This window comes from Typopeltis vanoorti, chromosome 2, assembly GCF_054136105.1.
Source record: "Typopeltis vanoorti isolate ZY-2024b chromosome 2, IOZ_Tvanoo_1.0, whole genome shotgun sequence".
NCBI classification, from domain to species: domain Eukaryota; kingdom Metazoa; phylum Arthropoda; class Arachnida; order Uropygi; family Thelyphonidae; genus Typopeltis; species Typopeltis vanoorti.
The window spans coordinates 41,151,324-41,295,502 of NC_143550.1; the positions used below are offsets into that span (position 1 = coordinate 41,151,324).

The 144,179-nt window shown below is 34.2% G+C and overlaps 1 protein-coding gene across 1 annotated transcript; it reads left to right on the top strand.

Annotated features, from left to right (window-relative positions):
• The first annotated feature begins 3,739 nt into the window (after window positions 1–3,739).
• LOC150108956 (adenine DNA glycosylase-like) lies at window positions 3,740–95,458 on the top strand. Its single transcript, XM_090404542.1, has 9 exons — window positions 3,740–3,829; window positions 8,322–8,633; window positions 28,139–28,464; window positions 34,934–35,078; window positions 47,308–47,440; window positions 65,759–65,804; window positions 66,876–67,158; window positions 84,291–84,479; window positions 94,929–95,458. The coding sequence occupies exons 2-9, from the start codon at window positions 8,352–8,354 to the stop codon at window positions 95,025–95,027; spliced, it is 1,503 nt and encodes a 500-aa protein (XP_090260668.1). The 5' UTR covers window positions 3,740–3,829; window positions 8,322–8,351; the 3' UTR covers window positions 95,028–95,458.
• The last annotated feature ends 48,721 nt before the right edge of the window (window positions 95,459–144,179 follow it).

Below are 144,179 nucleotides of genomic sequence, written 5' to 3' on the forward strand. Positions count from 1 at the left end.
TTGGGCCAACTTGCAAGCTGACTTGCAAACTGCCGTGGTGGGTCGATTTTCGCTTCTGTGATCAAAAATATGTCTTCATATTCCGTGTTAGAGCGAGTAAACGAATAAATTAATTAGTAAACGTCTAGAACACATTCTAGTGGTTTGAAATGTTGCCCAGAGTCTGGATACAACGCTACGTGATTCTTACACGTGTTCAAACATCTAGATGATGTCTTTGAGACATTACAAGAAATTTCAGATTGCAACTTTATCCTTGACGATAAGAGCTTCCTTGAAATAAAATTCGCTTATTACAGCCCTTTGCCTTTTACCCTGTTAAGTGCAACCACGTTTTTCCTTTGTAAAAAATGTGGAAAGGGAGTTCGTCCTTGGGTTTTGAACACCAGTGTATATATAAAGAATTAAAAGCATCCTAACCTAGAATGAATTTTTTTAAAGTGAGATTCAAAAGAATAGTAATAATAATTACTCAATGCTTTGACGAATCTGAATTAAAATTTGCATTTTGAATCTCCATTATCGGATTCGAGAGATTTTTTGCTAATAAATTGCATCGTTATAGTTAAATGATGTTACAAAACATCCCTTCATAATTTTCTACTGCAGTTGGATGGATTTTCCTTTCAGTCGTTTCCGGACGTAGGTGACATTGTAGGCATTGACCACAAAGTATTCCGATGAGATTTTAAAGGGTAGTTCACCACTGCTTTCCCCAACTCTCCGATTTTATCCTGGCTCGGGACCTGTATATGCCTGGGACGAATTCATGGCTGTAATCAGTGTGTCTTCACGGGGCCAGTTTGCCTGTTGTGGGGGAAGAAAGACCGTAGTTTCCGGGTTAAAACACCCCATACCTCCGTGTGAGACCGGCTAACTCACTTTTAGTGGAAAGAGACCAGATAAAGGTTCCTCACGTCAGTGACGGGAATTCAACCCAGATCTTTCCGACCAGAGGGCTTCGTCTATACTGAATGAGCTACGGAGGAGCTCTACTTCAGTTGAAAGATTAAAATAAAAGTAAAAATTCATAAATATTTCTATGGCATAATCAGCGTTTTCTCTAATAATCTCCAGTTTCTTCATTATTACCGCACTGTCCTCCTCATGCTTTACTTCATAATTTATTTATCTTTTCTCTTTATGTACTCTTGCTCCATAATATTATTCATCCAGTTAACTGAACACAATCTACCTTTATGAATGGGAAACACGCTGTAACATTGCATTTTTCAAATATTATTATTATTATTCCTAACACCTCCAAGGAGTCCGAAGACTCATCAAAGGAGAACACGTACTGTACCGCCCTCTGTCTCCACCACTACCGAACCTCTACTACCAATCAACTATATCAGCGCCATCTACCACCCACCAATATCCATGGAATATTACCATAAGTTCATTATCTTTTAATGTCTCCTGCTATTGGATTTCTTCAAAATGCATCTACGTTTGAAATAACTTTCTGCACTTTACTTCTACATGCACCAAATCCTTAAAAAAAGGCAGAGGTAAACTAAGAGTAGCAAGTAATATTTAGCTGGTTCACTCTGAAACTAGAGGTAGAATGACCATCTTATTCACATTTACATCTTATGATGTTAACCATATCCAGCACCATTAATTTCTGAGGCATTTCTTTTGTTAGCTGCCAGTGATAATTATTTTCATATCTGTGGTCTCTAGTCTTTCGTCAAGTGTTTCACTACTGACTCAGCTCCATAAGTTATACTTGGTTGGAACACTGTCTTGTATACAGCGAATTTACTGTTTTGACTAATTTCTCTCTTATTCCATATAAATTTATTCAGTTGACTTCCTACCATACCAGGTTTGTTGATTCTGTTCTCTATTTCCATATTTAATTTACCATCTTCACGAAAAATCGTGCTTTAGTAGCTGAAATTTTTATTTCTTCTATAGTTTCTCCATTCACAATGCAGTTGACATTTTCGATGCTTCTGCCTATTTTCATTGTCTTTGACTTGTTATTGCTGACCTTCATACCAAATCTATTACAAAAGTTATTCAATTTAGTCAGGGAATCCTGCAGACTTGTAGCAGATTTATTTGAAGTATAACATCATCTGCATAAAGTAAAGAGCTGTCATTAAGATCTCCAATTTTGATATCAGGTTTAATACCATTTTCAATTATAATGTGATCCATATGGATAATGAATAACAGAAGGAATAATGTACATTCTTGTCTGACAGCAGATTTAACATAAAACCATCTTACTGTACTTCATTCAATTCTAGCAGCTGACTTACAACTCAAATAAAGACTAAGTATTACTTGATATAATGCTCTATCGACACCATATAATGCAACTGTAGAGTTTTGAATAGCTTCTCTCTTGGTTCCTTGTCATATGCTTTTTCCAGATCTACAAAACTTAAATGCAGATCTCTGTTATATTCCCATGATTTCTCAACTCTTTGTTGTAAAGTGAAAATCTGATCCTGGTAGCTTTTGTTTGGCCTGAACCCAACCCAGCTTGTTCTTTTCCAAGCTTCCCTTCCATAATCCTTCTCAACTGTTTCTCAAGTATACTTGCATAAATCTTACCAGGAACACTCGGAAGAGAAATACTTCTCTAATTCTCACGTTCAGTTTTATTTTCTTTTTTATATATATGGATATAATGAGAGTTCTACTCTATTCATCTGGAATTCTTCCCTCTGTCCAGGCCTTCTGAACCATGCTGTGCAGCCACTGTGAGACTTTCATACTCCATACTTGAGCATTTTTGTCGAATATCATCTACTTCTGCCGCCTTTCCAAATTACAGGTTTTTGATGGCATTTTCTTCTTCAAGTATGGATATGTTCCTGACTGCATGCCTGGTCAGTGTTTTTTTTTTTTTTATCACTGTGCTGTGATCACTGCTTGTTTCATTTAGCAATTTTTCCAAGTAATTACTCCATACTTCAAGGATATCTTTTTCTCCAGTTTTCATTTCACCTTTATCATCTGTAATTCCTTTTACAGCACTCTTTCCTCCATTTCTGAATTCTTCAACAACCTCCAGGATATCCTGCCACCTTCTTGATATTTATTTTCTGTTCTTACCGTTTCTCAAGTATACTTGCATAAATCTTACCAGGAACACTCAGTCTTCCCATGGCATTTGAAGCAATGTCAACTGTCATGGGAATGTCATCGTTCAATGCTGTTGACACACTCTCCCTCGATGAGTCTTTGGACTCCTTGGAGGTGTCACATAATAATAATAAAAAATGATTTAGTCATCACCCTTAAATTTTCAGTAATTTGATATCGCGAAATTCTTCCTTGCATTTGAAATAGTGCAGGAAAATCAAAAAGAAGTGGTACTCTGTAGTTTTTTTTTGAGAAATTAAAACGTTAAAAAAATTTGACTCCGTCTGTGAACGAAAAGGCATATACCGTTCATATACTGAAGACATCAACTGTTCACGTTAAACGTGAACTGTTGCTTGCTACCTTCGTCCACCTTTTCCTCCATCAACAGAAGTGAGTCTAATATACTGAAGACATCAACTGTTCACGGTTAAACGTGAACTGTTGTTTGCTACCTTCGTCCACCTTTTCCTCCATCAACGGAAGTGAGTCTAATATCTGAAATACCTAAGGCCTTAGAAATACCCAATGAAACGGAAGTGCCACTTGTGACGTATGGGCAAAGGCATGCTTTCGTTGTCTGGTGGTTAATGAACATTTCGAATGGCGGTAATTCCGAAAATGTGGTACCAGGCTTCTCTGTGAAAACAAGGCATACGAATTGTTGATACAAAAGTCATCTTTATTCCGAATTAAGTTAAAGGACAACACGAATTGCTAGGTACCTAGTTTTAAAAAAATATAATTTTGTGACACTGCATAACACAGGTAAATTCTAGACGAAGTCTTCTACCGTTTGATACTAAAAAAACCGCTGATTTGTGGGAAGAGGAGGAAACTGCCCACATCATGATATTGTAAACATTGCCACTGATAATGATTTAGAGATAATACGGTTCATATATATATATATATATATATATATATATATATATATATATATATATATTAAGCTTCATTATCAAACTATTATTCTAGGATATAGCGGTGATAGCTACCCTGTGATAAGTTGGACATTAGTAAATACATCAAAGAATAGCACAGTTTGCACGTATTAATGTATGTATGTGTGTGTATACACACAGGATATATTTTAAGCTTCATTATCAAACTATTATTATAGCATGTAGCAGTGATGCCTATCCACTGATACATTGGACATTAGAAATGAAATATATCAAAGGTGGCACAATTTGCAAATATGTGTGTGTGTATACACACACAAATATTATTGTTACTAGAGTGTCAGGACCCATCAATGGAGGTCACATATCACCTATGCCACCTTTTTCAGAGGAACCTCTGAAAAGATCAGTACGACCTTTTCCAAAGTTGTCTCAATTATATTACCTCTCTTTCTCCTGTTTGCTAGTATCTGCAGTCCACAAATTCTCAGTCTGTCTGTGTACTCTGTATGCCACAATCTTGATATAATCTTTAACGCTTTTCTTTGCACTCTTTCCTATATCAGCATCACCACAGAAACTAGAAGACAACCTTACTGGAAGCCTGAAGTGGCTTGAAAAAGTTCCATGTTTGGTCTCTAGAGCAGGGTTTCCAGACCATGTAAAAATATGTAAAAAATCATATAAAGTATATAAAATTGATAAAAATGAGATCCATGGTACAAATGTATTACAGGTCTAGTAGTAACCTTTCATGGGTGGGAACTACATGAAAGATGTGCATAATAGTCCAAGGAGTGGGATAATATCATGACCTTGTAAGGAGTCAAAACGACTTCCTTATTCTTGCATATTAAGGTTCGTTTCAACATTGCAGTATATGGACCTTGACCTTCAACTTCTTATTTACTAAAACTCCAAGATCCCTAGCCTGATCAGTTTCTTCTTGCATAATCTCATCATTATAATATGACATTGGATGTTTTATTACACCAGAGTTCATCTGATAGCAATTTGCATATACCTACAACTTCAGCTTATTCACATTGTTCTGCAAGTACTGCATATTGATACTTGCAGTGTTGATTACCCTGCCCATCTTTGCATCTTTAGCAAGCAGATGCATATTTCCTCTCACATCTTTCCCATTGTCATTATTATAAAGATTGAATAACACTGGCCTAAGAACTAATCTCTGTCACACACCACTGGTCACCATAAATCTTTCAGATTCTAATCCCCCCATATACCACTCCTGCTGTCACCTTGCTTCTGCAGATGAGCGATGATGCTGTAATTTGATATATATATTATTATCTCAGAACACCATGGAGTCAAAGACTCGTCGCAGGAGGTCCCTGTGTCATACACACAGCTCATCATACTGTGCATTAAATACATTCAAATTTTCTGCAGACACCACACTCCCAGCCAGTGCATTCCAATCATTCACTTGTACATCTCTATCACATCATCCCTTCTTCCTTCTATCCACTAGAATCTGTAAATTGCATCTTCTTGACCTTTCTTCATACTCAACATTCCAGAAACTAGAAACCACCTTAGTCAATTGCCTCTGGACCCTTTCCAATATCTCTTCATCCTTTTGATAAACAGGTGACCAAATTTGTGCAGTAGGCCATATATGGCATAATTGAGATCTTACACAATAGAATCAGAATCTCCTTACTTCTACAAATCAGTGTCCTGCACATTATTACCAGAATTTGTGTTGTCTTCATCTGATAATTTTGGCAATATGTCCTATAAATTTTAGATCATTATCCACCACCATCCTAAGATCTCTTATTTCCTCTGCCTCCAACAGCATATCCCCACCAAGTGTAAATTCTGCATCCCATCTTTGTTTTCCAAATTTTAAAATCATGCATTTCGCAATATCCTGTGCCCTCTCATTCAGTCTGTTTAACTCTTCTTGTAAAGCCACAACATCTGCTCTACTCCTCATAGTTCTTCCCAACTTTGCATCATCTGCAAACAACTGAATATCCCCATTCGAATCTTTCTCAATATCATTAATGTACAGGTTACAGCAATGGCCTTAAAACAAACCCCCTGAGGCACACCACCAGCGACTTTCCTCTCCCAGGATATTGCTTTCCCATGCACTTAACATCTATTAAATATGTAATCGCCAATTGAAATGCACTCGTCTAATATCCAATCCCATCTGCTCTAGTTTGACTGTCAATATTGTGTTATAATATATCAAAAGGCTTTGCAAAATTTAAGTATACTACCGTGTATCCATCTCTCTCATCCACTGCAGTTGTCACATTATTGTAATAAGTAGATTACTAAAACATGACCTCCCTTTAGCAAATCTGTGCTGTCCATCAAAGATAATATCATTCCTGGATCTCAATAGCCTTTCCATCACTTTAAGTGCTACACCTGACACAGATTGCCTATAATTTGATGCTTGAGTTCTGTCTTCTCCCTTATGAAATAATACAGTCTTGCCTTCCTTCCACTCCTTTGGAATTTGACTCAGTGTGAAACTCATATTAAATAAATACATCAAGGCAAATTTTAAGTGCTTTAAAATTTTAAGTACTTTAAGTGCTACACCTGACACAGATTGCCTATAATTTGATGCTTGAGTTCTGTCTTCTCCCTTATGAAATAATACAGTCTTGCCTTCCTTCCACTCCTTTGGAATTTGACTCGGTGTGAAACTCATATTAAATAAATACATCAAGGCAAATGTCAATTCCCTGCACGTACCTTCAAAACACATGGTGATATATCATCATGTCTCACAGCCTTATTCATCATCATTAACATGATTAACATGAAGTTTGCTCAATTCCCCACATACCTGTTGCTCACTCACAATCTCTCCTCCTCTGTATTCACTGCTTTCAAACTCTCCATGATGTCACATTCACAAGAATGAAAGATCTTTATGAACTGCCCATTAAATATCTCAACTATATATCATCTGCAGCAGCAGTTGTCTTTATACCATTTTCTCCAATCACATTATCATCCCTTTTTTTTTTTTTTTTCTGGCTACATGTCGAAAGAACTCCTTGGGGCTTTTTTTTTTTGAATCTTCATTAGCTAACTGCTGCTCATAGTGCACTTTTGCTACCCTTACTAACTGAGACACATCCAAAAAAATATCTAGAGTGCTTAATAAATATCAGCTACACACCACATTTAAACCTTTTGTCAAATTTTCAACTCTCATCTGTTCACCTAAGGACAAACTCTCTTCTCTATCACATCCAGGAGTATATGAAGTTGCCTGTTCTTGTGACCTGACTTACTATGGTTCTTCCTCTCTGTCCATATGTCTTAATGTCCTTGGAAAACATAAAAAATACATTCGGCCCTGTTGTTATGGCAAGCCAGTTCTTGCAGACCATGCCTTGGATACCTCTTAACACAGGATCAAAATGAAGAAAACAAAAATGCTACACAGAAGTCATAAGTCCGAGAAATTGCTTTTGGAATCAGCAACAGCTTTAAAACATACTCCAAACCTTAACAAGTATGGCTGTATCAATTTACCAAAAATCTTGGAGGCAGTCATTTTAAGATCAAATTAATACTTGTTTTCTTTCTCTTTATCCAACAATATAATACCAGTGAAATATCAGCTAATAAGTTAATAAATATTAATTATTTTCTTATTATTCTGTGTCATGAATCAGTACCTTTACACTGGTTACACTATTCCTCTGCTGTGTTAAGAATGTGAGCAGTCACTGGTCAACATCCATAGACAGTTCAGCCTCAAACTTATCAAAGAACTTCTCATCATCTTGCTTCATTCCATCTGCCTCTGTTCTTTTGAACAGAACATTCTTTCTTCTATCATTTTCTCTCATAAATATAATCCCCCAACTCTTCAAGGAACATATTAACGGATTTGAAGTTTCTTTCTAGCCACTTGCCCACACATCAAGAAACATATTGACAGATTCCAGATTTTGCCCACACGTGACTTGTTTTGTTGTAGGTTTTGTGACCTCTCCTGTGGAGTTGATATATATCTGTATGTATATATTTTTTTTTAATATATATACATATATATATATATCTTTAATATATATTTTTAAAACCAGTTTTAACTAGCATTTTTTTCTTTCTTTTTTTTTTTTTAATGATATAACGATAAAATATTTCATTTTCACTTTGAATTTTCCGAAATAAACTTGACATAACTGCTTTTCAATCTAAAACTTATATAATTAATTTGATTTTTTGATTTTTGATTAATTTTGATTTTTGATTGATTTGATATAATTAATTTGATATATTTTCCTTAAATTTTAGGTAAACCTTGGTGACAGTTAACAGTTTGCTATGTGTAATGCAGTAGATTCAAAAGCAAAAGCTACTAAGTTGCAAAAAAACACCATCTCATATATCTGCAAACTACATAGGTTCACTGAAGATGAGGTGTTTTTAATTCAGAATAAATTGCTAGATTGGTATGATAAACACCAATGCAAATTACCATGGCGAGAGATGGCAAAAACAGAAAAAAATCTAAATAAGAGAGGATATGCTGTATGGGTTTCTGAAATTATGTTGCAGCAAACACAAGTTGCAACTGTTATTGATTATTATACAAAATGGATACAGGTAAGGTATATTTTGTTAATTTTTCATAATTAAGGACATATACACAGAAGTATATATGTTATGTATACTTACAGAAGTAAAGACCATTCACAGAAGGAGAAAAAATTTTTGAGGTAGTGCTGATTGATATATCTTTCTGTATAACAAAGTAGTTTATTTATTCATCAAGGCAGAAGTGATGTGCAAAATATTCACAGATGTAGAAAAATTTTTTCTGGTAGTGCTGATTGATATATCTTTCTGTTATAACAAAATAGTTTTTTATTCATCAAAGCTAAAGTGATGACAGTGGGTAGCTTCTACATCATGTTAGCAAATAAAAATTAGTGAACAATTAGTAATTTACTATTTACCACTACTTCCAGATGTTCTGAATCTCTTATGCTACAATTGTTATTTTTGGCCTTCCACCAAGAGACAACTGTCTCAAGTAGCAAATACATGAATTTCACCAATTATGCAAATTCATATTTTTTGATTATTCTTTAATAATTCTTTTAGAATGGAGGATAAAATGATATATGATATATGCTCACTTCACTGCAGAAGGTAAGTATCAACTAAATAGTAATAAATTAACAACAGTGAATATACAGTTGCCCACAAGTAATGAAGGGGTTTGAACATTTAATAACTTTTTTTATTTATTATTTGTTGGAAGTTTTTCCACTTGGTTATACTATAAATTAAAGATACCAAGAAATTATATACTTGGTTTAATCCTTTATCCAAGTGTAAGCAAAAAAGTTTGTGCCTGAAGTATTTTCAGGACTGGGGCAACTCATACACAGAAGCTAATGACTTCACATTACTTACCTTAGTATCCCATAATGCAAAGCACATATCCTTGCAGACATTTATAATGCTATGCATTATCTGGCTTTCTGTTACCAGCTATAGTCCTGTATTGCGGTCCAACTGCAGCAACTTTTGTTTTTCAGCCGGTTAATTAATATGGAGACCACAGCATCATGCTGCTTCACCCAATGAAGCGAGTTCGAAAACAACATTGGGCAATATCAGAAAGGATTTCACTTTAGCCACAACCTGCCTACAACTACTCTCACCTCTGCTGCTGCTGCGGGTTGTGAAGGCCTTCATGGGTAGGGCATTTATCCTAGACCTGATTAAGTCAAATTCATAACCAGGTAGGAGTCTAGCACCTTCCCATATCCATCGATGCTCAGGAGGTGCTAGATTAGATCCATATAGTGATGCACTATCGCCAGAGCTATATAGCTGTGTAGCCCATTTCTTATGCTCTGCTGATGCAGTCTTTGTCAGTTGACCTTGATACTTGCCCCACCCTGTAGTATGCCGAAAGTCTTCCTGTATAGCAGGACAATGAAATCATCTCTGAGAAGTCAATATTTCTTAATTCTATTATAACAGAGGTGTGGGATAAGCCAACAGAGGGAAGGGATACCAAGTCCACCATCCTTCACCATGGCATGAAAATAGACAACAGGAGTATCTAAAGGAAGCCTGAGCCATGAATGAATGGCAGAGTGAATAGCCCTATCCATATGGGTCAGGACTGAGATAGGTATGCCCGAGTATCAACTTATGATAGTACTTAGTGAGGAAATAATTTGAAAGGAGGAAAATCCTTTGCTGTGGTTTGAGAGAAGCTTTTCTTAAAGATGACAAAGCATTTTCTAAAAAGAGAGGAATAGAAGACTATCCTTTTGGCATAAAGAAGGTTTCTCCAGGACAGTAAGGCAATGCAATTGCCTATTGTGCAGGAAAAACTCAAGATTTTTGACCTTTAGCGTCTTGTCATTCCCCAAAGGGACAAGTGCTAATGAGCAGGACATCTCCACATTTATGGTAAAACCTCTAACATGAAAGAAGTCTACTGCTGGGTCAAGGAGTTCCTGCAGGCCAACCATAGTGGAAGCCACAAGAATTAACATTGTCAGCAAAGGCCATTGCATTCAGATGAACACCCTGAACTGCAGGAATAGAAGTTGCACAGGCCCCTATATTAATGGTTAGAGGATTATTAGAGTATAACTTTAAAACAAGTGAAAAAAAAAGAATCTGGGCAGCCTGCAGTAGATAATGCTTTTAAAAAAGCAGGAAGAGAAACACTATCAAAGGCTTTCTGAAGGCCCAGGGAAGCCATAAACAGAGGCTTAAAACATCGGTTGGAATCGGAAAGGAGCACGGAAAGAATATGGATGTTCTCAGCACAGCCATCAGAAGAGACAAAGGCTCTTTGCTGAATGTCATCGTTGAATATACTTTTGCAGTCTCATGACTAACACTTGCTCAGTCTCCTCATGTAGGACTTGTGACCCTAGCCATAATATCTCTTCATTTCTTTCTGTCTTTTGCTGCAGCAGTGGCCAACTCCAAAGTAAGTCCAGTGATCTTTTTAATCTGGTTCCAAACCATCTTGGTCTTGGGCATCCACTTTTTCTTTGTCCTTCCACTTTGCTTTGGATGATAACCTTTTCCAGGTTGTCATTTTCACATCTTGAAATGTGACTGAAATATTTGAGAATTCTTTCATTTACAATGTCAAATAGCTGCCTCTTGATTTTTAGTTGACTTATTATATTTTCATTAGACCTTTTGTCCATCCAGGAGACTCTCAACATCCTTCTCCAGCACCACATCTCAAAGCTTTATCTTGTCCGTATCTTTCTTGTTAAGTGTCCAAGATTCAGCACCATAAATGAAAATCGATCCAATAATAACCTTTCAACAGCTTAAATCTTTCAATCATATCTCCCTTCTCCCCTTTCAACTTATATGCACCAAAGTTTGCATGCCTTCAGTCTATCCTCATATCTAACATTGTATAATTCTTATATCCTTTTTATTATTTGCCTCCCTGCATCCTCTCCAAAGTTGTTTCATCCAATTCAAATTCCATTCATCTGATTTGAGAAATCCAGATTTTGTCTGATCAAAACTTTGTACACTGGGATCACTGTCCTTTTCTCTCATGGTCAATATAATCCTTTGCATTTTAAAGTTCTACCTACAATCATCCCAAGATCTCTTGCTTCCTGCAGTATAATTCCACAAACTGAGTATGAAACATCCTGTCTGTGGATCTCAAATTTCAGAACCTTTACATTTAGTTGAATTAAATTGACATCCCCCATTAATTGCCCACCTTTCTAGCTTATTCAAATCCTCTTGAAGAGCCACAGCCCTTTATAAGTTTCACATCATCTGTAAAAACTGAATATCTCCTGTATTTCAGTGACAATATCATTAACATAGAGAATGAATGGTACTGAACCCTGTAAAACGTTGCTTGTAACCTCTCTACCCCCCCCCCCATATTGTTCTCCTATATACAATTCTTTGACGTCTGTCAGAAAGCCAAACTAATTTATGGCACAACTTAAATTCTCCCTTAATAAATCCATGCTGGCCTGGGTAAATAATATTACCAGAATTGGGCAGATGTGAGTTCTTATCAGTTTTTCCAAAATCTTAATAACCAAAGAAGAAATAGAAAACTGGTCTGTAGTTGGATAGCTCTATTTTACCATCACCCATATACATTGGCAATGTCTTACCCTCCTTCCACTCTTGAGGAACTTTTTCCCCATTGCTAGACTTTCGTTAAACAGCCAGGTTAATGGTACAGTCAGTTCCACAGCACATTCCCTTAAAACACATGGTGAAATTCCATCTAGTCTCCTTGTCTTACTGACATCCATCATGCTCAGTAAAGGAATAAAGCCTGCTTTACTGGGATCTAACACTAATATTAAAGTGATCATTAAATATCTTAACTATATCATCTGACTTGGTCACCTGAGTCTCTTCCTCAATTCAACAAAATAATCTGTCAAATCTGTAATTCTGAAAAAAAAACTCCTTGGAATTCTTCGTGGATTGTAGCACTACTCTTCTTTTGTACTCTAATTTTATTTCCATACTATACTAGTTACCTTCCTAGCCTGAGTCTTATATTCCTCATGCAGCTGTTCTTCATGTTTCTCTTTATATGCTTTCCATATCTCTCTCTCTTTTTTTTTTTTTTCATCTGTAACTTCAGTTTAGTTTCTTCTCTGGCTATCCATTTTACTTCAAATTGCTTTATCTTCTTCACTCAAGGTATACAATCAACCATTGCTGTCAACAGTTTTCTCTTTAGTATCCCCTCAGGCACCACTGACTTCTCTTCCTTCAGATTCTTTCATCCATTCTGCTGCTTCAAGCTGGTTTCTGAGTATTAGGATATGGGAGGAAAATGGGGTGTTGGAGTGTTACTAAGGTAAGAGACGAATTGTACCCTCTCGGGGTAGAGAATCAGTGGGCAAATGACGCTTATTTTGAAATTGATGAATGACGCTAATCTAAATTGTAATTTGGATATTATTGAAAATGTACAAATTTACAAGCAGAACTGGCTCTAAGTTTTTTGCTATCCCGAGCAAAAAGATTTTAGCAGATGCTCCTTCCCTGTTTTGTTGATTTTTTTTTACTTCAGAATTTTAAAAAATAAAATAAAAAATTTGTATTTCATGAAACAAAAACTTTTCTTGCTAATATATAGTCATTTTTATTTTAATATAATCACAATTACATTACAACATTTAAGATATAAAAAAAAAAGAAACTTCTTGTTTATTGAGAGAATGCCTCGCCAAGCATGTTATTACTCGACTGGTGCCTAGAGCCTGCTCTGGTTACAATATTGGAATTTTGGAAATTGTATTATGTATATAAAATTTCTCGAATTACTATTCCTTATCATTTTGGAGTAATAACAATTATGAATGTTAGTTGATTTTAATTATGGTACTGACCTTTATAAACTTTCTTATAATATGCATTTGTTAGTACTATTTAGGGACTTGGTATTGTTTATATTTCATTAGTTGTTTTGCAATGTGGGCAAATATGAGAATGGGGAACTGGACAATGAGACTTATTTGTGTATATGATCCCACAGAAGGTTCTACTAAGGTAGAAGTGGAGGAATTTTTTGAGGATTTAAAAAAAGCAACTGACACAATGAAAACGGAAAAGTTGGTCCTTGTTGGTGATCTAAATAGCAGAGTAGGAAATGATTGTGAGACATACAAAAATATTTTTGGAAAATTTGGAGAAAAGAGCAAAGCTAATAATAATGGCAAATATCTGTTGGATTTCTGCTCAGGACATGGACTGGTTATTGCTAACACCATGTTCCAACATAAAAATGTGCACAAATTCACATGGAGAGAAGAGGCAAGGACTAAGAAAAGTCTCATTGACTATGTTATTGTTGATAGTGATGTTTTCTCCCTGGTGCAGGACACCAGAGTGTACAGAGGATTTGAAATTGGAAGTGATCACTATCTAGTCTTGAGCAAGATAAAATTGAATTTCATATTGAAAAGAATGACATGTAAGAAAGTTTTAAAGCGACTAAAAGTTGAGCAGCTCTCAGATGTGAACTAGACTAAAATACACAAAGATTATTGAAGAAAAAATGAAAGAGTTTGAGAACAGGAATCAAACCTTGGAGATTCAGTGGCAAACTCTGAAGAAAACATTGATTGATTCTGCCAGAGAGGCAGGTTGTCTGCAAGGTTAAAAAAATCAGAACCCCCTGGTGGGCACAGGAAGTTAAAGAGGTAGTGAAGGAAAAGAAGAAAGCATATCAAAAGTTCCTGGCAAATAAGTCAGCTTGTGCTCTTATAGAATATAGAGACAAATGCAAGAATGCTAAACACTGTGTAAAACTAGCTAAACAAAAGTCATGGGACGACTTTGGCAAGAATATAGAAAATAAATATCAAGAAGGTGGCAAAATATTCTGGAGGTTGTTGAAAAAGCTTAGGAATGGAGTAAAAGGAGTTAGAGATAATAAATGTGACATGAAAAAGGGAGAAAAAGATATTCTTGAAGTATGGAGTAATTACTTTGAAAAACTGTTAAATGAAACAAGCAGTGATGACAGCACAGTGGTAAAAAACACTGACCAGTCATGCAGGTAGGAATACATATCCATACTTGAAGTAGAAAAAGCCATCAAAGGCTTGGAATGTGGAAAGGCAGCTGGAGTGGATGATATTCGACCAGAAATGCTGAAGTATGGTGGTATAAGAGTCTTATAGTGGCTCTGCACTGCATAGTTCAGAAAGCCTGGACAGAAGGACGAATTCCCGATGATTGGAGTAGAGCTCTCATGGTACCCATATATAAAAAGGGAAATAAAACTGAATGTGAGAATTATAGAGGTATTTCCCTACTGAGTGTTCCTGGCAAGATCTATGCAAGTATACTTGAGAAACGGTTGAGAAGAATTGTGGATGAAAAGCTTGGTGAAGAACAAGCTGGATTCAGGCCAAACAGAGGCTGTCACGATCAGATCTTCACTTTTCGACAAATAGTCGAGAAAGCATGGGAATATAACAAAGATCTGTATTTAAGTTTTGTCGATTTGGAAAAGGCATATGATAAGGTGCCAAGAGAGAAGCTATTCAATATGCTGCAGTTATATGGTGTCAATGGGGCATTATACCAAGCAATACTTAGTCTTTATTTGAGTAGTAAGTCAGCAGTTAGAATTGAAGGAAGTACAGGAAGATGGTTTAATGTTAAATCTGGTGTGAAACAAGGATGTACATTATCCCCTCTGTTATTCATTATCTATATGGATCACATTATGAAGGGAAGTGGTATTAAACATGATATCAAAATTGGAGATGTTAATGTCAGCTTTGCTTTATGCAGATGATGTTATACTTCTAAATAAATCCGCTACAAGTCTGCAAGATTCTCTGACTAAATTGAATAGCTGTTGTAAGAGATATGGTATGAAGGTCAGCAATAAAAAGACAAAGACAATGAAAATAGGCAGAATCATTGAAAATGTCAACTGTGTTGTGAATGGAGAACCTGTGGAACAAGTAAAACATTTCAGCTACTTAGGCACGATTTTTACTGAAGATGGTAAATTAAATTTAGAAATAGACAACAGAATCAGCAAAGCTGGTATGGTGGGAAGTCAATTGAATAAATTCATATGGAATAAGAGAGAAATTAGTCTGAACACTAAATTAGCTGTATACAAGACAGTGTTCAAACCAGTTTTAACTTATGGATCTGAGAGCTGGGTCAGAAGTAAAACACTTGACCAAAGACTAGAGACCGCAGATATGAGAGTCCTGAGAAAGATTATAGGCGTGAACAGATGGCATCAATGGCAATATCATATTAAAAATGAGGATATTAGGAAAGAACTTGACATTGTCAGCATCCAGGAATGCGTTAGCAGAGCTAATCTCAGGTGGTATGGTCACCTAAACAGAATGGGCGAGGAAAGATTAGCAAAACAAGTGCTCTCTGCCAGGTTGGCAGCAAAACGACCCAGAGGAAGACCAAGATATAGGTGGATTGATATGGTACAAAGTGCTTTAGAAGATAGAAATATAAGATCTGATAATGTTGGAGTCTTGACAAGTAACAGACTGATTTGGAGGAAAATTGTAGATAGGAAGTTAGTAATGATATAATTTTTTCATGTAGTGCTATAATATCCTGTACACCCCCTTGTGGGTACATGGCAGGAATTTGATGATGATGATAGTTGTTTTGCTGAAATATTATATCATTGTGATTTTGATTTAATTCATATTTTTAGTTACAGCTGATTAAAAATCAGAAGTACATGTACCTGTCTCCTTATATCTACTATCACCATTGCCTGAGATACTTTTTTTTTAACTGCAGCTTCCACCTACAAAAGGTTTTTGTAAACTTAAAGTACATTGTTGTTTATTATTTTAACAGTATAATAGAACACAGAAACTAAGTAAATAATTAATTTATTAACTTGATGCTGAGTTTTCAGAAAACCCACACATACAGGCAGATACTTACATAAACAATCACACCATCATCCTTCTCAACAATATGGCATATTAAAAACGCTAACCCATAGAGCGAGAGCAATCTGTTCAAATGACAAGGCTCTTACTGCTGAACTGACTCACTTACGCCACACCTTCTTGGCCAACGGCTACAATCCACAAAAAATAAACAAAATACTAAACACTCCTAAGAAACCCCTCCCACCATCCACCACAGAGAACTACAACAAAACAGTTGCCATCCCTTACATTAAAGGCACATCAGAAAAGATCTCAAGAATTCTCAATAAACATAAAATACGCACTACATTCAGACCATGTAGCAAATTAGCCACCCTCATCCGCTCACCCAAGGACAACATTCCTCCTTTATCACATCCAGGAGTCTACTAAGTACCCTGCTCATGCAATCAAGCCTACTACGGTCAAACAGGAAGAACTGTGAATATCCGCATCAGCGAACATAAACGATACGTCCGGAAATATCATTATGGGAAGTCGGGCCTAGCAGACCATGCTCTGGATACCCCTGCACACAGGATCAACTGGAAAAACAAAAACGTACTACACAGAAACCCATATAAATCAGAGAGATTGTTCTTAGAGGCGACAGAAGCCCTAAAACACACTCCAAATCTCAACAAATATGGCTGTATTAACTTGCCGAAGATCTGGGAGACAGTCATATTAAGAAAAAACTAGCACTTTTCTAGGACTCTAGTAATATATGATAGCGTTTTTTTTTTTTTTTTTTTTTCAGATAGAGGGCGCCAAAATCAGGACTCTAGTCTTTGTGTTGCTGCTACAATTTTGTTTAAGTACACCATGTTGTTTTAGTCTCGCGTATTGTGACAAACATTGTTTTTGTGCCCCGAAGATGCTGGTTATAATACCAGCGAAATATCAGCATCAAGTTAATAAATTAATTATTTACTTAGTTTCTGTGTTCTATTATACCATTAAAATAATAAACAACATGTTCGACGAACACATAAGTCTGTCCACACGTTTAAAGTACATTGGTAGTGTGGGCGGGTTAAGAATTTATTTTTCTATTTTATATATATATATATATATATATATATATATATTAGCTGAGTCCTCTCGCTTGGCCAAGATGAACTTATACTGCCAGAAGTTCACTTCAGGGTATTTACTTGAGTATTTGGTACTAGTGCTTTCATCATGATGTAGAATTGTGAGCATTATAACACTTCTTTGTGAACACTTTAGAAGTTTCATCATTCTCGACAAAAATAATTAAATTCTCAGGACTGCTAACTCGAGAACAAGCTACATTTAATTGCCCATGTCTGAAACAATCACCTCTTAAATCTAAACATGCATATCTAAGGATCTGTCCTTGGGCTTTATTAAACATCATTGCAAAGCAAACTCTTATTGGAAATTGTAATTGTTTAAATGCAAATGGATAGTCTGAAAGAATGAGGGGTATCCGAGGAATGAAGACAATTTCTCTGATACCAGGACCTGTAAATATCACAGCTATCATATTCAGTTTCAATGATTTTAGTTAGCTTAGTTCCATTGCAAAGATTTGGGGTATGCAGATTTTGGAGCAACATAATAGGAACACCTGTTTTCAATTTAATATCATGACCAGGCAATCCAGGTGGATTAAGTGCATTTAAAAATTCCATAGGAAAATTAACTGCATCATCTACATCCACAGGCGTATCTGTTGATTTTTAAACACTAACAGATCCATTAATGCTATTGAGAAGTGATATTGACATGGCATCATTTTAAGGTGCAAAGATAGCTCTCTCCCTGAACCAAGAAGGTGAGTTTTCTATTTTGTTCTCAATAGATGGATAGACACTGCACAACAGTTCATCTGCAGTTTGGACAATTTTCCTAATATTTAGGTGTGTTGATATAATTTTTCCATCTCTTTGCTGTACTTCACCATTGCCAATTTTTAACATTTTTGAGGAGAAGGAATGTGCATTAGAGTCCCTATTTAGGTGAACATGCATATTGGTTTAAGAGAATACTTCCCTATATCATGCCATAGTGATGATGGCATGATATAGGGAAGACATTCACTTTGTCTGCCCTGCTTCCGCAGGATACGATGGGCAGTGTTTGTCGAAAATCACTAGTTTAAAACAGTTATACCCTCCATTCTTTGATCGTCTGATCGATATCCCTCAGTGTTCTGTCAACCACTTCAACAAATGTTTTATGGGATATTTTAAGTTCATCCTAAACAATCAAAGAAACGGTTTGTAATAATTTTGACAAATTACTTTGTTTTGATATATTGCACATAAATGTATCATTAGTCACTTTTGTAAGTGGTATTTGAAAGTAGAATGAGCAGTTCAACCATCCTGCAGTAGAGTACTTGCTATACCTGAGGATGCCATAGCCAGAGCTATTTTACCTTGGCTTCTCAACTTAGCTAATAACAAATTTAGTAAAAATGTTTCCCCAGTACCACCTGGAACATCCAAGAAAAACAGTTTTTCTGATTAATTTTCAAAACATCAGCTTGATCTGAAGTTAGTGATTGTTCGTGTCGAGTTAATAAATCCCAAAGTTCATTGAAATTGTGAGGTTTCCCAGATTAAATCTGTATCTAGAGGCAAAAGATTGTTCAGTTCAATAATTTTACTCTGCCTTTTTTTTAGTTTCATACACCTTACTGCATGAGTCGAGTGACTTATAGAACTTGCTCTTTGTCATGGCATAATTGAAAAAAAAAATACCTACTAAGCATAATAATGGTAATAACAAAAGAACTTATTATCACAATATCTAACAATAGAATTTAACAATATCTGGCCACAGGTAATAATGAAAGAACTTAATATCACAATATCTAATAACTGAATTTAAAAATATCTGAAAAATGTAACAATATCTGGCCACAAAATAGGGGTCAGATGTTGTTAAACTGTAGTGTGAGCCGTGGAGGAAAGTTAAAGAAAATTAATCACTGCTCCATAATCTGGAGGTGTACATAGATGAAAATGCTCATAAACCATCTTTAGAACATCCTCTATCTATTGGTAAAGACAACATCAAAATCGGTTAGTTTGTTCTTGAGTTATAAGTGAACATTGTAAATGGACATATATATATATATGTGTGTGTGTGTGTGTGTGTGTGTATATATATATATATATATATATATATATATATATATATATATATATATATATATATATATATATATATATATATATATATATATGTGTGTATATTTATATATTTAAATTAATATTATATATTTATAAATAAATAAATATATATATATATATATATATGTCCATTTACAAAGTTCACTTATAACTCGAGAACAAATTGGCCAATTTTGATGATGTCTTGCATTTTTTCACACAGGCACGAAAAAGTACACTGTACGAACCTTGTTTTTGGTACATACACATACATTTCATATGGGTTGGATTTGTGCAAATAGAAAGATAAAAACAGAAAAAAATGAATATATATATATATATATATATACTAAAACTAGATACTAAAAATCACAAATTTAAGTTCAGATTGTCTAATCCAATGGACTGCATCTGGGGTAGCCTGGAACAGGTCCATCAGTGTGCCCTTAAAACTCCACAGTGGGCAGTCCTGGATAATATGATTGATGGTCTGTTGATCAGCACCACAGTCACATGTCAGTGATAGATGCAAGTTTCACTTGTGCATAACGGCAGCACATCTGGCATGGCCTGTCTTTAGGCAGTTGTGTGTGCCCCATTGTCATCTAGGCAAGTCAAAGCCAGGGGCCTCTGTTGTGGGATCTGTAACGAGGTGGCCATTTTTTATTGTTGAAGTAAGCCAGCGATTCTTCCATTCAGTTTCAGGAGAATCTGGTTGCTGAGTTTTCCAGATCAGGTTGCAAGACTTTAAGCGAATAGGTGGTAGATTTTGGAGGTCCTCGTGGATGGGTAAGGTGTTATTTCCCATACATTTTATCCTCTCTCTGTTAGCGGCAGCTTTTCTCCGTATGTCTGGTAGTATGATGCTAAAGAGTGTTGGTAGCCATTCGACAGGTGTAGAGTTTATGCAACCCATGATAATTCTCATTAAGTTGCACATCGACCTTGCTGACATGGTGACTCGAATACCACACTGGAGCACAGTATTCTGCACAAGAGTACACTAAGGCATGGGCAGCAGATTTTAAAGTGTTGGCTCCCCCCCCCCTCCCCCAACACACAAGCTTCCTGATGATATTATTCCTAGTTTTTAGCTTTTGGCAGACGTTTTCCAGTTGTTTTCTGATGGTTAAAGAGCGATGTAAGGTGACTCCAAGATATTTTGGGTTGGGGTTGTGCTTCAAAGTTTCTCTTTTGAATGAGACCTTCAGCCATTTATCAGCATGATGATTGTTCAAGTGAAATGTGCAAACTTCAGTTTTAGAGGGATTTGGGTAGAGACACCATTTGGTGTGAGAGTTGTACAGAACTTCAAGGTCAGAATTGAGCAGTCTCGGCCTCTTTCAGGTGTTTAGTCTGAGTTGCCAACTCCAGATTGTCTGCCTATGCGAACTTTTGGGATGAAGTTTTTGGCATGTCACTAATGTATAAATTAAAGAGGAGCAGAGCTAGCACAGAGCCCTGTGGTAGTCCATTTTTTAGTACTTTAAAGGGACTATTTTTACCATTCAGTTGTACCTTGAATTTGGGCTTTGATGTCATGCGCTTTAGGATGTTAATCATCTTTGGGTCTTGTATGACAGTTGCAAATTTCACTGTGAGTCTATTCACCCAAACTGTGTTGTATGCAGCAGACAGATCTATGAATGCTACTGAGATTTTAAGGCCTTTTTGAAAACCAGCTTCTATATGTGTAGTAAGGGCAAGTACTTTATCGCAGCAGTTGTGAGAGTCTCTGAATCCTGCTCAGTGGGTAAATTCGATTATAGAGTAATCGTTCAAAAAGTTTATAGGGAATACTTAGTAAAGATATTGGTCTATAGTTTGCTGCATCAGTGGGCTCTTTTCCAGGTTTTAGCATGGTTATAACTTTGCTCCTCAGGAATTCCTTTGGGATGTTCCTACTTTCTAGAATTTTACAGCAAAACTGCAAGAGCCACTTACGAGCATTACTTCCAAGATTTTTAATGAACTCAGGGTATATACCATCCAGGCCTGCTGCTTTGTCATTTTTCAGTGATTTAATTGCTTGAATCAGTTTGTTTTCAATGAAACTGCAAGGCATTGAGAGGTGGTTATTTTGTTTGACTTCTATAAACATGGATATATTTGGTCCTAATTTCTTTAGAATAGGATGCACTAATCTTTTTGTTGTTAGATGGTTGCTGGATTCTAGTTACTAGGTCATTAGGAGTGATCGCCATGACTTCTTTCTGCCTAGAAACTGATGCAGTTCTGAGTTTTCGTAGTAATGCCCAAGCCTTGCAGTTAGAGTGGGTGAAGTCTAAATTTTCGGTTGTGGTTTTCCAATGTTGCCATTGTTGTTCATATTAAGCATTTCTAAAATTCTTGTTCCAGTTTCAGGATCTGGATCTTTTTTTTTTTGTATTTTTTTGAATAGTTCCTCAGTTTCAGGAATCCAGCATGGGGTGTACTGTTTCCGAAACCTCTTGGTATACATCGTTTTACAGCACCTATCAGTACTCCTACAAAACATTTGTAATTTTCAACTTCAGGTTGGACCCAACAGATGTTAGATTCAATTTGTTTAGAGTACTGTTCCTAGTTAGCTTTGCAAAAATTCCATCTTGTTGTTTCCACAGATTGTATAATCGGGATTTGTGTTCCTATAGCGACCATAACAGGTCTATGTTGAGATTCTGGAAAGTTTTCAAGTCAAGTACTTTCCTATCAGTAGGTTAAAGGATTATCCTCAGCATTACAGGTGACAAAGCAGAAGTCAGGGGTTGAGTCTCTCTTCCATCTACCTGATTTAAAAGTTCCAGAGTCTGTCTTTTGCATCAAAAACCAGTGATAGCCCAAGTCTTTCAGCCCATTCCATCAGTCTGGTACCATTGATATCATTTCTACAATAGCCCCAGGAGTAATGTTAACTGTTAAAATCTATGTAGACTGCTGGATGTTGGTGAGCAGGAGGAGCTGGGATAGACCAAATTTGTTTTGATGATTTGTAAACTGACATTAAGGTTTTGCCAGCTGCCTTTGCTGTGATGATCTCAATGTTATTATGAATAGAAAAGGATAGTATTTTGCAGTTTCCCATGTTCTCTCGCACATATATACCAGAACCATATATTGGTGACCTGTAGCCAGTGATATTAACTCTTGTGGTAATCTCATCTTCTTTGCTGATATGTAGTTCCTGGACAGAAATTACCTCTATGTTATTTGTCCTGCAGGACAAATTACATCAATGTCATTTGTCCTGCAGATTTTCCAAAGATTTTCACTTTTGGCTTGGAAGGCACCCCTCTATATTAATTTTCAGTATCTTTAGGGTGAATTCAGTTCCCCTTATTTTTCGGTCAGTTTTGAAACTTTTTGAAAAGGTCTGCTTCGTTTCTTCCTGTTACAATTTCCCTTCAATTTGCACATATTAGCTGGGAGGTCAAAAAATGACAGGGTTGGCTCCCAATAGTCGTGAAAGTTTAGCTGCCAAAGACGTTGCCCAGGTGCACCACCATTTTGGTAATGGCTGTTAACCACACTACCGGCCAAGACGTCTATAGATGTCAAGGTTATCATAGATGCGAAGTGCATATTAAAATTTTAATACCATTGATATTACATTGAAATATATGATGGATACGTATTTGATCCATAATGGCTGGTAAGGTGGTTAAATGCCTTCTGTTAGCACAGTGTGAATTTTCATATATTATTGGCATACTTAAACTGAACATTTTTGATTTTTCCCATTTTACATATGGAACACATCTCTGTGTGAAATTTCAGCTTCCTAGCCATGTTAATTAGTTAACTAATTAGACACTTAGGGTATACATATTACATAGATTATTTTGGCACAAAATTAAAGATCAGAAACAAACAAAATATCTTGTTTCAACCAGTGAAGCTAGTAGCAAAAGAAAATGTAATAATAAAAGGCTACCAGATGAATTCAAATGTAATCTGAATAGTCACGAAATCTCTGGAAAATAGGGTATCGTTTTAATTCTTCTGGTCTAAACCCAGTAACTCAGGATTCTTAACACCCACTCAATAACTACATCAGTACTAATCACTGGTTCACATTCTTCACTAAGTAGTATACTAGTTAAGAGAAACAAGAAGTGGTCAAGTCTTGCATAACAAGCATTCATCTTAACATATATAAAGAAACGCTTTATTCTTGTTAGATCACATTATTATTATTACAGTATGCTGGCATCTCCATGGAGTCCAAACCCATTCTTATAGGCCTGTACTAATTGTTATTCACACAAGTCTGTCATGCCTCTCCTTAAACTCAATCACTAACAGAGCACTTGCAACCATCTCTGCCAACTATCCATGCAAAAACATCTGGTTCTCACACCTTTGCCATATATGTATTCTTATATAGCTTCTAAGAATGTCTCACTTTCCTCTTGTTAGGTATTGAAAAGTTTCATCATCTGTCTTATGAAACTGTTTAATAGCATTATCTCCTCTTTTTTTACCTATGAACCAAATTTTCTAACTTTTGAAAAACTCTGACTGCTTTTCAGTGTTTCCAGTAATTCTGTGAGTTATTTTTGGCCACTTTTGCAATATGCTCTCTGAATTTCAACTCTCTCATATATATGTATATAAAGGGGAGATAAAAAAAAGGTATTCAGAATTAATAGTTTTTAGCACAATTTCATATATTAAAAAATTGACCGGCATATTTTATTAAAAATCAACTAATTAATTATCCTAAATTAAATTATTTCAGTTTAAAAGCAAAAAAATCATAAAACTTAACAAGTAAAATAATATTAAATTACATACACTTACCTTTTAAAAATGTATTTTTTTGTTTAAATTTGTTTCACTATAAATTTACAATTCACACTTTACTCTGTAACTTACAGACAGAGGGCAAACTAACCGGTCACTATTCACAAATGAAAAAGATGAACCAAAAACAGGAACATGTGTTTTATTATTGCAATAAAACACATGTTCTATGGCTACACCACAACAGGCCAACCCATAATAAAATTTTAAGACAGACAAAAATGTTCCCAGGGTTGAGGGTGTAAGATTACATATCTCAATCATTTTTACGATTATAATTTGTGGAATTTTTTAATCAATCCTGGGGAAAGTTCTCCTTCCCCCCTGCAGATGCCCATGACCGTGGGATTGCATTTTATCAATGTATGAAAGTTTTGAGAGGGCATAGCGCATCAGCACTCATCTTAATTGGTCCAGTGCAGTTAATCTTTGAATGCTTCTGCATAGAGTGGGGGAACAATCTGTTTTATGATTGATTTGAAAACAACAATGCAGGAGAATGCTATATTTGGTTGGTATATTTGAAATACTCAAAGATGAAAATATGTGAACCATCATTTATAAGACATGTGAGAATAGGAAGGAATAAGTATTAGTAGAAACACTTTCATTAATGGTAAAGAATAATTATCATTTCTGATATATGTGTCCTATAAGTTGCTGGATAGAGCGAATAGCACGATCCTTTAAATTCTAAACATGAATAAGTGAATTTATATTGGCATAATTAAAAAAAAAACTTATGAGAGAGAGAGTATTGCAGGAATAAATATGGTTTGATGGAGCAGCAAATCATCTCATAAAATTTGTTGCCAATGTTATGTGTATTTCTCTGGTTTGTGTATATTTCGCTCCGTTTTCCAAGAATTTTATTTTCTTTACTGAGACTCAGTATACATAACATCTGATCATTATCAGAATTATCGACACCTTTGGGAATCCTAAATTCATTAGTTTTTTTGTTTTTTTTTTTTAGTATCAGCGGTTCTTCTGTCTTATCAATCTCGCATATGCTGGTATTTTGTTGTAGATCAACAACGTCACAGAATATTCATTTTTATTCAGGAATAGATATTTTTTACTGTCTGTTGTTTCCGAAGATGAATAAAAATGTCTCTATACCGTTAAAAAACTTTGCAACCTCAACAGATGCTATACTGCACAAGCAAAAGAAAAAACAATTAGCATTTTTCTCCTAACATCCACTTTCAGATTTTCAGTTCCAGAAAACGTGTAACAGCTGTTTGTAATAAAGCCGTCGGATATAGTAATCTCTCAACTCATGACAGTGACAACATTCAGTTGGATTGGTTGACACAATAACCAATCACAGCTGCTAGGTGCTGAGTGAGCTCGAAATTTAAGCTCACCTAGTCAAGCCTTCTCAGTGGTTTAAAAATAATACAAAGCTAAGAATTTGAGATGCTGCACCCTCTTTACATCTTTTCGAATGGCTCAAAGGGATATGCATTTTGAAAGCACATCCGGGCTATTAATGAGAATGTGATGCAATGTTTACACAGCGAAAAGCGCCTTCTTCATGAAGCACTAATGCTTTATTATCCTTGTGAAGATGACAACGAAGCATTAGTACAGTATATTGTACTAATGCTTCAATACTTCAATTTTAGGAATCGTGTAAAGTCTGCAAACAATTGGGTGAGCCTTTGATGGAAATAAATGCAAAAATATAATATCGGTGATACTATTTCGTGGATGAGCACCGCACACCTAGCACACCCGGAATATTCACCACTGATATATATATATATGTATGTATGTTACTGTGAAAGACTGAAATTAGTGAATGCTGATATTCTCTGGTGAATGTCGACACATACCAAATATGTTGGTGAAAGACCGACGTATTTGGTTATATTATTATATACATTCGAACCATCGCCGGTATATATCGACAAGCACAGATGAGCTCTGGTGGGGGTTGAAACGACAAGCCGAGAACCTAACCTAACCTACCACGTCTTCATATCAAGCCCTGACTGAACAACATGAGTTTATTTCTATAAAAAGAGCGGTTGCGAAAGAGAATCTTCTACTGCAAGCAACGAAAAGGTTACGAACCTCAAAAAGAAAATTTCCTCTTGCTCAAATTGGTGATACCATATGAATACAAGTCCCTGATTTCGACCATGGTCGTACAGATGCCCAAAAAGTGTTGGCGGTTGTTGTTGGAATAGAAGACTCCGACTTTTATAAATTAGCAAACAAAAATGGTACCCTCAAGCAGCTTTATACCCGTAATCAGTTCGTAATTTGTAAAAAAAAGTTACTTTCCGTAGATGAGATTTTTCTTCTCAAGAAATGTCGCTGAGAGAAGCTGCTGCAACTAATTCGAGAAGTGGAAGACAAGGCTATACACGCTTTAATTGCAAAAAGAAGTGTTCCACGACTGAATGCAGTTGTAAATGCAAAACTTTCTCCTATTTTGACATATATCATAATATTATTTCTCCTATTTTGGCATATATCATATATTAAAAAGTTGCATTTTTGTCTTAACGTAATAAAAATATTTTTATTCAACACTCACCATCAGTGCATGCTGAATGTCGACATTTTCCGGTGTAAGTGAGAAATAATGATATTTAGCAAATATTTCGTACATACACCAAGTGACTATGTGAATGCTAACATTCACCGGAGAATATTGACATTTGCCAGATATCGGTCTTTCACAGTAACATATATATATCATCCCCAAATTACTAGTCTCATCAGTTTCCTGTAGCTCAGTTCTGTCAGTGTAGCATACAGCTTGTTATCTTTTCATTCCAAAGTGCTTAGCTTTATACTTTGCCATACTGAACTAGCAGCTCTTATCTTTCATGCACACTGTCAGTCTATTTAAATCATTACGCAGGATCTGTACATCTCCTTTTTGTCCCCTCTAGTTTATCATGATCAGCAAACTAGATATCCTCTCTCTCTCACACACACACACACGCCATTAATATACAGATTAAAGTAGCAGCCTTACAGCATGTCACCCTCTTATCCTTGTAATTAACTCCATATTTATCTCTGTTTGTTCCATGTGTGCAGTGGGTGCACCACTGCACACATGGAACAAAGGGGACCAAGGGGCCCTGCCCCCCCCCCCCCAAAAAAAAGAAAAAACATTAGAAAAATTTCCAAAAATCTTTTCCTAATTAAAATTCAATTTTTTTATTTATGTTGTGTCGTGTCTTCTATTTCTATACTACTTATGAATTAGCGGCCACATAAGGTGGGAATACCCTATTGCTCTCTGGAATCCTGGCCGCTGTCAAAGCAAGGCAAACGAAGTAGTGCTCTTGCGGACCGAGCGCTACTTTGTTTGTCCGAGCCGGGCCAGAGGATATCACGGGTATCATGTATTGGCAATCACTGCAGATGCTCAGTCATAGGTCATATGCATTCTCAAATCGTCTACTCAACTCGCCCCCTCCCCAAGGTTAAATCATGAGTATCCCCCCCCCCCCCCCGAAGATTAAATCTTAAGTGCTCGCCCCCCCCTCCAAGATTAAATCCTGAATGCGCTACTGCATGTGTGTATACTCAAATGATTACAAAAGGTCACTTTTGTAATCATTTAATGTGTATCAGTCATAAGTTAGTTTTAATATCTGATTAATTATTTTTTTTTCTATAGTTGGTGTAAATGTTAAGTGTTAAGTTCAGCATTATAAGTTAGTGTAGTTCATTGTTTCATTAAAAGAAAAATACTTTATTATAGAAATGGCCAGACTTGGAAGCACTAGCCAAAGCAAATCTAGAAGAAGTGAATAAGGCATGGGCTGGCCTTGGTTATTATTCTCGTGCTCGGAGGCTTCATGAAGGTGCACAAAAAGTAATGTCAGAGCTTGCTGGAGTTTTACCCCAGGATGTAAAAGAACTTAATGAACTTATTCCAGGTATTGGAAGGTATACTGCTTGTGCTATTGCTTCAATTGCATATAACAGAATAACAGGAGTTGTAGATGGAAATGTTTCTAGGGTGTTGTCACGTCTTAGGGTGATTGGAAGTGATATAACGAAACCAGCTACTATAAGTTATATTTGGTAAGTTCATAATATGTATATGTCTCTAAATAAGATATGTCTCTCCCTCCCTCAGTAACATTCATTCTCTGTACAAGCAAAGCTAACTGAGTTATGCTAAGTTATGATGTCATAACTAACCACTTTCAAGGTACAGCCATCATTCCATAATGTTCTCAGCAAAAGTTATTTGCCCTTTGTGTTGGAAGGATGATAGTTTCTTATTGAGGCATGTAATTGTGCCTGCTACTGACATTCTGTCTTATGTTGGGTATATTTGGAGATTCGCATAAAGGAAGAAGAAAGCACATCTCTCTTTTCTCATAACCAATATTCCCTCTAATTTTTGCTTGCTCATATACACAAGTTTCAGACTCAGTGTGTACAATGGCCTATGCTCACAATAGAAAAAGTCCCAAGCTATAAGCTCTTAATTTGATATGCCTTAAGTTGGTGAAACATCTTTGTTAAAAGATCTTTTACATTGCATGCTAAAAAACCTGCAAAATAGTGAACAGTAAATTAATTTGCTTAAATCCACGTAGCTACAAAAATTCACCTTTTGTACACGTTCAAGTGACTGTAATGTCTAGACAGTAGACACACTAAACAAAATATGCCTATGCAACTTGCTAGTGTCAGCAACATTTTGCTACATGATGCAGGCTAAAAGTAACTATCGTATTTTTCACCTTATAAGACTCACTTTTTTGTACCTAAAATTTATCTGAAAATTAGGATGCATCTAAGCTGAAAGCTTCTTATAAACTGATGCATCATATACACCAATGTGTTTTTTATGTATGAACAGTTACGGTGTGCATCGTTGCTTGTTGGTAATGTGTGATCAGTTTGAATAGTTGCACAGTTAATGGTCACATTTAAACTACTAATCGGTACATTATTTTATTTAATTTTCTTTTTATAACCCATGGATTCTACAGAGCACAGACTAGCTATACAATTGCGTTTAAGTGTAATATGATTGGGTATGCAAAAAAGAATGGCAATAGGGCAGCAGAGTGGTACTTTGGGTCTCTGCCTACAGAAAAAATGGTACAAACTTGGAGGAAACAGGAGCAGCAATTAACAGAAGCAAATTGTAAAAAACACAATCTCTGCAGAAAACCAGCAGAATGGCCAGAAATTGAAAATTAATTAAAAACTTGGATAATAGATCAAAGAAATTCGGATTGCTGCATATCTACAAAAATGATTATTCAACAAGCAAAATTATTGGCAACAGAAAGAAATATCATCGATTTTACAGAGTTACTATCATGGTGCTTTAGATTTATGAAGAGAAATGATTTATGTATGCATGCAAAAATGAAAATATCACAAAAAATGCCACATGAATTTGAAAATAAAATTGAGTTTCACAGATTCAACTTAAAAACTAGAAAACAAGATAATTTTGAACTTTCACAGATAGCTAATATGGATGAAGTGCCGCTGACTTTTGATGTGCCCTCGAACAAGACTGTTGGCTCCAAAGGTAAAACAAAAATATTGTTAAAACTTCTGGTCACGAAAAACTCTGCTATACTGTTGTTTTGTTGTGCCGTGCTATTTCACTTTAGTCACTAAAGCATTATTACCATAACATATCACCGTCTATTATTTCATTCATAAAGGAACAAGACTCTCAAAATGTTATCTTGCTATCTTATTTATGCTCTCTATCACAGTGTATTATTTCATTCATAAAGGAACAAGACTCTCAAAATGTTATCTTGCTATCTTATTTATGCTCTCTATCACAGTGTATTATTTCATCCATAAAGTAACAAGACTCTCAAAGTGTTATCTTGCTATCTTATTTATACTCTCTATCACAGTGAATTATTTCATCCATAAAGGAACAAGACTCTCAATGTGTTATCTTGCTATCTTATTTATGCTCTCTATCACAGTGTATTATTTCATCCATAAAGGAACAAGACTCTCAAAGTGTTTCTTGCTATCTTATTTATGTCCTCTAGGTGCAATTAAGATTGACCAGGTTTTGTTGCCTATTCGACTAATTTGTCAATGAATCAGTTAAATTGCAGATTTACTTGGTTGCCAACCAGCATTCCAGTGCCTTTCCTGCTTTTCTTTCATGCAGAGGATTACTGGATGTTTTGCACTAATAGTGGCTTAATACATGTTTAAATTTATTAAGCCATCTCTGTTAGTGTTAATATTGAACATAAATTCACTGTTCACTAAGCATCACATCATGTCATTCAATAGGTTGCTTTTGTTGGATAACTGTTAGTATTTCCATCTACCAAGCCATTAAAATTAATCTCACTATTGTAAAATGATCTGTGTTTCCTAAATTTTTGATAAAATGAATTCATGTAAATGGAACCTGCAAATTAAATGCCTCTGTAGCACAGTTGGAAGAACAGTTGAACATGGACCCATTGTTTGGAAAAGACTCGAGTTTGGTTCTCATCATGAAAAGAAAAATATTTAGGTGGCTTTTTCAATCCAATTCGAGTTAGCCAGTATCATGTATGGAGGCAAAGTTTTTTCCTAGTAGAAATTTTGGTTTTTCCTTCTGCAAAACAGACAGATTGATCAGAGGACACATAAATCAACAAACAGAAAGACTGTAATGAGTGGTAGTTGATGAAGCATAGACATTGGATCATGTAGTGTACTGTATAGCATAAAGTGATCTCCTGAGATGAGTCATCATAGTGCCATGTAATAATAATAATAATGATAATAATAATATAATGAAAAAACTTATAAATTGAGAAAAGAGTACCATAAAAGGAATCATAAATAATAAAGGTAACATGAAAACTGGAGGTAAAGATAATCTGGATGTTTGGAGTAATTACTGTGAAAGATTATTAAATGAGATATGCAATGACAGAAAAATATCTTAAAATATTCAAGTGTATTGCCATTAGGAGTACATAACAATACTTTAGGTAAGAAAAGCCATCAAAAACCTGAAATGTGGTAAAGCAGCTAGGTGATATTTGACCATAAATGCTGAAATATGGAAGTTTACAGGGGCTGTACTATAAAACTTTCTTATTTGATACTGTGGCTACGGTACATAATCAAAAGGACAGCTGGAAGGCCCAATAATAGATAATTGGAAGAGAGCTCTCATGGTATCCATCTATAAAAAGGGGAAATAAAATTGAATGTGAGAATTAAAAGGAATCATAAATAATAAAGGTAACATGAAAACTGGAGGTAAAGATAATCTGGATGTTTGGAGTAATTACTGTGAAAGATTATTAAATGAGATATGCAATGACAGAAAAATATCTTAAAATATTCAAGTGTATTGCCATTAGGAGTACATAACAATACTTTAGGTAAGAAAAGCCATCAAAAACCTGAAATGTGGTAAAGCAGCTAGGTGATATTTGACCATAAATGCTGAAATATGGAAGTTTACAGGGGCTGTACTATAAAACTTTCTTATTTGATACTGTGGCTACGGTACATAATCAAAAGGACAGCTGGAAGGCCCAATAATAGATAATTGGAAGAGAGCTCTCATGGTATCCATCTATAAAAAGGGGAAATAAAATTGAATGTGAGAATTATGTGAGAGTTTCTCTGCTGAATTTCTGATAAGATTTGTGCAAGCATATATGAGAAGCAATGAAAAATTTTGGAAGAGAAACTTAGAAAAGAACAAGCTGGGCTCAGACCAAGATGAGAATAATATAATGATTTGTATTTAAGTTTTGTAGATCTGGAGAAGGGATTTGATAAAGGGGCAAGAGAAAATATCTTTAAAATCATACACTTATATGAAGTAAATGGAATATTATATACCACATTACATAGTCTTTATTGAAGTTGTAAATTCAGCAGTTAGAATTGAAGGCAGGATTGATTGATGTAAGATGAGTGCAAAATGTCGCATTTCTTATTCATCATTTGCAGTATATGGAATACATTTTTTTTACAGTCAAGACAAGCCTTACAAGTCTCAAAGAGCTATCATGTTCGTCTAGAGCAGATTATTACAAATTTCCATGGCCATGGTAGAATTCAAACCCACATCCTGTTAATTGGAGGATCCTGTTAGCAGGCCCAAATCATCTGCTCCCCTCTCATTAGAACCTATAGAACAAGTAAATTATTACCCTATTCAGGCACAATTTTTAGTAAAGGTAACAAGTTAAGTATGGAAATAAACAATAGAATAAGCAAATCTGGTATGATTGGGAGTCAATTAAATAAATTTATATGAGAACAAAGAAAGTAGCCAAAGCACTAAACTAGTAATATATAAGACAATGTTCGCATCTTATAAGAGGGTTTAGTTAGAAATAAAACAGTTGATCAAAGACTAGAAACCTCAGATATGAGAGTTCTGAGAAAAATTAGGAGAGTGAACAGGTGACACCTATGGCAGAATCATATGAAAACTTGAGGATATTAGGAAGGAATTTGATATTGTTGCATTCAAGAATGCGTACAAGAGTACAGATAACCTAAGGTGATATGGTCACTTAAGTGGAATGGAATGAAAGGAAATGCTAGCAAAACCAGTGATTTATATCAGGAATGACAAGAAAAAGACTTGAAGCAAGACCAACATCAATCTATGGGGATTAATTCAGTGCTCTAGAAGACCAATATGTAAGATGCAACAGTATGGGAGTCTTGACGAATAACAGAATAATTTTGAGAAAAATTGATGATAGGAAGTGTGTTAATAATGTAAACTTAATCATTTAGTATTGTCATAATATCATATACATCCCTTGAGTATACATATCAGGAATTTGATGAAGATGATGGTAATATAAGGAGAGTGTACTGTTTATATAATGAATGACCAAAGTGATATCATGACTCTGGAGTGTTTATTATGAGGAGCATTTGAGGAAATTTGGATTAGAGGCATTGGTGGACAGGAAGAAAAGAGAGGAATTATAAAAAGAGTGAATGTTAAGATGAGAAAAGTGAGAGGCCATCCCTGGGAGTCGTACAAAGATGTAGTGAAGAAGGGTGTGAGGAGTAGAATTTTTATGTGGAGAGTTGTTAGTGAGTGGAATGCATTGCCATAGTGCATTGTGAATACAGGTAGTGTAAAGAACTTCAAAGTTCATTATGATAGCTGGTTGAGTGGGCCTCTCATGATAAGCCTGTTTCATGAAGGTTAACAAAATAATAATAATAATGCAATTTTGGAGCTTTTGCCAATTTTACATATTAGTGGTTTTAGCAATATACAAGGCAGTGTTTAAACCAGTTTTACATGCAAGGTGGCTTAGAAATTAAAGCATTTGATGAAAAACTGGAGACTATAGATATGAGAATTCTGAGAAAATTAAGGGCCTGAATAGGTGGCATCAGTGGCAGAATCATATTAAAAATGAAAATATTAGGAAGAAACTTGACATGAGTGGCATTCAAAAAAATATTTAGTTCTTCCAATATTTCATCTTAACTACTGAAACATTGTCAGAGAGTACAGTATCAGACTTGTAACAGGCATTCGAGGTCTGGTGTGCACAGGTCTGATCTCCTGGCTTCCATTGTGATTCTGATACAGGCGGTGATATGATTGAGACTTACAAACTTCTGAAAGGGTCATACGAGATTTCAGGTGATGGAATTTTTTATTTTATGGAGGATGGGGAAAGGACAACAGGGCATCCTTGGAAGCTGAGAATGAAAACTGCCAAGAGGGGTTGAGATCTAGATTTAGGTGGTATGTGATTGGAATGGATTGCCATTGGATGTTGTGTGTGTAAGCAGCATGAATGAATTCTAGAACAAGTATGATAGCTGATGCGTGTAGTATGTGACCTCCCTCAATGAGTCCCTGACTTCCTAGAGGTCTCTCTTAATAATAATAATAATTATTATTATTATTGTATAATAAACTTGGTTCTAATACTGAATCACTGTTACCAGTTCAGAGTTTAGTTGTTTACTTAGTACTCCCTCATTCAAGTGGTAAAATTAAGATCAGTACAAGTGTAAAATTTTAATAATATTTTTTCAGCAGCAATTCAGGTGAAATACTGATGATGATAATATTATTTCACTTGCATTGCTGCATTTTGCTGCCACTTGTGATGAAGAAGAAGAATAGTGTGCAAAATGAAAATTGAATTTTTTTTTTAAATTTAATTATTACATTTTGATTTAAAATTGTATTTTTTAATTTATTTATATAATTTTGAAAAAACAAGATCAAGATTCTGAGAATGAACATCTCAGATCTTGAAATCCTAGAACTGAAAATATCTGACAGGATTGCAGTGCTTATCTGAAACATTGAGAAAGATATGAGATTGTTATTAGCCATTTCTTAGACTAGCAACATCTACCTAAGAAGTGGCATATAAGAAGACATTTATTATCATTTTGGGTGATGAAAACTTGAAGTTCTACCACTAATTTGGCTCTGTTAATCTATACTAAAACTTGTATAATATTTTTTTCACCTTTTCTGTTTTAACTTGAAAATTTAAAATTTCATCAAATACCTAAATATTTTCAGGCAACTGGCAGATGATGTGGTTTCCTCTGACAGGCCAGGAGATTTCAATCAGGCACTAATGGAACTAGGAGCAAAAATCTGCACCCCCAGAAATCCTCATTGTGCAGAATGTCCATTACAAGCTGTTTGTCTTGCTTTTCAGAAAGTTAGTGTTGTTTTGTTAGTATTTTTATACTTTGATAGTAGTTAGTATTACAATAACAATAAAAATTGAAATACTGTATTTGCTCGCGTATAAGACGCACTTTTTTCCTTTGAAATGGGTCTGAAAAACAGGGTGCGTCTTATACGCTGATACTCAGATTTTTATTACTTTCATTTCTGGAAATTTTCTCTGTTCCAGGTTACGCGATTTCTTTCTTGCTTCCTTGCGGTGTGTGAGAGCATTCCAGTTACTTATAGTTCAGTGGAAGTGAATTTTCAGCCTCATCCTAAATACATTCAAAATATATTATTTTCTTCACATAATTTACACCACCCCCCCATTTTAAAGCATCATCTCATTTACTGTCAAGTTATTTGATTATGGATGCCAACAAAGTTATTAAAGAAATTTATTTTCATCCAGGAAATCTCTTATGAATTATTTTAATAAATTAATTCCTTTGTAGCATGTTTGCATATACTTTCAAAGATATGTCTTACTGCTGTTTTAAAGGCGAAGTAATTCTCCAGTTCACAACAACAGGTGACACTATTTATGTGTCACTCTGTGTCGTTATGAACTACAGTGCCTACTTGGTATTTGCAATTAATTTTGTAATAGTGAATAATTCTCAAACATTTTATTTTGCATAACCTGCAAGTCATCACCATTCTTCTTACAAAAATAAGTAATACAATTAAGCAAACAAAAAAAAGTAAAAATGAAATTTAATTTTTTTCTTCTGTAAATAAATTATGTTCTGTAAAAATGGTTTTGATAGTTGTCTTATCAACTTTACATGGTATTAAATTTCTTTACTGTAAACTATGTAGAAATGTATATATATATATATTTCTAATAATAATCCTCTTTTCCCTATTTTTTTAATCTTGCATGTGCAATAATTAAGATAAATGAGTATTCAGGATTGAATTAGCAAGTATTTCATCATAAATTTTTAAAGGAAAAAAAAATTAATTAAAACTGTGCCTAAATTAAGCTAGCTCCTTAAACAAAAAAGAAAAATGTATCACTGTTATGCATATGCTTATCTTCAAGTGCACAGGTATAGTTCGCCCACCGTTTCCAGGTCCCTGCTTCGCGTCTTTCCAAGAATAGTCCATTCATGCTGAAGGGGAGAAAAAAATGAAGGACGTCCGAATTGGTCGCCAACACGCGAAATCACGTGCTTTATAGGTAAAATTTTCCAACTGTTATACAAGCAACATAGTTAACTACAATAATCATAAAAGAGAAGTTAATTTTCCGACCGGTAATAATAAACAACTCATCCCACTATACGGACTGATTACCCTATTATCAGAATGGATTCTTCTTTTTCTGAGATGCGCAGAAGTGTCGAGGGACCTCAAATCGGTGGGCAAACTATAGTCCATTCAACTATATCAGCACTAAAAGTTTAATAAAGGAGTTTTCCTGTAAAAACATCATTCTCTTGCTGAGAAGGAAAGATAATGCTCTTCTCACTTTCTTTAATAAATCGATTGAAAGCTATTAATAAAAATCGCAAGTATTGATAACTGATCTTTCTTTCCTTACGAATATTATATATATATATATATATATATATATATATACCCTCTGTCCAAAAGAAACCGAACTTTTCGAAAATAGAAGAAACTAGTGGCGCCACGTGTTGTATCTTTTTGATGTCGAAAGCGGCAACCTTCATTAGTATTGTGTCAACTGTTTATGACATTTGCTTCATTTCATGAGTTATAGTGCCAAGAGTGACAGTGTGTTTTGATGAACGGTCGGTTGTCATGATATTCATGCCATACGCGACGAATTCTCGCTATCAATTGCTTCAAAACTTCGAGATAAAACTCACCATTGACCATTTGGCTAAGCGGAATGCTATGTGGATAATGCCCTTGGAATCGTAGAATCAAATCAGTACTGTCTTTACTTTTGGCTTCTCCAAGCAACTTTTTTTCGGATTTCCTCTTCTGGTGGTCTCCACTCAGCACTCTGGCTCTTTGTTTCAGGCTCATACTCAAAATGCCACGTTCCATCACCAGTAACAATCGTTTCAAGGAAGTTTGAGTCATTACGAGTAGTTTTAATGAGGTCCTTGCAGCGTTCAATTCAATACATTTTTTGGTTGTCGGTCAACTTGTGCGGAACAAATTGCGATTTCAATTTATGAAGGCCCAAACTCTTGGTCAGAATGTTGTGCACAGTTGATTTTGGAATCCACAATTCATCTTCAATCAATCTCACAGACGATTTCGAGTTTTCTTTGATGAAATCACGCACTTTTTGGATGTTAACTTCGTTAAGTCCAGTTTTTGGGTGGCCCGGCGTTTTGTCGTCCTCAAGCGTCTCACGACCACTTTGAAATCTCTTAAACCACTCATAAACTTGAGTACGGGATAAGCATTCATCACCATATGCTTTTTGAAGCATTTGATGCATTTCGGTAAAACTTTTAACAAGTTTAACACAATAGTCAATCGCAACTCTCTGTTTGAAACTCATTTTTCGACCGTTTCTTTTAAGGTTACACGGTGATCAGCATTCTTATTTATGAATTTAGGGACACAAAACACGTGTTGAAAAGATTATTTTACTGATTAATAATAAAATAATAACTTGACATTTTGACCCCTGTATTGAGGTCATCATCAGATGGATACATGTGTATAAGAACCAAGCTACATGCTGTTGCACTCTATACAGGTAAATTACATCTACGTTGTAAACTGATCTTTTTTCTTAGCCTGCTCTCTAGTGATAAAAAAAAAAAAAAATTACCAATAAAAACTACAATAAACTCTGCTAAAGTCCTCAAGTACTAGGATTCTTCTGGAATTATACAATTCAAATTGCTCTATTACGATTATCTTCTGGATTTGTACAGTACAGGTTGCTATTGAATGTTCAGGGGGGGGAAAAAAAAAATTCACCAAGACTTCTTGGTATTGAGATTTTTCTTTGTGGTTGCTATGAAGGTTGCAGATGGGTCCTCCACATTCTTGGAATGGTTAGACCATCATTTTTATTCAGATTAGGATCATGTTTGAGCATTTCACATGCTTCCTTGAATTTCTGCTCGAACCAGGTTTTGGTTCGGTGTAGGGACTTGGTACCTTTCCAATCAATTCTATGGTATGTTTGGAGTGCGTGGTCAGATAGGCCAGTTTTTCCAAAATGGAGGTATTTTATGTGTCGTTTGTGTTCATCCTTACTGATTGGGATGGTGCACCCTGTTTCCCCTATGTGTGGTATGTTACATATGCATTGTATTTTGTAAACCCCTGGGTTGGCTAGGTGTGGCAGAGGATCCTTGGAAGAACTGAGTAGGTGCCTTAATTTTGTTGGGAAAATTAAGACCCCCGACAAAATTGAAATACAATTACATGGTACTCTACCAAAAGTTGGTTGACTTGCAAGAGTCAGTTAATCAAAGGGTCATTGCTTTGAAGTTCAGATAAATGTTAGATTACTGTACCATCATATTTGTGTGTAGTTCAAGCAGTACAAATTACAGTTTCATTGGCTAAGTTTCAAATTGCTAGATATCCATTAGATATCCATCTGGATAATGAATGAGAATGGGAAGATGATTCTTCTTACTACAACTTCAAATCCAATTTCTTCAGTAGTCATTGAAATCAACAAAGCTGGGGAACATCCTCCTTACAATCCAGACTTGGCTCCATCATACTTCTGGTTACTTCCTGAATTGAGATACATCTTATGGTTGTCTGTTTTGAAAATTACAAAGAGGTAAAAGCAAAAGGGAGAAATGGTTTTCCAAAAACAACCTGAAGAGTTTACTAGCGTAACGACATTGAAGGACTTGTTATATAGACCTCTAATTTTTTTTTAATTATAATATATTAACATTTTTGTTAATTGTATACATTGAATTAAAATTTATTCAATAAACTTTAAATGGTATAATTATGTTACAATTTGTATGATATGGAATCATCTGGAACCAGGAATTGATCAACAGTCAGTGATATAATCAAATTTAATGATACAAAAAACTAAAGGTAGAATTAACATGCTACCCAAATTCAAAATATTTGCTTTATGTCAAAGAAGGTGTTTAGTTCATTGTTTAATTATGCTTGAGGCCCATTGCAGGATTATTTAAATTGGCCTTTGTGTAGGAGATGGAAAAAATTGCTTAAATCGTGTGCTTTCTGTAATACTGTATAAAAGCCTGAATGCAGCATATAAGAATAAAAAGGGTGCTCATCATTGATTTACACCTGAGCCAGTCAGAAGGCAAGTGCATTTTTGGACTGAGCTATATTTCCACACTTGTTGAAAAACCGAGATTGAAATAATGGTGACGACTGTGATGGAATGAAGGATTCAAACAGAAATTATTTCAGCGATCATCTTTTCTGCACCATTGGGTTGTGAAAGGATATAAGATTAAGGTGACAATGGCAACAAATTTGCACGAAGTTATTTTCAGATTATAGAGGAAAACTGACAGCAGGGTGTTTAAAATACAATTTTATTTAATGCTGACCATAAAAACAAATTTATATTATAGCCTACCAGTTTCACCAGCAGACTGTCTGGCTTTTTCAAGGCGTTTATGAAAAGACATAAAAACTAGTAAATGCAAATTGAAAGGGACATAAAAAACGTTGTAAACCAACTAGTAGCTAAGGTTGCACGTTCGCGTGACAGAGAGGACTTATTGTTCTTATTCATTATCACGCATGCGTGTTTGTTGTAAACGTGTAATGTGATTACTGGCTAGCTGTTAGCTATAGTTCACCTTGATTAAGAGAGAGGATAAGGTTTTTTCACGAACCGTTTAGAATTACACCCTAATTTTTGTTGAGGTTTCCACCAGTTATTGATACTATTGTGGCTTCCTTGAATAAACGATGTCTGTAATCGTCATCGAGATATGGCATGGAGCTGTTTTGCCACTCTATCATGTGGTTAGACGTACAGAAATTATGTGCTAAGCCAGAAGAGATACTTCTGTTGTGGTTTACATCACCAACATGTTCTTTTTGTCTGATTTCTAAACTCCGTGAAGTTTGTCCTATGTAGGCAAGACCACAGGAGCAGGGAATGTAATATACCTGGATATTTGTAGAAAGGTACCTTATCTTTTGGAGGATCCTAAAACTTGTCTGATGCAGGTGGTTGGTTTGAAGACCACTCTGATGTTGTAGGCTCTTAGAATTCTTGCTATTTGATAAGAAATTGACTTGATGAAAGGGATCACTACATTAAAAATGTGCTGGGAGTGTGATTCTTCTTATCTGGGGTTGTCACTGTATAGATATTTTTTTATGATGTTTTGAGGATATCCATTTTGTGATAATGTGTTGGCTATTAGCGAGAGTTCAGTCTGAGTATCCTCCTCTTCTGATATAAACTTTCTGGCCCTATATTTCAACATGTGGATAATGCTCAATGTCTTCCAGTATCTGTGGACTTTCTGTAAATAGATAATTTGACACTGTTTGATTGTTTCTTTATCAAAATGTCTAAAAAATGCAGTTGGTTGTTGTTTTCCACTTCCAGAGTGAATTTTATCTTGTTATGTATTGAGTTGATTTTATCCACAAAAGATTTTAGGTTTTCTAAGCTGTCTTGCCATATAATGAAGATATCGTCAACATATCTCCACCGTGTAGATGGTCTGGGGGAAATTGTGAGAGAATTCCTTTTTCAAGCTTTTCCATGAAAAGGTCTGCACAAGATGGTGATAGTGGGCTTCCCATTGCTAGGCCTTCGAATTGTTGGTATATGGTGTTGTTAACCTTGAAGAAATTAGATTGAAGGCAGTGTCTAAACATCTGAGATACGAACTAAATAAAAGCGATATTAATTGCCGTAAGTTCTTTGATGAAATTTCTAACAATTTAGAGTATTTAGAACAATTTAGAATATGATAAGTTAAACGTTTTACTTTCAGACAACTCCACTTATAAGATCCTAGACAGAGACCCCACAATAAAAAATCATAATGAAACAAACCAACTAATCAGAAATTGTATCTTTTGGCCGGAAGAAGTGAAGAGAACACTAAAATCCTCACATCCTATCACTCCAAGACTATATGGGACACCTAAAATACATAAACAGGATATACCTCTCCGTCCAATTGTTGATGGAAGATCATCAACAACCTGCCTTTTGGCAAAGCATCTTGCAAACTTATTAAATAATAAAATAAGATCAACAGAATCCTATATCAAGAATAGTCAATATTTTGTAAATAAACTCCAAGACATTAAGATTGCACCAACAGACATGCTAGCCAGTCTAGATGTTTTATCCTTTTTCACCAATGTACCAGTAGAAGAGGTAATAAACATCATCCAAGATCTTTTTCCTCTAGATCACACAGATGTTTAGACACTGCCTTCAATCTAATTTCTTCAAGGTTAACAACACCATATACCAACAATTCGAAGGCCTAGCAATGGGAAGCCCACTATCACCATCTTGTGCAGACCTTTTCATGGAAAAGCTTGAAAAAGAAATTCTCTCACAATTTCTCCCAGACCATCTACATGGTGGAGATATGTTGATGATATCTTCATTATATGGCAAGACAGCTTAGAAAACCTAAAATCTTTTCTGGATAAAATCAACTCAATACATAACAAGATAAAATTCACTCTAGAAGTGGAAAACAACACCAACTGCATTTTTTAGACATTTTGATAAAGAAACAATCAAACAGTGTCAAATTATCTATTTACAGAAAGCCCACAGATACTGGAAGATATTGAGCATTATCCACATGTTGAAATATAGGGCCAGAAAGTTTATATCAGAAGAGGAGGATACTCAGACTGAACTCTCACTAATAGCCAATACATTATCACAAAATGGATATCCTCAAAACATCATAAAAAAATATCTATAAAGTGACAACCCCAGATAAGAAGAATCACACTCCCAGCACATTTCTACTGTAGTGATCCCTTTCATCAAGTCAATTTCTTATCAAATAGCAAGAATACTAAGAGCCTACAACATCAGAGTGGTCTTCAAACCAACCACCTGCATCAGACAAGTTTTAGGATCCCCCAAAAGATAAGGTACCTTTCTACAAATATCCAGGAGTATATTACATTCCCTGCTCCTGTGGTCTTGCCTACATAGGACAAACTTCACGGACTTTAGAAATCAGACAAAAAAGAACATGTTGGTGATGTAAACCACAACAGAAGTATCTCTTCTGGCTTAGCACATAATTTCTGTACGTCTAACCACACGATAGAGCGGCAAAACAACTCCATGCCATATCTCGATGACGACTACAGGCATCGTTTATTCAAGGAAGCCACAATAGTGTCAATAACTGGTGGAAACCTCAACAGAAACCAGGGTTTAATTCTAAACAGTTCATAGAAAAACATTATCCTCTCTCTTAATCAAGGTGAACTACAGCTAGCCAGTAATCACATTACACGTTTACAACAAACACGCATGCATGATAATGAATAAGAACAATAAGTCCTCTCTGTCATGCGAACGTGTAACCTCAGCTACTAGTTGGTTTGCAATGATTTTTATGTTCCTTTCCATTTGCATTTACTAGTTTTTATGTCTTTTCATAAATGCTTTAAAAAGCCAGACAGTCTGCTGGTGAAACTGGTAGGCTATAATATAAATTTGTTTTTATTTTCAGTATTAAATAAAATTGTATTTTAATTATAAACAAACCAAATATGTTTAGTTTAAAGCAGGGTGTTTATTAGGAAAAGATCAAGTATTTGGGAGAGTGGTGAGATTATTTGGAATTCTGATAAGTAGTCCAAAGCTTGTATTATCTCACTCATAGCAGGTATTCAGCATCTCTTTTAGCTAGATCTGTAGAAATTGAATATGGAAACTAGTTGCAGTTATGGATGTTAGAGCCACCAAGTCTTCACTGGTTGAATGGTTAGGCTGCAAAAGATTAAGATTGTAATCAGGCATAGCTTCAACAGTGCCCTCTAAAGACATCTGAATTTGTTCATTTATCCATACCAGTATATTGTTATTATTAATGGAGATTGGAAATACAAAATTTGTCAAATTAGTCTAAATGTGAAGTCCTTATGGATCATCAGGTTTTGACCTGAACATTGTTGCATGGCAAGTTCTGAATAAGATTTGATTTTAATTTGTGAAATTGTTTATATTTGTTAAAAGGAAGAAGTACAAATGAAAATTATTATTCTTATGGTGTTACTGGGGGGGGGGGGGGGGGGGTAAAAAGCATTCCTATTCCAGGTAGCTGAATTGAATTTCAATTCTTCAGTGTTCTATACTGTTGAAACTTGCCACAATTATTTGAAAGTCTCTTTTATGATGTACTATGTTTCAGATAAGGAATTTTTATTATTATTTGATGTATGCTTGTACATAGATAAGCTTTTTGCTTCCTTTCTTCCCCCTAGAATGAAACAGTTTTTTAATGAGTTCATTTAAAATTATTAACTTTTCCTCTCTCAAACCCAAAGTCAAACATAATGATGTATTTGCAATAGCATATGGCCATGTTACAGTATTTTATATTTCAAGAGCAGGTGGAATAAACCATTCTCTCAGTCATTATTGGCAGCTAACCCAGGAGACTTTTAATCCTAACCTATTGTGTAACCTAAGATTCAGTGGAAAAGGATTGAAATACATTTCAGTTTTTCTAGAATCAGCATAGTGCGCATATCTTGCAATGCTTTTGAACTTCGACCATCATCATAATAGCTTCTATAGACTTTGTATGAGGAAAAGGTTGAGTTAGCAAAAAATCTAATTTTGTTATTACATTACCAGAGTTGTGCATTTTGCATCTCAAATAAACTACTCCTGCTGACTATGATGTGTGCATTCTTTCGTGTGGTCTCTATACTGCAGTTATTTAATGTTGATATAAAAAAAAATGAGGTATCATGGGGTGGGGGCTGTTGGCATATTCACAAAAATGTGAGTGAAATATATCAGTGGAGAGACATATACCATTGAAGAGTTATACTGAAAGAATTGTCTTGGGAAGAAGGGAAAGGAAACCAGTTTTACATTTTTTTCTCTCCTCCCCAGAATTAATACATTTTGGTGAACTAAAAGTTCTAAATAATATATGTTACTGTACTTCTTAAAAGGATCTTAGATGAGTTCCCTCATAGCATGATCACAAAGATGCCATTTTTTCCCTTGGGTTGGATAAGCTCAGTTTTAAATACTATCTAGCATGTGTGGAATCTTTATAAGGATTTGTTGAAAGTTAGTTACCAGCATACAGAAGCTGTAGGACTTTTCTTTCCTGCAAAGCTAATTTCATAACCAATTTTTTTTTTTTTTTTTTGGTATGTTGGTTGCATACACAAGAGGCTGGTTGGTCGATCTATAGTACATTAGTACTATGTATATGGGATTATAGAACACATGCAATCAATAATTTAATTACAGTTACAATTGAAGCAATGGAGGCTATGAAATTAGAATTCCATCCAGCCATGTCTAACCATATCTTACCCCTACACACAAATGTGATGATGATGTGGGTTTTGAAACCTTTCATGTTTGGAGTTGATATATTAGAAGGGGGAAAAAACATTCCTTTTTCAGGTAGCTGAATTGACCTTTAATTCTTCAGTGTTCTTTACTGTTGAAACTTGCCACAATTATTTGGATAAGGATTTCTTTTATTATTATTCTTTGATGTATGCTTGTGCATGGATAAGCTTTTTGCTTTGTTTCTCCCTCCCTCTCTTAGAATGACTCTTTTATTGGCTCAGTTTTTCTGTTGATTGGTAAAACTAAGAGGAAATTTCTTTAATGAGTTAATTTAAAATTATTAACTTTTCCTCTCTCAAACCAAAAGTCAAACATAATAATGTATTTACAGTGGCCATATGGCTCCTCAGACTTTTATTACATTCCATCATCAGTTTCATCACATTATTATAGAAATAACAGCACTAGCATTTTTGGATACCCTTATAATTCATTGACCATCAAGCCATCCAACCTTCTTGGTTTATAAAAAAACCAATCCACATTGCCCCTCCTCCCAAAAATTAAGAGTCATCAGAACCTTAACAGAGCAAGGACAGTTTGCTGCTCAGAAGCATCTCTCTAATATGGATTCCAAATATTAAGAATACTTTGCTTCAGGGATAATTATAGCAAAAAAAAAGTATTAAAGCCTTTTATACACCACTATATTTTTAAATTTATCCTTATTATGTTGATAAGCAGATTCAGAATCTGTCAATAAAGATAATGCATAAAAATGCAATCTGCATTCCATATAGTAAGGTTACTTTAGAAAAAATATAAGTTGAATCAACATCAGAATAACTTAAATTTAAATAGAGTCTGTATTCCATGTGATAAAGGTAATTAGTTCATCTGAAAAAACCAGCACAGAACCCTTCAAAAAATTTAAAAAATACCAGTTGGATAGTATGTTTATATTCCCCCCCCCCTCAAAAAAAAAAAAGATCTGTAGTATTGTCAAATACATCCAAAAACTCAATTCCTTCATAACCAGGTGTGTACATGCAGTTGAGCATATTTTTGCCCAGCAGTTTATTATTCAGTGTCTAAAATACATGCAGGAACATCAGTATTCTATCAGATTCTTACATTAATATAAATCTGGATTATCAGAACATGCATGACAATGCAGTCAGTTGGGATAACACTCACTCACTCTGCAAAAGATTAAATGTTGGCATGCAAGAATATTAAGAAAGACAGCAGAGACTATATGCCTCACCCAAATCTTGAGAAAAATGACCGTTTATAATTATCTAGAATATGAACAGTCATTCTTGTTGATATTGGCTCTGCCAGAACCTGTAATTGGCCAGTTAACCAATGATGGAATATATGGTACAATTTGAGGGCCAGTATGCTTGGCTAGTTGGTCTCATTGTATCTCTGTAATATATTTTTGTTAATAAATTTTTAATCTGTAGTAAGTAGTTTAATATGTATGGTTTTTTTTTTTCAATGAATACTGTGCACTATCCATCATTGTGAGAGAACTATCCTGCTTATTTGCAGTTCAAAGTGGATTGAAGAAAAATTTTAAAAAGAGTTCCTACTGAGCTCCTATTCATTCATTCTGTCTTATCTCTTAAATTTCTTAGCTAGAATACAAAAAAAAGTTAAAAGATCTCTCTTGATTATTATACATGCATATGTTTTCTTCTAGCAATCAAATTTCATGAAAAAGATCTTTTCTTCATTTGCTGAAATTGGCATGGAGATAATTCCTTTGACAGTAGGGGGATAACATTTAAGCAACCACAAAGGCATTTCCAAGAAATAAACTTTACTGCAGATTCTATCTCATTTCATGGAACATATGCCACTTGCTTTTCAACTGAGCACATAACTTTTCACTAATAGGTGAAGGTTCAATATGTTATACTGTCCTTCAATAACTTAACAGTTTCATATCGGAGAGTAGATAAAGATGCATATAAAAACTTTTTTGGGATCACACAATTAACTTGTCACTATTTTTTTTTTATATTTAATTTAATTTCATTTTTATTTATTTATTTATTTTGTCCTTTCGATCTCTCTTTTCCCCTCTTCTGTCTTGCTTGCTGGCTGGCATTTTTGTTACCCATTGACAGCTTTTCCAAAACTCACAACTAATGTATATGTCCATTACCAAGACTCAAATCAAAACTTAGTTACTATTAGTATCTATTGTAATATGCAAATAATACACTATTATTTGTATGTTACAATAATAGTGTATTGCATAGGAACACTTATAAATAGACAAAATATACATACATTATTCCTGCATAAATTCGTAAAAATTGCATATGATACGATGGTAAGCAAGTTGACTACTTAAACCACATAGTAGTTTCAGTAATACTAACATGTACAATTGCATTAATAAATGCAAACAAATACAGATTATCTTATCATATGAATGAAACTATAAACCTTATTTATGAAATTTACACTTGGTGTATATAACACTGTAAATAAATGAACATAATGAGTAAATCATGATTATGTGAGATATTTTTAATCCATCCTCTACAGCAGCTATTCATCATTGATGTAAAAGAAATATTTCAATGATCTTATTAAAAGAAGTTCAAATTCATGCTACTGTTTGGATATTTTCTTTATTTTGGAAACAAAATGAAGTAAGTTAAAGACCTGCAATTATTTATTCTATACTGTTTAAATATTTATTATTTTAAAATTTATATAAATTAATATTTCTTGTTGTTAGACAGAAAATAATAAGAAATCCTCCACTGTCAAAGAATTGCTAAATGAAAAAATGTCTGTTTGTGAAAAACAACAATTGAAAGCTCAGTGTAAAACCTGTGATTCTTCTCTCTCTGTTCAGGACATTGAAAATTGTAAGTATTTCTTTCAACAGAAGACAGAATAAATTAAAATAGATTTCAGAATACATTACTTCATATGACAGAAACTAACAAAAATCTTTAGCTTGAATATTTTATTGAATACTGATTCCTTCTGTTTCCTGCAATGCAATGCTCTTTTTTTTTTTTTTTTCCAAAACTCAGTACATTGTAAGATAGTTGAATTTGTTTCAACTACTTGTTCATTTTGTAATCAAAGTAAAATCTATATACAGGCTATGTCAAAATTATCTCTTAACACTTATATGGATTGAACATTTAAATTTTATTTTCTTTTTTTTTTTCTCAGATATAATTTTATAATAAATGTTTTAGGTGCCATTTAAGTGCTAATATAATTTTGACATTCCTGTATATATATATATATATATATATATAATCAAAGCAAAATCTATATATATTAAAGATAGGTTACATTTAATCTTTATACATAAAAAAGGATATATGTAGACACAACATAATTTCTTTTAATTTAAAATTTTACCTAAACTTAAATAATAAAAGTCCCTAAAACTATGAACATGTTTATTAATATTGAAAGTAGTTATTGCATGATCTTGATTTGATAAAATCTGAAATATAAGAATAACAATATTGGAAGAAGATCACAATAAAATGTATAATTGTTTCTTAAATGTGTAGCCTAATAAAATGCACTATACAGGCCACTAAATTAGAAACCTTTATGCAGATGTACATAAACATCATTATGCAATGTATATGCGAAATACTTGGTCATATGCATCACCACATGTTCTAGGCAACTAGAACATGTTTAAGCTGCTAGTCAGTAATCGTCAATAATGTTGATCACAGTGATTAAAACAGAGGATCTCTTGGAGTTCAATAAAGGGTTTATTGTGGGTGTCTGGCTGGAGTTGTGATTTTGAAACTCAGCAGAACTAGAACTATTTAAGCTGCTGGTCAGTAATCGTCAATAATGCTGATCACAGTGATTAAAACAGAGGATCTCTTGGAGTTCAATAAAGGGTTTATTGTGAGTGTCTGGCTGGAGTTGTGATTTTGAAACTCAGCAGAACTGACTGATTTCTCAAAAGGTGAGATATCCTAAGTGTTTAATCAGTCCGAAAATAATCACTTGTCGCAGCTTGTCTAAGAGGCATAACTGTGGTCCTAAGACAGTCTGTCAGGAAAGTGATTGCCATTGTCTAGAAGGCTTGTAGATAAACAGAAATGTTTATCAGTCAATTGGAACTGTGTTCCAGTTGACCAAAGGTTGTTCTCAACCCGTATCTCATCAAACTATGTGCAGGAAATTGAAGAGAATCGGTATTGAAAATCACATGCCGATACAGAACCCATTGATTTCTGTGAGAAACTAAAAAATTCATGTACAGTGGTATCGAGAATACTGTAACTGAATAAAAGTCATGTGGTGTGACAAGTCACAGTGCACCTTCTGTACCGACAGTAGGCAGAGAGTTTGGTGGGAGCTTCATGAAGCAACAAACCTAGCTTGCCTTGAAAACACAACAGTCAAGGTTCTGAGGTGGTGTTATGGTATGGGGCATGTTCTGTTGATATGGAAGGGGTATATGCTGATATGGCTGAAAGGTCAGGTATTTTCCAAGAAATATCTGAACATCGTTGCTGATCAAGTCCATCTTGCAGTGTTGACTTTTTATTCAGCAGGTGATGGTGCTGTCATCTGTTACAATGCTACTGTCCATCATATGAATTGCTGAACAGTGGTTCAATGGGCATGATAATGATCCCTGGCCACCACAAATCCTAGATTTTAACCCCATTGAGATGTATAGAACATGTTAGAAAACAGATCCAGGAGTAAAGTCCTCTTCTATTAAATCTGAGTGTTAAATGACTGTCTGGTCAATGCCTGATATGTTGTTGATGTACATGTTATATTTCTCTGAAAGTGAAAAGATAATTTGGGTGTGCAATAAGAAAGAATGTATTTCTTTCATTTCATCTGTGCAATACTAGTTCCTTTTTTATTTCCTTGAAATGCAAAGATAATTTTAAAGTTCCTTTTTTCTTATGGAAACTTCTTCCTTATTCTTGAACAAAAAAAGAATTCATCTCTTTCATGTTTATAGTTCTTAACTAGAGTACATTTTCTGCATAACGTATTAAAAAGAACTGTTTGTTGCTTCGGAAGAAACTATATATCATTTTTATCTAACTACAACTTAGCTTTATTTAAAAGAAATTCATCTGTTAATTTTGGGAAAACTGTTTCCCTTAATGCTCTATTCTACCTTTTATGGCTTAAGAAATCCTTTAAATTCTATTTCTTCCCTAAACTTCCAACTTTCCAGAATGTTGTCTCTATTCTAATCAGTGCAACAGCTGTTATATTATTCTCTCTAATTCACCATCCTCTTTGGAAGCACATACTTCAAGCAAGAACACTATTGCTTGATGCAGTATGCAACATGGTGGTAAAATGAAGTCGCTTGTCGTAAACAAACTACAGTTTTTCAATGGTGTGACGGTGTCATCAGAAAGTTCAATATTTTCTTCTCTCAAGGCCATGTTACAGAAATAATAAACTAAGTTAGATGCGAGTCCTTTTTACAAATGAATATCGCAATCAAACATTTTGCGACAGGCTATAACTATGCAAAGATTTCTCTTATATGTAACATTAGTAGAGAAATTTTTGATTACAAGAAATGGTACATTTTTGCTATACAGTTAGGAAATGTTTACATACATGGTAAACAATAAAACTAAAAAGTATCCTTCCTTTTTATGTATTTATTCGAAATTGGTCTTCACTAAAAAATAAATAAATAATGTAAGATAATCTAATATCACTAAATAGCAAATATGCTACATAGGCCCACCCTTAGAAAAATGATGAGTGGTTTAATAATAGTAAAACTATCATAAATGACAAAACCTGCAAGTCTTTTGCCTTCTGTCTGTATTGGACCTGAGAAAATACTTCTTTACAGATGTTTCATAACAACAATTAGACTCAACTCATGATAGTGTTGTGTCCCAATTTATGATTATTATTCTATCTAGAGAAATTCTGCATTCTGCTTATCTATATTCAGCTTTTATCTATGTACGAGATATCACCCCAAAATACAAATATTTAAGCTATTTCTCCCCTTAGTGTCCCTGATATTTATATTATACTGCACCTTTTGGGACATTTAGTTTAAGATATTAAATACAAAAACAAGGAGCAATCGCGAAAATATGTCTGAATGTGAAACAATATTGCAGTTGCGACACTTTATCTCATTACTCATTTAAATATTCTCTCCTCCCACGTGATTAGGTTCGTACGTTTTCAAGTGGTGCATTGGGCAGCAATATCAGACAACTGTATTATCAATGAACAAAGGTTTATTAAACTCATTAGCATGGTACAATTCAATTAATATATATAACTAAATTCAATACTAAGAAAACATTTACAAAATAACATTAGCAAATCACAAGTATTTGGCTATGATCCTATATGGGTATTGCGATCATGCTGCCATAACAATTTCAACACATACTATTATAAGTATAATCTCAGATCTAATTAACACTTTAGTTAACCCTATATCAGTCTGAATACGCTATATGCTGTAGCATATGGACATATGTGATCAACTGACTCTATTTAACTATCTAAAATTATGTAGATTAAATTATCCTTTCGCTGTGTTAACACATAACTTTGACATTTAAAACTTTCCTATAAGTTACAATACACATGCATAAATCTCAGGACACATAATTACTTATATAATATTAATATTAACAAGCATACTTTCATTATAATCAGTCATGTACTAAAGTCCTAGTATAAATTTCCTTAGTCTCTTCAACAGTTCAGTAATAGAATAATGATTACAATTACAGATGATTTTCAGTTAACATGAGATTTTTACAGTACCTTTTTCTCTTGAGTTTACTATATCGGCCTCTACCTTTTTCTGATTGAACTATCCTGGTATGATCTCTCCTATAATCGGTCACTCCTAAGTTCTTTTGGCATTAAACTGTGCTTATGCAATCTTTACTTTTCATACTTGAATTAAGAACACACTTTAGAATCATCTATACCATGGCTGTGAAACTCACCATGTGGACATCGACTTCTTTACAGATTTCCTTTCCTCGTAGTTGTCACTGGGTGATGAAACACATAGATAATACCTTCTTTTCTTTAGCTAAATGGCATTCCTCGTTTCTTACCATAGGAAATACAGAATCGAAATCCCGCTCACTACTTGTTCCCTTGTTGTGTTGGACGGAGATATAACTCCAACCCCGCCACTCAGGAAAACCGCGTGAAAACCTATACGAAGGAGCTCGTGAAGAAACTATCCAGAAAAAGCCTCGTGGGTGGGGTTTCTAACCCTTTTATACCTTGACCCCTACTTGCACCTTCTTTAATTTCTTTTCTCCGCCCCTTACTGGATTCGACTTCACCGACCAATTAGGGTGGCATTTTTCTGCCAAACATCCATGAGGTCGGCGAGCACGTGACGATGTCTATATCCGGGAATTGACCCTGAGCGATAGTCTATTGTTTTTCTTTTGCTAGCCTCTAAATTAATCCCCCTTCCAAATTTTCTAAGAATTTACTTAATATTTTAATCTCTAGCCTCTCACATACAATTTCTTATGACTAATCCTTTGTCTTACTTAGCTAATTTTTTTTCATATCACAACTGTAATATATTCCTTCTTTTATTAGTTAGTTCAACAAACACTTTTTTGTTATATATTTTACTTGGATGCAAGAATATTTTTTTTCTTTAAGTAATTTATGTATTAGCTCTTATACATGGGTTTTATTTAATTTTCTCTTCATGTCTCTTCAAATTTTTATATCTAATAGCATGCTACTAGATACTAAAATATTATCATCTAAATCCTGATTTACAATGTGCTTGCCATTAAGATTACTGTCTAATTGTATATCCTCCCCAAAATGTTTCTGGCCAGCATCAACATTGTCAGTAGAAGCGATTTCTGTAAAAATCACCTTCTCCTTATTAATACTTCTAAACTCATCAATTATATCAGAATCAGGCATACTAACTGGTATCGGGTGTAAAGGGTACAGTATTTTTAGGAAGGATAGAGAGGATAGGAAGGGGTGTGCTGCTAATGATATCGGATGACTTGAATCCAGTTAGAGTTGAGACCTATGATTGTAGTGCTACTACTAACAGTATTTCATGTGGCAGTGAGTTTGAAGATATCTGGTGTGAGGTAGAATCTAACAAGATCAATTACATAGTTGGGTGTTCCTACAGACCTGGTGGATCAGTTGCTAGTGATGAAGAAATGTGTCACCAAATAGAAAAGAGTAATCATAATGGGAGACTTTAATTCAACAAATATTGATTAGGTAATAGTAGAATCTCATGAGAAGAATGAAAATGAATTTATTAAGCTGTTGTGGGACAACTTTCTCAAGCAGCACATGACAGAAGGAACTCAGAGTCAAAGAGAGTTAAATTTGATTATAGTGTCAGAGGGCATTCAGTTAAAGACGTAACTATTCTTCATCCAGTTGATAACAGCAATCATGCGGTACTTGGGAATTGACTAAGTTCATGAATGTTCCAATCAGAAGAGGTTACATGCTGAACTACAAAGCAGGAACCTTTCCTTTAGTATTATATGGTGATCAGCATTCATTTTAGATAAATTATGGACTCTACAACTGTGTTATAATTATTTATAACACGGTTGTAGAGTCCATAATTTATCTAAAATGAATAAAAAGCAGGAAATTATGACCAACTCAGGAGTATACCGAGTTCATTGGAATGGGATCGGTTGCTGGATGGGAAGAATATTGATAGTGCATGGGAAGCATTTAAACGATACTTAAATGATGCGATATCAGAATTTGTCCCGAGAGTTCAAAGAATAAATAGAGTAGGAGTCAAATGGATGTGTAATCTTATTAAGCAAGAGATTTGTGTGCATAAGGATGATGTCTGTCATGAAAATTATAAACAGCAGGCTAGATTAATCACAACCGCTATATGGAAAGCAAAGTCTGAGTATGAAAAGAAACTGGCTCTGTGTGCTAAAGACAATGCACAAGAATTCTATTGATAAGCTGCTAGTAAAAGAAAGAATGAATATGAAAAAATAACTCTTCTAAATGCAGATGGCGTGAAGGTTACAGATGCAAAAGAGGTTGTTCAACTAATGAATGCCCATTTTGTTAAAAGCTATCAACCTGGTATACACCACATTGAGCTCATTACTACCTCATCCCTGGATAAAGAAACTCAGGTGTATGAGGATGAGGTATTAGAGATGTTGCACAAACTGAAAGAGAATTCAGCAATACGGACTGATGGGATATCAGCATTATGTGCTAAAAAAGTGTTCAGCTGAACTGGCTATTCCTTTGATCAGGCTATTTAATATGAGTCTCAGAACAAGGAAGATTCCACATAAATGGAAAGAATGTGTGCTAATTCCATTGCACAAGGGTGGTGCAAAGACCATTGTATTCAACTAGCAACCAATTAGTATCTCAGGAGTGGTGTTGAAGATTTTGGAAAAATTGGTTAGTGCTAGCTTTCAGAAATGGGTTGACAGTGAATCTCTATTTTGCAATGAGAAACATGGATTTACTAAGGAAGGGGTCATGTTTTAGCAACTCGCTTACATTCTGTAACAATGTTACCATTGAACTAGATGAGGGGAATGGATACACCATGATACTTTTGGATTTTGCTAAGGCTTTTGACAGAATACAGCATGGTAGACTGTTGCATAATTGGAGAATATGGGTTTGGATTATAGAATATTAATGTGAATAAGAGGATGGCTGACTGACAGATATCAAAAAGTGGTATATATGTTACGGTTAAAGTGATAAATCCGGTTATTATTAATAATTACCGGTCATTATTAATAATTATCGATTATTATTAATAATTACCGGTTAATGTGAATAATTCCTAGAGAAGTCTGGTAAATATAATAAAAACATATAGGTATGTTAGGTTAGTTTATAATGAAAAAAGTAAGAAAAGTGCTTCTTTTGCACTCAATAAAATCAGAAATCATTATAAACTAAACTAACCTAACCATTATCAGTTAGTTTATAATGATTTCTGATTTCATTGATTGCAAAAGTACTTTCCTTACTTTTTTTTTTCTTTATAACCTAACCTTTATTGGTTAGTTTAGGTTAGGTTATAATGATTTCTGATTTCATTGAGTGCAAAAGAAGTACTTTCCTTACTTTTTTCTTTATAAACTAACCTAACCTAACCTAAGCTGTTATAATTTCTATTGAGAATGAAAACCTATAAACATGTTTTTATTACATTTACCAGACTCCTAAGAATTATTCACTTTAACCGGTAATTATTAATAATAACTGGATTTATCACTTTAACTGTAACATATATATATATATATATATATATATATGTTATATATATATATTCATTTTTCTAAATTAACTGACTTAAAACCCGAGAATTATAACACAATGACTTTTATTTGAAAAAACGCAACATGTTTCGTCAAGAACGACTTCATCAGGCGATAAGAACATAGAAAGATATTAAAAGACACGAAATTAACATTGACACACTCTAAAGCTATACAATTATAAAGCCATAATATTCGACTGTAAATTACAGTTATTATGAGCTTGAACTACAGTCCGAGTTAAAGTTCTATTGTTGTACACCTGTGCGTGTGTGGAATCACGCGATCTCCAGTATCTAATAGTAGAGTTGAAAGAGTCAAGCAAATTATAGCTAAGATTGTTATTCATGTGAAAAGGGTCCAAGGTGATTTCTTTTGACTCGACAATGTGGCGCTCTACTTCATCATGGCAGATGTGTAAGTTTGAAGTTGATGTCCAGTTTATTTCATGTTGGTGGCTTTCGTTGACCGTGTTTATTGAAAACAGGACATGGCTTGACAGAGCAGTTGCTCTGGTTCTTTTATAAGCAATGTCTCGCTAGTGCTCTTCGAGACGTAGTAAGATAGATTTCTCTGTCTGCCCATAGTAAGGCTTCCCGCATTCACAAGTGAGCTTGTATACACCTGGGAATTGTAGAAGGTTGTGAGGTTGTTTATAGTTGTTGAAGTGTGATCTTATTTTTGGCACAGTCGAGAAGCACGTTTTTATGTTAAACTTCTTTAGAATTCTACTCAGCTTTTTGGATAGTATGCTGATATATGGCAAGACGATATGACCTTTGGAGTCATCCTGTGTCTCTACGTTGCTACGTTGACGGTGGGATAATTGGTTGTTAATATTTTTTAGAGAGTGGCCATTGTTTTTAAAGGTCCATTTAAGATGTTGTAGTTCCTTTTTCAGTTCTTCTTCATCTGACAGTACAGATCTTGCACGATTCGCTAGAGTTGATATAATACCCAACTTTTGCGCTGAATGGTGATGGGATGACGCATGCAAATATCTGTCTGTATAAGTTTCTAAATATAGAGACTTTAATTGATTCAGGCGTCTTGGTGAGTTTAACATCTAGGAAACAGATGGAACTATTTTCTTCAATCTCCATAGTCAATTTTATATCTTGATGGCGGTTGTTTAAGTGGTCGAGAAACTTGTGAAGATTCTCAGTACCATGCTCCCATATGAGGAATATATCATCCACATATCTAAGCCAAATTTTCGGTTTTAAAGTAAAAGAGGAGATTGCTTTTTGTTCAAATTCCTCGAAAAAAATGTTGGCTAACACAGGAGAGAGGGGGCTTCCCATAGCTAATCCTTTGACCTGTTTGTATAGTTTACCTTCGAATTCAAAATAGCCAGAGTTTACACAGTGAGATAACAGAGAGAACATTTTAATTGAAATCTTGTTTTTTAAAATATGGAGAACGTCCTGTGTCGGAACGTTGGTAAAGAGTGCTACCACGTCAAAGCTCACCATGATGCCAGAAGATTTTAGTTTTAGGTCCTTTATTTTAGAGACAAAATCTGTTGAGTTTTTAATATAAGAAGAAGATTTTCCCACATAAGCTTTTAACGATGACGCCAAATATTTGGATAACCTGTATGTGGGTTGATTTGCAAGAATTGCTTCGATGCGAAGTAAACTCGCGTCTGCGGTAGGAAGTAGCGAAGCTGCCTTCTCCATCTTAGTTAAAAGTAGTTCTTTAGGGATGCATTTTGGTGCCAACACAAAATTTAGGCCTTTTTCGAGAATTTTCTCTTCATCAGGACTTAGCACGTATGACGATTTGTTAATCACCAAATTTTTAAGTCTGCTATGACAATTATTTAAGGTAGATCTTTCTTGTTTTGACTTGAGAAAGTTGAATTTCCTAATTAGCTTCTGTTTGTTTAAGTTTTGATATTGTAATGCACGGTGTGTACTTAAACTCTAATGTGATTCTTATCGCCTGATGAAGTCATTCTTGTTGAGTATTATATTCAAGTTGGGTATTATATCAACTCTAGCGAATCGTGCAAGATCTGTACTGTCAGATGAAGAAGAACTGAAAAAGGAACTACAACATCTTAAATGGACCTTTAAAAACAATGGCCACTCTCTAAAAAATATTAACAACCAATTATCCCACCGTCAACGTAGCAACGTAGAGACACAGGATGACTCCAAAGGTCATATCGTCTTGCCATATATCAGCATACTATCCAAAAAGCTGAGTAGAATTCTAAAGAAGTTTAACATAAAAACGTGCTTCTCGACTGTGCCAAAAATAAGATCACACTTCAACAACTATAAACAACCTCACAACCTTCTACAATTCCCAGGTGTATACAAGTTCACTTGTGAATGCGGAAAGCCTTACTATGGGCAGACAGAGAAATCTATCTTACTACGTCTCGAAGAGCACTAGCGAGACATTGCTTATAAAAGAACCAGAGCAACTGCTCTGTCAAGCCATGTCCTGTTTTCAATAAACACGGTCAACGAAAGCCACCAACATGAAATAAACTGGACATCAACTTCAAACTTACACATCTGCCATGATGAAGTAGAGCGCCACATTGTCGAGTCAAAAGAAATCACCTTGGACCCTTTTCACATGAATAACAATCTTAGCTATAATTTGCCTGACTCTTTCAACTCTACTATTAGATACTGGAGATCGCGTGATTCCACACACGCACAGGTGTACAACAATAGAACTTTAACTCGGACTGTAGTTCAAGCTCATAATAACTGTAATTTACAGTCGAATATTATGGCTTTATAATTGTATAGCTTTAGAGTGTGTCAATGTTAATTTCGTGTCTTTTAATATCTTTCTATGTTCTTATTGCCTGATGAAGTCGTTCTTGACGAAACATGTTGCGTTTTTTCAAATAAATGTCATTTTGTTATAATTTTCGGGTTTTAAGTCAGTTAATTTAGAAAAATGAACATATCCCAACCCCGAGTTAATAGTACTAATCATATATATATATATATGTTACTTATTAGTTATTAGTCTTGCAGACTGGCATTCCCCATATATATATATATATATATATATATATATAGGTTAACCAATAACAATAGGATAATTAGGATAACCAAGTTATTTTATAAACTTGGTTATTTTAACTCCTAATCCCAAGTATGGAAACAATTAAGTTTGCGCCTGAAACAACGTCCAAAGTCGAAAGCTGGTACAACACCAGGGCAACTCATTGTAAAGGTGGGTAAAACTCTGATCACTATTCTTAGTATTTTCCCATAATGTAAAGCACATCTCACTAGAAGATGTATACTGCAATGCATTATGGGTGGGGTCACTACCCAGACCAGTTTCAACCTTTTTTGAGGTCTCCTCTGTGAGTAGCTAGACCCTAAATACCAAGGTTATAGTAATACGGAGCCTTATAACTATAAGGCTCCATATTACTATAACCTTGGTATTTAGGGTCTAGCTACTCACTGTGTATATATATATATATGGGGAATGCCAATCTGCAAGATTTAAGGTAACAAGTGGTGTACCACAAGGATCAGTGCTTGGTTCACTGTTATTCAATCTGTACATTAATGATATTGGGAAGAATTTGTCAAGCAACATACGGCTATTTGCTGATGATGATGCAAAGATTGGTTGGGTAATCAGGAATGGTGCTGATATGCAGTACTTGCAGAATGATTTGAATAGACTGAAATTGTGGGCATGGGAAAATGGATGTCAATTCAATGTCAGTAAATGTAAAGTCATTCACTTTGGCATGATTAGATATCTAATGTCGTATTATATTGGTGAGATTATGCTAGAAGAAAGTGATGAAGCTGGGGATCTTGGTGTGTTAGTAGATAGGCAATTGAAGTTCAGGGGCTGTGTAGCAAAGATTGCAAATACAACTCAAAAGATAATTGCAATTTTGAAACGAATGTTCACATGTAAAGATAAGGATGTCATTTTGCCTCTTTACAAGGCCTTGATAAGGCCTCACTTAGACTGTTGTGTGCGGGTCTGATCTCCTGGTTTCTGTTGTGATTCTCATATAGTTGAGAAAGTGTAAAGAAGAGTGTTAAAAATGATATCAGGATTGTGGAATACTAATTATGAAAACAGATTGAGAATTTGTAGACTACAGACTTAGCAAACAGGAGAAAGAGGGGGGTGATGTGATTGACACTTACAAACTTCTGAAAGGGTCGTACGGGATTTTGGTTGATGGAATTTTTCAGTTTATGGGTGGTGGGGAAAGAGCATCCTTGGAATCTGAGAATGAATGCTGCTAAGAAAGGGGTGAGGGCTAGATTTTTCTCTCATAGGGTAGTGTGTGATTGGAATGGATGTTGCCATTGGATGTTGTGAGTGCAAGCAGTGTGAATGAATTCAAGAATAAGTATGCTAGCTGTTTCAGTAGTATGGCCTTCCTTGATGAGTCCCTGACTCCCTGGAGGTCTCTCTTAATAATAATAAGATATTCTGAACCCTTTGATAAAAAGTATAATTCTTAATATTTATTGAAATCACTCTCAAAGCTTTGTAATTAGCAATTATGATTTCTTTTATCATGGTGCTTACTATTTTACCTTTGACCCCAATTAACATTACTATCCTTTTTACATTTTTAAGTGGATTAAATTTTTTGTTACTAGAAAAGAAAAGAGGGTTAAAATGTACATTAGTACTAGCAACTTTCTTAGAGTTATTAATTGGGTTTTCTACCAAGTCTTCAGTTGTGGCAGCTCGAGACAAACTACTACAATATTTTTAGTTCCAAGCACCTAAGAAATCTTTAAATTGAATTCTAGTACTTCTAATGCCCATCTGATAATCATTTAGTTCTTATCCTCAAAATTGTTCAGAAAGGATAATGACTTGTAATCAGATTTGACTTGAATATCCTGACCATACAGTAAACATTTCATCTTCCTTAAGAGATAAATTACTTCTAAGGCTTCATTCTCTGTAACAGAATTATTCTTTTCTGCAGCACTAAGCTTCCTACTAAGATATACTGCTGGCCTTAAATATTCTTCATCTATCTTCTCTATAACAGCTACAATATTGGCCTGTGATGCATCTGCAGAAATGTATAATGTTTTTCCTAACTTACAGTGCATCAGTACAGGAGGTTTAATCATTGCTGCTTTGAGGGCATCAAATACCCTTTTTTCTCTGGCATTCCACTTGAACTGAACCCCTTTTCTTTGTATGGTTAGTGAGAATGTTCAAATAAAGAGAACAATGAGGAATAAACTTTGATAAAAGTTCAACATTTCTGCAAAGCACCTGACTTGCTTTACAGTCTTGGGAACAGGGGAAAAATGAGACAACTTTTAAATTATCTGGGTCAGGTTTTCCTTCCTGTGAAATAAATAACCCAGATATAAAACCTCACTCAAGAAGAAGATGAATTCATATTTTGAAGTTTTTAGTCTGAGTTTTGCCTCATTTAACTTCTTTATGACTCTCTTGAGCACTTTACCATGTAGATTTATTTCTGGAGAATAAAGCCAGTATATCATCCTGAAAATACAAACCTCCAGAACCTAATAGATCTGATAATACCAAATTCATAATCACTTGAAATCTTTGTGCAGAATTTCTTGCACCTAGTGAGCTGGAATTTTCCTCAATAGGTAGAAAAAGCAAAGTACTGTTGATCTTCCTCCTTTAAAGGGATCTGATAGAAACCATTATTAAGATCGAGCTTGGCTCAATTAGATTGTGCCAAAAGCTCCTGTATATTATGTAGAGGGTAGTCAATAGGTTCTGTAACTTTATTTACTGCCCTTAGGTCAAGTACAAACTTAAGATCACCATTTTGCTTCTCTAGGACAAAAATGGAGAATTTCACAAAGTTGTTGAGGGTTTATGATCCTTACTTCCAGATATTGTTGTAGCAACTTCTTCACTGTGTCTCCATATTTAAGAGGTGTTTGATACTGCTTATCATATTTCTACCTTAACTGTGACTGAATGCTTAACAACATTGATCTGAGACAGTCCCAATATTCCTTCTGAAAAATTAAAAACAGTCACCAAACTTCTTTTTTAAAGTATTTGCATTTTGTCACTTTCATCTTATCCTCTGATGTTTTCCCTTTAAGAATTTTGGGTAACAAATCCTCAAATGGAATAGAATCCTCACGTAAAAATTCAGAAGAAGAAGATTCCTTATTTTCTACTTCAAAAGAGAAAATGCAGGAATCAGAGGAGAATGGATCAGAGAATTTATAAAGTGTAGCTGCACAAGAAGACTTTTGATATTCTACTGTTAATAACATCCAAGTACCTGATTCATAGCAGCATCCATAACAGTACAACAATAAGAACTCTTCTCCAAGCAAAATATCAAAACTATTACTGGGTGTGGAAGAAGAAATTAACGCCTCATGAGATACGAGGATGGTCTGAAAAGTTCCCGACCTAACAATAAAGAAACAAATTTATAATTTCAAAATTATTTTTATTTTTCAACATAATCTCCCTTAAGACTAATACATTTATTCCAGCGATGATTCTGCACCATTATCCCTTCCCTGTAGTGGTTCTCAGTAAGATGTGCAAAATATCCCTCTACAACTGCAGTCACCTCTTGATTCAAAGAAAAGTGCTGATCAGCGAGGAAGAGTTTTAGTTTTGGGAAGAGATAGAAGTCAGAGGGAACCAAATCTGGGGTATAAGGTGGATGTTCCAACAATTCATAGTGCAGATCCCTTAATTTTCCAATTGCCAAAATATCTTTGTGGGCAGGTGCATTGTCCTGATGAAAGATGATTTTTTTCTTTCTCACGAATTTTTTTGTCTAGTCTGATTAAAGATTGGAATAATATTCTCCAGTTATTGTTTTTCCCTTTTCAAGATAATTAATACACAAAATTCTTTTAGCATCCCAAAACACCGATGCCATTACCTTTCCTGCTGATGGAACTGACTTTGTCTTCTTTGGTGCTGGATAACCAGTTTCTGTCCACTGTTTTGACTGCTCTTTGGATTCTGGTGTGTAATGGTGAATCCAAGTCTCATCCGTAATAAATCAATGCACAAAATCAGTTTTATTCTTGTTAAAACGCTCCAAGCACTGTTCAGAGATTTTCATGCTAGTGCGTTTTTGATCTGCTGTGAGCAAGCATGGTACCCATCTTGCGCAAAGCTTTTTCATATGCAATTCTTCATGCAAAATATATCCTACACGTTCTTTTGAAATGCCTATAGTCTTAGCAATTTCATGCACTTTGACTTGCCTATCATCCAGTACCATATCATGCACTTGATGAATGATTTCTGGTGTTGTTACACTTTTTGGATGTCCTTCATGTGGATCATCTTCAAGGCTGGTACAGCCATGTTTAAACTCGGCAGCCCATTTCTTAATTGTCAAAAACAAAGGAAAAGAGTGCTCATAAACTTTTATGAACTTCGAATGAATTTCTTTTTGCAATTAAGCCTTCTTTTACAAAGCATTTTATAACTGCACGATACTTGATTTTATCCATTTCAACACTTTTGCTTCAGACAGCTGTATAAAACAAACTACTTGATAGAATGACTTGCAATTTCACATGGATGTTTATGACAGATGTACCAACTTAGAAAAAAAAATCTTTCTGATAGTGTTGCCATCTATGATTGAGGTCGAGAACTTTTCAGACCACCCTCGTAACTTTATACCAAAATCACTAAAATGTATAGTGAGAGGCTATTTCTGAACATCTTTAATCTCATGACTAACAATTCCTTTTAATGTTATATCTGTATCCAGTATTTATGCTGATAAATACTCTTAAATAAGAAAAAGAATTCCCAAGTCACTACTGAAGTAAAAGCACCTGTATCAAACAATATTTTACAAGGAATACCTGCAACAAAATTTTTTACTATATTTAAGGGTTCTGCTTCTGCAGACACTAAGGTAGTTAACATTTTTGAAGTTGGAAAGGTTTGAGACTGATTAGAACATAAAACTTTTGGAGAACAAGACTTTGACAGCCTGTTTTTTTACTATATTCAAAGAGAGATGAGAAGGATTATGAGGAAGTGATTTTTGATTTTATTTGGGCACTGTAGACAGATCTACAAGACAAATTCTTGAAGTGTGTCCCAAACCATTGCATCTGTAACATCTGATATGCCATTTTCCAGAAAATCTTTTATTTCCTCTAGCTTATGATGGTCCTGACTTCTCAGACCTATGTGACTCGTGGGAAATCAGCTTTTAATTCAGTAACCATCTTCAAAATCTTTTCCTGTGCTCTGACAAAAGATTTTAACTTTAAATCCATCTCTTTGATTAAATCAGTCCTCAGACTGTCTACTTCCCTTTTGGCTGAATTTAAATTGATTGAATCTATTGTACGAGATGTAGAAAGCTTCTTTTGTTTAAAGAGATTAACCGGAAATTTAGAGCTTGATTGCCATACTATATGCATATACTTTTGCTGAGGTGCATTTAAACTTTTCATTAAGCTTTCTTCTTTTAAAGAAGACCCCAAAGCTTCTGTGATATTAGTAATGCCTTGTTTTTATACAGGCCTTCACAGCTCAGGCTTTGGACTATTGCGCAACTGAAAAAATACAATTTTTTTTTCAATAAAGTCACCATCACTTTCATCAATTCTAAAATTGTATACTAAATTAATCAGCTTATCATGAAATTCTGATCCTGTTACATTCTGACTTTGCACACAAGAATACACTTTCTAGAGATTTGGTCCAAGCTCAAGCTTTTTGGAATATTCTACAACTAAAGTTTTTGATAAGTGTGTTATTTTCGACCACAAAACTAATGCAATAAAAATAACTAACACCTGGGTTTATTGGTCGTAAAGATTTGATACTACTAGTCGCCTACTGGTTCACCACGTAAACTAGTGGCTTCGTCTGGGTTTGGATGAACATACAAATATAAATAAACAAGCTTTGATTATGAATCAATACATTATTAAAAAAATACCTAATGCATAGGAACTGTTACACACGTACAATAGAAACACATAGAGCATGGATGCTAGCACATGGTCAGTCATTGTTCAGCAGGTGTGTCTGAAAGTTAGTAGAGAAATTAAACTCTGATGTGTTTAGAGATCTGATGAATTACTTCCAAATGTCACACAGAATCATCCCTTGGTTTCTGTTTAGGGTATCTTGTGAGTGGATTACCACTGTAGCCTCTCTTATGTTTCAGGAACTGTAGTCCTCTTCTATGTATGGCATGGAGCTCTTATCCCATTTAATGTTGTGATGAGTGTTGGAGAAATGGAATGCCAACCCTGAACTGTCCTTTCTGTTGTTGTTGATGTTTCCAGTATGTTCCTTTTGAATCTTATTTCTAAACTTCTCAAAGTTTGTCGTATGTAATTAAGGACACAAGAACATGGGATGTTGTAAACTCCAGGATGTTTGTTGAAAGAGTTATGGTCCTTGCTTAAATGTAACATATTTTGTGCTGTCATAATTGGTTTGAAGACTACTCTAATGTCATGAAATTTTAGGAGATTATCAATTTTTTACGAAAGTTTGTCAACCAATGGATGGTTTTGTGTGACATTTGGAAGTCACTCATCAGATCTCTAAACACATCAGAGTTTAATTTCTCTGCTAACTGTCGGATGCACCTGCTGAACAGTGACTGGCCATGTGCCAGCATTCAGTATTTTTTTAGTAATGTCTTGATTCATAACCAAAGCTTGCTGTTTATTTGTATGTTCATCCAAACCCAGATGAAGTCACTTGTTTATGTGGCGAAACTAGTTGGTGACTAGTAGTATCAAATCTTTATGACCAATAATGTGTTAGTTATTTTTATAACTAAAGTTTTCTTGAATTCATAAGCCTGAGTTTGTCTGGGCTGTCTGGAAGTGTGAAGAAAAGTTTTGCTTTTTCATGAAACTTCAATTTTATAACTAGCATTAATTGATCATTTGCTAGCATTAACTGACCATTTCCCAATATTTCTCATTTTTTCTGCAGTCTGAAAAAAAAATTCAATACTCTCATTATATTATTCCCCACTGAAATTCTGTAGAGTATGTGCTAAATTAATATATTTAGAGAATTCATCATTCCCTAACTGTTACATGCTATACTCCTGGTCAGTGGCCATAACTAAGCAATACCTTAAAGCAGTGTTTCCCAACCTTTTTGATGTCATGGACCCCCTGTAGCGAATGTTAATTCAACATGGCCCTCATAAAATCCAAATTGGAAAATTTTTATATTTTACATAATCATAAAGATGAAGTAATAAATTACAATTTTACAACACTAAATGTGTCATTTATGACAATGCAATACTATTATAAATGAAGATATTCGGAAGAATATGAACATATCGATTAGGCCTGGTGTGAACAACTAGTGTGAGCAACATGATAAGATAAAGTTTAATGAAAATAAACTATCCCGCGTGCCCCCTTTGAATTACTCGCGGATCTCCGGAGGGATGCGGACCACAGTTTGGGAAACACTGCCTTAAAGGAAAGGTTTCTTAACTTTTCTCACTCAGTTGCTTATGTAAAATTAAGAATTAAATTATAATCTATCCCTTCATTGACTTCACCATTTCTGTGCATCTCTCTCTCTCTCTCTCTCTCTCTCTCTCTCTCTCTCTCTCTCTCTCTCTGTTATTGTAAAGAAGTTGTATAATTAGTGTTTATTTGTTTACTTGTTGGAATTTTAAATAAATACACTGCTGCTTGCATACTAGTTAATGTATGCAAGCAGTTGTATATATTTATGTTATTTGGAAATTAAAGTGTTATTTTGGCTACAAAAATGTTTGAAGACTCAATCTCTTTAGTTAACTTATGATAATAATAATATCCTGGATATTAAAAATCATCTTAAAGATTTTTCATATCATTACATTAAAAAAAAAGATTTTAACTTTTATTTTTTAATTAGATCCAGACTGCAAACTGTGCCTTTCACAAAGTGCATGGAAATCAAAGTAAGTAAGGAGAATTTTTCCATTCTGCAGTACTAAAGTGAAATCTTAGCAATCTAATGCAGGGTTGTAGTTTTGAATTGTTTTTTCTCAAAAAAAAAAAAAAAAACAGTAAGAGCTACTATTTGTATGCGAAGGTTTCTGTGGTTTAGCAGTTCATAAGAAAGATTCCGGTAATTGGACCACATGTTTATTAAGCTAAATGACAATAAAAAAAACAAACCCGACAAGTTTTGTAAGTCGTCTGACTTATAAAATCAGGTGACTTTTGTCAGAGTTAACTTCTTAATACAGTGGAAAGGTGCATTAATGATTCACAATTCTGTTACATCATGCAGGTGGGCAGTTGCATGTAATATACAGACAATGTGAAATCAGTGAATCCATCTTGCTGATTTGAATAAGGATCTCTGACAACTTGTAGCAGGCCATGTGCATTCTTTCCTTTGTCAGTTGTTCCCAAGTAGTCTTCTAGGACAATGTTCAATGTAACCAGACCCATACTGTAACAGATTGGTTTAAAGAACACATTGAGGATGTTGCACTCAACTTGATTGGCTGACATATTCACTAGATCTCAGTCAAGTGGAATGTCTATAGGAAAGATGTTGTGTGTGTGTGTGTGTGAGAGAGAGAGAGAGAGAGAGAATATCATTAAGATGGGCCTGTCTTAGAGGTGAATGGTGTGATTTGGTATGAACCAAGTATAGTTAGGGAGTTTGTTTGTAATACAATGATCAATTTTTGGACTTTTCATGTGTTCCTTAGTGTTTGAGGTTAGCTATCTGGATTTCTACCTATTATCTCATCATCAAGAATTTGAATTTTAGATGTTAAGTTACAGTTCAGAAGATATTAAGATGCCATTTAACTCAGTATGTCTTGAACTTATAGCACATACAATCCCTCTCCCCCCACAAAAATAAATAAATAAAATAAGCATCTTTTTAGATAATCAGATAAAAATACTTTTCCTTTATCCAGTGCTATTCCATAGCAAAACAAATTTCTTAAAGTTTTGGATGCTAATTAAATTATATGAAAGAAAATTTATTTATTTCTTATTATTTTTAGCTCTGCTGTTACATGTTATCCCTGCAAACCACAAAGGAAAGTCCCCCGAAAAGAAGTTTTTAGTGTGGCTGTAATTGAATACCAGCCTGAAAGAAATCAAGAAGGGGTTATATTAATGTTACAGAGACCTTCAACTGGATTATTAGCTGGACTCTGGGAGTTTCCTAGTATTCTTCTAGACAATAAACTAACTGCAAAAGAATGTAACATTAATCTCAATAAGAAATTAAAAGAATTGGGAATTCTACAGAAGTCTCTTAAAACAAGAAAGCAAATAGGAGAAGTATGAACTGGCAATTACTTTTAACATTTTGTTTTAGTTTTTATTTATAATATTTAATACAGATATAATGAATGGATGAAGAATTACAGTGTTAATTTTTTGTAGTGTTAATGCTTAACTATTGGTGATGTTGATTTATGCTAGTGCATTAAAAAATGATGAAAAAAATGTGATACACACATTTTGTTTGCATACTGCAAACTCATTTTCTTACCCTGAGATAGGATCTGAGAAATAATCTAGAGTTTTTGCAACATGTTTGTGTCCCAACAGAAATGTTTCAGGTAAGAGATTGGGGCATGCACATCTGCATAAAATGTAGGAAATTAGAAGAGCTTGGTGACATTATTGATGTTAGCATTGATTTAAAAAGCTGTGGTAGTAGTGTGTTAGAAATGAGTGAATACTGGCAGAGAGAGAAGTATCATGATCAAGATATTCAAGATGAGGAAGATGAGCATCATGGAAATAGATATTGCATCGAGTGGTGTAATGATTGAATGAGAGTAGACTGCTTAGAGAGAGAGAGAGAGAAAGATAGCGATACGAAGAGAAGTGGAATGTATGAAAAATGACTTCAGAAACATGAAAAAAGAAATTAGAAGACTGGAAAGGCTAACTGATGTGAAGCAGACAATATGGGAGGGGGGGAAATGGGGTTATGGGAATTATATAAGGAGATAGAAAATGAGAATTTGGGGACAGGAGGAATTGAGAGCAAGACAAGGTAGTGCATTAAAGTGATAAAGAATCAGAGGAGAGAATGAGGGATGCAGGCAAGCAAGAAATTAATGTAGCAACTAGAGGTGTGATGTATGGAGATCCAGTGATTCGTGTAGTGTGAAACAGAATGCTAGAGGAGTGCTTATGACGTGAGTGATAGTATGAATCAGATAGCAAGATATTCTAGGTTTATGCTTGAGGTGGTATGGCAGAAGAGTGTGAGAGGGAAGACGATAATGTTGATTTATGGTTTTAATGGTGCAAGGACAGTAAAGCCAATACTGTGCCATATCAAAGGTTATAGCAGTACACAAGGTAAAACAATCACAAACATCCATGTCCACAGTAGGATTGAACCTGCAAACCATTCATTGGAGAGAGGAAGCCAAACACTTGGCCAACCAGGCCAGCTGTGAGAGGGAAGATAGTGACATGTTACCTAGATATGATAATGCAGATTTGAGGAGAAGAGCATCGGTAATGAATGGCATGATAGTGAGAATATGATGAAAGGGAGGTTTGGATTATTATTATTATCTAAGACTTCCAGGGAGTGAAGGACTCATGAAGGGAGGTTATAAATCACCCAAACCAACTGTCATACCTTCCCTTAAATTCATTGACACTAGATGCACTCACTACCCCCCCCCTCAAACTATTCCACTTACTCACTTCATCCCTTTCTTGCCTGTGAACAAACTTAACTTCTATGGATGCCCCATGGTCTCTTCCCCACCTTCCATATAACAAAAAAATTCATCAGACAATATCCTATAATACCCATTCAAAAGTTTATAGACCTCTATCATATCACTCCTCTTTCTCCTGTTAAACCAGAGTGTAATCCACATACTCACAATCTGTCCTCATAATCTGGATATAATCTTTGTAACTCTTCTTTGCAACCTTTCCACAGCTTCTTTATCCCCAAGATTTGATCTGCAGGAGACCAAATCTGCACACAATAATACAGGTGTGATCCACGTGGTTAGCCAAGTGGCTTTGCACTTCACAACCATAAGCCTGGGGAAGAAGCGTCCTAGGTTCGATTCCTGTCAACAACATGAGGAGCTTCCTCAGCCATAGCCAAGTTAGTCTTGGACATGGACGGTAGGGTTTTTCCCCAGTTTATCCTTGGGTTTTTCCTCCTGCAAAACAGGCAAACCGACCCTGTGAACACACGCTACGACAGACATGGGATACTACCAGGAATAAAGAGCAACCAACCTATTCTGCGGGATTATCAGTTACGGAAGTTTACGTGCTGAAATGCGTAGGCCTGCACAAAAGCGTAACATATGATAACAATGGTCTTATCAAAGCCTTATAAAGAGGCAAATGACTTCCTTATCCTTACATGTCAAGGTTCGCTTCAACATTGCAATTATCCTGTGAGTTGTATTTGTAACTTTTGCTATCTAACCTTTAAACTTCAAATTCTTATCCACCAATATGCCAAGATCCCTTGCCTCCTCAGTTTCTTGTAGCATAACCCTGCTAATATAATATGCTGCTGGAAATCTAATCACACCAAAGTGCATAACTTTACGCTTACTAACATAAACTGATAGCCATTTTCATTTGCCCAAATTTCTACCCTATTCAAATTATTTTGTAAGTGCTGAATATCAGTAGCATCCCTGATTGCCTGCTATCTTTGCATCATTGGCAAACAATTACATATCTGATGTTAGACCCTGTCTTATGTCATTAATGTATAGACTGAACAATAATGGTCCAAGGACAACTGAGTTATGTGGATGCTTGGAGTGCATTTGATATGATTAAGGAAGGACATAGGCATCTGGAGAAATTGTTGTTCTCAGGGCAAGAGTGTTAGTCCCGGGAAACTAGAATTGTCAGTGGTGGATGGAAGCAGGAGTAGCCTCTTGTGGGAATAGACATTATGGAGATGGGGGAACATCTGGTGTCATGCAGTGTCAAATTTAGTTTTGGGGGGATAATAATAGGTACAAAAATGCTGACAATGCATTGCTATTTATTTCTTTATGCTAGGAATATCAAGAATAAAGGTGATGAATTGGTGGCATTGATAGTCTCAGCCAGTCCAAAGATGTTTAGGATCAGTGAAACATAGTTGATGGAAGATGATATATACTGACAGGAATAGAAGGATATAGCATATTTTGACAGGATAGGGAGGGCAAATACGGTGGTGGCATATTGCTTATGATGAGCAATGAGTTGTGTCCTCTCAGAGCAGAGGATTTGGGGGAAAATGGCACAAATGGTTTCATGGCTGCATTTATACTTTTGGAGGCCAAACTTTTTTTGCATTTTAAAAAAAGTATAAAAATAAAGTTTTCAAATTTAATTAAAAAAATTAATAACTAAAAGTTTTTTTTCTGGCTTTGGTTTTAGCAAATATATCTATAATGTCATCATAATTGATTGAGTCCATTACATCTGATTCAATGATAATAACAACAGGTCACTTGTTTTATTTTAGTGCAAGTTGCTTCTTAAATAATTTTTTATTTGTTTCAACACTGAAAATGAGCGTTCAGTACTTGCATTTGAAATAGGCATCGTTAAAAATATTTTAAAAATTGTTTCTACGTTCGGAAAAATAGACTTTAACCCATCATTTATGAATTTGTACATATTTTTAATTGAAGAATTTTCTTCCTTTATCATTATTAAAAATTGCTTAACTTCATCAGTAAATTTTTCTGGATCAATATTTAGAAAAAAATTTTTTTTTGTATTTTGACTAGTATCGATAAGATTTTATCAATACTAGTCTTGTACTTGTCATGATCTATATCTTCCTTCATTTTTTTGAAGGAAGATATAGATCTTCCTTCATTTTTTTGAAGGAAGATCTATATCTTCCTTCAAAAAAATGTCAAACATATCTAATATATTGAAATAGCTTTTTGTTCTTTCATTAATTTCCAAAATTAGCTTATCACAAATGATATTAAAAGTGTTCACAGCGAAATTTTCTTTCCCATGTAATATAATCTCATTGTTAGATTGTGAAACTTCGTCACTCATTTTTTTTTTTCGTTTTTTAACTCTTTCCTTTTCATCTTTAAATTTTGTCTCATCTGGTAAGAAATTCGCTTCTTCATTTACAGCAGCTAAACTATTATATCTAAAATGAAACTAACTAAAGAGTGTAACAAATTATTAGCTAAAAACAAATCCATATTTTAATCTTGTAGAGATTTACTAGTAGCATTTATTCGTTATAAAATTTTGTCCCACACAACTGTTAAAATTGCTGTTTCTAGTTTGTCAAAATGTTCAGCTAATGATGAGCTCTCTAATTTAGAAATAGTTTTTTCATGAGGAGAAATGGATAGTTCAAGTAATGCATCTTTAATTTGTTTATATCCACATTTCAAAGCCAATATAGCAGCAGCTCTTGAGTCTTTTAACTGTTAAAGATTTTTTTTTCTAAATGTTTAAGGAGTATACCCAATCTTCTTATTGAAGATGAAAAGTAATTATATACATTTTGAATAAAACAAAAATATTGCACTGCTTCCGGACAAGATTCCGCGGCATAGTTGCCAATTAAATTTAAGGAATGACTAGAGCACGGTATATAATGTGCAGGGGGACTATGTTTTTTCAGCCTAGCTTGTAAACCTGTATAGATACCTTTCATATTGGTAGTGTTATCATAGTTTTGCCCTCTGCACATTTTTATATCCAAAGATAATTCTAATTTTTTTAATACTACCTCTTCTAAATATAAGGAATTATGTTGTGTAATTCTGATGAACCCGATAAATGTTTCTCTAATGTCAGAGTTTGCGGCAACATACCTAAATATCATAGCTAGTTGGTCATTATGGGCAATGTCTGGCATTGAATCAAGTATTATTGCAAAATATGCAGCTTCCTTAATTTCTGATATTAATATTTCTCTTGTTTTTTTAGCTATTAACGCTATGAATTCATCACAAGTATGGTAAGAAAGATAATTTGATCTGCTAGAACCACAGTTGGCATACATTTTCATGTGATGTTTTAAAAAATCATCAAATTCACTTGAATAATGTAAACACGATAAATAATTTCTGCAAGAATCACAAAAAATATCATTTGTGTTTCCTCCAAATGCTAGTTTACTCAGTAACTTAATCGTAGCTATTATTCTTTTTAAAACCTCTCTCCAATAATTTTCTTCAGATTGTATTTGTTTGATCAATTCAGAATCAATTCAACTATTTACAGAACTTGATTTTATTTTGCAATATGTGCACATCGCTCGTATATGCTCAGTAGAATGCTCATGATCACATAAGGTTCGTGTTATATTTCCCCAGTCATTAAAACCCTTCATTAAGCTATTATTAGATATTATTTGACTTAGAAAACAATTTACAAACAAAGCAGTAAATTGCTTTGCTGGTTTCTGAAAAAATTAGCCACTCTTGTTTCTGCTTTGTTCCATTCGCCTTTTTGCAGTAAAAATGTGATATATTTACATTTCTGACATATATTCTATTGTGGTCTGTGTATTATTTTTTTTAAATTTTCGATTTTACCAACATTCTGTGCATATTTATTAAAATATGCTCGATAAACTGTTCATTAATAGTAAGTAGCCACACTGCTATATCGGTAGGATAAGAGATAGCTTGCTTGCTGGTAAGTGCGGACTCCAATTGAAAATTTTCTTCAGAATCCTCTTGATTTGTTTCATTTACTTCTTTCTCTCCTTCTATGTTTTCCACATCATTTTGATATTCTTCATTTTCACTTTTATCTCCTCCTGATAATGATGCTAATGTTTCATTTTCATTCCAAGAACTGCGAAGTACAACTTCAGTTCTATGAAATTCTTCATTTTCAGAACGCAAGAAAGACAAAATTGCCCCCTTTTGACTTTTAGCTGTTTTTCATTTTCTCTAAGTCATTTTCTTTTACTAGCTCCGGATTCAAATTTTCTTGGCATCATTATGTGTATTAATCTATCAAAAGCAAAGTAAATATTTATTAAATCCAAAATAAACATATAAATAAAATAAACAATTACGTTAAAAGCTTAAAAAAATACAAAAATAGAAACAGTAGTATCTTGGTTTTATTAAAATAAATGAGTAACAGTAAAATAAGAATAATAATTAATTGAATAATATATTCTTACCGACTGCGACAACTACTTTAACCATATAATTAGGCATATACACTTGTATACAGTATACTGCTTTACAAGCACTAGCCAAATAACGGTAACTAAACTATCAGTTTAATTACCGTTTTTCGGAATTTCCTTTACTGTTCTATGATATTTGACCCTTTTTTGGTGAACAATTTATTTAATGTGTCTCTTCCCAAAAATATAAACGAATTTCACATGTATACAATAAATATTAATATTAAAAAATCTTGGTAATATTAAACTAGCAGCCTTGTAAATCACTTATATCGATGGATTATAAATAAATATGCAACTTCTACGATACTTTATATTTAATATGAAATTTTCTAAATAGTTTAAAATCTTTTAATGTAGTTCTAAATATATATATTATTTACACTTTTAAATATTCCATGTAATTGAATCATAATTAATTTAAAGAAAGATGTAATTAAAATCTTTCTGTGAAAGATTTCAATTGCAGTGTTGATTATTGATTTTGAGAACGTTGATTTTGTTTGACAAGCTTTGTTGACAAGCATAATAGTTGCTACAAAAATTCTGAATACCGAAAAAATATTAAAAAGGTATGGTAATAATTTAGTATAAGGATAAAAGTTTTTTTTAAAAAAAAAAAAAAGAATTTAAATGCAATCAAATTAAGCTTGCTAATCAAGGGTAAAAATTGGAACTTCATGAACTGTCAAGTTCAGATATTCTCACTAAAAATAAAAATTTTGAATTTACAGTAATAAAAATTATAGCAAAAATCATCATATTTATGGAATTATAACATTTATTTATTACAAGATTTATTCAACTCCAGCTTTGATTTTTTTAAGTTGCAGTAATAAGCATAATAATTCCAGCTTTAGTTAAAATGTAGAGGCAATAAATAGTAATGATAACTTGCTATGCTCACTAACATCCACTTTTTTACTCTACATTTTATCCTCAAATGACTAGAATATTGATGCACAAAAAATGAACTGTAAAATCAATTTAATTTATAAATAATAATAAACTTGAAATTCAAATGCTCTATTTATGTGATATAGAAACTACTCTTACCCAACTAATTAATACAAATAGCAGCAGCACACAAAAAAACCTCTGTTGTCTCTGGAACATGTTTCAAAATGATTGCAAAACTTTCTTTAACTCAAGAACTTATTTACTCTGTTTACAATATCCACTTATTAAACTTCTAGTATACTTGCAAAGAGGTTAGCTAACTCTCTATTAAGTTACTTTTACAAACTGTATACCAACTTCAAATATGCCAGTGGATTCTCTTAATGACACTTCTTGTTACTGTTAATTCTAAATCTTAATTGTCCAACTAAAACACATTATAAGAGGAATTGTGCAAAGGTATATAACTTACAAAAGCTCTGTATCGCACATTCAGTCAAAGGTCTTGCACAAAAAGTTCTAAGGCAATTCTCTCATCTCAGATCTTGAGCTTCCTTCAGGAAATCTGGCTTCAGAAATATGTCATCGGGAAAATAGCGGACTGTGAACTGCGCCCTGCAGTACTAATACACAGCTCCGGCGAAAAGAAAAACTTCCGAGCGAAGGTGTTTTCAGGTAATTTGTCTCGCCATTTCTTCTCTGCTTGGGCTCACCAAAAATGCCTGGACGACTGCCTCCTTTTTCTGCTGCCTCCACTAACTCGAATTGCCCCCAACTGTCAACCGGGATTCCTCTCTGGCCTGGAAGCTTTTCTCCGGCGATTGGAACATCTCTTTTTGGCAACTCGAAGCCTTTTCTTAAGACTGGAACCAGGAAGCTCCTCTCTGGCAACGTCTGGAAATGGGAGGCCCCTCTCTCTCTCTCTCTCTCTCTTTGTAGCGACTTCTGGATCCGGGAAGCTCTATATATGCTTGGCTCTGTCCCTTTTTATTATGCCTTCTCTGAGACCTCGCACGAAGTTTGTAACCCCGAAGAATTCGGCATGATTCTTTCAGGTTCAGCCCGCTCTTTGTTCTTTTCTGTGCCTTCTTTTGATTGTAAGTTGTCGACCATCGGAAAGTTATTTGAACCTTTCTGACTGACTTTGGAGGTGTTTACATGCAGAGCTTATAAGCCTTTCTCATACACACAAAATTTAATAAATAACCTTTCTAATGCCGCCAGTAGATCTATTACATTAACACTCTAACATATTCTTATTAAAGAAGTATACACAGTTAATTTCCAAAGGGCTATTTACAAAAATATCTAATACAAAATATACAGAGACAAACAAGATTATTTTTGACCTAACTAAAAAATCGATGTAATGTGCTTTGGAACATGTAAGCTACAATCGAGTTTTTACAATATTCATAAGAACAATAGTCTAAAAGTCCAGGTAGTCCAGCGAAAACCATCTGAGACAAAATGAAACTAGTTTATTTATTTAAAAACACAAACATACAAATTTATTAAGCATATCTTTATAGAGTTCATAATGAAAAGGACTCTAATAATAATGATAATAATAGATTTCTACAGATGTGTCTGATCTTGTTTTGGTATTATCAAAATTATCAAGTTATTCTGACGCATTATGAATTTTGCTATTTTATTATTATGCCGCTAATATTTCTTCAAATGCGCACTTTTTACAACAAAACTGGCTAAGTTATGTTGAATATATCTGTTCGCAAATATACTCAATATCCCTTTGACCTAATAAAAAGGCAGAATGCTGACGAAACTTCATCAGCATTCTATCTGTTAAAATGCAATTACCCCCACCCTTGCCGTTAACAGATTATTGTAGTTATGTGCATTGTATTTCTTGGATTGACCCTTTTTTGCTGCACAATTTACTTATTGTGTCTCTTCCCAAATAAAAACGAATTTCACATGTACGAAAATAAATAATCAAAATGCTTGTTTGCATTGGAAATATTATGTCAAATATTTATATTTTTTAAATAACATTTATTGAAATATATATGACATTTTGCTTCCTTTCCTTGCAAAATAAGATTATATGAGTCGCACATTTCAATTTTAGGAGCAATTTATTTATTTAATTAATTAATTTATTTTTATGAACAACAAATGGTGTTTAACTGCATTACTCGGGGTTTCCGATTTTGAGTCTTTTTAATTTATATCCAATGGTATTATATCAGAGATTCTACTCCTTTGTCTTTTGCCTAAAACTGCAACAGTACAATTACTTTGGAAAAATAACGAATTCAAACAAAAAGAAAGTTCGCACATGTTATCTAACAGTATTTGGTGTGTATGTGTGGTGATACTTTTGGGAGGAGGGAGTTAGCCATTAAAGGCGAATTAATTCTGTTATGAAAATTTTGGAAATAACATTTCATTTTGACGCATGTACCTACACGTTTCAAAAGATAAACTGTAGGGAAAATATCGCTACTTCAAAACTGCCGCATAATATGAAATTAGCCGAAAATATATGTACATAACAGTTGACTTCATAACTGCCATTTGTTTTGTTTGTAGTGAGTGATTAGGGGGGAAACCAAGAAAGTTGAAATACAAAAACCAACAGATTACGTTATAAAAATTATACATTACATGATACGATTCAAGATTTACGTATGATAACTAACCTTCGAACTAAGATTATGAATAAAATAGGGAACTTTTAATTTGGAACAGATGGAGGCTGTATTCATTTTTAGATTTGGATTATCATGTATTTATAAAATAATTGTTTGACAAAAATAATTATCTTCAATCAAGTTCTTGGAGAATTTTAAAATCTATTGGCGATTAAAATAATTAGCAAAAAAATTGATAGTGACATTGATCTTCCAAAGTGATACAATATGAAGTGAAGAAAGTATGAAAGGATTTCTTATTTTACACTGGCATTAAAAACTATAATTATACGATAAAAACAAGCAGCAAAATGAATATAACTCATAGGTATTTAGTCTGATATAACTTAGATTCCGGTTACTGAGCAAACTTCAAGCAACTGCGTTTCTTGCTGTAGGATACAGAACGTAGCTACTATGTACGCCAAATAATCTAGTTAAGTGTTCTTTCAGCGTGAAGGATTATCGCACCTTCTAATGACATGACGGTCAACTACACTTCTTATCCATGTTCTTTCAGCAGATGGACAGAATATTATCCTGGTTTGCTGGATGTGTATATACGTCCAGCAAAGAAACGATATGCTTACATACATGAATTTTATAGAATACAGAGTTCCTGTTAGTTTTATATTCTAAGGAAAGAACAATGTATTTCAAATGGAAGCGAGAAACCTCACAAATTTTTCAGCGGCCTCTAGTTTTTATATTATGAATTTAATATTTAAAAATAAGTATTTTATTTTGCAACTATAACTACGCTGTTTTTTTATTGTTCTTTGTGAGGAGTAAGGTTTTAAAATGAGCCCCCCCCCCCAGAGAGAGAGAGTGAGGGCCCCTATCTTGCACCTGATGGTAAATGCAGCCCTGAATGGTTTTAAGAGTATATGGTGAGTTGCAGTGAGCAAGACAGAAAATTTAGTGGGATGTTGCTATAGGCCAGGGAATACAGAGTTTGAAGAGCAGAAAATGTTTAAGCAGTTGAGTTTGGCAAGTGCAAAATGAGTGATCGTTATGGGAGATTTGAACCACAAACAGTATAAATTGGGAAGAGAAAACAGCATGCATGTAGTAGTAGTAGTAGTAGAAAGGGAATACAATTTCTGGAATTCTTGAGGCACAAATGCCCTAGGCAACATGTAGTAGAAGGAACACGAGGCTCGAGAGTTTTGAATTTGGTCCTAGCATCATAGCATGTGATTGTAACATGAAATGTCATCCCTGACCCCAGTTGAAGAGAGTGACCAACCATGAAATCTTGACTTGCAGGATGAATGGACATGTAGAAGTATTGAGAATAAGAGTTTATGTTGAATTATAAGGTAGGTGATTATAATAATAATAATCTTCAAAATCAGCTTGAGGCAGTCCCATAGATGGAAGAATTGGAATGGCAAGATATCGCCACTGCATGGAAACTGGTGAAGAAATATATATATATATTAACAGCAATGGCAAGTTGCGTACCTCAAGTGAAAAAGAGAACACGATTTGTTGTAAAGTGGATGACTAACTATATCAAACAGGAACTGCAGATAAAAAAGAGGTTATGGGAAAAGTATAGGAAAAGGGATGGACAGCAGCCGCATGTTGAGTGACTAGTATGATAAGGAAGGCAAAGCTTAAATATGAGAAGAGATTAGCTCTGAGATCCAAGAAAAATCTGAAGGAATTCTTTTGTTATGTGTCCAGTAGGAGGAGAAATTATTGTGGAAGAATGGCATTGTTAGATGAAAATGGGAGTAGAGTGACTCATGCAGAAGACATGACCTTGTTGTTAAATGATCACTTTATTTAGGTATTTCATCTTAGAAAAGGTTTTATTACTTAGAGGGATGGGGAGGATTCAAGGTTTGGAAGTGCAAGAGAAGAGTTAGTTACAAATACTAAGTACTTTAAATGTCAAGAAGGCAATGGTATCAAATGGATTTTGCCATATGTTTTAAGAGAACATGCTAAGGAACTTACAGGTCCATTGACTCGACTTTTCAGTGAGAATGTGGCTGTGGGAAAGGTACTACCCAAGGAGGGTGTGATAGTACTGTTCAGTAATGGTGGTGGCAAAATGGAAGTGTCAAACTATAAACCAGTTTTTATTGCTTCTGTAGTTAAGATTTTGCAGAAATTAGTGAGAGATCATATATAGCATTGGGCAGATGAAGATAATGTTATCTGTGATGGTCAGCATGAGTTTGTTAAGGAGCCTCTTGTTTTAGTAATCTAATTGCCTTTTATAATAAAGTAACAAGAGCATATACTGCCATTTTTTATTGATTTTACAAAAGCATATGACAGGATGCCACATGAGTAGCTGATATTTATGTTACAGCATATAGGTTTAGATATCAAGTTACTGAATTGGATTGGGAATTGGTTGTTGGATAGATATCGGAGAGTTGTGTACTAGGGAGCAGTATCAAAGAAGTAAAAGATTACAAGTGTTTAAGCTTTATATCAGTAATATTGTCAGTGGATTGCAGGGAGATATTCAGTTGTCTGCAAATGATGTGAAGTTGGGAAGGGTTATTAGTAATAGTACCGAGGCAGCAACTTTTCAGAAGTATTTGAATAAGCTCGATAGATGGACAAAAGCAACTAAATGCAACTAAATGTGAGGTCATGAAGTTTGAGATCCATCGATGGAAGGCTGGATACGCTGTTGGAGGAACTAGACCTGAAGAAATTAAGGATTCAAGGGGACCCGGGGTGTGGGGGGTGATTGATAGAAACTTGAAGGGGACATATCACAAAGGTGGTGAAAGCTAATCAGAGGATTGCTGCAATACCGAGAAGGATGCTGACCAACAGAGATGGAAGAGTGGTGATTCTATTGTGTAAAGGAATTCAAAAACAAAAAAAAAGAAACTCATTTATTTCAGACCACATCTAGATTATTATGCTCAGATTTGCTAGCTGGGATTTGAAGGGAATAAACTAACCTTGGAGAAGGTGAAAAGCAGATAAAAATATATTAGGACAGTACAATGTTGGTTATAAGTATAGACTGAGAGCATGTAGACTGCAAAGTTTGGTATATAGAAGAAGGAGAGGTGATATGAGTGAGACATTTAGACTTTTAAGAAGTGGTTACAGGTTTGATGCTGAGGAGTTCTTTGTTACAGTAGAACAAGAGGAAGGAGCAAGGACAAGGATAACAAGGTGTCATGTCTGGAAGTTATGAATGGAGGTGGTGAGTAAAAAGGGTGAGGGGTGACTTTTTTTTTGCATGGATGTTTGTATCATGGAATTCATTTCCTGATAGGATAGTGAGAGCACAGAGAATGAGTTTAAGGAATGGTAGGTTAGACTTTGTGTTGTTGTAGATGGGCCTCCCACAGTGAGTCTTATGCTCCATGGGGAGTCTGGAATGGTGTTCTTGTTTGAGTATTTTAGGTCCCTTGATATCAAATTAAAATGCAATAGATGATTATTTATGATTTTGCCTAAAATCACATGTATCATATAAGTTGGTTTGCTGTTAATTGATAAACCATTCATTCAGTTTTTTTTTTTTTTAATGGGGAACCCATCCATGGGAGGTTGGTCAACCTATAGTATGCTAGTACCATGGATGGACCGTGAAGGTGGTAAAATAGTCGTGTGATTAGAAAGGATGTCCAAAAGCCTATTATCTTAGTTGCCTTGGACTAAGTCTCACTATGGTCAATGGGAATGTCCTTGGCACCATTGTGATGCATGTGGCTGACTATAATCAGTTTTATGCTCCACTGATAATGTGCAGTTATTGGATAGCAATTTGTAATGATCATCCTGACTGTTCAAAATATAGATAGTATTGAAGACCAAGTTGTCACAGATTAAGAATTTCAATAATGGTGTGAAAAACTTACCCTTGCTTATTTTATGTTACTTGTTTTTAATTTGTACATATACATATTGTGTGTGCACACTTGCACATGAAGATGAGAAAAAACAATTTGCATGCTGACTTCCATATAACAGAAATGCATGCAAGTCTTTAAATTTATATGAGAGAAGAAAGTTTTGAATGTTTTTTGTACTTGGAGAAATTAAATATAAGATTAATTGGCCCTGTTTATATACCTTGATTCCAGGAAGAGCATTTCACAGAAGACAGAATGTATGAAGTGGCTGTAATTTTCACTGTGAAATGCATACTGAATGCAAAAATTATTTCTTAATAATTAATCATCATAGCTGAGAAATGGGGGAATGCATTCTCTTAATGGACAGATTTGGCATTTTTGTGTATTTTAAAAATGTATAAGTGAAATAGTTATTAGACCAAGCATATTTTTGTATCATTCTTTATTCTTAAATTGCGTATAGTTCTGAATAGTTCATGACTCAATTTTGTAGTAGTTTCAAATTCCCAAAACAGTCCATCAGCATACTTTGTAATTATATTCAAGTTATATATGATTTTTCCTATAGGTTGTGTAAACTGGCATATCCAACTTATTTCATGTGCTAAGTGCAGATTTTGTTAGGCCAGTTTTATCATTTGATATGTTAAGTTTTCACAAGAATTCCAATAAATGTAAAGAGATTTCTAAAATTAGAGATGCTTAATGAAAATAAATAACTCTTTATAATTAATTTACATTTTTTTGAAGTTACTACATTGCTTTCATAGCCTATCAAAATAAATGAACCCAAAATTTTTAATACATATTAAATAATTTTGGGTTCTTGTCAATTAAATAATTGACAAGAGAAATGGAAATTTCATACTGTATTACATTCAATTATAGTGAACTCTCAGTGAATGCACTTATATTACAAACTAGAAAGTTCTGTCAAATTACAGTATCAAATGCTATAGTGACTTTCCATTTTACTAATGGAAATTCACTATAACAGATCTTCCAGTATAACAGAAATCATTGACTGTACTGCATTTCATTTCATCGGTTCATTCTGGTCATTTTCCTTCTGGTAAAATCAAAAGATAATTTATTATGTTTTTTATGTGTTCCTCATTTTATTCTGCACTTTCAGTTCAGTTCTTGAAGATCCAATCTATTGTTGTTCATGTATTGGGTGTTTCTTAGACATCTACTTTACCTTGACTCTGTTAGTTTTTTGGACAAACATCTGTTGTTTTCTCTTCTGTCTCTCTCTCTCTCTCCACTCATGGACAAACCTATGTTCTCATAAGGCCTTTGGCCAAAATCATTTAGCAAAACCCTCCATGGATACCACTTAGAAGCTCAGGATTTTATAATCAGTCTTTGTGTGTGTGTGTGTGTGTGTGTGTGCGTGTGCGTGCGTGCATGCTTACCTGTCTAGTAACTGTGCTCTAACATTCTGCTTTGAACAGAATATCACATCATTGATTTTGAAAAGCATTTTAGAGGTCATAAATTCATCTCCTGTAGCAAAAGATTAACATATTTTCTGTTAATAAATAGCCTTTCAGAAAGTAATTGAACTGGTTCATTAGGTATGTTTTGCACCACAAAAATGTGTTAGATTAATTTTGCTTGTTCATAACTTTGCTTCGGCTATAGAGAATTGTATTTAGAATGTATACTAAACTTTGCTATGTCATCTCAGTTTTGCTTTAAATCAGGCCATTTTTGGTATCAAAATTAGGTAAACCAATTCAAAATGATACAGTAGCCACTTATCATAGTGAACTCACCCACTCACTGTAATAAACTATCAGAATATTCTGGCCAAATCACCAACAGTATCAGTATTATGAAATGAAAATCTACTATAACAAAATGTTCCCTTGGTCTTTTCATGTTATAACAGTTGACTGTATGTCTTCAGTACCAGTAGCTCTGGGTTTAATTGCTGTAATAATGTCACTGTATGAGAATGGTACAGCAATCCCTCAAGTAGTGCATCATTTTGTTTCGATACCCAAATTCAATTAGTGTGCCTACATGCATCTTAAAAATAAATGTTACAGATTTTAAAAATTTTCGATCTATACATTTTTAATGCTAATTATTTTAAAAAATCACTCAACAGGATGAAATAATTTAGTTACCGATTTGAAACATTTTACAGAGTTATTTTTTAATGGCATGCTACACTACACTATTTCCATGTACGCTATGTTCCACATTTATGTCGTCTGCTTTACATAGCATTTTGCTGAGCATATCTCGTGCAATTGTTTTCCTTTTTTATTTTAAATTATTTTCCTAACCTTTAATCATGAGTAAAGGAATTAGTGAGCAAAAAATAGAAGTGTGAAAATGATATTCGAAAAGTAATCCGATTGAAAGAAAAACTTGAAATAATAAAGAAAAATGAACAAGGCAAGTCCAGAGCAAAGATAGGACAAGAATACAAAAATGGGTGAATCAACTGCTGAATACAAAAATGGGTGAATCAACTGCTGCTTCAAGTTCATCATGCATGCACTTGAATTCAAAGTATTATAATGATTGAATCAGAGCGACTTCTTTTTAGATGGATCGAAGATTGTAACCAAAAACGGATCCCACTAAACGCTGGCCTTATTAAATCAAAAGCATCGTCTCTTTGTAACCTGGAAAGAAAGAGCTATCACTGTTAGAAAAGAAGAATTCCATGTTAGTGCTAGTGATTTGAGCATTTCAAAAAGAGAAATAGCGTACATAATGTTCTAATCACAGGCGAAGCTGCAAGTGCAGATAAGGAGATATCCAGAGATTTTGAAGAAAATTGTGTAAGAAGGGGACTATTGTGATTAACAAATATTTAATGTCGATGAAACGCCTTTTTTTGGAAGCGAATGCCATCCAAGACTTTTCTAGCCAAGTCAGAGAAATCTCAGCCTGGTTATAAAGTCGCAAAGTCGAATGAAATTACTGCTAGCAATATGCGAGCTGTTTGGAAGCACATTCTTCCACATTGCGCAAATGATTTTAGAGTCTTTCCAAATGAATCAAGGTTAATTAAATTTCATTCTGAGAAGTTAAGCGATTCTGACCTGCGAAATTTAGATTTAATCACTGACAAGCCCAAAGAGATTTCACTGAAACAATTTGAAAATAGCTTTTGTACAATCGAAGTTTTTAAGCAACAATGCTTAGAGACTGACCCTGGTGAAGAGAGAACCAGTAAAATTTGCAGAAGGGGCAATAGAGCCATACCATCAGTTGTATAAAAAAAAGAAACAGAATGCCTGCCAAACTACATTAGCTCAATTCTCTGTTAAGAAGCAGAATAATAAATTTATATTCTGAATATGTTTTATTGTCTTTCGGCTTCATGTTTTCCTTTAACTAGGCCCTGAGATATATCCTAATTCTTTTATAAAAAACTTAAGGGTCAAAAAAGAAATTTGAGGAACGAATTATACTTTTTCCCATAAGTTATTATATTCGATTAGTGCGTTTTCGATTAATGTACCTGTTTTAAAGAACACATTAGGTGTATTAATTGAGGGATTGCTGTATTGTGAAATGTAGAAAGTTTTTTACCTTGGGTGTACTATACATTAAAGATACCAAGAAATTTAATAAACCTGGTTTTAATCCTTTTTTCCCAAGTAAGCTAAATTTGCACCTGAAGTATTTTCAGATCTGAGGCAACTCATGGTAAAGGTGGCATAAGCTCTGATCACTTGCCTAAGTATCCCATAACACAAAGCACATCTCCTTATGAGCATGTATAATGCTGTTTGTTATTTGAAGCGTCTTCTCTGATTGTCTCAAATCATTTCAGTTGTTGTGTATTTTTTTTTATTTAGTTTACATTCAGCTAAATTTAAATGTTTCTTGCAGGTAGTGCACATTTTCTCTCATATTCATACCACTTATAGAATTGAATATCTGACTATAAGAGATTTAAAAGTTAAAGTGACTGAAAGTGGAGTAAAGTGGCTGACAAGAGAAGAAATTAAATGTGGAGCAATTTCCACATCAGTGAAAAAAATACTTTATGCTGTTGATTCATCTCATCAGACAAAACAGGTAATATGCATAGCATAAACAAAATAATTTAGAGAATACCTGAAAGTTGCTAATTGTGTATCTAGCATTACAAAGAATAATCAAAACAAGACATGAAATCTACTTGGGATTGCTGAATAGGTTTTCATCTCTTGTTGAATTAATATTATTTTCACTCAAGCAGTTTTTCTAAATCTGTTATAAATGCAGTATGTATATGTGCGTGTATGTAACGTTACCACTAATGTTCAAAAGTTGTTAATGTTAACACTTTCTAGTTAAAATTGGAAAAAAATATAATTTCTCACTTTAACTAGTTAATATTCACATTAACAGGTAAAGCATAATATATGTCCAAAAATATTAAAATAACTTAACCTAACCTTTAAGAAAATCACAAATATTTCAATAAACTTTATGATTAAAACCCCATTATAGCGACATATTACCTGTACCAAATTGCTACCAAGCATTACACAATAAGATATAACTTGTTGATAGTAAATTGCATATGTAAAATATATCACACAAGAAGAAGATAAGTACTCATTAGATAATCTTTGTGTTTGAGATAAAATTCAAACTTTATCTAATGATATTTAGTTAATGTGTACATTAACTAGTTAGTTTACACATTATCTAGTTAAAGTGTAGAGCGTATTTTTATTTTTCAACTTTAACTGAAAGGTACAAGTAATGTGAACATATTAAAAATGCTCTTTACATTTTAACTAGATAATGTGTAAACTAACTAGTTAATGTATACATTAACTAAATATCGTTAGATAAAGTTCAGATTTTAAAATTTTACAATTTGCTATCAACAAGTTATATCTTGTTGTATTACGTTTGGTAGCAATTTTTGCACATAATATGTGGCTATAATATTTTTTCGTACTTTAACCAGGGAACATTAATGACTATTATTATAATAACAGCTATTATAGCCTGTTTTTGTTTAGGAGTGTCCCTTATTTTAAATACATTGGCTATTATTATTCAAAAAAGGGGTATATATATTTTAGGGCATTATGGGTGAGTATAGAAGGCAATTATACAGAATAAAAGAGGTGGAAAAATTTTGTACATACCTTGTTTTGATTCCAGGATGTCTTCCAATTTCATGATCCTGCTTAAGGTTGTTTATAAAGAGGGGGGGGGGGGGTTTGACGTGGGAAAATAAATTTGGAAACCCGGGTTATGTATTAATAATATATATATAAATATATATATATATATATATATTATTGTGTTTAGGGGTGCATTTTGCATGGAGAGGGAAGGAGAGAAGGGGAAGGGTTTACTTATGTGGAAACTGGGGCAGGGGAGGGGGTTAACGGGGTGCGAACCGTTTCGGTGGACTGCCCATCGTTGGAACTTTTTTGGAATGAGTGTAGGGCTATGTCAAGACTGTAAGTTGAATCTGCCAAATAAGGGCATTTGTTGTTGCTAAATGGCCGGAGGCGTGGCTTAATTTGTAAGTTCTGGAACGTCCAACATTCGAAAATTAGGTAGGTGCGGTGGATGTTGATTGAATTTTCATCTCATTTTATGGCGATAGATTCAGATATTCTAAGCATTGTTTCGTTGGCTTGTTTGTCTATGATTATGGCCTTGTCGATTTGGGGGATATGTTTCAGTTCAAGAGCACGAGCACCAATTTCTGTCTTCCCTGTACTCTGTGTTTTATTTTTCTTTTTGATGTTGTGATGTTTTTTTGTGTTCAGATATTCCGGAATGAGATTATTGTAATCCCTGAAGTGCTCTTGTAGTCTAGTCCATAAGGACCTAATTGTAGAGCCAGTGTAGGTGACGTCACAGTCTTTTTGACAAGGAAATTTGTAGACTACGTTGTGGTGTTTGAATATTTCTTTGTGTATGAAAGATTTAGTGGGTTTTAGGAGAGTTGTTAATTTTCGGTTCGTGGTGAATACTAGCTTATAGTCTGTATTTTTGAAAATGTATTTGTAGGCTTTGTATGTGTTTTGGATGTATGGCAATTTGATGACCATACGTGTAGGGAAGTCTGTTTTGGTTGTATGATATGATGGGATTTTTGCCGTGCTGTTCGCGTAACTTATTAGATGTGTGGGATAGTTGCGATTTTTGAAAACCTGTGTTAAATACTTTAATTCCATGTTAAGATAATTGCTGTTGGTTGAGAATTTGTAAGCATTGACAAATTGTGATAGGATGACTGATTTTTTAACAGAATATGGGTGGTATGAAATGAAATGGAGGTAGTTTCCGATATGTGTGGGTTTGTGGAATATCTTAGTAGCTATCTTGTTATTGCTTCTGATTAATGTCAGGTTTAAGAAATTGATGGATTTGTTCTGTTCAGTTTCCATGGTGTAGCCTGTTGCTATAATTGTTGAGGGATGTTTGTAAGGTGGAGATGTGTGAGGGTTTACCAATGCATAGAATATCGTCTATGTATCTGCCATAAATAGTTATGCTGAGGGGGGGGGGGGGGTAGAAGTGATTCAATGTGTGCCAGGAATAATTCTGCTAGATGTCCACTGATGTTAAGACAGAAATTGCAGCTCACACCCTTGAACTGAAACATATCCCCCAAATCGACAAGCCCATAATCATAGACAAATAAGACAACGAAACAATGCTTAGAATATCCGAATCTATCGCCATTAAATGCGATGAAAATTCAATCAACATTCACCGCCCCTACCTAATTTCCGAATGTTGGACGATCCAGAACTTACAAATTAAGCCACGCCTCCGGCCATTTAGCAACAACAAATGCCCTTATTTGGCAGATTCAACTTATAGTCTTGAAATTAAATAGTAAGTTCCGATGATGGTCAGTCGACCGAAACGGTTTGCATCCCATTAACCCCCTCCCCTGCTCCAGTTTCCACATAAGTAAACCCTTCCCCTTCTCTCCCCCCCCCACAAAATGCACCCCTAAATACAATAATATATATATATATATATATTTATATATATATTATTAATACATAACCTGGGTTTCCAAATTTATTTTCCCATGTCAAAACACACTCCCTTCCTCATTCCTCCCCCCCCCCTTTATAAACAACCTTAAGCAGGATCATGAAATTGGAAGACATCCTGGAATCAAAACAAGGTATGTACAAAATTTTTCCACCTCTTTTATTCTACTATAATTGCCTTCTATACTCACCTGTAATGCCCTAAAATATATATACCCCATTTTTGAGTAACAATAGCCAATGTATTTAAAATAAAGGACTCTCCTAAACAAAAACACGCTATAATAGCAGTTATTATAATAATAGTGTTTAAGAGGAGTAGCATGGGAATTTTTCCCAGAAACTATACCTAACATTAATGACTTTTGAACATTAGTGGTAACGTGTGTGTGTGTCACAAAGAAACATTAGGAATTAACAGTATGTATAAGTTTATCCATATGTTATTGTGTAACGTTTGGTAGCAACTTGTGCATTTAATATGTGACTATGAGGCTATATTTTTTTTTCATACTTTAACTAGGGAAAATTAACATTAATGACTTTCGAACATTAGTGGTAACGTGTGTGTGTGTGTGTCACAAAAAGACATTAGGAATTGACAGTATGTATAATTTTATCCATGGCTCTAAGCACAGAAAAAAAAATAAAATAATAATAATAATAATGCATGAAATGATAATCAAGAAGAGTACAGCTACTTTACATTTCCTCTAAGATGAAAAATTACTACTGCTAACCATGGTAATTAATGCAAGAACATGTAAAAAAAAAGAAGAGGTAAATCAGTTAATAATCCTTGTTTAATCCTTTACCCAAGTGTAAACAACCAAAGCTTGTGCATGAAGTATCTTCTAGACCAGTTCAGTTCCTTTGTCCTGAGTAAAAACTTGAAAAAACTTTCCACGTGTATTCAAGTATATTTTCCAAAAATTATCAAAGTGTAAGCATTTGGAGAAACTTGCAGGATTGCCCTCGACATTTAAGAAGCATTTGATCAGGTTTGGAAGGGAGACCTACCGCTTTACTCTCCTCAGATTTCCCCACCAATGCAGTACCGCAGGGTTCTTTCACCCACTCTCTTCCTCTTGTATATAAATGACCTGCTCACACAGGTTTCCAATTGTATCGTAGCTTTTGCCAATGACAGTACACTCCATTCCTCCTTTTCATTAGACAAACCTTGTAGTGCTGAAGTATTAGAATCCTCAAAATCTACCACAACCAGGGACCTGAACTCAGATCTCTTGGTCATATCCCTGTGGGACAAGGGCAACCTTATAAACTTCAATGCTGCCAAAACTCAATTCTCTCTCTCTCTCTCTCTCTCTGATTTCTTGCAAGAAAGAGCTCACATCCGTCCCCCTTACCTTCATTAATACTGAAATATCTAAAATCAATCAGATTTCTCGTCTTGACTGACCGGCAGCTGCCAAAAAAATTGGTGTACTTTTTTGCACAAGATACTTCTGTTAACTCTATACAAAGCCCAGCTCCACACAACCATAAAATATTGCTCCTATATTCGTGGTGGTGCACCAAAATCCTCTCCAAGATTGCTTGGTTCTATTCAGAAGAGAGCCATCCAGCTAATTAAGGATCCCTCACAAACCCACTTCAATCCCTCTCTCACAGACTTTGTTTCTCCTTTGTGTCTCTTCTGTAGATACTTTCATGGACAATGCTCTGCTGAATTGGCCACTATTATTTCTCTACTCTCCTCCAAAATCATTAAAACAAGAGCCACTGCTAACCAACACCCTTTTACAGTCCATCTTGAAACTCATCAAACCAACTTGACTGCCTCCTCTTTCATTGTATCTACTTCTGCCCTTTGGAATAGTCTCCCCCACTCTGTCTTCCCCAAAGATTACACTCCTCAGCTGTTCAAGCAAAATGTGAACAGACTCCTCCTTTCTTCTATGGCTCTTGCCCACACATGGCACTAACATGCTATAGTTCTTGTAGCCTTTCATGTATGGATCAGATATATATTTAAAATAAATAAAGTTTGTGCTTGTCCAAAAGGATGTGTTTACTTTGCATTATGAATACTGAGGCAACTTATGAGAAGTCAACATTCTCTGTATTCAAGTAGCCAAATTATTTAAGACACTTCACATATATACTTGGTTGACTTACACTTGAATAAAGGATTAAAGAGGAATGCAATTTCTTGTCAAGTATAATTTACAATAAATAATCCCTATGAATAAAAGAAAAAATTAGATAACAATAAATATTATTCTAAATTACTATAATTTTTGCAGCACTTACAGTATTATAAGGTTCAGTTATTCTTGAGGGAATCCAAATGGTCACTGTCAACTAATCAGTGACCACAATAAGGATTTCACCAATTAAGATCCACTGCAGATCTCCTCACCTATATCACCCACCTCAAGACATTTGATATGGGTTTAGCACAGAGAAAGCTCATTAAATTGCCATCTTATGGTCTGCCTTTCTTTCTTTGTAATTGGATTTCCAGCTTCACTATGTATAATAGTGGGAAATTTTTTCTGTCTATCAACTAAACTTTGCAATGCACACACACCTTTAAGAGAACATTTCACAGATCTGTTACCGCTTGGTCACTTCTATATGAATACTCTTCTTCTTCACCTTTTGATGAAGGAATTAATAATCATAAGAAGTAATGAACATTAATTAATTTCCCATACATATTCAGAATACTATTACAACAGTTTACATCAAAAGTAATATTGGGATCTAAATATACATCTATGCAAAGTATACTTATTCATATAAATAAAAAGATATACATTAAGGAATGTTAGTGTTTCAAATTGTATAAAATAACAAGAAGAGTATTCAGGGTGGTTAGCCTATCCACTCTCCAATCGACAGGTTGCAGGTTTGAATCCTGCTATGGGCATGAATGTTTGTGATTGTCTTTAGGTAGGAGATGAACTTCATTGCCTGGTGTGAGACCATCACCCCCACTTATCAGAGATCGGAAGTGGCTTGAAGAAGAAAAAAAAGTTCTGTGTTTGGTCTCTAGAGCAGAGCTTCTGGACTATGTAAAAATAAATATAAATATTATTATTATTATTACGGATATCTCCATGGAGTCAGTAGACTCATTGTTGGAGACCCAAACTATCAAAACAATACTATCATACCTCCTCTTGAATTCATTTACAGACGAAGAACTCACAACCGAGTCAGAAATGTTAAATTCCAGGGATGATCTCTTGTTCTTCCATCACTATCACACAGCTGAAATATTTCCCCTGCATCAATCTTATAAAACATTTTAGTAATTTAAATGTTTCTATCATATCCCCCCTCTTCTCTGCCTATCAACCAACCTCTGCAATCCACAATCTCTCAATCTATCAATGTAGGGAGCATTTTTTACATCACTCTCCTCTGAACCCTCTCCACAACCTCCTCATCTCCAAGGAATTCAGGTGACCAGACTTGCAGTAATCCAAATGTGGAAGTATCAGTGCCTTATAAAGGGGAATAGTAATCTCTTTATCTCTGGATGTTAGTGTGTTCTTCAATAACCAAGTAATCCTATGTGCAATCTTGGACACCTTAGCAATGTGCCCTCTAAACTTCATCTCCCTATCCACCAACTCTCCCAAGTCCCTAGCCTCATCAATCTCTTGGATTACCGTTCCATCAATGTGGTACACAGCTGATAATCTTTTAATCCCAAAATGCATAACTTTACACTTTTCCACATTGAACTGACATCCATTACCTTTTGCCCATTTTGCCAGCTTATTTAAATCATCCTGCAAACTCTCAACATTAGCTTGATTTTTTGTTGCGCTACCCAGCTTTGTTTGCATTATGCAAACAACTAAATATCTCCCTTCAAGCCATTTCCTATATCATTTATGTACAAATTAAGCAATAACAGCCTAAGCACAGAGCCCTGAGGCACACCTCTGGTCACCTGCCTCATCTGGAATCTGCTCTAATTTGCACAACAGTATTCCATGGGGGTATCCTGTCAAAAGTCTTAACAAAATCCAGAAGTATGACTGTGTAGCCATCTCCCTTATCCAACTCAGATATCATTCTATTATAAAAAGTTAATAAATTGCTAAGGCAGGATTGACCTTTAACAAAACCATGTTGGTCCCTATAGAGTATCATATTCTGATCCACCCATCCTTGAATTCTGTCTTTAACCAGCTTTTCCAATACTTTTACCACCACTCCCAAGATGGTGATTGGTCTGTAATTAACTACCGCAGACTTCAGCTACCTTTATGCAAAGGAACCATTTTGTCTTCCTTCCACTCCCTAGGGACCATACTGGAGTTCAAACTTAAATTAAATAACCAGGTAAGAGGCATTGACAATTCCTTTGCACGTTCACTCAACACCCAAGCTGATATTCCATCTAAACCTACAGCAGTGTTTGCATTTAAATTCTGCAATATACTAAGTACCTCTGATTTATTATTAACTTCAATTCTCACATTAGTTATTGCTACAGGTACAGAGATATCCTCACTTAGGTGATAGACCTTTGAAAAGTGATCACTCAGTAATTCTACTATTACATCTGAATTGGTCACCTCAATACTATCAGCACCCACTAAGGTTATCCTTCCAAAATCATTCTTCCTTTTACTTGCCACATAGCAGAAGAACTCTTTGGGATTACCTTGATCTCCTTGGCTAAGGTCTTCTCATAATCTGATTTAGCTTTTCTTACTATGCTGGTAACCTTCCTGGCTTGAGCCTTGTGTACTGCTCATGGACATACTGATTGCCTTTCTCCTTGTAAATTCTCCATAACATTTTCTTTTTTTGCAGATCAAGCCTGATACTACTACTCATCCTACTCATCTAACGCCTACCTTGTTTATCTTGCTGACCAGGGGAATACATTCTAATATTGCCTTCCTCAGATATCCACTGATTATATCCCATGCACAGCTAACATCTTTCCCCTGCAATATGTTCTGTCATGGGATGGCTGTAAGCTCACCCTGAAGCTTGTTATAATTACCTAATCTGTAGTTCCGTATATATACTGCTTCTTAAGAGAGAGATCCACAAATTTTGCAACCTTCCAAGTCAATACCACACGATCACTCTCACCAATTGGAGGTAATGAGGACACCTTACATATGCATATATCCTCTGAGCCAATGACCAGGTCCAACACTCTTACACCACGAGTCCCTTCGGTTATGTGCTGTTTCAAGTAATTATCTCTTAGAAGGTTTACGAATTCCATTTCATTTTTGCCACATGATATTTCCTCCTTCCAATTGATATCACCATAATTAAAAGCCCCCATAATAATCACTAACATTGCACTAATTTGCCATGAATTCAATGTCACCCTCTGTACCCCCCTGGCCTATAGCAGCAACCAACTGTATATTTGGTTGCATTGGTCACTGTTTCACACCAGACTGCCTCAAATGAACTATCATTCACACGTCTATCCTCTTGATATACTACTTTCTTTGGCTGCAACTCATCAGCTATAATCAACAGTACTCCTCCTCCCATTCAATCTTCTTTATCCTCCCTGAAAATACTGTACCCATCACATTAAATTCCAGTTACCACATCTTCTGCGGACAGCCAAGTTTCACTAATGCCTGCAACTTTTGGTGAGATTGCACTGACTAATGCCAAAAATTCTTCCCTCTTATTTCGAATGCTTCTTGCATTAGTATACAAAAATTGCAGATTCCCTTTAATTCTTGTACTAGCTTTAGAACTGATATACATGCTACTAATTTTAGTACACCAATGCCAATTTTTATCCACTCTATTCTTCAATTTATTCCACAAAAAAGGATTAACAAATATATATTCACTGCATAAGTTTCTCCCTCTTATGCTCAACCTTTTCAATTTTAGGGAGATATTCAATTTGTTCAGAAAACAGTAACTTCTTCAATCACTTATGACCTTCCATGTTCAGGTGCAACCCATCTCTTGCATACAGCTGTCTTTTGCCTTCAAACACACACTCCAGACATCATCAAATTCCAGGCCTCGTTTTTTGCACATTCTTGCAATTATATCATTCATTATCATCACTCATCTACTTAACTCATAATTGTCAAAACAGCACACACACTATCCTCCCTTTGACACTTTTCTTCTTGACGATATTTAACAATGTTCTTAAATCTTTTGCTACCTGATTAATACTACCACTCAGGTCATTTGTACCCACCGTAACTATCATCTTTTCTGCATCATGCCCTCTCTTTATTGCTAAAGTCACTCTCTATTGTTACACCAGCCAAGCACTCCTCAGGCATAGTGCTCTCATATCTTTAATCCATAGAAGCACTATATATTATACCACTCATAACTTCATTCAAATCCAAACAAGCATCACTCATGGCCTCATTTTCTATGCTATTCAGCATGACACTCCCATTTTCATTACTTTCCCTCAACGCCGTTTTACTTACTCCCTCACTTTCATGACATCTCATTTCTTCTAGACCTCTTGTGCTTTCATTCTATTGACTCCCAATCACTCTCATACTATTCATTACTTCATCATTTACCAAAGACACTCCCTTACTTAATCCTGTTCTAGTTTAGCTAAAGTAATCTCCATAGTCCTAATTTCTCTATTCAACACTTTTAACTCAGTTTTAATTTCCTGAACCTCCTTACTGAGCACTTCCAGTTCCTCTTGCAGGAGATGAAGGTCACTTTTCATTTTCATGAACTCCTGCTGAAGCCCTTCTGCTACGGTACTGACGTTTGCTTCCAAAATTGATAAAAAATGGCAAAAAAAAAAAAAAAAAAAAAATCTTAACCCACCCACAGTACACATCTTTATAGGTTTACTAATAGCCTTTTGCATTGTATATAGTTTTAAGGAAATTAGCAACATATTTGTTAATAAATAAAATTATTTGCTTATTATCCTATATTTTTCCAAAGTCAAATCAGCATCATCAAGGATTAATACACTTGTATTAGAAGTGTATTATTTCTGAAGTGTGCATACAAGAAGACCTAAAGTCCTACAATTACGCCACCTATTGGCTTTGGTTGGGTGTTCTTGGTAGTTGGGCCGACTGTCTGCAGGTGTGCAGCCTTTGGGTTATCGTGTTGCATTTTCCAACCAATGATGCTGAGATGTTTTGTTTTCAAGTATATATATAAATAGGATCTCTCACATACAGCATGAATATTCATATTTTCTTTCGTGTTGTCTATTCTGCAAGCTTTCTTGGTTCTCTCCTTAGCCTAGTAGATTTAGGTAGAGTGCCTTCTCGGTAAACCTCTAGAAGCATATTATATACTTTTGAGGGTTTACTGAGTTAGTAAACTTTCATAGTAATGCATATTCCTTTTCAATATTCAGCCGGCAAAGGAGAGTGAAAAATGTACAGAAAATGTAAAACAAGTTTCTCTCTGACTTTGACATGTTTAAATACAGTTAGTAATCTGTTCATTGTCATTAAATTGAATTGTAATGTATTATGCAAATGCAGCTAAATTTTCTTTGTTACAGAAAGGGAACAAAAGGAAGAGAATATCATCTAATGAAAAGTATAACCTAAAGAACAATGCATCAATCACTACGTATTTTATTCCTGGTAAAAGAAGTTAACATTGCATATTTATGGCAAGGCATCTAAATCAACGTATATCATTTTATCATCTTTAATAACAGCCCTTTATGGGATTTATATGGATTCTGACTTATATGCAATCTTTTTCATCATTTTCTGAAATGTGAAAGATTTTACACGTATATTTGGTGCATGTGACTCTCAGTTAGGTATATTTTACTGTTATCAGTAATGGATGAAAAGTGTAGAAAGCATCTTACTATTCAACTGTTCCAATAGAGAATCTTCCCTATGGGAACAGTTGGTGAGTTAATTTTCCTTCAGAAAATTAAATAAGCAAAGGTAGTATCTGATTTTAATGAAGAGGAGACCTGCTCTGGTAAAGGACATCACCTTAAAAAAAAAAAATCTACAAATTTTCTATCTCAGACACATGTGAAACAAGTTACTCTAATTCAAATAACTGAAATTCCTGTTTATTTCACACTATTTATCATAATAGATAAGATAACTTCTCTATCAAATAGCTTTCCATAATTTCATAAAAAAGGTGAGAAATAGAATATGATTACCATTCCATTAATAGAAAGTGGAGAAATGGTGGTGATCAAGCATTTATTTTACTGGGTTTTTAATTATTCTCCCACTTCCTAGTTTTGTTATGAAAGCTTTCTTTTGTTATTGACTATAACAGACTGCATCATCTAAAAGAGAGATAAACTTAATTAACTACTTGGAGGCAATGCAATGTGCAGATGTCAAGTAATGAGACAGTGCACCTTTATCAATAAAATCTACTTTGACATTGAAGTCAATAATAATCTGTATGATTTATTTTTGAATATTCATAGCAGTAATAAATTTTTACATTCATATAACACCTTTCGGATATCTGATAAGCCCAGAAGTTACCTGAAGCCAAGATAGATTATCTATTTAAAATGATTAGATCATGCATTCTATTATACTAATTGTTAGCAGTAAGTCAGTGTAATGTAAAGCTCATGTATTGATTACATTTAAGTTCATCATTGTCATCATCAAATTCCTGATATGTAACCTCATGGGGTATACAAGAGAAGAGAAGAAAATGAAAAAATCTTTTTGCATTGTTTTTACTCTGTTTATCTTAGTGTGTAAATTCTTTTAGTGAGTATTATCTGTTAAACACTACTTCACAATTGAATCTCGTGTAAGTGATCCACTCTTTGCTTTCTGTAAATAGCAAATAAAATTTTAAAGCTAAACTCGAATTAGCTTTCAGAGTAATTTAAATTTTGACTATATGTCACCACAGTGAAAAGGAAAAACATTTAAATAACTAAAGCTCGTTGACAGATAATTCATTTTGAGTATCACAAAAGACTGTCAGTATAAAAAAAACTAAGATAAACAGAGTAAAAATAATACAAAAAGATTTTTTATTACTTGATATGAAAACATAACTGATTATAACTGTGTGCTATAATAACTAGTTATAATTTTTAAAAAAATTATAAAATTATACATTTAAGCTATTCATTAAAATTAGTTTTATTATTTTAATAGAGACACATTGTATGTATGGAAAGAAATTTATTAAGGCATCATTAAAGATATAATGGTGTCATGTTTTGATGATATGCTGTGTACATTTACTTTTAATCTGAAATCAATTAAATCATTTAATTTATGAATTTTTAAATAATTAAAACATATGCAGATGATTGAATAATTACTTATTGTATCTTATGTACTATGTCTATGTATAATCTATGTAATAATGTCTGCGGTGCTAAAAATTGGCAATATAAGAATCATTTTTAAAAAATCTTCTTTTGGTATGTGAGGGAGGTGTGTGTGTGTCATGCACACATGTGCATGCAAGCCACACTCTTGCCTACAAAAGGTTGTAAACCTGTATGATATCAATACTATGAGGACATTAAGGGTAAGTTAATCCAGGAATCCTTCTGTAAAGACCATACATGGTATTTTTTTAAGTCGCTTCAGGCCTCTAGTAAATAGAGTGATAATTTCACATCATGAGTGAAATTATCTATCTTTTACCTGTAGGACAAAAAATACTTGTTGAACACTCACTAATTATGTAAGCACATGATGACTGATATTGGTGGCAATACACAGAAAATAAATCTTTAAAAAAAAATTTAAGTTAAAAATTATAGGATCATTACCAAAAGCTTTCATTTATTACTTAATAGGTTCCTTTCGGATGGGACAGTAGGACAGCACTAGTTTTATTATTATTTATGCTGATCTGATGTAAAACTTTCAACTTGTAGTTGACATTTTCAATATTGATTTTTATCATCTCAATATTAACACTGTAATTAAGATGAACAGCTTCAGAACTATTTTAGACAAGAAGTATAAAAATTCACTTTTTCTAGCCAGCAAACAGATTGTATATACTGTAAACCAAAATTTCTTGTTTAGTAACCATAACATTAGCTATTATACTATATATGTGTGAAAGACCCTGCTTTTAATATAATATAACTTTTTAAATGATTTTAGTCATCTGAAATTTTTGGAGTTTCATTAAATTCACTAACACTGCATTTTTATTATAATTATTTAAACACTGCATGTTTAATATAATATAACTTTTTAAATGATTTTAGTCATCTGAAATTTTTGGAGTTTCATTAAATTCACTAACACTGCATTGCTTAAGGGCAAAGCTAGATAACTGGGAGGAGACCACTATGTAGTTTATAATAAAGAATGTGGAAACCAACTGGGGCATATGACCCAATGACCAATTCTGACATTCCAGTTCATTTCATTGCCAGATTGTCAGTACACTGACAATCTGAAACTTAGCTGACCAAATTGTATACAGTATTGACAAACTAGATACATATTATGATGGCACAGTATAAATCATATGTACTATAGCCAGGATGTGGCCTTCTTATACAATGTCTGCTATTTTCATATGAGAGTCAGAACAAACAGAACCTGAAGATAGGGACTGTTAACATGAGAAACATCAAATAGTTATCAGAGGAATTGTACAAATGCCATATTGATATCATTGATATTACTAACACTAAAAAAAATACTATAATAGGTCAGATCCTTTACAGTCCAACTCCATACTAATAGAACAAGTTTCTCTTCATTCCTGATGATGCTGTACTCTGGAACAGCCTCCTCTCCTATGTATTTTCCAAGGAATTTTTTTCCCCTATTTTTATCAGTTTATATATATATATATATGTATATAAACATGGAACTTTTTAAGCCACTTTAGGTCTCTAATAAGTTGAGTAGTTGCCTCACACCAGGCAAAGACATTCATCTCCCACCTAAAGACAATCAAACATCCATTGGAGAGTGGGTATGTTAACCACTCAGCTTGCACTGCATAGGCCTTCAAATCTAGCATGTACTAGTTCCTCCTTCTTCTAACTCCATACTTATGGAATAAGTTTCTCTTCCTTCATTCCTGTTTGCTGCTGTACTCTGGAACAGCATCCCTTTCCAATGCACAGACCTTCAAATCTAATGTGAACAAGTTCCTCCTTTCTCAAAACTCTTCCCATACACAGTGCTAATGTACTATAGGTTTGACTGGCCAACCTCTCAGGTATGGCCCCAACATAAAAATTATTTCATGACACCTCCAAGGAGTCCAGAGACTCATCAAGGGAGGGCACCTACTCTACAGAATTGTCTGTGTCCAGTGTATTTGTACATTTTCTGTTTTGTTTTTTAATACTTTCATCTGTTTTTCTAATTTTTTTCAATCTTTTGTTCAGATTCTGTTTCCAAGTATTTTTTTATTTTGTTTTTTAATGCTTGCTTCATTTTTTTATGGTTGTTTCAGGTTCTTTTCTGGCATCATCTTCCGGTGTACCCAGACACTTTTTATAATTTTTTGCTTCAATTTTCTTTTCATTTTCTAGTACGTAATATTCCATACCACAGACAGATAAAATTCATAGACTCTTTGCGACTTACTTATGGGGTTCACAATATAAACCTTTTCTGGCATCATCTTCCGGTGTACCCAGACACTTTTTATAATTTTTTGCTTCAATTTTCTTTTCATTTTCTAGTACGTAATATTCCATACCACAGACAGATAAAATTCATAGACTCTTTGCGACTTACTTATGGGGTTCACAATATAAACCAATGCGCCATACAACCTCTTCCACGAAATAGAAGCTGGAGGTCAGTCTAGTTCATTTCTCAAACTGTGGTTCATGTACCACTAATGGTACATTACGTTATTTTTGGTGGTACAATTTTTACACAAAATATTTAAATGTTCAGAAAAATGTATTTTAATATTGTAACAAGTAGACTGTTCCAAGAATTTAGCTTGGGGAATCGAATAAAACGAACAAATAACTTTTATTGCATTTTTATGTGAATTTTCGTATGCGAAGTTGCAGCGTGTCATAAGGGTTTTCATATTTAATATTTATTTTGAAACAGTATTTTTGTATGTAAAAAAATTATAATAAACAAAGTACATATAACATAATGAAAAACAAAAGCAATAGATTGTTGCAAGTGTAAGAGTAATATATTATTTTATGTGAAAATGTATTTTATTAAGATAATTATGTGATATTCCGTTAAAAAAATAAAGGAAAGTTATTATTTAACATAAATGATATTAAAAATAAATATGTTTATATTTGTATGAATGTGGAGTGGCGTTTTTGATTTATGCTGACACCGCTGTTAAGACACTACCACTACCGAGATGTGATGTTCTTGCTAATTCCCAAGAATGTGCTGAATTTTGTTTATGAATGAGATCGCTAGCAAACTATACAGAATAAAATAACAGTAGTGTCACTCTATTTGACATTATAATGACAATATCCTCGTTATAATGGACAAATGGTTAGAAATTGAGAAATCGAAGAGGAAACGGCTGGCAGACGACACTGACACAGCTAGCACTTCTAGATTTAATCCTGAATCTCACCAAGCATTTAGAAAACAAAATGCTACTGCTACAAGAAAGTATAATGAAAATTATTTGGAATATGGATTTTTTTGGAACGAGGATGAAAACGACCCCAGGCCCCAGTGCGTTATTTGTTATGAACAATTTTCGAATCGCTCGATGAAACCATCGCTTCTGCTACGGCATTTTAAAAACAAACACACCTGTTTAAAAGGTAACCCTCTCGACTTTTTTAAAAGAAAATGAACGGAAATGAAAACTAACAAACGTTCACTTCATTCTTTTACTACAATTAACGAACGAGCAGAGGAAGCGTCATATTTGGTTAGTTTGAGAATTGCTCAAACTGCAAAACCACATACTATTGGAGAAACTTTAATATTACCTGCATCCAAAGACATTTGATGTCTATTTTTGGCCCTACAGCAGCAACCAAGTTGAATGTTGTTTCTTTGTCAAATGACACTGTTTCGCTACGAATTAACGAAATGGCAGCTCAAGTAAAACAAACACTAATCGAAAATATAAAGCAAAGCAAATATTTTGCAATTCAGTACGATGAAAGTACAGACGTAAACAACTTGGCACAGTTGATGGCTTATATTCGATATGAAAGATAACAAGTCATAGATGAAGAATTCTTATTTTGCAAGCCCTTTCCAAATCATACCACAGCGGATGAGATTTTTAAGAAAATTAATGAGTTTATCACTGGCCATGAAATAAATTGAAAAAAATGTATAGGAGTGTGTGCTGATGGTGCATATTCAATAACAGGTTGTTGTGGTGGTGGTGTTTTCGCCAAAATTAAAGAAGTTGCACCAGATGCCAAGTTTACACGTTGCAGCATACATCGTGAAGTACTAGCTACCAAAGCAATGCCCACAGAACTAAAGACTGTTTTAGATCAATCTGTGAAGGTAGTGAATTTTATTAAATGTCGGGTCGTAAATTCACGACTGTTTACATTTTTTTGCAATGAAATGGCCAGTAACCACAATAAGCTTTTACACACAGGAGTGCGGTGGTTGTCAAGTTTTAACTCGACTCTTCGAATTACGTTCAGAGGTCCAAATATTCCTGTCAGAATTCAAATTTGAACTCTGCCATTGTTTTACTGACGAACTCTGGGTATCACGTTTAAGCGTATTTGGTCGATATTTTTGGAAAACTGAACGAACTGAATTCTAGTTTACAAGGTTCCAATATAACTGTCTTTACTGTACATGACAAAATAAATGCAGCTGTGAAAAAACTAGAATACATAATTAAGGACGTGAAAAGGAAGAAAATTGCTACATTACCAACATTAGAAGAGTATTTCCAGGAAAATGATCTGTCACTGAATGAATAACTAATTGAAGATATAGAAAAACACCGCATAGGACTTGTTAATAATTTTCATTCCTACTTTCCTGAAAATTTAGAAAATGAAAGTTGGATAAGAGAGCCGTTTTCTTTTTCAGATACAGTGCTAAATAATTTTTCAATTCAAGAAAGAGATCAACTCAGATGTTTCATGTGACAGAAATCTCATGAATGAGTTCAAAAATGATAACTTATGCAATTTTTGGTTAAAAAGAAGGGATGAATATAAGTATATTTCCGACAAAGCGATAAAATTTTTAATGCCTTTCAACATATCTTTGCGAAACTGAGTTTTCAGCCATGCTATTAATTAAAAATAAATATAGGACACTGTTGCAACTTGAACCTGACTTACGTTTGAAATTAATAAAAATAAAATCTGACATATCGAAATTGGTTACAATGAAACAGGCTCATCCGTCGCATTAATCCATCCTCACCGATAACAAATCTCCTTAATATTTGCTCACGTATTATTACCCACCATTTACTATATTTCATTATAATGTAAAAGTTTCATTTACGAATATAAATGAATAATATAAATTTAAAATGTTTTATTCTTTCATTATAAACACTCCATTTGGGATGTATTGATTTTTAATCGGGAAATGCTTTATGGTGGTACATATATTTTTTGATTCTTATTTATGTGGTACAAAATTTAAAAAGTTTGAGAACCCCTGGTCTAGTTAATATACACCTAAAAACTGATAATCAAAGCCATAATTGCAGTAAAGGCACAAAATAAATCATACCACTGGTATGCAATTGCTTTTCTACAAAAGTGCCTTCCTGATAAAGTCATCAGCTCTCTTCCTTTGATTAAAAAAAAAAAAAAAAAACAAGAATGTTCACTGAAATGGCTGAAAGATACCGGTTTATAAAAGAAAATTATGGCATTGAGAAATTACTACATAACAAATCAAGAGCAATATATACAAAGCTAACTAGAACTATTTTCCGAATACCTCAGCATTGAGAACAAAAAAGAGGAGAGAGATCAAACTCAGCTCATTCTTAAATAATGTATTTCATCTTCCAATGCGTCCATTCTATAAAACATTTTTCTTTTAAAGTTCATCATGCATGTTTGCCAACCAAAATGTGGGTTGTGGCAAAAGGAATACTTTTGGATGGTCTTGCAACCTGTCAATTCTGTAAACACTCAGAAACACTCTACCACATTATGATTTATTGCAAAAAAAGCAGAAGAAATCTGGAGTCTTGTGAAACAGTGGATGCCACAGAATCAAATAAATGAAAATCTAATATTTTAGCTAAACGAGAAAAGTGAAGCAGAGTACAAACAATCAATTATAAATATGTTTACTATTTGGACATACAGGTGTGACCATATGTATGACAGAACAGGCAGTGAACCAAAGTTCCATAGATACCTTCAAGATGTCATGAAGAACTATCCTTTTGAACAAAAGGAATGGAAGTCAAATTCACTTGCATCAAATAAACTAAGGCTACTTTTCAGATAGCTGAACAGAAAGAACTTTTATATATAAGTTGTTTCTTTTTGTGTGTGTGTATGAGAGAGGAAGAGAGCATCAGTTAACTGTAATGCTAAGTGAACTTTAAGAAATCAAAATGTGTAATCCAATATTGGTGTGTTAAAATAGCTAACAGTTAAATAGTTAATAACAGTAAAACAAAGATATTAAGAGTTAAAACCTGAATGTAACTAATAATGTCATTAATGTTAACTATTCACTGTTAATGACTATGAGAAGTAAATTCACAAAATGAATTCCTTGTACTAATCCCTAATACTCTTAAGGGGAGGTTAAAGCATATGTAAATATATGATGTATATATCTATTTATGATGTATTTATTTTTGCTACTATGTATTTATTTGTTATTGATTTAATAAAATATACTCAGTATAGGTGGCGCTTGCATCCTCTGTGCTAAGCCGCACGAAGACAGACTTATAGTTCGAGTCTAGTCGCCGACTGGAGGAACTTTTTCTAAGACTCTCTTCGACCGATTCCTGAGTTAGTTGATCTCTGGCAATGGCAAGCAGGTTTTTCATCCTATAAACTCAAGAAAATCGACCGTAGAACCCACGGAATTTCAGACAGTAACATAACCTGTTAGGTACTTGTTTGCTGGTCTCTTCTTCGGTGCCTGCCTATAATTAGTGATAGACATGGGCCAGCTATCTCTAATTGGCTACCAGTGGAGATTGAATTGCCCACTCAATCTCAAAAAGCTAGATAGGGTTTAAAAGGCTTTGCCTACTCCCTATAGGGGAATAAAAAGGCATTAGCTTATATTTTATTCAGTATCACAATCGTAAATAACTATTTTTTATTTAAAAAAAAAAGCTACATCCAAATGCACACATATGCACTTACATAATTTCTCTTTTATTTATATTTAGAGGGGATAATGACTTAAGCCTGCTACTACAGAAAGTCACTGACTATTCATGCAATGAATTATTAGGACCGATTTGTTGTGCAGCCAGTTTCTAGTTGAATGTTATCAATCCAATTTTAGTAGAGCACTCTGAAAATAGCTAAAAAAGTTTTCCTTCAGCATCATAAGCCCAATTATGATCAAAGTGGGAATATAGTTGTCCCAATCGAGTTCGTCCCATTAGAAATATAGTTTATGTTAAAATCCTCTGAAAATATCAGCAGAATATAAGAGAGGGGAAGAGGGTAGGATTGAAAGATGGGGAGGGGTGGTAATTAGAAAGAGAATAAAATGCCACAGACATGGGGGGAGGTTCAAAGCTTGGAGACAATTACATTAATATATTTTTATTTAATTTTTTTTCAGAAGTAGATTATAGAATACAGTATTGCATCAATACAAAAACATACATTATATATATATTTACAGTATAAAGGAAATTAAAATTAATATATAGATAATTTCAGTAATCACGTGTCGTATAAGAATTGAATTCTCTGTCTGTCGCTTGCAAACCTATTGACATTTTCAATAAATTTCTTCTTTACCGCTTCCTCTTCTAGTTTCTTCCTGTGCACATCAATCATAAACCTGATAAGCTCGTTTCTGAGATAGTGGACCTTACCATGTTTTCACACGTCTCAAGGTGCTGAAACTTCTTTCAATGGTAAGGTCGTAACAGGTAATGTCATACCAACAGTTATTGCCCAATTAATAGAAGGGAAATAGTTGCAATGTTCCAAAACTTCTGGTAAAGTCTGGGGAATATCAGTCAAAGGAAAATTTGTCCATTTTTCTACCACGTTGTTGCCTCTGTTTCTAAACATTGTAAATTGTATTTTTTCGCTTACTCTTTTGATGTTATTTTGGACTGTTTTATCTATATTTAGAATATTCTTGGGATGGAACTGAAATACTAAAAATGCTATTTCGTTATCCGAGGAAAATCTTGATTTTAAGGATGAAATTAAAGAATCTAAGTATGGGATAAATATTGATTGCTGATAAAAGTCTTCAGGTGTGATTCCAGGATAATTGCATCTATATTTCTGTATGGAACAATATAGAAATACCTACACGATATTTCTATTTTTATTGTTAATTTTTCAGCCATATCTAGTGAAAGTTTATCTCTTCAAATTTTTCCCTATGAAAAGCAAATATTTTAAGTAAGTCCTCAATATGTTTGTGAGCTGCTAGTAAATCTACATCTGTCTTGTAATGTTTGTGTAATGTTCGAAAATAGCAGAATATTTTGATTTTATATTTAAACATATAATAAACATTAAAGTACTACATGATGTTACTAAGAGATGTGCTTCTTGCTGTGTTGATCCTGTCCAATTCATAGACATTCTAATTTATTGAAAACGAATTTAAAATTCTTCGAAAAAACCGATATACTTTGATATTTCGAAGTCCATCTAGTTTCTGAAAGTAAAGGAATAGTTGGCACGGTGGCTCTTCGTTTTGGACTTTCTCTAAAAACTTTTACTATAGATTTTATAATTCCTATTGTCTGGCGAACTTCTGGTACAATGTTCAAGTCATTCATAACTAGGTTTAATAATATGTGAGGAGCACAGTGTACGTAAGTGACTTTTGGATATATTTGTTGGGCCGAATATATCGGCCAACAACTGGCCAACCCATAATAAAATTTTAAGATCGACAAAGTGTCCCATGGTCGAGGTGTAAGGTTATATATCTCAAATCACTTTTACGATTATAATTTCTGGAATTTTTTACTCGATCCCTTGAGAGGAAAGTCCCCCCCCCCCTTCTGCGAACGCCCACGGCCACAGTAATCGACTACTTTATTTTCTTCATATAAACAAAATGCAAGATCTCATAAAAATTATCCGACGTTTAAAAAAAAATGACAGTACTGAGAGAGCGAGGAGGAAAGTTGAAAAGTAGCTGCAATTTCGAAATGGCAACTTGGTTGACATTATTGTTTTACCTGTTGAGAATGTAAATTCTCCTCCGAAATTCAATCAGTGCTATAAAATGAGCAACAACCAGCTTCACTAATAAAAAATAAAACCATGCCAGCAAAATAATTGCCTCTAAATTGCAGTCACCTCCTGCTTTCTCAACATCTGGCTTATTATTATTATTATTATTGTTGTTGTTGTTGTTGTTGTTTTTTACATATGAGATATTTTTCGAATAAGATAATATAAAAGATCAGTCTTGTGAAAACCTTTACTAGAAATTGCGTGTTTGGTCTGTGGATTGACGGATAACTGTTGATAATGCCGTGCGTGACTGTCGACTTGATTTTGATAATTGAGCAATGTTATTTTCGATTGTTTAAATATAACTAACTGTTCTAACATTTTTCTCATTTCCTCTGTGCGTAACATCTAGAAAATCGACAGGCCAGTCAGGTATGCTAAGGTCATTGCACTGTGAACAATGGCTATTATTATTTTATATACTAAGGATACAGTGAAACAGTAAATAAACTAGTAATTTTCTGTTGTCCTTGATATACATAGCTTATAACGGGCGATGAAAACAGTTAAAATTGTTCACTTGTCAATTAAATACGACAGTAATTAAAATTAAAAATAACACAGTAAAGTCGACATTATTATATAATTATTATTAATTATTATATTAATTTTATTTTTATATTATTATATTATTTATTATAATAATTACATTATTATATTAATTATATATAAAGTCGACAAATTAAAGGCGGTAAAATTGAATTAAAACCACAGAAATCTCTTCATTTTCTCTCTCTCTCTCCTGGTTCCAAAGACACATAATGGAATGTTAGTTTTCCTATAGGTAAAGTCTTATGATGAATTATATAGAAATGGAGATAAAAAGTTAATTAAAAAAACTTATCAGTTAAGCTACTGAAATCGAACTTTTACCATTCAGTTAACATGTTACATTATCGGCTAAGCTTTATTTTATTAAAACATTTTTTCTTTATTACAAACGAAATATTTATTAGTATTTTAGCAAGATGATATCGTTCTCTTAGAAAGCATTTTGATTATACGAGCAGTTCGAGGTATAAGAAGAGTTGAGTCCAGTTTTAAAAAAATAAGATGGATGAAGAAAATTATTGCATAAGTTATTATCAAGTTGGAAAATTTATTCTAAAGCTTTCTGGAACTGTTAATTACGAAAGCGATACAATCTCATTAAAAATAAATTAGACCAAACTAAAATTTAAAATAAAGCTAATTAACCATACAATACTGATTTCATGACGAAAATATTGCGTTATTTGGTATAGTAGTAGTCACCCTTGAATTCTTTCTGTTAGCTAGATAACAAATGAAAGGATGAGTTCACAGTTATTTAAATTGTTCATTGAACTAAATATCGTCTAAGAGGAGACAAATAATCAGATTGCAGCATTGCCAATTTGTATATGACCAACAGTTTTTGACCTTTGGGGAGCAGGTGGTAGCGAATACCCTATGATTGGAAATACTTGGGACTCATCTAAGATGCAAGAAACATTTACAACATCGTTTCAACTGAAGATAACTTAGCCGGTTTAGAAGTGGCAGAATTTTTCTCTCTTAGATTCAGTTTTTCATTCCCAACATGTCAAAGTATGTAATGGAAAGTACATGTTTTGACAGACATAACAGACGGTAGAGATACAGTGGCGAACAAATTAATCCGAATAAGCCGAATTTTCGTAAAGTTTTTGGTTTGGCTTTTGTTTCGATTTACTATTTTCAGTTTTTGGTTTTAGTTCACTATTGTGGTGGAGTGCTGCGTATTTTAACTGTCTATATGATGTTTATTAATAGTATGCGTTTTTAATAGTGTAAACAAGTTGACATTCGTGGCGTTTTATTCATTTTGTGTAGCTATAAAATGGATAATCTCCAAGAAAGCGTTCAAAAATATGTACTCTTTCTTAGCACGCATCCATGAATCAAAAACAATTTGCCAATGAGTGTGGTGTTGGTTTGGGTACTGTTAATGAGATTTTAAAGAGATTTAGAGAGAAAGAGAGAGAGAGAGACATTTGCCTTTTCTCCTGACATAAAAGGAAAATGTGAGCGAAAAAGGGAAACTACACTTACTGAAGAAGATCGTTTACTAGTTAGGAAAAGCAAAATGTCTTCTGTAGACTTAGAACAGGGGTCGCGAAAGTCATTTGCCCGTCGACCCCTTCAAGAGTTTCTTAACTTTTTATCGACCTCCTATATTTTACTATTACGTAATTATAATAGGACAAGCAAAAAAGACGCTTATGTGAGTTTTTAGATTGTTTATTTTATAGTTATTACGGTGTTTATTGTATGTATAATATAGTATATATTATTATATTACTATTACTACTACTATTACTATCACTAGTATTACTACCAGCCCTGCTCAACTCTTCAACATAGAGAAGTTTAGTTCGTGAATGAATAACGATTGAATTATAATATGTGTGTTGATGAATTTTAGAACATTAATGCTCACTTGTATGTCGATACGCAAAAATGAGACTGGGATCGAATATTTGTATCAGTAAATAAGAACCACGCACGTGTTGCAATCTCGCTCCCACTGCGCCGGCCGGCAGGAACCACCAACATCCGCTTATTGGTAAATACGTCATTTTGGCCTACTTGATTGGCCTCAGTAACTATTTTCATGACCTTACTCCATCTTACAGGTCCTATTCGTGGACCTGTAAGATGGCGGTACTGATCCCAATTCACTCTTAATTGCGTTGTCATTACCTCCATGTCTTTTGTCATGGAGGTAATCCATGTTAACCGAATTAAATATTACCCATACAATGATGTCTTATATTGAGATGAAAGGCCAAACTGCTATTTTTTTCTGGCGAGGTTGATAAGTTAAGGGGGATAAAAATCCCTTATTGTTTTTCAGCCAGTAAGCGAAACTAAGATCGAAAACTACGATCTGAACGTTTCATGCCGACGAACTGTCGGCGGATCCAAGCGTAAGTGACCACTTGGTAGTGCCACACCAAGGCAACTCGTTGCAAAGGTGGAGCAAGCTCCCTCACTATTCTTGATATTTTCTCATAATGTAAAAACGCACAGCTCCTAGGAGATGTAGTACTGTTTTACATTATGAGGAGAGGTCACTACCCAGACCGGTTTCAACCTTTTTTTGAGGTCTCATCAGTGAGTAGCTAGACCTAGATTTTTCTGTCAACCCCTGAGCCCGAATCGACCCCAGGGGGTCGATAGCGACCACTGACTTGACAGTTAGTGGGATTAATATTTCTGACATGAGAGTCCGTCGTGTCAGATTGCTGGAAGCAGGCTGCCCACAGACCAAAAAAGAAACAACTGTTGACGAAAGCTATGCTGAAAAGAATTTTTTAGATAAAAAATTTTAAAAAAGCTACAAAAAAAAGTATCATCTTTGGTTTTTAGAACAGGAATGATCTGATTTTTATCAGATTATTTTTTATCAGATAATCAGGAAATGGTTGCAAAAATAGACATCCAGGGAACAGAAACTCACTGTCACTTCGCTTATGCATATTCCTTCTGATTTATGCTAAAAGAAAATTTTGGTTATATACAAATAGGATGTATTCCATTAGCACACACTCATCCTTGGAATGGTTGTACACTAATGGAATTTTTTAGCTAAAATTTTTTTTAAAAAAAGCTAAAAAAAAGGATCATGTTTGGTCTTTAGAACAGGAATTATCTGATTTTAATCCCACTCACAGTGTTTTTTTTTTTTTTTTGCGTGTGTTTTTTATGATAATCCCACCAACGAAATGTTGCAAACCTCTAACATATTACTTCAGAGAATATTATATAAGGGCTAAGATCATACGAGAGCCCCATTCTAGAAAGACACTGCAGGCCTCCAATAAGTAGGATGATGGTGCTAGACTGAGTGTGAAATCTTCTATGTCCTAAAGAAATTCACAAACATCCACGCCATAGTGAGATTCAAACGCACGGCTGTAGGTTCGAAGAAACACTATCTAAGCGGAAGACAAGGTTTGTGATGGCCTCCTTCTGAAGGTGTTTAATGTCGCATGTGTTATTAAAAAATGTACGATGGATTCATTGGCTGCTTATAAATGATATATTTGAAACAGGTAAATTGATGGATGAATTCATTTAAATGATGAACACTTGCTTTGTTGGCTTAATTACTTCGTATCACTTCTAAAATAACAAAAGCCTGCATTTTATCCAATTAAAAAATAAAAATAAATAAACTTTTGGCATGTCGAATTCAGCTGACCTCTTCAGAAAACATTGAAAATATCTAATCGGTACACAGTCAATATGAATTACGGTCTCTAAAATTCATAACGGTCAAAACTTTTCATAAGAGAAGTTTGGATAATAATTTTAAAAACACCTTGATAAGAAGCTAAAAACAGTCACGAAAATTACAACGAAATGTTAAATAATTCAACGTTTAGTTTCATTTTAATTTACTAAATGCATTTGACCTCTTTACAGCATATGAACAAGTGTCGAGTATGGATGCTATTTTTGTAACGCTCTGCCACACCCGAATCGATGTCCTGCATGTTCTTGATGACCTGATTAATGCTGTTAATGCTATGTGAAGTAATATAATATATTAGTTGAAGTATGCTTAATGTTAGATTTAGGGTATCCTCAAAGGAGGTAAAAACCTGCAAAGCTTAATGCTCGTTCGATATTTTAATAGTTCAAGTTACTAAATTTGTGTAATAAGATTCGCTTTTATTATCTCGCAGTGATTTATTCTGAAATAAGGAATAAAAAAAACCCCACTAAACTTGGCCAGGAGACGGGGCTTGCCTGCCCTGAATCGGAAACGCTGAATGAAAGGTCCTAGAAGAGGTCTTCCAAATCGGTGATTAAAATCGAACTAATATAAGGTCTCTTTTGCCAGTCTCCATAGAGCAGTTGCGAGGACATTGATGCCTTTCTATTGAATAGACCTGGATTCGAATTCCAATTCCGTCTAAAACGAAATACTTTTATACAGACTTTCCAAGTGAAAGTGAGTTAGCTGGTCTCTTATACCAGTGACAGTGGAACTTTTTTTTTTTTTTATCTCGCCAAACCTGGACACCTGCCGGAATAATACAGCAGTTAACAGACGTAATCGCGAGGCCATTTTAGCCTTATTTAACTTATGGAGACTGAAAGAGCAGTTCATTCTAGTATACTGAAAGTTGGTCTTTAAAAAAAAATCTTAAAGATAAGCAATTAATATTCGAAATAATCAATGGCACTAATACTGTTCGGGGGGAAAAAACACACGAAGGATCCGAATTTAATATTAACTGGCGAATAAAATGTTATGTATTAGACTCGATCATTAAAAGTAGAAGGACTTTCTAATAAAAAATAATAAAAACAACAAAAAACACTTATTTATGAATAAATAAATGTCCAATCATCGATCACATATTTAAATTACCTTAGACACAATAAGAACTCTTAACGCTATAATTGGCATGGCAGTTTGCTGGATAAGGAAGCACCGTACTACTAAGTAAATAAGGAAACTGTTAACCCTAATCATTAAATTTCTGAAGTTAGTTTTACATGAACAGAATATCACCTCCTGTAGGATTTGTTTAACGTATTTTTTTAACTAATGAAATCTTCCCATTGTTTTAACTTAATAAAATAAAATTAACAACTTTCAAACTGCCAAAAGCAGTATACATATATTCTTATTTTATAACTGATTACTTATTTCTGTCAGGTTTTAAGTATTTAGCGTGAATTTAATCTCTAAGAAAGTTCCTCGATGGTACTCTTGACGGTAATATTTCACATCAATAGCACTTTTGACTTCATAATATTTCATGGTACATTTGCGTTCATAAAGAGTCTAATTATATGCGAATTTCCTGTTTGTTTCTCTGAGTCAAATCTGCTGTCGCCATATAAATGAAAAATAACTTCCGGTTCTTCTTGTCAAACAACATACATTCCATGTAAATTATGTTAATGAAATAACTGGTCTGTTGGTTATTTTCTTTTTATTTCCTGGCAGATTGAGTTTGATGATTTAATAACTAAATTTATTCTAAAACAGGATATCTTTCAATACTTATTCACATATGTAAATACATGATTACCCAAAAATTGTTGTCTTATATCATATATATTGGTTATCAGTGATTTAATCGCTCTCATATACTGGACTAATCATCATACCTGTCAAGGATTTAGGCCTATAGCGGCCTGTTTTGGCCTTTAGAGGTCATCGTTGAATCTCTTAAAAGGACGTCCTGATTTTCTTTTCCCTAATGGTTTGTAATTTAAGGCTTGTTTTGGTAATTTTTCTGTTTTCATTCTTTCAACGTGTTCCATCCATTTATGTTTATATTTAAAAAAATTTGTTTCCTATTACTGATTCCTGGTTTAATTCTTTCATAATTTCTTCATTTCTTTTGTGATCAAATAGAGTATACTTTGCAGTTTTTCTCATGAACTTCATTTCAGCTGTTATTAATCTTTGTCTTTTTGTTTTATTGTCCAGGTTTTTTCACTTCCATACAATAGGACTGGTAGGGCTAATGTATTGTATACTTTTAGTCTAGTTTGTTTTTGTACTAGGTTAGGTTTAAATACGATTTTGCAATTTTTAAGTTTATATCTTTTTTTCATTTTCATATGTAATCATACATCTTAGGTAGTTAAACGAATTCACCTGTTCTAAAATTTTTTTTCTATTACTATTTTAGTTCTTACTAGATCTTGTCCTTTAAAGGCCATCGTTTTTTGTTTGTTTTTTTAATTTTTCTGTTGATATTATCATTCCACAATCTTGGGCTATCTCATTTAAATTTAAAATGTCTTTCTGTAAGTTATCTTCAGAATTTATAATTATTATTTGGTCATCGGCAAAAAGGAGAGTGTTTAAATTCACAGTAGGAGAAAGTTTAATACCTTGATGGATATTTTTATTTTATTTTATTATTATTATTTATTTATTTATTTATTTATTGTTACTCTCGTAATATTTTTAAGATTGAATGCTCGTTAGCCGAACGTCTGTTATGTGTAATTGCATTTTTATCCGCCAGGTGTCTGATAGCCGGATGTCGTTTCTTCACAAGCTAACGTGCACTCTTCGATGTAACTACATACACGAAATGGTTGGTAATAGAACTAACCCAGATCCTTCTAGAATGTGCCTTTTTTGACAGTTACGCGTCTTTTAATTCTACCATAAGTGACGCTTCTGTTAAATGGGAAGACTACAGTGACTACACACAAGAGAAATGATAATTATATCTGGAAATGTTTTCAAAAAAACCTGTTTCACACGCCAGCTAACATGTTAAGCCTTATCTTGCATAAAAGCTACTCTCTCTCTCTCTCTCTATGCAGAAGATCACGTGATGTCGCTGCATCGTAATGGTACATTAACTATCGAATTATTTTGATAATAACATATTGGCAATGAAGCTGCAATAAGTTGTGTATAAAGTGTGCGTGTGTGTGTTTCACTGCTGGTTTTATTTTTAGAGTTTCTGAGAGAAAAATCCTACTTCTTTCATCCTAAACCTTTTAGTTCAGTTTCAATTGGTCCGTTATCACTTATTTAGTTCATAACTTTTAGCTATATTTAAGATTCGGGAAATGTGCTGAAGTTGTTTGTGAGGTATTGCTCATCCACCTGTAATCGTACAAAAAATACAAGTGTTAAGACCCTAGACTGAATTTGATCTTCACTATGAAAACCTCTGCCTTCCATACAGGGCCGGCCATCTCGAGGGTGCGATGGGTGCAATGCACCCGGGTCCCACGATCGAGTGGACACAGTCGGTACACATTTGCGGAAACGTATTTTTTATTTTATTTTATTTTTCTTCTTCTAATTTTGCTTATAACTAAAGGGATTTCATCTATAGGATTTTAGGGGCCCCGGTAATAATAATATCTCTGTGTTTCTCTATTATATTTGTGTTTTGTGTTCAGTAAACGTTATGTTAACCTGTTATATTTCGAATGTTTTTTTTTGTTTTGTTTTGTTTTCCTGTGCCAAAATCATTTGCAGGTAAGAGATTTTACAATACGTTTATTTCGAATCCTTTAATTTTTACCTTTGAAAAAATATTTTAGGGCCCCAAAAGGTTTCTTGCATCTGGGTCCCTTTATAAAGAACGCCGGCCCTGCTTCCATAATAGCATATATTAAGCATTCTTTCAAATAACTTTTCTCACTAGTTTAATAATGTAACTACCATGCTGCGAAATCCTGCTACAATGCTGGTTTAGTATAAAAAAATTGTTTAGTATATAAAAAAAATTGTATGATTATTGTATAATTATATGCCCAGTAAATGCGCCTACAAAACCTGTGACAGAGAATCATCTAAAATTAACAGGAAACTCCCTCTGCACTAACTTCGGGGGAAATTGACAATTAGGCCTCGAGCTATACATATTCTAAATGAAACGGCTTCAAATTGGCCAAAATTCTTGTTCATTGTGCAAAATTAAAATCAACAATTTTAGCTTAAATTTAGTATACTAGTACTAGTTTATTGCTAAATTTGAATCTCGGTCATATTTGAAAGGAAAATAGGCTTTGCGTTCATATTTTGTTCATATCAGATACTTTGTTTTCCAGAATATTTAAATACTCTTGAATAGCCTAAAAAATTTCCACTACAAAGAATGGTCTTTCAGCTTTCCAAAACACATCATTTGATAAAAATAAATAAATAAATAAAATGAAAGAAAGAAAGAGAGAGAAGAAAGAAACGAAAACAAAATGAAACATTAGAGGTCGTGTAAATTATTAATTTGTTATATGAACGTGTGACATTTAATGTAATGAATCTACTTATTTAGGTGTGTGTTTTAAAAAATATTATTTTACTAACCTTTATTGTTAATTTTATTTATTTTTATGTGAATACTATACACAAACGTGAGTGGGTCAAAGCCAAGATTGGGAATCCTGTTCCATAGGTTAAACTATTTTTCCAATACCGCTTCAGGTGTCTAGTAAGCAAGGTGGAAGTGGCGGTTTCACTACAGACGATAAAATGCATCTAAGTCCTAAAGGTTTTCACAAATATGCATGCTAAATTGATATTCAAATCCACAGGTTGAAGAGCGCATGCGCTATTCTCTCAGCCAACAGGACCGGCAATTGTTTCATTCATAAAATAATAATAAAATTTGCGTTGTGACTTTGTTTTGTTGTTCCTTTATATTTAATTATTAACTCAGTATAATTAAATATTGACTATGATAAAAACAACTACTGTATTATATGTGCAGTGCTCCAGGGATCGTCAATTAATTTTTTGTGATCCGTATAAGGGTGGGAAGTAATTCGTTGAGTAGCAAAAAAGAAAAAAATTAATATAACACATACTTCTTTTATTTATTATTTAGAATTTTATTTAAATGCATTTATTTAAAAAATTTTAAATCCATTTGCCCAAGTTAATTAACTTGTTTTCAAATTCTGGACTCAGTTTTTATACTTAATATTTCCGCTCGATAATATAAAGCAAATATGCAAATTATCAACTTTTTTTTTAATATTGAACAAAGAGAGAAAGGGCAAAAATTAAAATAATTACTTTATCTTCCAGTTAAGTACAAATAACCACGATCCGTGAGAAAAATGCATTGGTGGTCAGTGACTCGCTTGATGTACTCAATGATGATGGATTTCTTGTTCGTAGTTTTGAAGAATAGTTCTGTTTCTGGTGAGGAAGATTATTAGCACTTATGCTTTCGATTTTTTTTAATATATTTATTTATTTATTGACCATTCTGTATCTAAGTAATTCTTATGATGACAGAACTCATTTATCTTTTAAAATTCACAATCTTGTATTAATAATAATAACAATAACATAGGGGTAAAATAAATATTATGAACTTAAAAAAAATGGCTTTATGCTGTTATCCTTGACCCGAGAGGACAGTTTTCCTTCCTTTGATGAGACGCAGCCATGTGAAACGAAACAGTTGTCAAAAGGTGGGGAGAGGGAGAATGATTTCCCTTTCTTGAGTGAATGAATGTGGCAAGATGCTTTCACTATTCATACCATTACGCTAAAACACTACAGATAGTTATAAAATGTCGCCCCTGAAAAATTTCTTACACTGTTACAGCTCTTTTATTTGGGTAGCGCATAAAAACTGAAACTGCCACCTGGTCATGTTATACTCTCATTTTCCAATATTTAATCCAGGATCCCCAACTGTCGTGTAGCAGATAGGTTATTTCACGTCTTACGAGTCGGAGAAACAATCTCCAGCTGAGAATCGCTTTTATGATTAGTTATGTTTGGAATTGCTTATGTTATCAGACTTAGTTTGCTTGTTTGACAGCGTGGTTGAATTTTTCAGAAGATATCCTCTACCTCCGTATGGAGAACACATTTATTTTCAATTGCAATTTAGATGAGATTAGACGAGACATTATAAGAATACCAAATATGGGTATTAAAATTAAATTTTATTCAAAAAAAAAAAAAATGGCGTATATTTCTAGGCTAGGTTTTTCAACTGAATGTGAGTTAGTCTCATACGGAGATAGAAGGATTTTCCTTTCAGAAAATCAGATTTTTTATTCCACAAAACAAACAAACACACAATTCCTTTCCCGCAGTAATATAACTGCTGTGTAATATTACGCTGGAAAAAAAAATAGCTCCCCAAAACCCTGGTTTTATCCCTTCCTTTGCAAAACAGAAACATTTATCGAACACATGTAATGGAGAGACATAATTCATTTGCCGTATGACCTTAGTTGCCTGGACCTAATGTGAACGAAATCGCAAAATGAGACCTTGTAGGTGATTTCAACATTACTCAACAATTTGTAAATGTGACGCCATTTTTTAAAAGAAGTTTTATTATTTTGACACATAACCCAACATTTATTAACTCGAGTATACAAGTATGATTACATAATTCGCATCACTGATTATACAATTTATACAGTCGTTTAATGATGCATATAATAATTATACAGTCGTTTATGATGCATATAATAATTATACAATCGTACAAAAATGATGCATACTCTATTGTCTGTACAAAATGAGGAGTATACGAACTAAAATCAAACATTGACTGATTTTTCTCATTAATTAATTCTTAAATATAGTGTAATTATTTTATAATAATTCAGTAAAATTAACAAATGAAATACAAAAATGTAACACGATTTAGATTTTATTATTTTTCGAATACTAAGAAATATGGCTCAACGGAATTGCATTTTTCTAATACGGATATCGAAAAAAAAAAAAAAAACTATTAATAATAGATCCCTGCTATAAGAAAGAATATTTTTAAAATATATATATATATTTTTTTTTAAATAAATTTTCGGAAAGCTTTATTTTTGTTTTTCGGCTGGAATTTCTATATAGCCTATATAGCTTACAAACTTTGACTATTGAAATTGTGAATACAAAATACGTAAAAATACTTCAATTATCAGTGCTAGAAAGTTAAATGATATATATCTCATCGTTAAAAGGTTATCATCCTATATAATACATTATTAATGACTGCTACATAAATAATGACATTCTTTTTTTCTTTTAATCCGACATTTCTATCAAAGCGTATCCCGTAACCTACATTATATGACATTAATTCTTTGTCTGGTTCATTTGAATGCATAATATACGTTTCCTCGAATCTGTTTCATTCAAAAATACTAATTCCATTCTAAATGTAGTTTCTTATATTCAGAGAATCAGAACTCTGTCCTCATCTTTCTATCTCTCTAATTCTGTGATGTTAGTTTTTATTTCCAGGTCAGGTCATACTCGAGATAACGAATTGGAACACTTGTCCAAATCCCTTAGAGGACAAATAGTGCCAGATAATCATATAAATCTATTCTTTATTTCAGCACGTGATCTTCAGTATGAATTTCTTTGCCAGCAACTTGAGTTTCCACAATCCATCTCCGTCTTCTCTGAAATTCTTTATATCTTAATTCCTTCAAGATCTTCACGACAGGAGAGGAGTTATGGACGCATTAAATGCCACACTTGTAATCAGCAGTTTATTCTTCTAGTGTAGACTAATGGCTTCCTTTCTGAAGACAGAGTACTTTTAAATTACAAAGTCTTGCCTTGTCTTCACATCAAACTGCTGACAATACAACCACCGAACTATGGCAGATCATCTGGAGTACTTTCTACACAAAACAGATTTTTATACCATCAGCACACCTGGTCGGAATCACTGCGACACCGCCCTATAAAGTAGCACGACTTGCACCAAAACAATCGCTGTCGTCATAGCCATCTGATTCTTCCTTTCAGTCATTTTTTCTCCTCTAACGTTAATGTGAGCACGGCCTTGTTCCTTAAGTTTTTTTCACAGATATTCATCGGAAGGCCTTACAAGTGTTATAACTCTAGTTGACCTACTTGCATTAGCGGCTACAGTGTTATAAGTGAAAGTATGAATGTGGGCGAGTGACGAGTACGATGCTGAGCCCTTCCCAGGTAGTCGTGACGGGCAATGTATTCAGGTTGCTAGACAGCTAGGTCGTCCGTGAAATTATTCTCTAGTACACGGAGTGGCACGAGGAAATAAAGAAGCCTAGGAAGACAGATGAAGGCAGCCTGGTAAACGGAAATTACAGGGAACTGGAATCACGAATCGCTTTTAGATAGATAGACATCGTGGGGGTGCTTTACACGGATGATATTATAATCTCCGAATAGAAAAGTTTCTTAGAAATGAGAGTTCTGTTGCAAGTCGGTCGTGTTTTAGCTATTGCGACTTTAATGCACGCATTGGTTTGGTGAAGATCTGAAGCCAATGTCTTTTTTTTTTTTTTTATGTTGCTCGCCCCCACGAAAGGTTATTTGTAAACCAATAGTACATCTTTTACTATCGATGGGCTGGGGATTTTTTCTATTTTTTTCTCAATTTTCTATATTTTTTATTTATATTTTTTATATAGTCCGCAAGCCCTGCTCTAAACACCAAACATGGAACTTTTTCAAGCTACTTCAGGCTTCCGATAAGCGGTGGTCTCAAACCGGGCGATGACGTTCATCTCCCACCGAAAAGTTTAAGCTGTTTCCTATTTCCTAATGTCAGATTGTTCGCATATAAATAAGGACAAGTATTCAGTGCAGCAAAAATTCCCAAGATTCGTTCATTTATTTTCAATATTGCAATAAGATTATACATTATAAAAAAAAAAAAGTCTAACAAATATAACATCAGTAGTACAACTGTTAAATTTTTGGAGAAATGAGAGAGGACACAAGTGAACTGAGGACCGATTCTTGCATCAGGGCAGTCTCAGACGTCGGTTTTTCGGGCCTCAAACCGAGGCCCCCATCGCTCCGAGGGCCTCACTTTCAAATTTCTAAGAAAATTTGATAATAGAATTTTTGATGTTTCAGAGATGTATTGATATGGAAAATATTTTAGTATATAACTATATGTATTTAATTTTGTAAATTATATTTCATAAAATTATATGATTTTTAGATAAAAAAAATTCTTTTTTGCAAATATTTTGAGACTCCACTAATAACTTTTTCCCGAGGTCACTCAAAACCTCCAGCCGGCCCTGGCATAACTGAGTCAGTTCCTTCCCCAAAAGGTAGATATCTTCAAGCCAGGCGAATACTCATTTACGGAAAAAACAGTTAATATTTTTGTATTTATTTATTTATTCATTCATTCATTCATTCAGTGCAATGAGTAGCGACGTATCCTGTGATTATAATAACCATGGCTCCAATCCTAACACAGAATTGTAGAAATATTTTTTCAGCTTTTAGGTGCTTTATCACCTGAAGATGAGTTAGCCGGTCTCACAGAGATGTGATAGGGTTTTTTTTTTCTTCCTACAGAAGAGATATACCTGGTGCGCACACATTTATTGACAGACTTAGTAGACTACGAAGATTGACCATCCTATCATTACCAAAATTAGGTTCATATGAACGATGATGATATGAGATTCATCGATTCCCAATTCACCACACAATAGTACGTTCAGAATGCAAAAGTTTTCTATGAAGTTGTCGATTTTTTTCCCCCAGCAATTTGCTCATTGACAAACTCATTTAAATATAAGTGCATACCTCACATGAGCAGATTGTCGGTGCAAAGTAGCAAACTGTCATTGCACAGCGGATCATTTTCACAAATAGGTATCATTTGCTACAGACTTCTAATCTCGCTTTTGTGACTGAAGATGCCCTCATCTTTATTACACAATTTACACTTTTGTGGGAGAACAAATATTGGAATTGTCTGTCTAGACAGACACATGACGAATAGATTTCTTTAGGCCAAGATGAATTAAAAAGGGATAACAGAAACATTCTCTGCTGTTCATATTAATAGTGTTTTTCATGTGCAGAATTCTTTGAAGTCACGAGTTCCTTAGTAAATGTTTACCGTTTTTCTCTCTCTCTCCCTCTCTCTCTCTCTCTCTCTCTCTCTCGTTAAAGTTCTCTGCTCAATTCAATGATAACGAATTTTCCACTCCTCTGATCAGTAATTAAAATGACAGAAATAATTATTATTCACGCAGTTTCTACTAAAAAAAAGATCATTATAGAATCGTTATTTTGTATGCTAAAAGACTAAGTAATAAATTAAAAAAAAAAAAGTCCGTAGGCGTCACCGTAATGTCCTGTCAGTACTATCTTTCTCTGTGATCGTGTTCAACATGGGACGTTTATGAGGTCAAGGAAGAGGTTTATTTTTTCGTGACTGGGCGTTAACTACGATTTTCGTCCAATTCCTTTATTAATTTTTTTTTTTTTTTTTTTTTGTGTAAATGGCAACTTTGCGAAGTAGCGTAGCCCCTTGTTTCCTTTCTACTGGGGTTTTCCTCAAAGGCCCACCCATTTCCTGGAGAACATCTAGGTGGAGGTCGTTTACCTAAAGAGTTAAATTGAAAATCAAGTAGACCAATGAAAGCGCAATTAGTACAATAGTCTTGGAATGAATACATCGATATAAAAATACTAATTTCCTGCAAGTGAAAAATGAAGTGGAACCTCGGTAATTCTCATTCCTCCTCCCTTTTAATAATTATATCTGAAGCCGTTCCTTATATCTTTAGATCCGTTCATCTAGCTGTGTGTCTATCATCGTATTTCTATCTTAAATTTCATGTTTAATTGTTTTGCATTTATGAGTTATATGTTCACGTCACATTCTCTCAGAATACTTCCTGGAAAAAATAAGAAATGGCCAACTTCTCTATGTAAATTGGAAGTTTGTTTAAACAGCTAGATCGGCGATATAAATTCATTACAATAATGTCCTACTTTATTCAGAAAATAAAGGAATTAATCAAGTGAAAAATTTTTTTGCATCGTTTGGCTTGAATAAAAATTAGTTGAATTATGTTTTGTGTTTCGGATATATTTATATAATTCAAACAAATGTGTGTGCTATATAGTTTTGAAGTGAATGAAAGACCATACAAAATGAATTTATTGGCTATGATAAAATAATGCTGTAAATAGATAGCGACTAGTTATCAGCGGTTTTGCATTTAGAATTGTGCTACAGAAATATGATTTTGCAACACGAGTTCAACAATACATTGATTCACTTTCAACATTTTGTTCTATGAAAATTTTCACCCCATTGGATTCTGGATTTTCTTTAAATCATTCAAACTGATGCTTGTTCTAAAATATAGTCTGAATTATTAAAAAAAAAAAAAATCTTCGGCTAAATAATTTATTGTTTCAACAGCCCAAATTAGTCTAATTTACCCCCCCCTTTTTTCTGAATACACAAACCGGACTTACACACATATATATATATATATATATATATATATATATATATATATATATATATATAACTAATGACACATATCCCTAAGGGTCTGCTTTGGAATCATTGTTGTTTAACTTGTGTGTTAATGATATCGGGAGAGGTTTGAATGGTGATATGATGTTGTTTGCAGATGATGTAAAGCTGGGGAGAACTATGAGGAATGGAGGAGATATTGTGGCTTTGTAAGAGGACTTGAATGCACTGACTGAATAGGCAAGCGAGTAGGACTACTAGTTAAATGTTGCCAAATGTAAGGTTTTAAAACTTGGGAAGCAAAAATGGGATGTAGAGTGTATAATTAGGGGAAATATCTTGCAATCTTGGAAGAGGTAGAGGAGACGAGAAAGAGATGTAGAAGCAATTGTTGACAAAGACCTAAAATTGCGGGGACACATTGCTAAAATTGTGAGGACAGCACAACGGATTTTTGCAGTGACATGTAGAAGTAAGGATATTATGGTTTTATTGTATAAGATTTTGATCCGGTCGCATATGGATTGCTGTGCACAGATTTGGTCACTTGGTTTTCAAAAAGATGAAGAGATACTGGAAATAGTCCAAAGACAATTGAATAAGGTGGTTTCTGGTTTGAAGGAATGCAATTTGCAGGGACTGGTGACTCGGTGGAACAGGAGGAGGGGAGATATGATTAGGAAATAAGTTGCTAAGGGGTTATTACAAAATTAATGTGGAAGAGGTTTTAGGTAGAATGGGTGAGACGGGGAGGAGAACAAGAGGTTATCCATGAAGCTGTATAACTAGGGTGTGAGCAAATGAGTGGGGGAGAAAAGGTTATTGCATGGAGAATGCGGGTAATTGGAATACATCGCCCGGAAGTGTGAGTGCGGAGATGGTGAATATATACAGTAGAATCCGTTTATTGTAATCGCGAATAATATTATCAATCGGCTATTGTTATCATCTAGCTGAATACCTCGTTTCATGACCCACCCACAAAAATTATTCGCCAGTCCTTATTTACACCCATCAAACCCAGGACCCAATGGCAATCACAATCTTCCGACCCTCAATATTTCCATTCGTCTCTGCTTTTTTGTAGATGAGAGAATTTCAAAAATCATATAATTATTATTAGTCTTGTTGTCATTCATAAGATCAGTTGTGTTGTTGCTGTGTCGTAATATATCTTCGCTCTTTTGGGGGAACAAAAACATATTGGAAAAGACAGATAATTTTGTTTATATACAACATACTGGCATACTGAGTAAGTGCTATAAATAATTATATTAATAAAAACACAAATTTAAATTAGAAAACACTTCAAATATGCCAGGGTAATATGTCACCAAAAAAAACCTTCCGGTGCACAGTTTAAAAAAAATAAGAGAACAGAAGATTGAAAATATAAAGAAAAATATAACTCCAATTGATATTTTTATTAAAAAATCATCTACACCTCTAGTTCATTCAAGCTTAATAACGGAATTAAATCTGCCTTCTACAAGTAGTCATGTTTCGTGTGAAATTGAAACAGAAGAGAAAAGTACAATTGAACATCAAAACCAGGAAATCGAGAAGCAATGTAATAATGATAATTATATGGTGGATGTTAAATTAGAAAATATTGATAATGCAAAAATAATACATTTTAATGATATTAAAATGTATTATTTTAATATCATTAAAATGTATTGGTTATGTGCCACAACATGGCACATAACCAATAGTAACACAAATATTTGTTCAACATGGACCCGAGTTGTGCGATATTATAAGTATTTATCCTGATACAGAATATCGGCATTTTGATAAAAAAATGGTTGTAAAAACCATGCCAAACGGAGAACAAGTACTCAGAAATTGGTCGATATATTGCGAGCGAAAAGATGCATTGTTCTGTTTCCAATGTGTTATTTTTGGGAAAAAAAATCAGAATGTACGGACAACTGCGGGGTTTCGAGACTCGCAGCATTTAAATCCTATGTTACCATGTCATAAAAATTCATTATATCATAAAAAAAAAAAAAAATACGTCGAATGGAAAACTTTCGAATCAAAAATTAAGAAAGGTGGTTTTTATAGATGATCAATTACAAGAAGTAATTTTAAAAGAAAAAGAAAAGTGGAGGCATATTTTAAAAGTTATTTTGGATGCCATTCTGCATTGCGTAAAAAATAACGACGCTTTAAGAGGAACTTTTGAAAAAATTGGTTATCCCGAATGTGAAAAATTTTTGAACACGATAGAATTAATTAGTCACTATGATCCTATTATTGCGCAATATATTGAAAGTCCTAAGAAAAATCAAGTTCATTATTTCTCTCCTATAATACAAAATTATATAATTAACATAGTTGCTTCTAAAATTAGACAACATACTATTTCAAATATTCAAGAAGCAAAATATTTTTATATTTTATTTTATAGCATACCTGACACTTCTCACCAGGAACAGATAACTCGAATTTTGCGCTATGTTAACATTGATCCTAACACGAATAAATGTAGCATTGAAGAAACCTTCAGAGATTTTATTGTGACACATGATAAAACTGGCGAAACACTTGCCAATGACATCGAAAAAAAGTTAATATCAGATATTCTTCTTCTTCTGAAGCTTTTCCCACCTAAGTAGGGTTGCTGTTTGTGGTGAGTCTCCTCCACAACTTCCTGTCTTGGGCTGTAGCCACATCCAAGTTCTTCATCCTCAAGTCCTTCTCCACCATCTCCCTCCATCTCTTCTTTGGCCGTCCGCGTTTCCTCTTCCCCTGCAGATCCACCTGCATGACCTTTCTTCCCACATACTCTTTCTCCCTCCTCATCACATGACCAAACCATCTCAACCTTGCCTCCTGTATCTTTGCTCCTAAGTTCGTAACTTTCACCGTTCCTTCGATGAGTCTTTGGACTCCCTGGAGGTGTCTAATAATAATAATAATAATAATAATAATAATAATAATAATAATAATAGTCATTTCTTAGATGATCCTTTGTGGTCACACCACACATCCGCCTAAGCATTCTCATCTCCGCTACCTCCATCCTGCTGATGTTATTTTTACTCAGGGCCACAGTTTCCGAAGCATACGTCATAGTTGGTCTCACTACTCTCCTGTAAATTTTGCCTTTTAGATTGATCGGCACCCTCTTATCACATAGCACTCCAGCCATATCTCTCTCTCGCTCTCTCTCTCTCTCCAGTTCCTCCATCCTGCTTGTAACCCGCATCTCACTTCCTTCTCAGCCTCACCGTCCTCTTTCATTGTTGAACCTAAGTATCTAAAGTCACTGACCTTCCTGAAGATATTTCATTCCAGCTCCAGATCTGTCTTCTGGCTGCCATCCGCTTTGCAACACATATACTCGGTCTTACTTCTGTTCAGTCTCATATCTCTCTCTCTCTCTTTCAGTACTTTCTCCAACTTTCCAGTTTGGCTTCCACTTCTTCTCTTGATTTTGCACGCAGAACGATGTCATCTGCATACAACGTAGTCCAAGGCGCGTCTTCTCTCACTTCCTCCGTCACCACCTCCATCACAATATTAAACAGGAACGGATTTAATGCAGACCCTTGATGCAAGCCAACTGTCACTGGAAAACTTTCTGTCACTCCCAGGCAAGTTCGAACACTTGTCTTCACATTTCTGTACATCTCCTGCACCAACCTGACATATTTCTCCGGTACCTTCTTCTCCCTCAGTCACCTCCAGACTTCTTGCCTTGTCATTCTATCATACGCTTTCTCCAGATCAATAAATACCAGATGTGCTCCCGTTGCTCCTCTCGAAACTTTTCCATCATCTGTCGTACCCAAAAATAGTATCTATGGCCAATCGACCAGGCATAAAGCCAAATTGCTCCTTTGCAATCTCCACCTCCTTCCTCAGTCTTCCATCAAGAACCGTTTCTAGGATTTTCATTGTGTGGGACATCAACTTTATTCCTCTGTAATTCTTACAGTCTTGTGCATCCCCTTTACTCTCTTGTAGATAGGGACAAGAGTACTTTTCCTCATTCCTCGGGTATATTTTCCTGTTAGCAAACTTTCATGAACAGGTCCCACAGCAGGTCAATTCTCTCTTCCCCCAGAGCCTTCCATGCCTCCACTGGAATCCTGTCTGGGCCCACTGATTTTCCATTCTTTATCCTCTTCATGGCCTCCTTCACTGTACTAATGTTCTGCACCATCCCCTCAGAAGGCTTCCCATCTTCTCTGTGAGTCCTCGCATTTTCCTCATTCAAAAGTCCCTCAAAGTATATTCTCCATCTGTTTCTTATGTCCACATCCCTCTATAATATTTTTCGTTCAGCGTCTTTGATCTGCCTCACATGTACGATGTCCTTTGAAGCCTTATTTCTACATTTTGCCAATCGATAAATCTTTCTCTGTCCTCCCTTTGTTTCTAATTGATCATAAAGGTCTTGATATGCCATGGCCTTCGCCTGTGCAACAACTTTCTTGGCTTCTCGCTTTTTTTCTCTCTGTATTCCTCTCTATCCTCTTCCACTCTTGACTCGTCCCACTTCTACTTTGCCTTCCTCTTAGCCGTCACTGCTTCTTGTACATCATTATTCCACCACTAACCCTCCTTCTGCTCTGTAATCTTTCCGGATGTTTCACCAAGCACCTCAACTGCACAGCTTAGAATTACTTTTGAATTATGTCTCCACCAGTCTTCTACACTTTCTAGTCCATCCGAAATCCTCTCTAACATCTCCCTAAAACGGTTCCTCACACTCTCTTCTTTTAAGCGAAACCACTTAATTTTCCTCCTCCCATGGCTTCCAAAGGTTCTTATCTTCGACTTTATTTCAAAGTCTGCACACAGCAACCGGTGTTGCTGCGCCACTTGATCTGTTGGGATTACTTTACAATTTCTTACTGCCTTAAGATGTTTTCTTCTAGTTAAAATGTAGTCAATCTGTGAACTATTGTAGCCACTTTTAAATGTTATCAAATGCTCTTCCCTCTTACAGAAGAAGGAGTTCACAATTGCCAGATCAAACGTACTGCAAAGTCCAAAATCCTCTCTCTTTCCTGGTTCATCATTTCCACTCCATGGCCACCATGCACCCTTTCACAGTCCCTATTCTGTCTCTCTATGTGTCCGTTCTAGTCTCCTCTGACAATCACCATCTCGTTTTGTTCCAGTTCCCTGATTTCTTCATCTTCATTACGTTTAAACAATATGACAAGGTTTCTTCCATGCACTGCTCACAGCCTTAATTTAATAGGCGTTCATGCTGCACAAACATCTGTTCAAATGAAATCATGTTTTGGAATAATTCAACAGTTGTTTAACTTTTGTGTAAATAGATGGGATCTTTTGAAGGAAAAATTATCTGTTCGTCTTAAAGGTTTAAGTGACACGAGGTGGTACGCGAAAGCTAACGAGGTAAAAGCCTTACGAAATCAAATGCCTTTAATAATACAACTTCTTAATGAAATGTGTGATGGACAAAGACAAGTTACAGTAGAATCTGTAACAAATGCTCGAATGTTGCTAAAATTATTTAAAAAATTTAATTTTGTTGCACTATTAATATTTTGGGATACAATATTAGGAAAGATAAATAAAGTAAATTTACTTTTACAAGAAAAAAAAAAGTCGATAATGATAAAAGCTCTAAAAAATGAAATTCAACAGTACCGAAGTGATTTTTTCGATTCGATTCACAATTGGGCAAAAAGTTTAGTCGAAACAATAAATATTTAAACTTACATTCCAGAAAAGAGACGGTGCAAAATAAAAAATATGCCTGGTGAGAAAGCTATTCATGATTCGTTTTCCATGAATGAAACGGAATTACTAAAAAAAGAAATGTGTAAAGTTTTAGATCTAATACTCATACAACTCAATGATAGATTTACTGCTTTACAAGAGGTCGCAAACGAGTTCAGTTTTTTAAATGGATACGCTTTAAAAATTATGCAGCTAGATGATCTCAGACGATGCGCAGATGACCTGGCATTGAAATATAATAGCGACTTAGATGCTCCAGAATTTGTATGTGAAATTGAGAGTTTCAAATATCAAGCCATGGAAGTTTTTGAAAATTTAGGCGATATAGACGCTTTTCAAATCTTGCAAAAATATTACGAACTCTCATTACAAAACACGTATCCAAATCTAGACATAGCATTAAGGATTTTCATAACAATGCCTGTAACAACAACTTCCTGCGAATGTTCGTTTAGCAAATTGAAAATTGTAAAACCGTACCTTCGTTCTTCTATTGGACAAGAGCGATTGATAAACATGTCTATAATATCAATTGAAAAAGATATTGCAAAAACATTAAATTATGACGATATAATAGATGTGTTTGCAAATGAAAAAGCTAGAAAAATTTCTTTATAAAATATGCGGAACTTATTTGTTTCTTTCCTTTCTTTTAGGCTTACACGGTGATCCGAATACATTTTGGAAAATTATGGCGACAACTACCGTGTTTGAGTAAAACTTTAGTTTAATATAAACTAAGATCCATTTTCGACGTTTCGACCTTTATATCAAGGCCATCTTCTGGAGCATTTGCACTATATACAGAAAACAATCTACACTACAATCTACATGGTTTGTTAAAGTGACTGACCAACCGTTACAACAATTATTGGCCTGACCTCTGGTGGGAAAAAAAATGAAAAATAAAAATATACATCAACGCTAGAGTCCTATTAGTAATATTATCTACTGGTTGTAAAATTACATTAAGAGCAACAACAAGTCTATGTATGTGTGTATGTGTATATTTATTTATTTATTTATTTATTTATAAATGTCTTATGTGGTCTTTCTTACGTATAGGGATTGTCCGTTGTTTCACCAATGTACGGTAAGTTAGAGGTGCAGTGGATGCAATAAACTCCAGGATGTGCTAATGGAAGGAGAGGATCCCTAGAGGAGTTGAATATGTTTTTAAGTTTAGTAGTTGGTTTAAAGATGGCATTGAGGTTATAATGGTGTAGGATTCTTAGATACGTTGATGATGTGTTTGTTATCTGGCCGCATGGGCGACAAACGCTAAACACATTCCTTAGCCACCTGAACAAACAACATGAACGCATACAATTTACTATCGAAATTGAAAATCCAAACTCGCTCCCGTTCCTAGATACACTGGTCCACGTCTTCCTTCAGGCGGTCTATCCTTCACGGTCTACCACAAACCGACACACACTGGCCAATACATACACGCTAATTCATACCACCACCCATCACAAAAATATGGAGTCATTATCATTCTTAAAAACAGAGTTATAACAATTTACTCCAACCCGCAAGCTCTGAAACAGGAACTAAAAATCATCAGCGACACATTCATAAATAATGGCTATAACAAAAATACTATCAATAAAATACTTCATAAAACATCAACAAAAAGGAATCTTGACTATATTAAAACCTTACCCATCCCATACATTAAAGGGTTATCGGGTAAAAATCAACAGAATCCTAAACCATTATAACCTCAATGCCACCTTTAAACCACCTACTAAACTTAAAAACATATTCAACTCTTCTAAGGATCCTTTCCTTCCATTAGCACATCCTGGAGTTTATTGCATTCACTGCACCTGTAGCTTACCGTATATTGTAAAATGTACGGTAAAACAGGACGTACAATCCCTATACGTAAGAAAGAACACATAAGACACATTAAATATAACCATTTTGGTGAAGCAGGCCTCTTAGATCACGCTCTCAACACCTTACACCAAATTGACTGGAAAAGTACCCGCTCTTTTCTTTACACCATACTAAAACCTGGTATGAAAGTTAATTTAAGGAAGCCTGCAAAATTCTGATAAACCACCCAAATATCAACAATAACGGCGGCATGAAAATTCCAAGAATCTGGATGGCACACATTCAGCCGACCTAACACGCAATATTAAGCATATGTCAGGACTCTAGGCAACCTTCAGCCAGTATTGGAAACCATTCCATATCAACTGGTTGGAATGTATATGTATGATCATAGTGTTAATATATATATATATATATATATACACACACCAAAAAAAAAAATAAATATATATATATATATATGCATGTCCGCGCGGTTAGCCTAGTGGCTATGCGCTTCGCAACCATATGCCTGGGGAAGGAGTGTCCTAGGTTCGATTCCCGTCGGTGACGTGAGGAGCTGAAGGATCTTCCTCGGCCATAGCCAAGTTAGCCAGTCTTGGGCGTGGACAGCAGGGTTTTTTCCCCAGTTTATTCTGGGGTTTTTCATCCCGCAATGCATACACTGGGATACACAGGGGCATAGGGCTGACCACCTTATCCTGTAAACGGAGTGAGGTCCGATGATCAATGGACCCTCGACACCGCAAGGTAAAAGAGGGTATAAGGAAGATGACATGACATATATATACATAGACTTGTTGTTGCTCCCAATGTAATTTTACCACCAGTAGATAATATTACTATTACTAATAGGACTCTAACCTTGATGTATATTTTTATTTATTTTTTTTTCACCAGAGGTCAGGCCAATAATTGTTGTAACGGTTGGTCAGTAACTTTAACAAGCCATGTAGATTGTAGTGTAGCTTGTTTTCTGTATATGGTGCATATGCTTCAGAAGATGACCTTGACATAAAGGTCGAAACGTCGAAAATGAATCTTAGTATATATTAAACTAAAGTTTTACTCAAACAGGGTAGTTGTCTCCATAATTTTCCAAAATGAACTTATTTGTTTTTATTATATTATTTTATATTATACCTATGTCGTGTATTTCTTTCATCTATTCATTGAATATGAATAAAAATTTGTTCTTATTTAATAGATTATTTATTTATTGGATTTACAGGCAACTCATTTTGATGGGGTTAATAATAGGTATTTAACATATTGCATTTAGTAAAATATAACTTGTTATCTTTAATTTTTTGAAAATTTTTGTCATTTTTGGGTTGGGGGGGGCGCAAGTTAGACACTTGCCCCAGGCGCTTCATACCCTCGTTATGGTACTGTCAAGCAATACGATATTTTTCAACGTTTCTTACTTTAATTATCTAAAAAGTTATTGCTATGAAACAAATAAAAAATTTGCACACTGACGAAAAACTTCTAAGCCTTTACTAGTAAGAAATTATTACCATTAAATTCCAAGTCATTTTTTAATGATTGTTTAACTTGACTATTTTTTCTTTTATGTTCTCCTTTTCTTTCCCATTTCTTGATTCTCTACTGAATGTTGGCATGATATATCTGAATAGAGAAAATATGAATATTTGACATATCCTCCATAAATGCTGGGTGTGTACCAACTGCTCTCTCTCTATATATCTCTCCTTTTGTTGTACACGTGACACTTCTAGGGAGTACATTTTCCTGGTGTGTATAATTTACTGGAGTGGCTAAGAACTTATATTCCATTAACATTGTGCGTTTGTAAGTAGAATTTCATAGATACGATATACACGTGACTTACATTTAAATAATAGAACCTCCGTGTCCTATTAACCTCACTGGTCAATGAAGTAAACGCCACCCTTCCGATTTCGCTACAGGCACGGAAGGATATGACAGCTTTGCCAAAGGAAGAAACTGTTGATGACTGTTGGATATCACTTTAACTTCTGCTTTTATTGCTCGGTCAGTAAATGCGAAATCCTTGGAAGGATGTGCAGCAATATACTTCGTATCCAGGTCGCCCACACCCATGCGGCATACTTTCTTTACTCCTCTCACCTCACCTTCACTTGGATGACATGAGAAGGTGCAAAGAAAAGGATGACCTACATATTCATACAGTTTTTTCTGGCTAGGTATACAGTTGCTGTTATTCGGATGCCACCTTAATAGAGTTTAATGGGCGAACAGTAAATTGTGTACACATCGTAAACTACCTGTCTAATTATTCATTAGAGTTCATATCTGTGCGAGTTCAAGTCAGTTACCCAGTGAACTCAGCTATCAGAAGTTTCATATAAGGAAATGAAAGTCGAATATCTGAAATCTCTCAAAGCCATTCTGTTCTTTTGTGTTTTACGCTTACACATAGCGTACACACACAGTAGCACGCTGGCTTTCGAAACTACATCCTACGGAATAGGGTGATTAATCTTTATCCCCGTATGTCTGTATATTGCGTGTTTTCTTCTGGACGGTTTTCCTGTTTTAGAAAAATTGGAAATGATTTTTATATGAAATGTTTACATTTAAGCCGTAATGGGATTAAGGGTAGATAATATGATTTCTGCTCTAGAATAAAAAATGTCATTTTTTTAAGCCACTTCAGTCCTCCAGTGGGCAAGTCCTCCACTGCTGACTAGAGAGCAAGTATGTTAATCACTCGGCTTATCAGACCGGCATTTATACTTCAGTGAATTTCAGTTCACAGTGTTATGGTTTCAAGGAATGGTTAATAGGACACACACACTTTCGATCAGACAATCTTGAGCCCTTTTCTGCAATCGAAATTCGGATTATTTTAGATCCAAGTCACCGTAAGATTCTTAGAGAAGAAAAACCCATGAAAAATAAATGAAATAATGAATCCTAGAGTACATACAATTATTGCTGGTCATTATTCTCTAGCATTTATTTCCAAAATGAATGAAATGAAATGAATGAAATGAAGAATTCAACGAATTCTGCCTGCCTAAGTAATCGAAGTCTTCGTACGATATCAAGATACGAACAGTGGAAAAGTATAAAATGAAATCAGGACTGTAAGTAGTATGTCAGAATCCCCCTCCTCCCCACATACACAAAGATATTAAATTATATTTATAAACATATTTGCACAAATAATATTCAGTACAATTAAGTGTACCATATAATTATACCGAATTGGAGTAATGAAGTGTTTATTCCTAAACCAATCCTTTTTAAAAATGGATTTATTTATTAATATTCTTAACTTTGAACTCGGGAAGGAACATTTCTTTAGATTTGTTTTTAGATTTGAAAATATGGAATGTGTCATCTGTAAAACAAGCTAGATTTATTTTCTTTCGTTGAATGATCCCACAATACTAATAAAACGAAATATGAGATTCTTGGTAAGGCAGTAATGATAGCTTCAAATAAAAAAAATAAAAATGAAAAAAGAGTTCCAATTTGTAAATCAATAACGTAGTGAAAGGGACTGCAGTTTGGGGATATTTTAGTAACATTTGCAATACATTTTTGTCACCCGCCAATTTCAGGTCCCCATACTGCAATCCCTTTCACTTACGTTACTGATTTACAAATTGGAACTCTTTATTATTATTATTATTTTTATTTGAAGCTATCATTACGGCCTTACCAAGAATCTCATGTGCAGTTATATGTGAACACTTTAAGTAACTCAATGTCAATTCCGAAGAGAAAGTTAGTAATACTATTCTCTAATCGTCCTTTCAAGCACTGGCAACCAATAGTGAAAAGGACCATCCCAAAAAATATCCTGGTTCTATGTTCTAGTTCATCAAGCAGGCATTTTATCGAGTTCATTTCGGAGGTCTGTGCTGGCCATTGCTTTACACACTACAGTGTTTTCACACCACAGTGTTTATGATCAATAAGTTTGTGATATGAAACATTACCATGTTGGAAGATTTTAGGACCGGGACACAAAATCGACACAAACATGAACACTTACAAATCATCAATGTAAGATCGTTTCATATGAACCTTACTCATACAACGAGAAGAAATCCACATTATTACACACTTACACATTTAAATTTCATCGTAGGGACAACATACTGAGATGATGATGCCGGCCTGGTTGGACGAGTCGTTAGCGTATCCGCTCTCCAACCAACAGACTGTGGATTTGGAATACTCTCGTGGGTGGGATGTTTGTGATTGTATTTAGGTGGAAGATGAATGGATGAAGGCGGTAGCATCACCTGGTGTGAGACTACCGCCCTATTGGAGGTCTCAGATGGCTTCAAAAAGTTTCATGTTTGGTCTCCAGGACAGGAGTTTCGACTATGTAAAAAATAAATAAAAATACAAAATAAATTAATAAAAATAGACAAGAAAATCCTTAGATCACTCACCTACTAATGTACTGTAGGTTTACAACCTCCCGTGGTAGGAGTCACATTTAAAAATAAAAAAATTCCATGATTTTCTATGTAGGATCATGCAGTATATATGTTCCCTGTCAACAGAGAGGCTATGGACTGCAGTTCTTCTTCTTCTTCTTCTTCTGCAGTTTCTCACACTTAAGTGGGGTCACTGTTTATTATGAGTCTCCTCCACACCTTCCTGTCTTGGGCTGTCACCACATCCAAGTTCTTCATCTTCAAGTCCTCTTCTACCTGCTCCCTCCATCTCTTCTTTGGCCGCCCACGCTTCCGCCTTCCTTGCACATCATGGACTGCAGTTGTTTCGTGAAAATTCTCCATGTGGTTCTGCCGTCGTGGAAACACTTGTAGGACTGCTTAAAGTAGGCTACAGACTTCCATTTCTTCATCACATTGCCAATTGTGGACTTGGAAATGCTTGATTATTACACAGTATCACGTACGGACATTTTGTCCCAAATAACGTTTTTTCCACTGTCAACTCTATTACTACTTTTTGAGTATTCGCCATTCGCCGTGTTTACTACGTCTCTTTAAATATTTGGACATTACAGTTAAAAGAAATAACAATAGTTTTTATTTTAGAACATTATTGGGATTATGATAATGGATTTTATTTTTAAGTAATTTTGAATTATACTAAACTATATAATTTTATCGATAATAAACAATATTTTTCATGTTTAGTTTTTACCATAATTTTGATATTTTATCCAAACACTGTACTTACAGTGTGTGTGTGTGTATGTGTGTATATGTAAATTTCGAAACTTGCAGCACCCCCACGATTTCAAGCCACGAGCCCCCACTGATTACTTTAGCCGTGTAAATATTTAAATAGCAGCATCTTCTAGATAGGTACAGAGATATTATTTCTTTGATCGATTTCTTCAAGCGTTAAATTATGATAGTTCATTATGTTCATAAATAATATTTTATGAGAATGACCCAGGTCGTAAACGTAGTCCTTGAAGAATATTTACGAGAGAATAAACACGGTTAGCAAAACAGAAGATTCGAAATGCATTCAGTACTTAGAAATGAAAATGGTTATTTAAATGCCTTTCAACCTCGATTTGGCAATTATTGAATTAGTATGCTTATTAAAATATTCTTACAAAAGAGAAGGGAAAGGGCGATTGTTTATTCCATAAATCTCTTAAGGTTATGAGGTCGTCCAAATGGCTTGGAAGTATTTACAGTTAATCAATCGATGCATTATCATTGCTTGCTGATCTCATGGGAACGATCAACAATGGCCTTCGTGTTCTTCAAAAGTATGCGGAACTTGGAAATGTTCTTAGGATACTTTTCCTTGGAATGACAATTGTTATGCCGTTAGTCGTTTTATGACAGTTGAATTCCTGGCGCCAGCACACTAAGACAAGTCGAATTGCTTGAGAAATCACACTGAAATACGCATTTAAAAAAAAAAAAAAAAAAAAAAAAAAAAACCTCATAATGTTTATTATTTGCATGAAAACAAAGGATTTGACGTCACTTTGATGCGTCATAACTTTACTGCATCCGTTTCAGTTCCATTTCCTTGCATCTAGTATATATATATATATATATATATATATATATATATATATATATATATATATATATATATATATATATACACCGATTTGTATTTAATCTGTTCTTTTGGATGCACCTGAGGTTATCTAAATTTCATTAAAGAAAACTAGCATGACATTCTAGAGTAAATATCGCATGCAAAATAAACTAGTCATCGAAAAACCAAACTCTAGAACAAGTAACACAAGAGAGGGAAAAAGACGTAAATGTAATACCAGCAGTTGAAATGAAATGTCTTTGAGCAGTTAAAATAATATACAGTACAATAATGGATAGAATGCAAAATTATGAAATAAGGACGAATTACAAATAAGTTCAATAAATGATAAAATAAAAGAACACCAAAATAGTTGGAAAGCACGTGTACAACGAATGAAAGAGGAAAAACTACAAGGAAATGATTACATAAAAAAACCTGAAAGTAAAGTTTCAGGAAGATCGGAAGAGAATGAAAGTAAAGCCCTTTAGATGCTTATAACCCAGATCTTGAAAGAAGAATTAAATCTGTGTACAGAGTGGACACCGTCTATTCATGCCTATAAGTAATCTGTAAATACATTTTAATGATCTGTTCGGTTTTATTTCGTTAATTAATTAGAATTGAATAAATAAATCATTTAGATTCAAATAATATTATTTTAAAATATATTTTGTTACTTTATCTAACAATATCCAAGTTGACTAAGAAGAGATAGTCAGATCACATTAAACTGCAATTATCTGAAACAAACTGTGACCGCTCCGTATTTTTCCTAAAATCATGGCATATATTTTAAAAACAATCGGGACCTCCGGTAAATAGTATGTCGATCCCCCTCTTTCCTCCAGATATTTACATATGGTGAAGAATATGATGATGATGACGATTTTAAAATATTGAACCAAAACGATTTCAATCGGGCAATTTAATATAATAAAAGACATTTACTAGAGAGATTATGAGAATATAACTTTCGGCATCGAAGTTGCCTTGGTTTGTACTACTTAAAAGGCATGGAGTTCTCCAGCACTCTCCTTCGCCCACATAACATGACCAAATCACTTCAGCCTTGATTCCCTAATCTTCCCAGATACTTGAGTTACCTTCGTTGTCCTCCGGATCAACGAGTTTTCGATCTTGTCCAATCTTGTTACGCCACTTGCAATGTTATGCTCGCTGCTGCTTCAAACTTTGTGCAAATCACCACATCAGCAAACATCATCGTTCAGGGTGATTCAGTTCATACCGTCTATGTTTACACATCCAAGAGCATGACAGATAAGAAGGGGGCTCAAAATGCTTTTCCTTGAAGACACTTAATACTTAAATCAAAGCAAGTAAGCTTGAATTGTGTGTAATGAAAATTATTTAATCCAAAACCAATCTTATTTCAAAATGGGTTCGTTTGCAAGTGTTTTTATTTTGGAACTCAGGAAGAAACACTGCCAAAAAAATAATTTTTATATTTGGAAAATATAAAATTGAAGAACGTTTAAATGGAAGTCTTGGTGTTGAAAACGGTCCATTTTAAGTCTCTAAAAATGCAGTATATTAATGCGCGATAGATTTACAACTTTCCTCATGTGGGATTCACATTAAAAATATTTTAAAAAATTCAAAAAAAGCATAACAGTTCTTTAATACACCAAGTTAAAAAAAGTCCATGCCTGTTATTCCTTTATTTCTAACTGAGATTTGTTTTCTTTCGCGAATGCGAAGATGCCAAATATAGTGAGGGAAACAAACACATGACACTGATACAATGCTTTTTTTTTTTTTTTAATCAACTGTTCTCTATACTGGAGAATTGCGAACTTTCTGCTATGTCCGTGGCTTGGTCTACTTTATGTTCGCTTGGCGTTAACTATGGATCTAGGTTTCAATGGCATCAATGATTATTGAATAGATCCATTAACTTTCGCATCAGATACTCAGTTCCGAAAATTCAGTCTTGAGATACCTCTCCTTCACACTAATGGTATGTTCATTTAACAAATAAAAAATAAATAAATAATATATGTTTCTAAATTAAAATTAATTTTTAAAAATATTTAACATAAAATATTCTTTCAAATGTCATCACCATTTTTCTCCGTATATTTCAATAAACCCACTTGTCGAAATTATTTCTCTCACAGGAATGCAAACACTATTGTCTTTATTTGATTATAAATGATCTTCATTCCGTTGTTTCAAAGACATTATCAAAGCCTCTAATAAATTTTTACATTCTTATATGTAGATACTTTGATACTTTCTTCATTGGGTCCACTCTCAATATGGCCTGGACTTGAAATATTTTCAGATGCAGCTTTCTAACAGTGTGTGCAAACTGCTGTATTTATATGCAGATATCGTTCGCATGTATCAAAGATAAGAGAACACTAACTTCACTAGAAAATGCAGGTGTTATATACGCACATCTCGCTAGGATGCTTCCTTCCCTCCCTCTCACCTGGATTACGGTAGCACTATACAATAGAACCTCTGTTGCAATCCTTTTCCTGCGCCTTCGGCTTCTATCTCTCTCTGGTTGCAGAAAGCAGTACAAGGTCGTCCTACCATTTGAACACAATCGATAGCAGTGCCAAATTTAGCACCTGCCTCTTCTGTAGAGTGGGATGCATAAGTGTAAGTGATCAATCACTATTAATCTTCAATGTCGGAAGCCTCCAGGACTTTGCATCATTCAGTTCAGCGTGTTGTCACTAATCATGAAAAGGCATGCACTTAGAGGAAAACGAATGCAGGAAATGCATTAATATAACCAGCGACTGAATTCTGCCACTACTTATAAGTCGTAATTAGAAAATTAATTGGTTAGTTAGCAAAAATCAACAAAAAAAGTACAAAATTATGGAAAATATAAATGGTGACAAAAAAGAAACAAGTCGACCTTGATCAGACAGTAAGCAACACGAAGTGAATGACTATAAAAAAAAAAAAAAAAGAAATAAATATATAAACAAAAATATGCAACACATGGAAATAATTATTCACTAATTAATTTTAGTAATTAAAGATAGAGAGAATGGAGCTATTGTTATCAAAACATGCTTAGAGCAGGTGATGCCTGACCTTTTGCCCATGGGCCAAACCAATCCAGCCCCAAGAGTAAAATGACACAACACCTTTCTGTAATTTACAGGTGTATTGTAACTCGTTATCCACGATTCGTTAGTAAAAAATAAAAAATAAAAAATGCAATAGAATCTACGAGATAGTATAAAGAGCAGTGTTATATAACCTCCTGTCTCGTTTCCTACTGTAGAGTGTATGACATTGTCCTTCGACTGTGCTACGGAGACACCCTGACTACTTGTAGTAAATATTTTTCAGAGCTTTAAGAATGGTTTTAAATCGTTTTTTTATGTATCGATCAAGAAAAGAATTTCATTAAGTTACTCGACATTTTACTAAAAGCCAAATTCTCTCAGACGCTTTTATTACAATCCTCATCATACCGTATGATTGTAACTTCTCATTGCTATAACTTTTATTTACATCTAGCTACAGATTCAAGAATCAGAGTAAAAAGATGGCGGATGATTGAAAGGGAAGAATTAGAATTTCGTAAGTTACGAATGATTAAAAAAAAAAAAGTCAGAGTAAATTAAACTCTTAATTTGGTCTTTTGTTATCTGGAATTCTCCTGCTTCATTCGTGTTAAACTTTGATTAATTGGTCTTTGTTTTAAATTTTCTTTGCCATACTTTGCTATTTTTAATCGCTGTTCTGTTGGTTTTCATACGTCCATGAGCTGTATTGCACGAAATTAAAAAAAAAAAAAAAAAAAAAAAATATATCATTATCTTTATCGCGAAATATCTTGTGATTTTTCAAATGTTGACAAAAAAAAAAAAAAAAAACAGACTACGATAACGCAAACTTTCTGCGTTCATTTTAATTAGCACGAAAACTTCATAAGTACTTGATGATCGCATATGTCTGATAATAGAGACGATGTAAAGATGATGATCCACTCTTCACTTCCGACTAAGAAATAATAAATAATAGTTGAGCGGTATTTAACATTTTTGTGATTTTTCTCATATTTTTTTTTAAGTAAGTGCAGTTTGAGGCCTTAGTTATTTAATAAGACTTTAATCACATTATTAACTTATTTTTAATTAAAAAAATACCTTTCGGGTTATATTTCATAATCTTAGTTTCTTGACGTAAACTATATTTTTTGCACTTGAGAATAATATATGTTTTATGCTTGCCGTTCATTCAGAGAGCCATGAACTTCAAAACAGCGTAATGCTATTCAAATTCAGACTTAAATATTTAGTGCAAACGAAAGTTTGTCTTGACGAACAAAAATGAATATTTTTATCGTTATTCTAAACATTAATTAAGTTTAAGTTTTTTTGTGATGAGCTCCATTCGTAGTTAATCATATTATTGATTAACCTGTCCTTAGAATACAATAAGAACGGAATAAATTATTCTGAACAAACTATTTAAAATAATAATAATTGCAATAGTTATATCTGTTTGGCTGCTACTCCGATTAATCATTTAGCACTATTTTTAGAAACCATCACTAGATGGCGGCCAGGTCATTCTTTCATAAATAAACTGTCCATTATTTAATTTTGTTTTATTTTATTTTATCTATCTATTTATTTATTTATTTTTGTCAGTATCATCAGTATGGCATCTGTGATGTTTTTAAAATAATTTCTATCTGCCGATATTTGTTCCATAAAGTAAATGGAATGAAAATCTTACAATTTCTATCATTATTTTTTAAAAGCATTTCAAAATATGCTTAAACACCCTGATTTCATTTTGTTAGTCTCTTCCGTACTCATAACTCAGCTCTAATTGAGTAAATTTTGGGATTTTCACAAAACTGATTAAAAATTTAAATTCTCATTAAAATCGAACCATTTTTGTGGGGAAAATTAGGCAAAAGTTTCGAAATTATAATCAATATTTACTCTGTTCTGATTGGTTAAAACTTAATACCATTTTGTACTTGGGTTTGCTCCTAAAATTAGTTGCATTACCTCAGTTTTGATATCGATATAATCCGAAAATGTCTCTTGGTTCATTTGCGGTGATGATACGAATATATGACGCCATCATAAAAATATGACATTTTTTATTATTGTTTGAGTATTTCCATATTTGTGGAATTTTCTGTACAACTGTCGATAAAATCTCATTCCCTATTAGCTCTTGTTTCTTGTTGATCAGGTTTCTGGTTGTAATTTGTCGACTAAGGGATAGGCAGTCTATTATTCCACACGCTAGCCCTTTTTTGCCTTATTAATAGCTGACAACACGTGGAAGCGTAGAAGTAATAAAAAGTAGTTATTTGGGCGTGTGCTAACCATGCTTAATTGGTAGATCGTGATTTTGTGTGCACCTCACAAACTACAGAGAAGCGCTGCTAATTTTGTTTCTGTAAAGAAATTTCTAAGATCGTTAGTAAAGAATTAACCTATATGGAACACCTTCTCCGCCTATGATCACTCATTTCTAACAGCCCACTCCCATCTTATCTTTGTAAATAATCAGTATTAACGTACCATTTCAGTTTTTTTGTACCAGGTCACACTGTAGGTGGATATTCCTAACTTGTCAACCGCTATAAGAAATCCCCTTCCAAGTTTTAAGTATTAGCATAAAACCCGTGCAATCCTGGTACCAAAATCTAGTTACTGCTTGTATATTCTTCACGTGAACATAATGAGTACTGAACTGTAAGCAATTCATTTGACAGAATAGAATATACTTCAAATTGCCACCAGTTATAAATGAAGTGTCAGTTCTAGTTACATGCATTATGTACGCATGTTTATGAAGTTTCAGGTTTTTATTATTATTAATAATAATTTTCCTTTGTTGACTATCCCTTATCTGTTATAAACGTATGTTTTGTTAGAATATGTCTTAGTCATAGAAGTACGTTGACCGAATTAAAATCCCATAGACAATAAAATAACTGTTATATGGAAAACATTACTAATACGTATTCTCACATGTAACCATTTCCTGACAAGGTTCAATTTCCTGTGATTGGCACAAAACAGAGGCAGTGACCTTTAATCTAATGAGGGCAGGCGCGGGACTACCTGCAATTTGAGATAAAATCTTTATATATATATATATATATATATATATATATATATATATATATATATATATATATCCATGAGAGAGTCAACTGGTGTTTAATTCCTTTAATGCTTGTCTCAAACTGTATTTTTATTCTCTTAGCGATTTCGAATGCGAATCTATTCGCATTCGAAATCGCTAACAGAATAAAAATACAGATATTTTTTCCCCACCTCGTTCTATACGTTGCTTAGAGACATCTCATTTGCTGGGTCTAAATTTTAAAATATGCATGCCTGATTGCAACGTTGGTGCAAATTTGCCAAAATCCAAGTTATAATTTTTTAAATAGAATCATCAAGGCAAATTTAATTTCCATGAAAACGTCTAGGAACCTATGGAAAGTTGTAAACGTATAATATGAGCTACTCTTCCTTAAGACATTTGTGAGAAATAAAAGACCAAAGATCTTTGGTCTCCACTTTATTTTCATACACTATTTCTTAACTTATTCTTTCTACGTAACTCCGAACTTGGTCCACACTCCCTCTTCTTGCCGAAGACCATTAAAAAAAAAAAAACGCCTTGGTCAATACAGAGGTAACAAAATTGTTTTTCGAAAAACCCTGAAGAGCGCTTAACGATGTCTTTGAAAAACTTAAGTATTGAAGAGAATGTATTGAAATGAAGGAGATTATATTGAGAAATAGTGGATAAAAATATTATGTTACAGTGGAATTCGAACCATAATCTTATTCTGAGAGTGGTGAATCAGAACTAATCATAAAAACCTGTGTTAATATATTTACAGTTTCAGTGTAAGTATCGTTTTTTCGTATTGAAGAATGAAAACCAACAGAACTTATGATAATGAGAAGTGTCAATATTAGTAATTACACTTGCCAACAAACTGGAGAGGTGAGGGAGACGAAGGAATTCAGTTTGAGATTCTGTTTATTCTGTTTCTATTCCTATAGCACAGGATTTGTACTTAGATTACTATTTCGGAGACAGGACCATTCAAGTTCCATGCTAGTTACAAGCTATAATTCTAGCAAAGCCATGCGTTTGTCTTTGCGTGAAGAGAATATTTATATATAATCACACCTCAGTTACAGAACTTTATAAAACATCAGAAGATAGATCAGAAGGTAGTCTTTCCTTCCTCTGATGTTCGAAACTTTAATTAAATACTACTCTTGTTTCACTTTAATAGGCCGTTTAAAACAGCTTATTTGTTAACCATCTTCCATCATACCTAATTTCATAACAGGCTGTACCATTTTAGAGGCATGAAGAACATTACAGCCTATAAAGAAAAATCATTATTCATCAGCGTGTACTTATATCAACAACAGAATAACAACTGCCTTCTTACTTCGTGGGTAGAGTGCCTAATTTTCTAAAGCAGAAGAAATTTGTCTTACATAATAGGTCAGATGTCAAGTCTCGCATCACGCATGAGTTTGAATACTACTCTTTAAAAAAAAAATAATAATAAGGGGATAGGGGAAACAGATCAAGGTTCGGACAAGGAAGTGAATTCTTCCGTGCGTACGGTAAGACCCCACTTGCCAAAACATAAGAAATTTTAATTGGATGTTATGATGTTGAGATAATATCTACAATGATCGATATCTACTCATTGAAAATGAGTTTAGTCAACTCCCTTACGATGAATAATAACCAAATCTCCACCCCTCGGCTATTGCTGATACGTTGTCTATATTCCTTCTCTTAACCCTCACTCATTTTGCTTCTAATTCCACTTAAAAGATTTCCCTTCCAACACCCTATAGATTATATAACTTCAACCATCACGACATTATTTAGTCCCTCCCTCACCAGGGGCACCAGTGCGAGGATCTATAGGTATTGGGCGAAGTGAAACATGGTCTTTTATATAACGAGATAAGTTTGAGTCAGTCATGAGTGAGTTAATTTGAATTCGAACATTCTTCATAAGCGAATAGAATATGTTAACGATAACCATCTCGTACTATACATCTATGACAAAACAAGTACTGTGATAAGCCCTTAGAAGATCGCTATCTTGTGACTAATGGAAATCTTATCTGGTGTAATTAAAGCAATGTTTGCTTTCAATAGATAGGATAACGTAGATGTGAATGAACTACACACACAACACCCAGTTCTGTTTATTAATTTATTTAATTTATTATTTCTCTATTTATTTATTTTTGTTTTTCTTACTTATTTTATTTTATTTTTTAGAAGGTGTATCCTACTTCCTTTTCAGAAATATTTCCTAAATGAGCAATATATGAACATATATATGATTCTTAATGAGTCGACTCTAATGCTTGCTCTATTTTCTTCAACAAAAATTCACATCTCTCTCTCTCTCTCTCTCTCTCTCTCTCTCTCTCTCTCTCTAATTTAACTGAACTAAATTCCAGGAAACGCACACTTACTTAATGAAGTGTCTTAATTACATAGCCCTACATAACTGGGAGTGTTTTCATATCATTTAAAAGCGAAACATACGCTAAAGGTTAAAGCTGCAGAAATTCCATTATATGAAATAGTTAAGTCTTAAAATAATTAGCAAAATAAGAAATGGGAAATTTCCATTTTTAAAACTTGCGTGGCAGATAAAAATAAATAATCTCGCTTCATAAGCATACCTGGAATATATTTCGCTGTAAAATAGCTATTACCATTGTAATCTGACCTCATCAACCTATTATACATGTACTGTACATAAATATGCGATATCATTCCAAACATTCCTGCCTTTCAGGTCTCAAAGGAAAACACTGACAAACATTTTTGCTTGTTTGTTTCAATTTATTATTATTATCATTTCTCGCATCTTGGACCATTTCTTTTTCGATCTAAAGACATTTTGGTCTCAAAATTTAATGATGACAAAGAGTGCATGACTGCAACTATCATATCACCTCAATAATAAAGTGCGGCATTTGCCCTTTGGTTGGAAAGACTTCGAGTCCCATCTAGGACGCGAAGAACCTTAATAACGACTGTTCAACTAAAGATAAGT

Excerpts from the sequence above, each read along its gene's own strand:
- LOC150108956 (XM_090404542.1), top strand. The coding sequence starts at position 8,352 with ATGTGTAATGCAGTAGATTCAAAAGCAAAAGCTACTAAGTTGCAAAAA. Across the intron at positions 35,079-47,307 it reads TTTGTCTTGCTTTTCAGAAA|ACAGAAAATAATAAGAAATC; the intron begins GTTAGTGTTGTT and ends TCTTGTTGTTAG. Across the intron at positions 84,480-94,928 it reads CATCTCATCAGACAAAACAG|AAAGGGAACAAAAGGAAGAG; the intron begins GTAATATGCATA and ends TCTTTGTTACAG.